This window comes from Lygodium microphyllum, chromosome 17 (genome assembly GCF_053477565.2).
Source record: "Lygodium microphyllum isolate KBCC chromosome 17, Lygodium_microphyllum_v1.1.10, whole genome shotgun sequence".
Taxonomy (NCBI): Eukaryota; Viridiplantae; Streptophyta; class Polypodiopsida; order Schizaeales; family Lygodiaceae; genus Lygodium; species Lygodium microphyllum.
The window spans coordinates 33264045-33403174 of record NC_141151.1 but is presented as its reverse complement, the minus strand read 5'-3'; the positions used below and the strand labels follow the sequence as shown (position 1 = coordinate 33403174).

Genomic DNA, 139130 nt, shown 5'->3' with positions numbered 1-139130 from the left:
ATTTGGATGAGGTTGATTATGTTTTGAAAGCTCATGATGTTTTATAGTGGAGATATGGTGTTTTGTCGATGTCCTATTAGTGTTTGATTATGCCTGTTTGAGTTTGTTGACCTTTTATTTTGTTCTGTTTTTCTTTTATATAAAAGGGTTGAAATAAGAATTGATGAAGTTTGAGAGTCTTTGGAAGCTTATTGATTGATTTTTTATGGTTTTGAGTGATTTAAGTGAGCTTAATACTTTTTAATGCATTCTATTAACCCTCTATTGAGCATCTGTAGATCCTGTGTTTTTGTTCTATTTTGTTCAGTATACCTCTATAAGTGTCATGATGGATGAATGCAAAGCTTGGAAATTTTTTCTTATCTTGGAAAGAGATGAATATAAGTTCAAATTAACTCGAAGAAATTGAAGAAGTAGTTGTTGAAGACTTGAAGTAAAAACTGAAGTGAAGTGACAATAGTGAGCTCTCAAGAGACACTGTAGTGGTCATGATGACCTTTTATACTAGACATACCTCTTGGAAGGGGTATCCATGACCTAAGAGGGGTTATGAATGATTATTATTGATGATTTCATTGTACTATTGAGAGAGAGCATGTATGATTGAGATAGAGAGAGTGAGAAATAGCCAAATTTATACCAAACAATGTATCTATGAGTGAGAGATTGTGAGAGAAAGCTATGGAACCTTTGAAGAATCTCTCTCTCTCTCTCTCTCTTCCCCTTGTGGCTTTAAGAAATTCTAGCAACTCTCCTATAATACCACAATACTACCTTTTGGACTTCTTCTATATTAATAGCTTTCGATCTTTATCAAAACATCTTTCTATTACAATACTACATTTGGGCCTTTCCTACACATTAATAGCTTTGGATCTTTATCAACACACAAACACACACGCACACGCACACACACACACACTCTCTCTCTCTCTCTATGGCTTAAAACAATTATAGCTGCTCTCTCCTATAATACTACCTTTGGGCTTCTCTTACATTACTAGCTTTAGATATTTATCAAAATACACCTCTCTCTCTCTCTCTCTCTCTCTCTCTCTCTCTCTCTAACTTCAGATTAAATCCCTCTATTTAAAAGTTTTTGGCCCAAGAACAAATAGACTTAAAAGTCACATTTTCATTATAATTTCAATAGTATAATTTTTTCAAAAATCCTTGATAAGTCTTTTTTTTTCAAATACACAATGCAAAAGACAATAGTCATCATACGTTATGTTAATTATTAGTTTTCTATGTTCGGAGAAAAAAAGTCCCAAAAGAGAGGACTTCTTTTTGTTCATAAGATCCAAACATTTATTCAAAAAGTCTTAATCTACTATGTCTCATATTAAAACATATAATAAATATACACATAATTTGATCTTCCTAACTAGTAGTTATTTTTTATCTCTTCTCTCTCATCAAACATTATTTTAAAACTTTTGTCTCCTCTCCTATCTCATAAAAAAAGCATATATATATATATATATATATATATATATATATATATATATATTCTCTTTCTCTATTGAGTCCTAATGACTCTAAAGAGAGAGAGAGTTACAAGAGATAACACATTGTGAGAAATGAATATAAGCACTATGCACAACTACATACATATATACACATAGAGAGAGACACACGCACATATGCACTACTTAATTTATTTCTTAGTTAATAACTTAATTACTAATTATTTTTAAGGTAACTACTAAGTAGATATATAAAGAGAAGGGGGAGAGAGAGATAAAGAAAAATGAGATAAGGAAAAAGCGAGATAAATGAGAGAGAGTGAGAGAGAGGGATGGATTATGTAACTTACTTTGACTTCTTTTTGTCAAGAAGACAGTTGCTAGCAACTCATCGTGAAAAAAGGGTTGCTTGCAACCCCTTCTTGGGATGAATTTTTAAAAATAAGTCTCCTCTATCATTTCTTTGAGGAGAGTTGTGAAATGTTTTTCACCGAACAAGGGTTTGTCGACAATCCCTTCTCCGTGATTTTTTTAAAATTTACAAGTCCTCTCTAAATTTTTTAACTAAACTTGGAACTGTCAGCAAAACCTTCCCAACAAAAAGAAATTTCATAAGTCCCCTCATAGAGATGGAGGCAACTTCTTAATTTTTGTCGCCCAGAAGGAGTTGCTAACAACCCTTATTTGGTGTCAAAAAACTTCATGTCACCTTACAGAGATAATGGAGGGGATCTCTCTATTGCCAAGAAGGGGTTGTTAGCAACCCCTATTCGACCGAAAAAATTCCACGTCCCCTTAGAGAGATGATTATAAAGTCACATAATCTCTCTCTCTATGGCTCCCTCTCTCTGTCTCTCTCTCTTAATGAGAAAAATACTACAACATTAAAGTGGACAAAGATTTATTCTTCTAGTCCACATAGGAGATAAACAGAACTTCAAACCGGATGATGATATTGAGTCTCAGAAGTCATGCAAGTTAGGAGCACGAAGACTTCTCTATAGGCATAACTTAGTATCCTTCTATAGAAGTATATTTGCAAAGGTTTCTTATCGATGTGTTCTCTATATGTCATAGAACTATGAATGGTAGATTCATGTGTCGGCAATTGGAGAAGGAGATGTTGCAAACTTTGCCATAGGAATATATAGATTAGGTGCACTTGAAGGAGGAGTATATCATATATAAGGATCACCAGATTGAGCAAGAGTGGAATGAGGAGGTGTACCATAGATGTCCTATCTTCCTTGACTGACTAAAGGCGAATTCTCCTCTAATGAGAATGCATTATACAAAAAATACTCAAAGAAAAAAGGTGCAAGAGACATAAGGATCCACATTTTTGGTAAGTAATTCCACACGTATTATTTAGAATATGTTACACTTTTATGCCTTTTTCTAAAGAGAATATGACTAATTGTAGGAAAGTGATACCTCCAGTGTATTTCTTCTCGTAACTCATTCTTCGGCAATGAGTCAAGGTGAAGCCACAACTTCTAAAATGTTTTGATATTTGATTAGCCACTCTTTAGCTCTACAATGCTACTATTTCTGGATAATAGCATAAAGAACATGCAATGTAACCCACCTAACTCCTTCATATATCCATTTACATTTCAAGAAAATCCCATGCATACCATACTATCTTTCTAAAGCTTCTATATCATGATTATCTTTCTAAAGCTACTATTTTTCATGGTTCTTTTCATTTATTTGAACAAAAATTACTAAATTTTTATTTTTTAAAATTTATGTGATTATTATGGATTGTGATCCATTATTATAGCAATTATTATTCAACGTGAACAACATCTAACCCTCAAAACCCAACAAAGCCCCCATTTTCACATTAAATCATATATCCTAGGTTTGTGATTTTAATCCTTTTTAGTTAAACAACTAAAAGTAATTAACTTATTTATTATTTTGGACATTGGCAAATAGAACTCAAGCATTTTTAACCATTTTTCACAATAGATACAAGAGATACAACATAATATGTAATAAATTGCCACTTACACTAAATCCCACACACAACACATCGTATTTTGAAAAATAGAGTCATTGAAGCCATCATACAACCATTGCCGACTATGTTCATGCTTCCTTGCTCCATTCCATGCATCTCACCATGATTTGATATCCATTCCCCCTCATCCTTTCAGCCCATACGAACAGCAATTATAGCAAGAGAGAAAGATTAAAATTTGAACTTTTAGTAAAATGAATCGTTTCTTGAGTTGGTTGTGCTAATTGTGGGCAAAGAATTGCAAGAATCCATTACTAGGGTTGTGTGTCTCTTGATTTGGTTGGATGGAAAATCACATTTTTAGGCAATTGTTAGCTATGAATCTCTTATTCTTGCACATTAACTCTACACAAAAGAACTCAATAAATCATATGGTGATGGCATCTATATTGACAAAAGAATGTTTATCTAAGCATTTAATAGTGATAATAAAGTTATCACTCCTTTGTATGTTTGAAATGGCATTTATGTTGACATTTGTCTACATACAAGTTCTATATATATGCACGTGCATCTTCATAGAAAAGTAAACACAACCATTAATGCACATAATGTATATGATCTGATTTTGTTTTACTAGTGGGTAGAGAGAGAGAGAGAGAGAGACACACACACACACACACAGAATGTGTTTATGTTTGGTTATATATATATATCATGTGTTTACATTTTTTTTTCACTCTTTCTAATTGCATTGTGTTTATTTTCCTTTCTCTTCTAAAGAAAAAGCATTCTTACAACTAAATTGCTAGGTCCCAAGAAACACTTTAGCTTAACTCAAAAATGAAATATTTTAAAAATATATTATATGCTTAACATGTACAAAGATGTGCTAAAGTCATAGTAGGGGGTCACCAAACTTTAGGTATGAAGGGATCTAACTGACTTTCTAACACCAACATCATTCCATTATCTCCATAGTTCAAGAGTATTGCATGATTGTAAATTGTTTAACTCTACCTAGAGTACTCCCATTTGTTTCCAATGTCTAAGACTATCAATCTAATAATAAAGTTTCAAATATCTAACCAATGTGACCATAACATTTTTTCCTAGAGAAACTTTATATATGCACTCTACAACCACCCAATATGAAATTCCACAAACATTCTGAATAACCATTGAACTATAAACACTTAGAATACCAATGAAATTGTACTATATGAAATACTCAATTCAAAATGTCCTCCTAAAAATCAATATCTGATGACTTGTGTTAAATGCAACTATGCATCACAATAACAAGTTGACAAAGATTAGGTTTAATGACTAAAGGGGAATCTAAACCCAAGTAGAAGAATGCCTTGACTATCCCTTCAAGTCATATTCTGGCACAAATGCATCTATGTAATTTGGTGAGGATACATAACCTTGACTCTATCAAGCTGCAACAGTATGAATTGCTTATGGAAGTGTATGTGACAAATGGAAAAAGCTAAAATTTAGGTAGCTATATGAAGATAAGGTGGGATAGACATGAAAGTAATGACGGTAGTTACATCCAGTCTTGTAAGATCCTATTGCATTGCTAGTATTCTTCCCATCCAATATTTTATTATCTTCATGACCAATCAATTGATGACCTTGGAGGGGGTAAGAAAATATCCACATGTTACATGTCAATGAAATAGTGGGCATTCATGTATTGCTTGACAAAGCTTGGTAGGAAGTAATATTTCCAAGATCAATCTCTCCACCACATACCTTGGTAAGGATGGCACTACAATTTGGGTTATTGAGAAGACTAGTTAAAATCTCTTCAGGATATAGAGGTAGTGGTGATCAAATGAGAAGAACTAGAATTCCTACACTTACAACGCACTCTATCGAAAGAGTATGAATTGTAGAAATTCATTTCTAGAGAAGGCCCTCTCTCTCTCCACCTCTATTCCAAATTTCTAATATTTCCTACATTTACCTCACCACTCATGAATGTCACATTGAAGATGATTCTCAAGAGACCCATGAATTCTCCACATCTGAGAGAACAAGACAGGCTGATGAATAGGTTACCCCTAAGAGTGATACATTCTCCCTCCATGCAATCTAGATAAACATTTGCATTAAAATAAATATTTGAACTTTATATTTTGAGGGTTTGAGATCATATATTTTTGCCATGGGGGCTCACCAAAATAAATCTCTTCTTTGTTGTTTACCTTAAGTTAATTTCTTTTAAAATATAAAAGATACTAGCTAGCCTAGCTAGCATTGTCATCTAAGATTGCTAACTACACTTTGTATGGTTTGGCATCATTGCAAAGCTCATGAAGCTATTGCTTGTTCACTTTGCAGTTTTGTGAGCAAAAAGGGATGCAAAACATGCTTCCTACATAACAAATAGCATGCCTCGCATGTTATGTAGCTTTACGATTCTCTATTTAACACATTCATAATAATCTCTATGAAGCTATTAGCAAAGGTCATGTATTACCTTCTCTCATTGTCTCTCTTAAGTACCTTAGCTACCTTCTCTCTCTCTCTCTCTCTCTCTCGGAGATGTAAAACACAATGATTGTTTACCACATCAATTTATATGATAGTGAAGGTGAATGTTATATACTAATTGTCTACTTCCATCTCTTCTTGAATTGTTCATATTTCTCTTTCTATACTCTCATGCTTTATCACACTGACCACTTCTTTTACCTCTATAGTGTTGGTTAAATTCCAAAAATAAGTGGCACACTCAACTACGATTTTCAAACACCCAAAAAAGGTGCAACTTACTACACTTGTATATGCCACTTGATGTGGTATGTATCCTTAATATATGCTATCTATACATCCATCTATGCAAATAAAATCAAAAGCACCATCAACAATATAAATATGTTATTACTTATAGTTTCTAGTAAGTGATTACCAAAAATTAAAGGCTTGATGAACCTAGATATATCTATACTATAACTTTATTTTGATTGTTGGTCTAGTAATTGCAAAATCATTAAAATGATTCCAATCCTAATAAAAACTCTTGAACCCAATTTCAAAAATTTTCCCAAAAAGGATATTTGATTGTCTAAAATGACATTACTCTCTCTCTCTCTCTCTCTCATGAAAAACATGAAGGGAAATGATGGGACAAGGGTGGCAATGCCAAAATCTATAGTAAGGACAATTGCAATGTTAGCTCCTCTCTATCCCTCTAGTGAACTGCGATGACAACACACAAGTCCACATCCACATTACCCATAAGAGTGGATAACAAGCTACTAGAAATCATGCACACGCACACGCACACGCACACACACAGAGAAAATCAAATAAAGAGAAGAATAAAACATTTGGAGAGAGAGAGGGGCAAGGAATTTCGAGGGAGGACACACACACAAATGAAAATAATTTGGGGATAAAAAATAATTTGCGGTATATATATATATGAAAGAGTTAGATGGAAAAGAAAAATTTGGAGTGAGGGGGATTTGGTAGGGAGAGAGAGAGAGAGAGAGAGAGAGAGAGAGAGAGAGAAGAAAGGAAATTTGAAGTAGAATATGTGTCTGTGTACCTATATATAAAACATATAAAACCATAACAGATATTGAGCGGACAAATAGAAAGTTGGAGAGAAAAAGAGAAACAAAGAGAGAAAGAGAGTTGTAGAGAGGAAACGAATCTTGAGAGAGAGGGAGAGAGTTGGAGAGAAGCAAAGAATTTAGGGGGGAAGAGAGAGAGAGAGAGAGAGAGAAGAAAATAATTTGGGGGAGATGGAGAGAGATAGGGACAAAGACAGAGAGAAACAAAGAGAGAGTTGGAGAGGAACTGAGAGAGAGAGAGAGTGTGTGTGTGTGTGTGTGTGTGTGTGTGAGGTGAAAGGGGGTAGGTATGGGGGAGAGAGAGAAATAGAGAGACAAAGAGATAGAGTGAGAGTGAGAGAGAGAGAGAGTGAGAGATTTAGAGAGAACAAAGGAATTTGGGATGCATGGAGAGAGAGAGAGAGAGAAAGAGAGAAGGGACTTGAGGGGGAAGAGAAAGAGATGATAAAATTTTAGAGAGAAGAAAGGAATTGGGGAGAGAGAGAGAGAGAGATTCAAAACAAGAAAAGAATTTTGGAGGGGGGTATGTGTGTGTGTATGTGTGTGTATAGTAGTAGTAGTAGTAGTAGCAGTAGTAGGAGTAGTAGTAAGAGGAGTAGGAGTAGGAGTAGCAGTAGCAGCAGCAATAGCAGCAGCAGTAGCAGCAGCAGCAGTAGCAGTAGCAGTAGCAGTAGCAGTAGTAGCAGCAGCAGCAGGAGTAGTAGTAGCAGTAGCAATAGTAGTAGAAGTAGCAGTAGCAGCAGCAGCAGCAACTAATAGTAGTAGCAGCAATAGTAGTAGCAATAGTAGTAGCAGTAGGAGTAGCAGTAGTAGGAGTAGCAGTAGTAGCAGTAGCAGTAGCAGTAGCAGTAGCAGTAGCAGTAGTAGCAGTAGTAGTAGTAGAGAATGAGAGGGAAAACAAAAATATTGAGAGAGGTATTTAGGGGGAGAGAGAGTTGGAGAGAAGAAAAGAATTTGCGGGGGGGAGAGAGAGAGAGAGAGAGAGAGAGAGAGAGAGCGTTGAAGAGAAGAAAAAAATTTGGAAAGAAGAGAGAGAGATTTGGAGAGAAGAAAGGAATTTGGGGGGGGAGAGAGAGAGAGACAGAAGAAGAAAAATTTGGAGAGAAGAAAGGGATTTGAGAGAGAGAGAGAGAGAGAGAGAGAGAGAGAGAGAGAGAGAGAGAGAGAGAGAGAAGAAGAAGAAGAAGAAGAAATGAAAATTGGAGGGGAATGTGTGATATATAAAAAATAGACAAGAGTGAGAGGAGAAATAAAAACTGGGAGAGAAAGGGATTGAGAGAGCGAGAGAGAGAGAGAGAGAGAGAGAGAGAGAGAGAGAGAGAGAGAGAGAGTTGGAGAGATGAAAAGAATTTGGAGGGAAGAGAGAGACATGGAGAGAGAGGAGAAAATTCTAGAGAGAAGAAAGGGATTTGAGGGGGAAGAAAGAGAAGGATGAGACAAAAATTTGGAGAGAAGAAAGGAATTGGGAGGGGAGAGAGAGATGAGACAAAAACTTGGAGAGAAAAAAGGAATTAGGAGAGGTGGGGAGAGAGATATCTCTGTAACTCTAAATAAGCTTTAAAATTTTTGAAGCTTGTCTATACTCAACTCCTTTGTGAAAATGTCAGCTATTTGATTCTATGTATTGATATATACCAAGTCAATCTCTTCGACAAGTAGCTTCTATGTGCAAACTCATCTAACCAGGTGGTCCATTATCAATTTCCACACATGTTGAGCTTATCATCTCAATACTCCCCCTCAAGCTAAACTATATCTCTATAACTCTAAGTAAGCTTTGAAAATTTTGAAGCTCCTCTACACCCAAATCCTTTGTGAAAATGTGAGCTATTTGATTCTACGTGCCTTCTCTCTCATAAAGTGGTAATGCACCTCAATGTGTTTTGTCCTAGCATGGAACACTGGGTTCTTAGTTAACTATATAATGCTCATGTTGTCACAATGCATGGCAACTGGACCATCTCCTTGTACATCTAGATCACCTAATAACTTTTGTAGCCATACCACCTCACATGTTGCCGTAGCAGCACCTATGTACTCAGCCTCTATACTTGATAAGCCAAATGTAGTAGAACCTATGTTGCCATAGTACCATCTCACATATTGTCATAGCAGCACCTATATACTTAGTCTCTATACTCAATAAACCAACTTTAGGTTGATTTTTATTGCTCTACATAATTGTTGCACTACCAAAGGAATACATGAATCTACCAATAAATCTTTTATCAAAGATACCAGTCCCATCTACATCTGTGTATCCAAATACCTATATATACTGACCTACCTTATTAAAAAGTCCATAATTCAAAGTAGACTTCACATTCCGCAATATGCGTCTAATTGCATCCAAATGAGGCTTTCTAGGCATCTACATATACTAGTTGACAAAGCCAACATCATAACTCAAGTGTGGCCTTGTGATAGTAATGTAAATCAGACTCTCTACTATCCTCTTGAACATACTACAGTCTTCTATCTTATGTCCAACATCAGCACTAAGCTTCATGTTTTGCTCCAATGGCACTGAAAGATACTTACATATTATCATACTAAGATAATATACCCAAGCCATAAATCCTTTGGGACAACCATATACATCATCACATATGATCGCCTCAATACCAAGAAAGTACCTTAGCTCACCTAAATACTTCATGTCAAACTTCTTTTTCTTCAAAAGCTCCTTAACTTCAATAATCTCACTATCACTATCAACTATAATAATCAAGTCATCCACACATATGACTATAATGATTAAACTTGCATCTCTCTTTCTTACATGATGTGAGTAATCAACATGAAAAACATAAGAGCCCATAGACCATGCTCTAGGTGCTTGCTTCATCCCATTATAGAGTGATTTCTTTGACCTGTGCACATATGCAAGATAGTACTCTAAATCCTCATAACATGTTGCCTTCTCCATATACATATCTTCTTGAAATTCACCATGAAAAATGTATTCTTTACATCCATTTGTTGCAAAATTCAACCTTTGGCTCTATTGCCAAAGCAATCACACATCAAATAGTTGCCATCCTAAGAATTGGACTGAATATCTTTTCATACTCTATGCCATATGTTTGAGCATAGCGTTTTTGCAATCAATCTAGCATTATACCTGCTAATAGAACCATTTTCATCATGCTTGATTTTGTATATCCACTTATAGCTAATAGCTTTTTTGCCCTTACAAAATGATACTAGATCTCTAGTCTGTTGAGATGGCAAGCTCAACACGTGTGGACATTGATGATGGACCGCCTAGCTAGATGGGTCCGCACGTCTACACTTAGCACGTTGGTGGTCATTATGATACTCACATGGCCATTGACTTATCACTTATTATATTTCGCTTGTTACACCTACCTACAGCTGGCAAAGATATAGCACCATTCAATGAGTGTAGTATGTTATGCACTATTTGACTTAGTAGGCCACTTTCCTTTATCTTCTATCTTATCTAAACTTTATGTACATTGTATAGTGTGTGAAAGAAGAAGAAAAAAATTAGCAAGAAAACGTTTTGGCCTCCATCTCTCTTCTTGTGTTCTTGAGTGAGCTTTCTCTTGTGTATACAGTGGGCGTTTGGCGTAGCAGCTCAAGCAAGTCCCTCCACCACATGATTCTTGATATGGTATCAGAGCCATGCCATTGAGAGAGATTGATTTTGAAGGCTGAAGTGAAGGAAAAGAAGCAAGGTTCGAGCAAGCAAGAAATGGATAAGACGCTCTTCCATTCTTCCACTCTTTCTCTTGGATAGTGCCCATGGAGGCACCGAAAGCAGCGTAGAGTGAAAATCTCAGATTGTTATGAGATTTGGTATGCAAGCAGAGCACTATATATTCTTCAAAAAAGTCATCTAGGGCTTATCTGCAAATTTTTGGGCATGTGAGGCTGTTTCGGACCCCGTTTTAGAGCCGCAAGGTTGTAGACACCAATTTTAGGATACATTATGATTTCGGCTATATTGATTGAAAGTGGGTGCACATATTACATATTTCCAATTTCTAATTTTTGAGGTGTTTGTCGGGAAGAAAACATAAGGTTTATCTGCAAATAGGTTGTAGATTACATGTACTATTGAGCAATCAATGAAAAAGGTTGTTTGGTATATTGATGTGTACTTTTTATGGAAGGCTGTAGAAGACTAGCTTATTGTGTTGTATTCTTTTTTGTGATAATGGCAAAGAATAGTGGAAATCCCATTATTGAGAAGCACGAAAAGGATAACTACCCTTCATGGAAGTTACGTGTGACAAACTTTCTCATTGGAAAGGGCCTTTATGAGTTTGTTTCAGGTGAAGAAAAGGAGCCAGAGCTGGGTATCCCTCCGACTGCAGATGAGTTAAATGCATGGAAAGAGTAGAATGGAAAAGACAAAAAGTTCATGTATTGGCTATCTACAGTCTCATTGAAAATACTATGCTGAGACATATCAGGAATGCAGAAATATCACATGCAGCTTGGACAATTTTTTAGAACATATTTTCAGTAAATACAAAGGCACGAAAGATTCAACTCAAGCAAGAGTTGAATACATTGAAGGAAGGAAAAATGTCTATTAATGAGTATGTGTTGAAGGTGAGGAGCATTGCAGATGCTTTAGCAGCGATTGATGCAATGGCTGATGATGATGATTTGGTTTCATCCACTTTGAGTGGACTCAATAATGAGAAGGCATGGAAATCATTTGTTACTTGAGTATACATACGGAAGCCATTTCTAGATTTTGATGAGTTGATCTCTCTCATGATTGTCGAAGAGATCAATATGGAGGGTGACTAGTTAGAAAGAAATGGTAAAGAGGTTAAAGCATTTTACTCAAGTTCAGAAGGGGACCTGGTAGATCCTCTTCGAGAGGCTGTGGTATGGGACCTGCTGGTGATAACCAGCAAAATATGTTCAATCAGCAATTTGGTAAAATGCAGGTTTCACGAGATCAATGCAACTTTAGATGCATTGGAAGATCTAGAGAAAGAGGTGGATTGCAGAACAAAGGTTCTTGAAGTTCTTGTTTTGTTTGTCATTATTGAAGCAAGAAATGTCATATTACAGCCCATTGTTATGCTAAGAAGGAGGATATTCGAAGTGGTAATTTGCAAGAAGGAAACTATGCATCATCTTCACGACAGAATGAAGACAAAAAATGAGTGCTTGTTTGTTATGTAGTATATGATGGATGCAGTTACAGGAAAGGGGACACATGATGATGTATGGTATGTCGATTTAGATGCATCTAATCATATGACCAATCATGTTGAATGGTTTGAAAAGATGCAGGACTTACAAAATCTAGATTGTGTGCAGACGGGTGATGATTCATGCCACTCAATTTCATGCATTGGAAAGATTCCCTTGTCCTTGTATGATGGCCAGAAAAAGATTCTGACAAATGTATTACATGTGTCATCAATCACATAGAATCTGGTGTATGTTGGCCAAATGGTAGAGCAGGGATTGGAGGTTTGATTCAATGCAAAAGGTTATTTTGTAGAAGACTTTAATGATAAGTGCAAGGTGGTCACAAAAGGAAGTAGAGTTTGCCGCATGATTACTTTAGATGTTCGAAATCCTGCAATGGATGCTGCTATGTACGCTAAAGGAAAAGGAGTAGTTGTAGATATTGAAATATAGCATAAACATATTGGGCATGCAAATGTGCAAAGGTTGAAATTAATACAGTTGAAAGGATAGGTTATAGGGTTGTCTTCTTTTAGAGTTGAAAAATTACATAAAGTCTGTGAAGCATGCTAGTTTGGTAAGCAAGCAAGACAACCCTTCTCTCATAATAGAGAAGTGAGCAGAAATATACTTGATGTAGTGCATATAGATGTTTGGGGGCCTACACAGAATGTATCTCTTGGTAGTGACAAATACTTTGTCACATTTATTAATGATTGTTCAAGGGAGCTATGGGTATATTTCATGAAGAAAAAGAGTGATGTATTTGAGCACTTTAAAAATTTCAAGGCAGCTGTTGAAACAAAAACAGGCTTGAAAGTGAAGTACTTGAGATCAGATGGAGGGGGAGAATACCTCTCTAATGAGTTTAGTGGCTTCTTGAGGGCTCTTGGGATAAAAATACAATTTACTTGCAAGTATACCCCACAGAGAAAAAATAGGCATACTACAGAAGTTGTATGGGCATTAATGGCTCAAAAGAATATGCCAAAACATTTTTGGTTTGAAGCTGTCCATACTGTTGTTTATATTATGAACAAAACCCCCATAGCTACAGTTCATGGGATGACTCCTGAAGAATGGTTTACTGGCAAAGAAGCCTGACGTATCACACTTGAAGATATTTGGATGTGTTGCATATGTTCATGTGCCAGATGAGCTACGGAAGAAGCTTGAATCCAAAGGCTAAAAAAAGTATTTTTATTGAATACTCTTTAGGGCAGAAAGAGAATCGTTGTTATAACCTTATCACAAGTGAGTTTAGCGTGAAAAATGATGTTATTTTTTATGAGAGAAATAGTTGGTATGCACCTGCTAGTGATGTATTAGATGATGATAATGATCATGATAGCTATATGCAAAAAGAAAAGAAAGAATCACAGAGTCTTAGTAGACCAGAAACATCATCTGGTACTACGCCTACAGTGAGCCCTTGGTCTGGGAGACTAAGGAGTTGGCCCACATCTTTAATAAGTGTTGCAGGCAAAGACATAGGAAAGAAGAAAGTGCAAGATAGCAATGATGCATCTAGTAGCCATTTGGGATTTCATGGAGATTCTAGTGGTTCAGAGAGTTTGGATGATGAGCTTGATATTTCTTCAGTCAAGACACCAGGTATATAGAGAGCTCATAGTAATGTTAAGGCTCCATTGAGTGATCCGGTGGCACGCAAGTCTGGCAGGGTCAGATATCCTGTTAAAAGATTTGGCTTTGAAGGTTATGAAACTCACCATTATGCTTATATAGTGAAACTAGTTGAGGATGTTGAGCCCACTTGTTTTGTGATGATGTTGGTCATGCTCATTGGGATGCAACAATGGATGAGGAGATGGCTGCATTAGAAGCCAATAAGACTTGGGATTTGGTACCCTTGCCTAAGGGTAAGAAAGCTATTGGTTGTAAGTGGGTTTATATAGTCAAGCATAATGCACATGGTTTAGTTAGTAGGTAGGTATAAGGCTAGGCTAGTTGCAAAAGGCTATGCTGAAACTTATGGCATAGATTATGCAGAGACATTCAGTCCAATTGCTAGGATGGCAACTGTTAGGTGTGTGATTGCCTTGGCAGCAGCCAAAGGTTGGAGTTTGCAGCAAATGGATATTAATAATGCATTCTTGCATGGTGAATTGGAAGAAGTGTATATGGAGGAGCCAACAAATTATGAGGATTTAGAGCATCCCACATATGTATGCAGGTTAAAGAAGGCGCTCTATGGGCTGAAGCAAGCACCTAGAGCATGGTCTGACAAGATTGGAGAGTATCTTGTCAATATTGGATTTTGTATTTCTGATGCTGATCACTCACTTTATGTGAGAAAGAGAGATGCAAGTTTGTTCATCATAATCATCTATGTGGATGACTTGATTATTACAAGAACAATGACAATGGAATTGCTAAAGTTAAGGACTTCTTGAAGAAGAAGTTTAAGATAAAGGATTCGGTTAAGCTGAGTTACTTTCTTGGTATTGAGGTGATCAGATGTGATGATGGTATATGGATATCACAAAGGCAGTATGACTTGGATATGTTATCGAAGAATGGTATGACATCATATAAGCCTCTTTCAGTACCATTGGAGAAAAATATGAAGTTGAGTTCTAATGTTGGGGATGAGATAGAAGCCCTACTATGTTCACGAGGATGGTAGGGAGTTTGATTTACACGACTACCACAAGGCCACAGACTTGAGTTATGTTGTTGGCCTTGTCAATCAGTTTATGTAGATGCCTAAAAAGCCTCATTTGAATGCAGTTAGATGTATATTGAGATATGTGAAGTTCACTTTACATTATGGAATTTTTAATGAGGCAAGTAAGGATGGGCAAGTCTTTCGATATACAGATGCAGATTGGGCTCGTAGCATGTGAGACAAAATATCTACTAGTGGATTCATGTTTTCCCTTGGTAGTGTAGTAGTTACATGGAGCAACAAAGAGAAACCTACAGTTGCTTTATCAAGTACAGAGGCTGAGTATAGAGGTGCTACTATGACAGCATGTGAGGTGCTATGGCTACAAAAGTTATTAGGTGATTTGGATGTGCAAGGAGATGGTCCATTTTTCATTCATTGTGACAACATGAGCAGCATGCAGTTAGCTAGGAATCCAGTGTTCCATGCTAGGACAAAACACATTGAGGTACACTATTACTTTGTGAGAGAGAAGGTACTTGTAGGAGAGATTGACATGGTAGATGTCAGCAGACAGGATCAAATAGCTCACATTTTCACAAAGGCATTGGATATAGAGAAGCTTCAAAGGTTTCGAAGCTTGCTTGGAGTAACAGAGATAGAGTTGAGCTTGAGGGGGAGTGTTAAGATGACAAGCTCAACACATGCGGACATTGATGATGGACCGCCTGGCTAGATGGGTCCGCATGTCTACACTTAGCACATTGGTGTTCATTATGATACTCACATGGCCACTGACTGATCAATTATTATATTTAACTTGTTACACCTACCTACAGCTAGTAAAGATATAGTGTCAATTAGTTACTGTAGTTTGTTATACACTGTTTGACTTAGTAGGCCACTTTCCTTTATGTTGTATCTTATCTATACTTTGTGTACATTTTATAGTGTGTGGAAGAAGAAGAAAAAATTAGCAAGAAAACGTTTTGGCCTCCATCTCTATTTTTATGTTCTTGAGTGAGCTTTCTCTTGTGTATATAGTGGGTGTTGGGCACAGCAGCTCAAGCAAGTCCCTCCACCATGCAATTCTTAACATAGTCATATTGGCCTCTAATGTAGCCATCTTCTTATTCATTCCTACATCCCAATGAGCATGACCAACAACGTCCTCAAAACAAGTGGCTCAACATCCTCAACTACCTTTATCATATAAGTATAATGGCGAGCTAAAAAGCCTTTAAAACCAAATCTTCTAAGAGGGTATCTAATCTTACTAGACCTGTATACCACCGGATCACTCAGTGTGGAACCTTTACATTACCATCTTCTCTCTGTACAACTGGTATCTTGTGACTAAAGGAATAACAAGCTCATCATCCAAACTCTATGAATCGACCAAATCTCTATCAAATCTCAAACGACGAGCAAATGCATCATTACGATTTGACACTTTCTTCTTTCCTGTGTGTTTACTTGAAACATTAGTAGATGCACCTGAAGTTCTAAGACTTCTCCTTAGTCTCCTAAAACAAGGACTAATTGCAGATGTAGTACTAGATGATGTTTCTAGTCCACTAAGGTTCCATGATTTTTTTCTTCTCTTTCCTTAGACAACTACCATAATTATCATCATCATCTAGTGCATCACCACTAGATACATACCAATTACTCGTCTTATAAAAAATAACATCTTTACTCACTCTAAATTTACTAGTAATATGGTTATAATAACAATACCCCTTCTATTGTAAAGACAATAAAAGAATATATATTCCATTCTTTGGATCAAGCTTATTTCACAACTCATTTGGTGCATAAATATATGCAATATAATCAAACAACTTCACATGTGACACATCAAGCTTTTTACTTGTAAAGAATTATTTATGGATCATCCCATGCACTAGAACTGTGGGAATTCTATTCATAATATAGATAGCAGTATAAACAAATTTAGACAAAAAATATTAACATATTTTTTAAGCCACCATTAATGCATGTACAACTTCCACAATATGCATGCTTCTTCTTTTTGCAATCCCATTTTGTTCTGGGGCATACTTGCAAGTAAATTATCTCTTAATCTCATGAGACCTCAAAGAGTCAGTGAACTCATTAGACAAGTAGATTTTTCCTCCATCTGACCTGAAGTACTTTAACTTTCAAGCTTATTTTTGTTTCAACAATAGCCTTGTAATATTTGAAGTGCTACCACTAAGGGATATTTTCTATGTAGACCCTCAAAGATCTTTATATACAATATCTAGTATATTTTTAATTACATGTCTACCATGCAAAAAAGGTTGTCTTGCTTGTGTACCAAATTGATATGCTTCACACACGTTAAGAAATTTTGCAACTCTAAAAACAAGCAACCTTGTAACCAATCCTTTGAACTATATCAATTTTAGCCTTAACACATTTGTATGTCCAATATGTTTGTGCTATATTTCAATGTTTGTAGCAACCACTCCTTTTCCTTTAGCATAGCTAGCAGTCATAACAAAAATTCCATCATCTAAAGTAAAACATGTAGCCAACTACTCTACTTCCTTTTGTACCAACCTACACTTATCATTAAAATCTTCTATAATGCGATTCTTTTGTATTAAGTCAAACTTGCAATCCTTGCTCTATCATTTGACTGATACACATTAAGTTCTTTGTGATGAATGACACATGCAATATATCTAGCAAACTCTTTGTATGACCATCATGCAAGTACAATGAAACTTGTCTAGTGTGAAACTAAGTGGCATGACATCACTTGTCTACAAATAACTTGGATTTTGTAAGTCATGCATATCTCCAAACCATCAGTATGATTGGTCATATTATTAGATGCACTTAAATGAATATATTATACATCATCATGTACACCTTTTCTTGTAATAGCATTCATCATATGTTGCATAACAAATAGAGGCTCATTTCTATCTTCATTCTATTGTAAAGATGATATATAGTTTCCGAGTTGTAAGTAACAATTGCAGATATCACCCTTTTTAGTGTAACAAAAAGACTGCAATATCATCAGTTTTGCAAAATAATGATAAACAATACCAAAATTTTGAAAACCTTTGTTTTACCACCCACCTTTTCGTCTTCTAGAGATCCCCTTTCCTCTAAAGTTTCGATGGTCTCTTGAAACTTGTACTTTATCGACTACCAATTTACCATGTTTTGCTACTTATCACCACTGTATGTCCCATACCATGGACTCTTAAAGAGGACATGCCATGTCCCCTTCCTTCACCAGATTAGAATGCTTCGACATGTTCCTCAAATTTTTCTTATGATTCACCTGCATATTGATCTCTTTAACTATAATGAGAAACATGGTCATCAAAATCTAGAAATGACTTTTGTACATACACAGAAGTAACAAACGATTTTCAAGTCACTTTATTATTAAGACTATCCAAAGTAGATGATACCAAACCATCACTATTAAGCATTGCATCAATCCCTCCCATAGCATCTGCAATGCTTCTCACTTCAAAACATACTCATTGACAAATATTTTTCCTTTTTTCAAAGTATTTAGCTCTTGCTTGAGCTAAATATTATGTGCCTTCGTATTCATAAAAAACATATTTTCAAATGTGGTCTATGATGCATTTAAACTTTCTACATTTCTAATATGCCTCAGCATAGTATTATCAATGAATGTATTTAACCAATACATCATCTTTTTGTCTTTTGCATTCTATTCTTTCCACGCCACTAATTCATCTATAGTCATAGGGTCACTCAACTCTCGGTCCTTTTCTTCACCAAAAACAAACTCACACAGACCTTTTCAAATAAAAAAGTTTATAACATGAAACTTCCATAATAAGTAGTTCTTTTTATCTAACTTCTCAATGATGGTAATTCCATTATTCTTTACTATTATCATAAAATTGATACAAAACAACAAAAAGTTTTCTATAACATTTCATAATAAGTGCACAACAATACACCAAGCATCATTTTTCAATCATTACTTGATAGCACATGTAATCTACAACTTTTTACAAATAAAACTTGTGTTTTTAATTGGAAAAAACACCTCAGAACTTATAGATTCGATATTTACAACCTATGCACTCACTTTTGGTTAACACAACCAAAATCGCAGCATACTCTAAAATTGTTGTCTGCAACCTTTTGGGTCTAAGATTTTTATAATGTTTTTACTCTTACTATCAAACATACTTTGAAGGATCTCTCTAACTTTCTAGTTGCATAATCTTAAAATATACTGACTTGTGCCATTACCGATGTTGATATACATGAGATCTTGAGATCCATTATGCCTCTTTTCACATCCATTTCTATCATGTCAAGTGAAGGCTAGTGGTCTTGATTTTTTAATACATACAATTTCTCACAAGTTTTTCAAAATGTTGAGATCTCAGTTAAATGTCTCATTGAAAATCCTCAAAAAAATAATGTGACATGTTCAAAAAGCTAAATGGATAACAAGGAGGATCTTAGCCAAGAGATGGAGATAAAGCTTCTAACAATCTTATTGTTTCCACATAATCAACAAAATAGTTACATCTTAAGAGCATCACTTGTGGTTGAAAAGGATCCAAGCTTAGATAAGTCACTAAGCCCCTTGGCACTTTGTGGTAAAGGGAAACTATTGTAGTAGAGTAGTGAATGATTCGAAAGGGATAGACTTAAGACTTAGAGGTTTATAAGATAATGAATAGTAATTGGGTTATACATACTCATACCATGAGCTTTTTCTCACATAAAAAAGATAGATAAATTACTTGTAGCCAAGAGTAAGCAATAATAGTATGAGAGATATACCTAGATTGTCTATATAGATAACTATCATTGCGAAAAATATACCATATACTATATCACCCTTTAAGTCCCTGTCTTGTAGAGAATGGTGCATTTCATATTTTGTATTTTAGTAAATTCGCTAGTTCTATTTTGGAATCTAGGTGGTAGCTAGCTTAGATTTAGAAGGCTTCATAGCCTTTATTGCAAGGCAAATCAACATAAATGTTGGAAAATTTTTCCACATGGGAAGGCATGTTTATAGTTCAAAAGATTATCACCTAAAACTGAATATTCTTAGTAAAACCATTTGTGCCATGGATCCATAAAATAGAACTTTAATGACTTTTAAGTAAAGCTTATTGCTAGTATACATACAAAACAACCAAAAGAAAGAATATTGAGTAGCAAAAAAGTCAAATATGGGTGAGAATATATACTTAGAATCTATAAACTAGTTTTTCTTCACAAGGAATTTTTCATTTGAAACTTACAAAAGGATCTTGTTTCAAATATATAATGTGTTAGCTTATTGTCCTCCATGATGAAGTCAATACCCAAAGCATAACCAAATCATTGTCCTCTTGCACATGCTTGAGGTCAGATGGAGGTAAAAACTACTTGTTTAATGAGTTCACTGACTCTTTGAGGTCCCATGAGATAAAGAGATAATTTACCCAAAGCATAACCAAATCATTGTCATCTTGCAGTAGAGAAATAAGGTTTTAAAAGGTTTCCCCTACATCCTACCTCTATCCTATATACTATTAAGGTCCTTAATCGCATGTGAAAGTTAAAGATAGTATAAATGAAATGTGAATCTATTTACCCTAGTAATGAGAAACCTTAGATAGTACACATATATTAGTTTTGATATGCTACTTTAACACATCTTTACTATGAAAATTGTATGTTGTACAACTAGTTCTTATGTGTGGTCTATTGACACACAAAAACAAATTTTCATTGTCCTAATGGTTGTCATCTCTTGTAGTAATGGAGTTTAGGTCAAATTTGAAAGGAAATCAAGAAAGCTCTTGTATCTGCAATATAAATAGAATGGTAATTACATGTCATGATATGATGAAATTAGTCTTTGGAATCCTAAAATAACTCAAAAGGAGATAAATAATATGATAGAATCTAGTGTCTCTACAATGCATGTTAATGTGGACCTACAATCGTTATGCCATACAAATGTCTTGTTTAAATTTTTCCATAGCTTATCCAAATTTCACAACATAGCAAAATCGTTTTCTAAATCTATGAAGGTGAAGGGGAGCTATTTTATTTCTAAAACATAATAGATATGATATGAGCACGACTACAATGTTCTCAACAACCTACAATAAAAAAATCTAGACATGTAATAGGAGATGCTACCAACAAGAGGTATATTGAAGTGTTGAACAAACCAAACCTGTTGCCTTATTTCCTTATTCTTCTTTTCTATGTCCTGAGTCTGCATAGAAAGAAGGGCTTCACACAAATTGTATGTATCAAAACATGCTCTATCTAATCCGAAATGTATTTTCTTACCTTTCTTTTAAGGATTTGTAAGTGCTCCATTACAACCTTATCCTAACAATGATAAATGTTTATACTCAATGTCCCATACATTTGAAAATGATAATAACAATTAATTTAGTAGAAATATAATCTTGTTGAGAGTGCTGAAATGGTACCTTGAAGATAGAAACGTTTCTTAGGCCTTTGCAAATTTTATTTTCAAGACGATCAAGTTCCTCGACAGAGAGTGAGTCTAACTCATGACCCTTCAAATGTCTAAGAGTTCAAAAGAGATAAAGTAGGGAAACAAATATTTTTTTGTGAAACCTTTTACTCCAATATGATGCTACTTTAATGTACATATATGAGACAACATGAGAATCTATCAAACTTAAATCAATCATAACCTTTTCTCGATTTGCATATGCTCCATCTTCTTTTGTAGCATCATGACTTCGTGCTGTACAAATCAAACCTTAGTCTACATCATTTGATCTATATAGTGTAACATAATTTTTGGAAATTAAATCTAGATTTCTCTAGAATGAATACATAAGTCTTACAAGAAAAATTTTCTTCAAACATGTTGAAACACAATAAAGTATTTTCATGATATGCTCATCAAACATCTAATGAATATTTGATGACACTAGTATTTTGATGACACTCGTATTTTGAGTGTCTCTTTGCATTATATTAATATAGTCCATGAATAGTTTTCTTTGTTTGTGCACATATATAAATTACATACTATGCCTTAAAAAGCATTTAGACAGGATGAAATTGTGCATTATATCTATGATAAGATCTTGAAACAACCAACAATAATCCACCACCTTATCAATGTATTTTTGTCATCTATAAGAATCCTCTAAGAGTCTAGCTTTGATTGTTTGTACTCTTAATTCTTTGTCTCTTTATGCTTCACCTGCATCCCTCATTGAAGAGTCAAGAGCCTCATGACCACTTATAAAGAGATAAATATCACAATAATATCTTTTATTTCTTTACCTTTCTTGCATGTTCCCTTGGCTTGATCTTCTTCTTAATTAAAAGTGGATCCACTAACATTGTTTGCGCTAATGCAAGCCCAACCCATAATGTCTCAATAATTATTGGCACACAAACATGATAGCACATGCTATTACCTCATGGTAAATAGTGTAAGTGTAGTGCAAAATCTAAAGTTGTATTGTTCATAGATATGGGAAAGAAGGTGAACATTGGTAGCAATTGATACTTGATAAGTGAAAGAGAAGGTAGTCATCATGCATTGTGTGAGTCACTAGTCATAAAGATAGCTACCAAACTAAGTATCTCACCATATGGCCATGTGGTTGCAATGGTACAATAGTAGTTCGAATAAAAAATTGGATAAGTCTTTTGGAGATGATGTATGATTGTTGCAAGGGTCTATAGCCAAGATCTAGACCAATATTCCTATAAAAGTAAAGGTCATACTCCTATCTAGTATCAAGTTTAGGATATTATGACCTTACCTTATATCTACTACCACTACCTAGCCTATCAAGAATGGCATGATGGCTTTTTTAACTTGTTTGACAATAGAGTATTCCACAACATTTCTCTTGTGGAACTATCCTTCCCTCTTGCTCATTGTTTTGGGAATCATAGATTCCTACATTATTACGTGTGGCATAGTCAATATGAAATTTTCATTTCTATGTCTTGTGTCATCATGTGCTCTCATATTTATCCTCTTAGCTTAGTCTCACCTTATTGTATATAACACTTATGACCATTATGTTTACACTTGTCAATTACATGACCACTTGGTGACCTCTCTAACTAGACAATAGCTATTATTACTCTCACACTTCCTATTTCCACTCCAAAGCTCTACATCTTGGATCTAACTAATTAGTGTATATCAAATCATCTTGTTTTCACAAAATCATCATGAATGCAGCACAATCAAGTTCATCTTATAAGTTATCCTCCTAGAAGGTCTCTTTACCAAAGTTTGCCCTCCAATAAATAAAATCGTAATCACATCATTTCTCATTTCTAGAAGAATTGATAGAAATACTTATTTTCAATCATACTCTATGCATATTGCCGATTAAACTCACATGTTGACTTTAAGCCTTGTATAAAAAAATACACAAAATTTTTCTCTCATTTTCTCTCAGGGGTTTCAGTATGTGTAAGCCCTTACCATCATGTGTATCCTCAAGGTCCTATATTAAAAGCCCTTATCTATAAATTCATTATGAATATAACACACTTTCTTCCTATTCAAATAGTAAATTTCCTCATTAAATGATATCATCTTTTTGTAATAAGATCTTCAAAAAAAGTTTCTTTTAATAGACTTACATTAGTTAATATGAGTGATCACCATAGGCCTCTTCTCATCTACATAGTGTACCTTAACCTCTCACATGTTTCCTTCATATAAATAAGCACCTGACCCTTAATAGAACCACTCTAAGGAAGTACTTTCCAAGGAATCATATTTTTTCAAAAGAAAAAGGAAGCTTTGCTAGCAATAAGTTCACTCCTACAACCATTGATCTCATCTCTAACTGTATTAGTAGAAAGACCATGTTTAATACCCAAGAGTAAAGGGGTACTCATTTCACCTTCTCGTTAGTTTTGAAGGAAGCATAATGTTGCCTACATCATTGCTAAGAATATGCCTGCGACTAAGGTTGTGACCCTATTGTCTCTCTCTCTCCTTCTAATGCTCTATAATAACAAAATGCTTTGAGGCAATGACCTACTGGTGAGTGCCTTTACACAGTGATGCAATGATGTGAAGCTCTTATGCAATTACTCTAGCTAGCATGAATTTGTGATTGTGAGTCAATAGCGAGAGGCTCTAATGATTTTGGAATACAATGATGCAATGTCATGATGCATTGATACAATGACATGATACTCTTATGCGGTGATTGTGATTGAAGTGATGCTAGGTAACATGACTATGTGCGTGATTGAAGTGATGCAATGGTCTATTGACTATGAGAGAGGTGAGGAAAAGATGTATTGACACTCATAATTGGGAGATCAAATACTATTGGGAGACCATACACTAGGTGAGCTTGCGAGACATTCTAATAACCCACAAAGGACCCTACTAACCTGCCTTCTAATTTGACCTACATGTGATGACCTTAGACCTACCTATGACCTACATGTAATACTAGAGCTCCACAAAAGTATCAATTATATTAGACTACAAAGTTCATAGTAACAAGGGTAGTATATTATACTAACATTGCAATTTAACACAATCAAAGTAGTGTATGTATAGCTATAATGTAGTAATATGATGTAGGTCTAGGTAATATACTCATGAAGACTCTCCCCTAATAATATTGAGTATCTTGAAACTAATATCATGTTCTCAAACTTCCAAAAAAATTATATATATTAATAGCAAAAGCACCACGCATGCTAGAGAATGCAAAGGACGCACCCATTCCAGTTATGGACAATACATAAATGGGGGATGGTTTTGATAATGAGATAGCATATCAAACAATGAAAGTGATATACTTTGCTCCATAAAAAAACATGAGGTGTAAAACCTAATGATCATGAATGATTAGTCTCAACTAGATCAATAGGATGTGGAAAAATGTCTCGTACCATTAATGAGACCATATGGAGATCTAGATTATGATTCACAGAAATCTATGAATCATGAAACAAGAAATCAAGAAAGGGATACATGAAAAGCTCCAACTTAGAAGAGTTGCTAGAGAAAATGAAAAACACATATAATGAAATAAATGCAACCATTAAAAAAGGAATAGAAATGCAAGTGTCACTAAAAATGGATGGAATGAATGTTGAAATGCAAAAACCCATAGATGCTTGTAAAACCAAACTCTTGGAATTGAAAGAAGAACTAAATGCATATAAGAAATAAGAGGCAATACTACAAAGGGAACTATTAGCCATGCTTCATCTTAAAATAGAGATGGAGGAATTGAAATAATATATGCATACATGGGTAGGTGTGGTAGAAGTAGCAAAACAATGAATGGAAAATGTAGAAAATGTGCCCATGGATAGAAGTGAACAAAAAGCACAAAGGACGGCCATAGAACAAATTGGCAATGATAAATGTCATAGTTGAGGAAGATGTGAAAAGAAAATATGTGCATTTTGAATAAGCGTTGTGGGGGGGCTGAAAAAGGCACTCGACATGAGGATGAGAAATCTTTAAGAAATAAAATGGAAGTAGTAGAGGTGGCTATCATGGATGCATGGTGCATTGGAGAAAATGGGGACAATCAAATGAAGATTCTAGTCCTAAAATTTGTAGATATGGATAAAAAGAATGCATTCTTGGCACATAAGAAAGCATGGAAAAAAATATTTTTCGATGAGAATCTTTCTCCTACCCAAGTGACACATAGAAAATATACATGCAACACATCCTTAAAGCAAGGACGGATGGAAAGTATGCTCTTATATCATGATGGACAAGCAATCATTGTGGAGCATTGATCTACATCATGGTGTGCAACCTATGAGACCTTGCATATGATACTGTGGAACTATAATGTGCAACTATAATTGAGCTTTGAGACTTGATGGAGGATACTTTGAGGATACATTTGAAAACTCAAACATTACTATGTAGATAGAGACACAACAGTGTGTGAGTGATAGCTTACCTGATGTACATGGATATCAATGGGAAAGCGCATATCGACCTTAGGTTAGAGACTTAGAGGGACAAGAGGATTAGGCAATGTACCAATTATGTTTAAAATGACTTTGAGATATGGTCCATGTATTTCATACAGATTTGGAACCAACACACAAGTAGCTTAGAGTATGTACAAATAGACCTAGAGACGTGTAGATTGTAGTATGTTACTTCCCTTCGGTGTACTCTAGATTTTCCACTAGAGAGAGGTCATCATATGCAACACTATATGAGCGCATCATGAGATTTATGAGCATTGGGGATGTCTTTCTAGTGACGAAGGAAATTTGGTATGGCAGCCTCTATACTATGCCAAACTCCCTTCTGCCACAAAGTAAATGAGGTAAGGACACCACCTAGTCATGGAAGAGCGGACTAGGATGCTATGCAAGAGGGAGAGGAGCTTGCGAGAGAGAAAGGAGGAAAACTGAGAGAGAGAGAGAGAGAGAGAGAGAGAGAGAACTACAAAAAATAGATGAATCAATAAAACTTAAGACAGCACAAGAGATGGAGAACCCTCAAGACATAACCAATATGCACAATATGGACACCAATAGCATGGGCTTATTACACTGTAGAGCATGCATAAGCTATAGTAAGGAAATGAACTGCATAAGCTCATGAGAGAGAATGGGGAAGGCTCAATAGGGCTCAAGAAGGCCTCTTGGCTCTCTCTTGCAACTTACAAAGGAGAAGGCCTCTTTATATAGGCCTTGAGGGTGTTTAGGGAGGAGGTTAAGATAGAATAGGAATTAACACCACCAAAGCTACATTAAGGCGGTTCCACCAATGTTTTGTTGACCAATGTGGAAGCTCCATCTAGATGTGTTGTTGACTAATTTTGTACTTAATCAAGTTCTATCATAGATGAGTTGTCTCCATTTTTCCTCCCATAGCTTGAGTACAAGAGCTCTCCTATAAAAAAATATAGAGAATCTTCATAAAATAAGATCATATCTAGCAATAACGATGAGAGAGTAGTGAGAATTCATACATTATTACTACAATTAAGGATGATTTGAGGATGATTTAGGAGGGAAATTCTAATGGTTTATTAGCTTGAGAGAGAGAGAAAGAGAGGAAAAAGGGTTGGAAGCCTAATGAATGATGTTTTATGGAAGTGTTAAGTGTAGGGAAGAAAGTGTGGGTATGTATAAAATTGTGAGCTGGTCTCCACCGCAGTTGGAAAAAGTTGGCATCCACCATTTTGGTCATATCTCTCAAGTCGTAGCTCCAAAAAATTATAAAAAAATACCAGCCGAGACTTTAGCTCACGAGATACAACTTTTATGTTGAAAAGTTTTTTTGGACTAGAGTGGAAGTATTTTTTAAAAATCTTACAAAATCATAATTTTGATTTCTCTTCCACTAATGCTTCCAAGAAGGGTCCCATTTGTTTGAATTATCATAAGACTCCAAAGCCATGACATTATGAGCCTCACATGGCCTTTGGATGGCTCCAAATCCATTTCATGTCTTCTCTTTTCACATTACACATTTTTTCTTCACCTTTCTTCATTGATCTTTACTCTTTACCCACCCTTGGTAACCCGGTCCATGAAATATTTCCATCCAATGATTTCTTGGATTTCCCAAGAGGTTGTTCCCACCCTCTTCTTTATTTCAAACCTCCAAATGTACAAAAAATCAATAAAGTGTTAGACAAATATTTTTTTGTGATTTTCTTGGATCATATAGCCCTCCCAAATCTGGCTAGAGGTATCTATGCCTCTAGACACTCTTTGGTATCTTGAGCTGACCCCACCTTGATGTGATAGGGTTTTAAGCGCCATCCATTTACCCTGGTCTTGTGCACTTTTTCCTCAATGTCTTGAAGTTTGTAGGAGCCATTGTTGAAATTTTTTGTGACCCAAAACGGTCCCTCCCACCGGTAGAGAAACTTGCCATCCTTTCTTTTATCAAAGCGATTGTCATATCCAAGCACTAAAGATCCCTCCTTGATGTTTTTATCTGTTAGCTTCTTATTGAACTTTTCTCTACGCTTCTCATCTTCCTATGAGTAGTGGTTGATAGCTTCTTCACGATCCAATTGTAGCCTCTCTAGGTCTAGTAATCTTTGATGTAACTTCTCCTTTTGAGAGCCTACTATGCCACCTAATACCGGAAGGCTAGCTAATTTCACCTCAATAGGCAACAGAGCCTCTTGTCCATAAACTAGATGAAAATGTGTGAACCCTAATATGGTTTTGAAGGAGGTTCTACAAGCCCATAGAGCTCCACTAAGGTGCTTGTCCCAATCCCGAGGGCTTGAATGTACCTGTTTGCTGATGATTTTACAAATCATTCCATTTACCTTTTCCACCAATCCATTGCATTGAGGGTAGTAAGGGGTAGAGTGTTGTCATTGAATATTTAGCTTTTGCATGAGTTCACCCACCACATTAGCTCTAAACCCTGGTCCTCTATATGATAGTATTTCAAGAGGGGTACCAAACCTATAACGAATGTGGTCAAAGATGAATTTACTCACTTCCTTAGTAGTGATTCTTCTAGTTGGCATAGCCTCGGTCCATCTAGTCATCCTTATTTAGTTGTCCACCCAACCTAGCTAAGTGAGTAAATCCTTCATCAACCTTACGTAGATGTATGTTCCTTGAGTTGTAAATACAAAAGTCATCTATGAAAACACTTATGGACTTACCAAAGTAAGGTTGAAAGACCATATCCATGAATCATTGAAAGGTTGTTGGGGCATTTGTGAGGCCAAAGGACATGATCTGAAAGGCAAAACAACCCCATGGTGTGATGAAAGTGGTCTTCTTTTGATCCTCCTCTCCAATGCAAATTTGGAAGTAGCCAGAGTAGCCATCACACACTATATACCACTCATGTCCGGCTACTTCATTCAAGATTTCATCTTGAAATGGGAGAGGGAAGTGGTCTCTCTTTGTTGCAGCATTTAGTGGCTTGTAATCTATGCATACTCGCCACTTACCATTTTTCTTTCGCCTCACTACTACTATGGAGACCCATTCTGAATCTCCCACTGGGTATATGAATCCTGCATTCAAGAGTCTCTTCACCTCTGTCAACAGTGCATCCTGTTGCACAACTCCTAGCCTTCTCAATCTTTGTACTACAGGTTTGCTTTATGTGCACACTTCTGAGGTTAGTCGTGTGTTGTTTGTGTTGTATTTTGATGATTTGATTATGACATGAGATCATGCACAGAAGGTCCGAGAGACAAAGAGAGCTTTACATCAAGCATTCGAGATGACAGATTTCAGGCTTATTCATTTCTTCTTGGGTCACGAGATTTATCAGTCTCAGAGGGGGATTTTCATTTCTTAGTAGAGGTACATTCAAGAGCTCTTTGTGACTTTTGAGATGGAGACTTGTCAGCCCATTACTACTCCTATGGATCCATATTGGAAGGCCACTTCACACTCAGATTCTCTCATGATGGATGCTTTACGCTATTATCAGTTGATTGGATCCTTGATTTGACTTCCCAATACTCATGTTGATCTTTGTTTTGTTGTGGGTCTTTTGGCAGGGTTAATGACTAAACCCAAATAGGTGCATTGGTAGGATTTCCTAAGGATTCTTCAGTATTTGAGGGGGACTTCTGACTTAGGGATTTCTTATCCCGTAGGTACAGATACTTCTGATCTAGTTCTTGCAGGTTGGAGTGACTCGGATTGGACTGGTGATGTGGACCAGCCATGGTCTACTACAGGCTATTATTTTACCTTGAGTACACATGTTATCTCTTGGAGTATCAAGAAGCAGCCCACAGTAGCTCTTTCTTCCATCGAGGCGGAGTATTGGGCTGCCTCTTCCACCACATGTGAGGTTGTGTGGCTTCGGAGATTGTTGGAGGAGCTTGGTTGCCCCCAGACTTTGACCTACTCTTGTGCGGTGCGACAATGAGAGTTGTATTGACTTGGTGCGGAATCCGGTATTCCATGCCCAAACGAAGCACATTGAGATTCAGTATCACTTCATTCGGGAGAAGCTTTTGGATGGGACCATTGATGTGGAGTACTGCAAGATGGGGGATAATCTTGCATATTTGTTCACAAAGGCGCTTCCCTAGGCTTTACTTTGTCAACATTCAAAATCCCTTAGTTTGATGCCTCATCTAGAATCTGAGAGGGGGTGTTAGAGGTAGAGTCATCCCTCGGACAGGCTCTGTTAGGGTTTCTACACAATACAACAGTATACAACATGTGGTAGAGGACATGTCAACAGTTGTAGTCAGACTATTTTTAATTGTTTTTTACTGCAGTCGGCAATCGGCTGCATTTAATGCAACCAACCTGGTATTGACATATGTTTTACCTTTTAAGATGAGAGATATATGACATTGTATGTATTGGTTTGGTCTCATAGACCATTGGCATTTTAGAGACATCAATATACTCTGCTCATTCTACTTCTACTACAACTTCTTCTTCTCTATGTGTATATGTGTGCATCCCTATCTCCTTACTCTCTCTCTCTCTAAATGTTCACACTACTAGCTATTCAAAAAACTCTATAAATGTGCTTCAACTTTAGTATTTTGAGTATTCCTAAAGCTAAGAGGTCTTCAAAAAAAAAACATTGGACTAATCCAAAAAAGTTGGACGAAAAAAAGAACTATCGCCAAGAGTCATTAGCATCTATATCAATGACAACATTACTAACAAGGATTTGAACATTTGAGGAGAAAAATAACAACAATAAGAAAGACATAATGGAGCATGCCCTTGTCAACACTCGGGCTCTTCTCACTCCCAAGCTAATTGAACTTAAGTTTCTCTCGCATTCATACATATTTTTTCCATGTATTTGTTGAATATGTTTGGAGGGAAGCCAATGATCCAACAATTTAATAGACATATTTGATATGGCTTGATGACAAAGATACGTATAACTTATTTGCATATTTTCATACATAGCTTTGATGGAGGATTGATATACCCTCTAAATCATATAGCTACAAAATATGAATGAAGAAAAGTGAATGTAAAACAATATAGCGTCCCCCATTAGACGAGCAAACAAGAGGTGGAAATAACTAGAATAACATACTCGAAGCAAGAAGAAAAGTGGTCTAGCTATCATAAATTCACAATTGACTAATAGCAGAATTTCTTTTTAGTATCTACCTTGCTTGACTTCTAACTTGGAGTCTCGTATACTAGGGCTACGATACAAGAATACTAATGGTTGCACCAATCAGTTGATAGCCATATCCAACCCAACTTCACTCGATAGCCATTTCCAATCCAACTTCACTAGCCATTGCGTCAAGGGGTTTATATCTTGATTTCCGGTGAGGACGAAGGTTCAAAAAGGAGTTCGAGATTGAAGGATTCAAAACTTCACAATGGCGAGTTCCTACGATTGAGGAACGGCCGACATTAAATATCAGTCTACTAGCCGATGTGTATGTGTATGTGTATGTGTATGAGATATTAGAAGCGGTACTTGAAATTGACGGTTGAACTTAGACATGGTCACACTCCCCTCTAGTATCTAGTTCCCTAGTAGTGACCTAACTATGGAGGAATGTTAGTTTAGATATCCCCTAGTCGTGACCTAACTATGTCCTACGTGAAGATCCTTAAACTTGTCAAGTCCTTCCATAAGTAGAAAGCTGCTTGAGATGTTAGAAACCACAAGAACAAATTAATCACGTCCACTATTGACATTATGGGCTCAATGTACTCCACCATTCTCAAAGCCATATCACAGCAAGGTTTGGAGGGTAAGCTCTTATTTAGAGACTTTGCTTAAAATAATGGCTCCACAAAGATTTTGTATGAGAAGCTTTTTAGACATTAATGGTAGTGTTTAACATGCAATTGGATGCTTGCCTATAGATGGCCTTCATCTCCATAGTAATTGGTTGACCGGTTTGTCTATGTGTTGGCCCAATATTTGAGGGAGGTAGTAAGGGGTGGGGTTTTAAGTAAATGGGCATGAATTCTCATACATCAATTTGGGAAGATATCCAACTCCAACCTATACCTCCAATTCTCCACACCTCCACAAATGCCACATTGGTCTTCAAACACCACAAACAACAACAACAAAGCTCCAAAGCTTTCATAGTAGGCTCCTAACTTCAACTTGCACATGAGCCATTAGTACCACCTATGCTCCAAGTAGGGTGGCCTTCACACATAATGAACTCAACTTCTTCAATAACTAACACTATGGACAACAACTACATACTCCTATACTCCACAAGCTTCAGTAGTGGTAGGGTGGTGACTCTCCACAATCTATTTGCCATTTGTCCTTGTCTTTACTTCATTATATATATTTTAATCATGCATGGGTAGTGTCCTACTTTCCATCCTCTCCATAAATGCAAAAGCATAGCCATATATGGCCATGTCCACTAAAGTGGTATCAACCTTCGTCATTTTTACCTGCATCAACTTGCAAGCCTATATAAGCACGCCTACTATGCCATTGATGATATCATTGCCTTCATTATCATGATGGTGAGCTCCCTAGTATAGTGCCATAACTTTATTGATGAGGTGGTGGCCACAAAACATGTCCACATCAAAATGGTGATATGAAATGCATTACAAAGAATATTACCATAAGCTTTCCCCCTTAGCCGCTAAGACTAGGTAACATGGCATCACCATCTTACAAGTCCATTCATACTCATGAATTCAATCCCCATCATCATGGACATTCACATGATCATGTTGCTACACATAGTCACATATCACTAATAGTCCCAAGGCCTCATATGTCAATAGCTCATCAACCTTTGTGATGATACTATTTCTCTTGATGAACAAAAAATCCTCAAGCTCCAAGCCTTGAGTGCGCCCTAATGTCACATAGTCTCGAACTCCATAATAATCTCCATGGCTCTAAGGGAAAGCCATATTATGCATGGAACAAAAGACAAGAAAATGGTTGCAATCCAATACCTACTTGCTCTAATGGCACAAAACCATCTCTGTTATCTCACACCATGGCTAAATCCATGAGTTAGCTCCACATCCATAGCTCTAGTCTAGCCCTCACAATACGATCAAGGATTGGTGAGAATACAAGATGTTACCTACCCACCTAACTTTCACATAACTATTATCAATGGCTTAGCTTTGTAGATGACAAGATGTACATAGATGACACAAGAATCGTTATAGCTATTATTGTGTACTCTTGCACTCTCTTGTTCTCTTTCTTTCACATGAGAAGAATCAAGATTCAACACATTGTAACTAGGCATGCATAGTTGTCTCTATGCTAGCACATTAATTCCCTTTTAGAATTGGGTTGCCCAAAGTTGCTAAGCCATTTGCACATAGAGTCTTCTTTCCTAACTCACCAAATCCTCTTGCACATTCAGTTTCTCTGGCATATTTTCTTAAATTTTTGGTTAACTTGGAAGTTGGCTTTCGTATAAAAGGTCAACTTCGAGTTTTGAAAGATGTGAAGATTCATTTGGATTGACATAGATTCACATCGAGATGACGAATTATCCATTGTTATGGAGGCGTTGGCACCAAGTTCGAAGCCTATCTCCAACAACGGTGTCAGGTGATAGAAGACGTACTTTCAGTGGCTATTTTCGAAGATACTTTGACGTTGGATTTGCTTATCTTCATCTTCATCTTCATCGTAAATGTCGAGGGCTTGAAACTTAGTCGAGACTGGATGAGACCAAAGATAATACTTCATCTGTCATGACGTGTAGATGACAAAAATAGACGAAAATCCAATAGAATGAACAGGTCAGAACTCAGGAGGGGGCGTTCGACGGAGAGGGAGGAGGATGAAGAGAGAGAGATTGCAGAGAAAAAAAATGAAGATTATGAGGTTACGTGCAAGCGAGTCTGCAGGATCTTTTGGCTAGAGAAAAGATCTCAGCTTCAGATCATTATTCCATCAAGCTACTATTCCATATCAGTAGTGTACTGTGGCGCTACTCAGATTGAGACGTCAAGAACTATCTGCAATCAGGCACACAGACAAAACCGCGTAAGGACTGGAGAGAAGCTTGAATTGAGCAAAAGATGCGGAGTATAGATCAGTCCTATCGGGCCTGTTTGACGCCTCAAACAGAAAATGATATGACATCAGATTCGCCCCATGAGATTATCCCACCAAACAAACGATCGAATATAATGCCCATCATGCTGCACGTACTTCTCAGTTATTGAATAACCGTGAAGCCGTCAGTTTTCAAAGGGCAGACTCGAATGCGATCGGGTGCAGTCTCTCTCTGCTTAGAGTCTGGGCTGAAGTTGAGCAAGAAGCTTCCAAAAAGGTCATCGAATCAGCTTTACAATGATCAAGTTGATATCCAATAATTAATCCAGGCTCAAGAAGGGGCGTGAAAACTGAATTCAGTAGAGAACAAGCGGCATCAATCAGCTAGATAGGCCCGCATCATGTAAAAAAGCTTCTCATAACATCATGACTGATCTCCCACCAAATTACTTATCAGATTGAAAACCCCTATACTCTCCAAAATCCTCGTGTAGAACTGATCCACATCAGCATTGGAGCAGTCCTGGATAAGTAGACAAAACAGGCATAATCAACAAAGACTCCACTCTATGATCCTCTAGAGAGATCGACTGCAGCCTAGTTCACTCTCAATCAGCCACATAGAACTTGCAGGAGACATAACCACAAGCAGTACATGAGAATTTTCAAATTCCAATTATCTGTACTTGCCAAGAGCCTTTCACTCAGCTAAGCTTAATTCCTTGTATGATAGGATGTTCTCCTAGTTAAGTTAGTGTAACTTTTATTGCTCAAATCAGTTTTCTTCTTACCAAACCTTAAAAGTAGAGTTCTTAGTTTTTAGTTGTATAAATTTAGAACCCAAATTGTGTCTACAATAATATGCACTTATCTTACGTGGTTACTATAGTTAAGAATAGGAAAAAAGGATATCTATAGATCGTGTTTGAGTGGTGTCTAACTTTGACAAATTACTGAATCATTAACTCTAGTTTTATGATTTAGAAATTGTGATAGAACCATGTTTGTGTAGGCCAAAGTCTAATGTGGAAGAGGTGACTACAATGTTAAGAGAGTCAAGAAGCTTAAAGAGTGCAATAAACAAAGGAGGAGAACACTTGGAGATATCTTTCTAAGCTTCAAGAACACAATAATAATGGAAAGTAAACCGAGAGAAAAAACCAAAAGATAAGTGTACCAAAATACTAAGATTTAGAAATCCATCAAAAAACAAGAGGAAGAAGAATAAGAAGTGGGTAAAGAAGAACATGAGGAAATTTTCAAGGAAGAAAACTCTAATAGGAAGACACATACCTCAACTACATGTCGAACGATATTACTATGTGAACACTTTGGGAAGTCCTTAGGGGCAACATAAGGATGGTTTATGGCACTTGTTGGATCACGCTAATCAAGCCATAGTTTACCAAGACCCATTGCCTAGGGGTTACTAGTGAGAGATGTGCGTACTTTTGTAAATGTTGTGGAATAGACATGATATACAAATTCAAATAAAAATTTGAAAACATTAAACGATGATAAAAAGCTTGTATTGAGAGGTTAGAGAATTGGAGTGTTTGTGAGTGTGCTCTGAGTATGCAAGCTTGAGTTGGTGTGCAAGAGGCTTTGGTACCTAAGAGTGACTAAAGCTAATAAGGTTGAATTGATGTGCAAGAAGGTTTTGGTACCTAAGAGTGAATGAAGATAATGAGTGTGAGTGTTAGCTTAACTTAAAGGTTGAGTCCATACTATTGTTGTATGAATATGGTGGTAGCTAGGATGTAACCTAGTTGAAGAGGAAAATCCCCATAGCATCCCACTCCAAAGAAGCCAGGGCATCGAACAAAGGGTGCATGTCAATTTTGTTAAAGGACCTACCAAGTCTCTAGAGATAATGTATCTTATAAAGGGAGCCTAGAGCATCACCCTAGAGAGGCCAAGGCATCAAACAAAAAATGCTTCTCAGCTATCCATTGGCCTGCCATAACCTGCAAAGCAAATGACACTACTTTGATCTTTTTTTTTAGTGTTTTTGATTGAGTGTTTTGTCATATATCATGCATTTGTGCCTTGAGGCAAAAAATGAAAGGAATCGTTAGATCCAACAAACCACAAAACAAATAAGCTATCCTAACCACTCATGTGTCCCATGATGAAGAAGAAAAATATGGGGCTCAGGGGTGGTCCCTCACACATACATGTGTATCACATGTTTTCAAGAAAATAGAATTTTTAAATACCTTGTTTACACATTTTTTTAAAATATAGAAGGATGTCATATTAAGGGGTTACTTACAAATCGAATGGAAAAGGGGTGTATCTTATTTAAGGAGAAACTCATAGAAAATAGTATTTTTAATATGCCTTGAATACATGTGATATAGAGGGTTTACATGTAGTGAATCCCTCAAGGTTTGGGGAGTATGTGTGTAGAGCTACTATAGAGACTTTTGATGGAGACTACCATGTGAGTTCCCGCAAATATGGTGGATCAAGAGTCAAGCATACTTTAACTAGAAGGGACAAATTGCACATAGATGCATGTTTCCAATAAAAGAATTCCAATAGATGGCATAATGTAGGAATTATGTTCCTGGATATAGAGGGTTTACATATGGTGGACCCCTCAAAGTTCAAGAAGTATGTGTGTGGAGCTGCTATAAGATTGCCTATGGAGACTATCATGCAAGCTGTTGTCAATACAATGGATTGAGAGTCAACCATACCTTGAATGAAAATGGAAAATTTGCATAGAGATGCATCATGTATCCCGGAGTAGAATTTCAATGCATGGGCTAATACAGAAGACAATGCAAGAAGTCATGCTAATGTAAAATGCTATGCAATGGTGCTAGTTGGACAGTGCCCTCACAAGGAAATTCTTCACTTGTCTAAGCATCCATTTATAATCATGATCATCCTAATGATACAAAGTACAATAATAATATCTTTGTGATACTCAAAATCATATAAACACCAAGAGTAGAAAGAAGACCACCCCCTCTCACTACCAGATGGTGGAAGGAGAAGCACCCTCTGTCTTCCCAAGCTATGAATGTGGATGGGGGAAAGGAGAAGCACCCAAAGAAGAAGAGGGAGATGCATGTTTAGCTAAAAGCCTATGAAATGAATGCCCTCAAATGTCCCCCCAAGGAAGGCAAGATTCTGCCTTAAGAGAAGACTTCTTGTTGGTCTAGAGTGTGAAGCCCCATCAAGGAAAGGAAAACAAGGCAAGAACTTATCGAATGATCCAAGTTTTTGCTTTAATTAATTGGTAAGGAAGGGCAACCAAGGTAAGAAGTGTCCAATCATCAAGTCTTTACTCCAATCAACTAGTATGTCTGGTAAGGATTAGTGCCAACCTACAAAGACGAGTTAGGAGAAAAATGTACCACATAAAAGCATAGAAAAGTTAAGGAAGACTTATATCTGAGCTAGACGCTAAATGATATTATTATATATATCACAATGGGGAGAAGATAGTATGGCCTAAACATGAGTATTTCTACTTTGAAGATGGTGAGTGGTATTGTGATAGAGAGATATATTATTATCATTGTGACTCAATTTTGAATGTCCTAAGAGTAAAATATAGAATGGTTTATGGAACTTGTTGAATTACCCTACTTAGGCCATAGTTTATCAAGACCCACCACCTAGGGCATACTAGTAAGAGAGGTGTTTAGTTTTGTAAATGTTGTGGCATAGTGGTGAGATGCAAATCTTTAAAAAAGATTTAAAAAATTAAAAGATCATAAAAATCTTGAAGTAAGAGAACTAGAGTTCTAATGAGTGGGTAAGGTTGAATTTCCATGCAAGATTGTGAGTGCCTAAGAGTGACTGAAGATAATGAGTATAAGCTAAACATAAAATTTTAGTCTCTAGTATTGTATAAATATGGTGGCAGTTAGTATGTAACCTAGTAGTTAACTGTGTAGCCTAGCTGAAGAAGAAAATTTCAGCTAATGTTTCATAAGGTCAGTCCATGAAGATCTTAGCAAAAGACTTGACCAATAAAGAAAAGCAACAATACATGCAAGTAATAGATAAGAAACTATAATTATATACTCATATATGAGGGGTCCACATAACACAATATCATATAGATTTGAGGGGGAAAACTTGTAGTAGAAAAGCTCAAAAGATTAGGGGTAATACAACAATAAATGTTACAAAAGAAGTACAAAGACTATAATAAGTACTTGTATAAAATTCGAAGTAGATCTCAAATAAATTCATAACACCAAAGAAAGGGGGAAAGCACAGAGTGTGTATAAAGTATGAACCCCTAAACGTAGCTACAAAAAGGGATTGCTTCCCTTTGCCTTTGAAGATGAAATACTAGATGAGCTAGCAAGCCATGAAAGGTATATTGTGTGTGACAATTATTTCACCTATTTCCAATTAACTGTAGCCCCAAAAAAAAAGACTAATTTTATAACACCTTGGAGATGTTTCACTTATACGAACTAGGGAATGCCTATGAAATCTTTCAAAGTATATCAATTATTCCTTACCACCTTTCTTGGGAAAGAGTATTAAGGTCTTTCTACATGACTTTCACATTTACACATCTAGAGATTTACATGTGAAAACTAAAGATGAGGTCATTGCCAAACTAAATACTTACAAGGCTCAATTGAGTCCTTCAAAAAAACATATAGCCTATCCAAAGGTGTCCTTGTTGGGCCAAGTTGTATTTGAGAATGGGATAAAGCTAAACCGTAAAAGAGTGAAAGCGTTGTTGCCAAAAGAGTCCCCTACCAACATCAAAGAACTTTGCTCTTTTACCCAAAAAGTGAGATACTTATCAATTTTTATTCATATGGTGTTTCAATGGCTTAGGCCATTACAAATAGAAATTTGAAAGATCCATTTGAGTGGGGCCAAGTAGATGAGGATTCTTTTAATAATATCAAAGAGATATTGTACTTCTTCCTAGCAATAATAGCTCTCGACTATACTTAGACTTTCTATGTTAGCCAAGTGTAGAAAAAGTAACCATTGGAGCTTTCATGATGTTGAAAATCCAAGACAAGAAGTACATGAGATCACTATATTTTGTGAGTATAATAAAAATAAGAGAGAAGACTTATCCAGAGGTACTGTAAATTTTGTTAAGAGTAATTTTGGCAATAAGAAAATTCAATTGTGTTTGTCATTAAAGTCCATTATCATCACTAGTTCTTATATACTACCAAATATGGATCAAAGTATAAACCCTCCCAAAAGAATGGTAAAGTGAATAATGGAGTGAGAAGAATGAGTTTTTTTTTTCTTGGAGGAAAAAGTTAAAGAGTACAAATGGCCAATTTGATAACATTTACAAAGCCTCTTTCACCTCTAATAAAAGAAATTGAAATTAAGAAGAATTTTGGGAATAGAGCTAATAAAGAAACTTGGGATAGAGAATTGTGAAGGGACTTTGTATTTTGATGATTCATAGAGGAGAGTTCAAAGCAAAGCTTGAGTAGGATTCATGTTTATAAAATCCCAAGGGCAAGAAATGTTTAAACAAAGCATAATTCTTAATGCCATTCAGAGTAATAATGAAGCAAAGTATGCCAACTTATTTAATGCTTTGTTGGGACTTTGAGAAAGGGGGTTTAAGAGGATAAAAATAAAAGGTGTTGCATTATTAATATTAAGACAATTGCAATGAACATGGAGAGTGAGAAAGGCTAGGTTAAAAGAATTACTAGATAAAGTGAAAAGGCAATTGAAAAAGCTAGAGGCCTAATAGATACAACATGTTCGTAGAGAAGACAATAAAATAGCAAATGATTAGGCTCAAAGGGATGTGGGGAAATTTTCTCTAGTTAAAGTAAAAGGAACTTTGTTTGATTGCAAGGAGGGTTTAAGTACGATAGAAGAGTCTCTAACAAAAGGAAAAGTGCCACAAATAATACTCTGTGGGTGAAAGTATCGATTTATAAAGAAATCTTTGTAATATATTATATTAGAAGAGCGGTTATATTTGAAAGTCAAAGACTTAGTTTGAGACAAGTACCTTGGAACAAAGAGATATAGTTGATGTTACAAAATTGTCATGAAGACATATGCATGGGTTACTTTGCGATGGTCTATGGATACCATAAAGAGAAAAATTGTCACAATAGGTTTAATGTGACCTTCCTTGAATTGGGATGTAGTTCACTCGTGCTAAAGTTGTCAAGCTTACCAAAAATATGTAAAGAGAACCCTAATAGCTAAACCTTACAAACCTACAATGTCATATTCTACATTTGAAAATGGGGAATAGAATTCATGGGACCTATACCTAGGACCACTTTTAGAAAGAGAATTGCATTGGTTGCAATAGATTATCTGACTAGTTGGTGGGCAGAAGCCAAGGCCATAGAAACTCAGTACCAACATTGTAGTAAAATTTACATATGAGCAAATATCTTGATGGATCAAACCTTTAGAGCACATATATTAGAGGGTTTATTTTGAGATCTAGATAGAACATAAATACTTGTTACCTATTATCCTTAATTAGTATATTGGTAGAGAGGTTTAGTCTAATGTTTCATAAAATCATATGAAAACTCATAAAAGATTGTCCTAAATACGGGTTTGACACTTAGACACTGCACTTAAGGAATATCAAACTACAAAGAAAGAGGCAACAAAATTTACACATTATCATTTAGTAATGGGGCTTCAATAGAAGTCATGTTACCAGGTCTTTAGTTTATTCACAGGCATAAGTTGAGTGAAATAGAGCAAGTTCAAGAGAGCATTCTAAAATTACAAGAATTGCTCTTAGATAGACAATATGCAATAGAATATTATCAAGACAAATGTGATAAAAGGAAAACAATGATGGATGAGAAATTCAAGGGAAGAGAAATACTAGAAGACACTCTCAGAATGAGATATAATAGTAAATTGGACATAACATTTCACACTTAGTTGATACCAGAAGGGGAAGGAGCATTTGGTATCTATAAAAAGTTTCCTAATGGCACTTATCTTTTGGGAAATATGGATGGAACTCAACATAGGTCAAGAGTAAGTGGGTTTAGACTCAAACAATATTTTGAAGAATATAGTAAATTGCTATAATGTATAAAAAAGTTCTAATTGCAAATGGAAATAAGAGAACTTGTAGATCAAGCATAGTGTGTATAAGAATAAAGTTTTGGTATCTAAATGTAACCAAAAACTAACATCTAAGGGGGGAGGATGACAAAAAATGAGGTATTTCTTTGCTAGCTTTGAATTAGTTATTAAGAAGAATGCTTCTTAATTAAATGATAATTTGTAGTGGCCTAAAGTTAGGTTAGAGGCAAACCTAAATTTAGTAAGAGTGAGGAGAGGCTAGATTAAATTTGAAGTTACTTTGGCTAGTAGTCTTTGAATGGGGCCAAAAAAAACCAAAAAAAGTTTACAATAGGTTTGTTTTTCTAGCAAGATGCTAGTATTCACTGCATACTTCACTACAATAGTTCTAATGCATTATATTTAGGCTTTGTATACCCCTACCTCTCAATAACATGCATGCCAAGGGAAGATGAAGCACTTAAACACACCTTATTTATGCATTGTACGGCATGAGGCCCATGAAGGATATACTTAGGAAAGCCTAGATGCACTTGCACATGACAGTGCACCATAAAAAGGCACACATATCTTTTAGCACTATGTAAGGGGGGGAAGCTATTGCTCAATAGGAACCCTTGGGATAGAGAATAAGGTGGGTAAGCGAGAAGAGGGTTGTGTACAACTCCATTGACAAAGAGAGGGGATTCAGTTGTTCATACAAATAATCATCTAGAGAGATTGTGAGAAGGTGATTTGAGTATAAATTCTTTCATCAATGAAGGATGAGGTTCTGAGCATAAGCACGATATAAGCATAAGACAATAAACTTTATATGTTTGCATAAATGCATGAGACACTAAAACTAACATAGAATCAATGTCTCCAATTGCACCCACACTTAAGTATAGGATAAGCTACGTGTTTTGTGAGTATTTTATCTACTACAATGCTACCTTGATTGAGACATCAAGAACTATTTGCAATCACGTAAACACAAATGGTGTAAGGATTGGAGACAAGCTTGAACTGAGAAAAAAATCCACATTTTAGATTAGTCCAATTGAAGCTTTTTTTAGCTCTGAAACTGGACACAATGTTGCACTAGATTTGCCATGAGATTATCCCACCAAACAAAGAATAGACATGAAGCTATCAATGTCTAAAGAAAAAACTTGAATGCAATGCACATTTTCTTCTTGCATTGAGTCTAGGCTAAAGTTGAGCAAGAAGCCTTCAAAAACAAGGCCATCAAATTAGCAGTAGAACAATCAACTTGATACGATCCAATGACTAATCCAAGCTCAAGGGGGAAGTGAAATTTGAATTCTATAGAGAACAAAGGCATCAATGATCTAGATATGCCTACATCATGTGAAAAACCTTCTCATGACATATAACTAATCTCCCACCAAATAACTTATCAGCTTGGGAATCCAAATCCTCTCCAACATCTTTGTGTAAGATTGGTCTACATCAGCGCATTGAAGTAGTCCTCGAATAAGTAGAAAAGGATTATAACAAACATGTGCAATTAGTAAAGACTCCAATCATGATGTTATAGAGAGATTGACTCCAACCTAGTTTATTGTTACACTCAATCAACCAAATAGAGCTTGTAGGAGGGATGATTACAAGATTTTTTCGAATTGCAATTATCTTTAATTGTGAAGATTCAATTGAATAGAACCATTTATAGTATAGACCATGTTTGAGTGGCATCTAACTTTGAAAAATTAGTAAATCATTAGATGTACGTACATCATTAGATGTATGGGTATGACGTTGAAAATTGAATAAAACCTTGTTTGTTTAGGCCAAAGGTGGGAAAGTTCACTAAAAAGTGTTAAGAGAGGAGCAAGAGTCTTAAGAGTGCAATATAGAAAGTAGGAGAATAGTTGGAGATATATTTCTAATGTTCAAAAACACAATAATAAGCATAAGTAAAGAAAGAGAATAAACTAGAGAATGAGTGTAATAGTAAAATTCAAAGGACCTTGAGAAAATAAGATAAATAATAAACAAAAGTGTGTAGAGAATAAGAAAAAAAGGAAAAATGTAATGGGAATACTTATACTTGAGTTATTTGTCAAAGCATATTATTATCTATGTAACAATGGGAAGAAAACAGGATGTCCTACCTAGGAGATATTACCAAGAGAGGTACATAGTTTCATGATTGTTGTGATATAGAGGTGGGGTGAAAAATCCAAAAAAATGAAGAAATACTCAAAAAACTTAAGAGACCATAAAGATCTATTGTTGAGAATTTAACTGAAATGCTTGTGACAGTGTAAGGTTGAATTAGTATGCAATAGGTGTAAATACCTAAGAGTGAATGAAGATATTATATGTGAGTGTGAGCTAAAGTTAAAAGTTGAATCCTTAATGTTCTATAAATATGGTGGTAGCTTCAGTGCAACTAATTGGAGGGAAAGCTTCCACAACATCCCACTCTAAGGCAATGAGGGGACCGGCCCAAGGATGCACCTTGATTCCACCAAAGGACCTACAAAGACTCTAGAGGTGATGGTTATCTTGCCAAGGGAACCTAAAGGGTCACCCCAAAGAGGCCAAGGTATGGGACGGAGGGTGCTTATTGATTACCTAGTGACCCAACCATGACCTAGAAAAGTGAAGGAAGCCACCTTTTTTAAGTGTGTTTAATTGAGTTTTTTTGTCTTATCAAAGGCATATGTCTCCCAAGGGGAAAATAAAATGGATGGTTCAAATCCAATACACCACAAAACAAATAAGCTATTCAAATTGCTTGTGGGTGACAATGAAGAAAGAAAAGCACATGGGGTATATGTGTAGGATTGCCATATCGAGACTATCATGTGAGTTGCTATGAATATGGTGGATCTAGATTTGACTACAATTTGACCAAAAAGAGAGAGATTGTGCACAAATGCATGTTCCAAGAACAAAATTCCAATGAATTGGTTAATGCAAAAGGCAATGCAAGATATCATACTCATGCGAAATGTTATGCAATGGTGCCAATTGGATAGTATTTGTTGCAGAGAAATTCTTCACTTGTCCATATACCCTTATAGAATCATGATCATCTTAATCATATGGATAATTATAAAAATTATAATAATAATTCTCTAAAATAATTAAAGTATTATAAACACCAAGAGTAGAAGACTACCCCCTCTCACTACAAAATAGTGAAAGGAGAAGCATCCTCTCTCTCCTAAGTTGCCAATGTCAATGGGTAAAAGGAGAAGCACCCAAAGAAGAAAATGGAGATGCATGTCTAGCTAAAAGCTAGTGAAATGAATATCCTCCAAGGTTACCTCAAGGAAGCAAAGATTCAATCTTGGGAGGAGAAGACTCATTGCTAGTCCAGACTGTTAAGCCCTGTCAAAGAAAGGAAAATAAGATAACGAGCATCAAAATATATAAGTCTTTGCTCTAATTAACTATTAAGAAGGAGCAAGCATGATAAGAACTGCCAAATGATCCAAGTCTTTGCTCTAAGAAACTAGCAAGTCTTGTAAGGTTTATTGCTAGCTTACAAAGATAATTTAGAAGCGAAGAATACCACATAAGACCATCAAACACACATACCTCAACTTCAAATAAATGCTTATTAGTGGAATGTATTGGGCTTTGAGATGGTCCTACTACCAAAAGATAGGCTAGCTAAAGATGTAGGAAAGTAAGAGGGGGAATGTGTAGTGAAAGAGGGAATCTAGTCTAGAGTGTGTCCTACAAGAATCAACAAGTATGCATGTGGGAGGTTTGCTAAGTCTTTGCTTAGTATCATAGGCATCTAAACTAGAGAAAAACTCCACATTCCACAAGATTGGAGGATCTCTATGGAATGTACACTCACCAACTTCTCATCAAGTCTATCCTCAAGGGAGATAAGGAATATGGGAGGACCAAAGTCCAAAACCATAGCATTGGTGGACCAATCAAATAATCCCTCGTGTGTAGCAAGGATGGAGATTCGTGCCATCATGCAAGCAATGGATCTACCATGCTGAGGAGGAGGATCCCCTCTCGATCATAGAGATGGGATTGAAGAATCCTTGCCTGATGTGCTGCCTAGGTGGGGAAGGTGTAGGTGAACTACTGCTAGCCTTTGAGCAACACCCATTGTCAAAATGGCTAGCCTTTTGGCAATGTTGATAGTATATATTTTTGGGGGGGATATTTGTCCATCCTAATTTCATTGTTGAAGCCATGTTACTTTGCTCCTCACTATTCAATTCAATCTTTGTATTGTTCTTTCCACCTAGAAATAGTCTCAGTCATGTTTGCTCACAAAGCTACTAATCCTACTCCTCTATACTCTACTTCAGTACTTGATGATGCTATTGTAGGTTGTTTCTTTATGCTCCACTTCACCATGGTTGAATAAAATGAAAAAACATATCCACTGATAAATCTTCTATCCATAATACTTCTTGCCTAGTTTGCATCTGTATATTCAAACAAGGTAGACTTGGTTCTTTTCTCATAGAACAAACCATAGCTCATTGTCTTCTTCACACACTTGAGTACTCTTCTTACTATATCCAAGTGTGATTTCCATGTCTTTTGCAAAACTTGGATTATCACTCCAATTGCATAACTGAAATCTGATGTTGTTATGTTAGAGTAGATTAGACTACCGACCATTTTCTTGAACATAATAATGTCTTCAACATATTGTCTTCAATTCTGATCTTGTCATAGTTAAGTAGATTAGACTACCAAACATCTTCTTGTAACATAATAATGTATTCAACATATTATCCATCATCAATTATCTTGATATTTTGGTCCAATATCAAGTGGCTTGCATGCAATCGGCCCACACTTTTTTAGCATCCCCAAAGAATATTGTATTTGCACTAAGCGAATTCCATTTGGCATATATATCCAAGAAGTATCTTAGCAATCCAAGGCCCTTGATATCGAACTCCTTATGTAAGGCATGCTTTACTTTCACAAACTATTTCTCAAGGTTATCTATAATGATGAGATCATCAACATAGATAACCACAATGACCATATCATCCTCAAAATGTATGACATAAAGAGAATAATTAGCTACACTCTTTTTAGAAAGCCATGCTACATAAACACCTACTAATCCTATCACACTAAGCTCTAGATGCTTACTTCAATCCAAGCAATGCCTTCTTTAGCTTACATGCATAATGTAGATACTTTGGGTGTCGATAACTTTCTGGTTGCTCAATGTATGCCTCCTCTTCCAATCTACCATTCAAGAATGCATCATCAAAACATGCATTTGATATAGATTCCAACCATATATCAAAGCTAAGGTAAACCAACCATAGTCATTTTTGCAATTAGATTGAATATGTCATCATAATCCAATCCATAAGTCTGAGTATACCTTTTTGCAACCAACCTTCTTTTATTCTTTCAAGTGATTAATATGACTTACATTTAACTTTATACACCCACTTGCAAAGCTAATAGATTTCTTTCGATAAGGTAGCTTAACTAAATCTCAAGTCTTGTTCTTGTTCAAAGCATCCATTTCTTCATCCATTGTCTCTCTCCAATCTTTACTTTCAATTGCTTCATCAAAGCATATTGGTTTAGAATGCTATACATGAGAAAACACATATGAATAATGCATTTTCATGTACCCATTGTAAGTCCATCTACCAATTTGATACCTTACTCTTTCTGATCTCCTCAAGTAAGGTGCATTTGATGGTGTCTCAAGTGCTCTTGGATGCAATGATACATACTCTCTTGCACTTCTTATAGTTGGAGTTTTAATACAAGGTATCCCAAACTCATTATCTGATGTCTCATGTTTTGTACTTTCACCAACTATCCTTTTTACTTTTGCAATTTCAACCCTCTTTTATGTGCTCATCAATCTGGGACTCCATGGGCTAACACTTCCACTACTTTCTACATTGTCTTCTAGCCTAGATGCATCCTCAATGTACTAACTTTCTTGAGTATTATTTACTACAATTTTCTTTATATAATCATCCTCATCATTGCTCCCATAAGCATCCATGTCAATTGCAACCTGAGGTTTATACCATGAATCATAGTCATTGAATCTCACATCCTTACTTAGTAAACCTCTATACTAACAAGATCATAGCACTTATATCCCTTCTTTTCATTAGGATAACCAAGAAAGATGTATTTAATTGCCTTTAGTTTCATATTCCTTGTTAAATCATCTAGAACATGCAAAGAACATATGTAACAAAATACCTTGAAGTATGCAAATATAGGTTTTTTGACATATATTTACTCATAAGGTGACATGTGATGCATAAGTGTTGCAAGTATCTTGTTTATAATTTGAACTACAATATATACTACTTCAACCCATTAAGTCAATGGCATGTGTATTTAGTTCATCATGGCTCTAACAACTTTAGTAATAATCTAAATCTTCCGTTCTACTACGTCATTATGCCATAGTGTAAACGGACATGTTATCTGCCTTTTGATCTCATGATTTCTTATGTAGTTAGAAAATTTATTAGATGTATATTCACCCCCATTATCTAATCTTAGACATCTTATGTATGACCCAAACTGCTTTTCTACCATTGCTTTGAAGTCCATAAACTTCTCAAATGCTTTAATTTTGTGTTATAGGAAATCAATCCAAGCTATTCTACTAAAATTATCATTAAAAGTAATGTAGAATATGCGTTTTTCAATTATGACATGTCTTGATATGGGCCCCACATGTCTAAATGTACCATTTCCAGAGGATGTTCAATGATTCTCCCTCTCTTTGAAAATGGAAGTCGAGTTTATTTTCCAAGTTGATATGCCTCATATATATGCTCATAATTTACATAAGAAAAGTATGGAAGACCATATACTCTCTCTCTAAACTCCATTTGCTTCAACCTTTTCAACTTTACATGTCCAATCTATCTATGTCATAGATCCACATCTATATTTTATCCATATTATGCCTCCATATATATAGAGTTTTGTACAATGGCAATGCCAACATCCCATGTAAACAATCTACCTTTCTTTTGTCCTCGCAACAATCAATCTACCATTTTTGTCATCTCTAAATTCCTCAATGAAACAACCATACTTATTAATCCCAACTTGCAAACCTTGATTAGCCACTTGTCCCACACAAGCATGAGTTTTTGTTATAGTAGAAATATACAATACATCTGCAAGTTTATTCTCAATCCATCTCGAGTGATAGATGGAACACTACCAATAGATTAATTTTATATAATTTATCATCCCTAGTAGGATACATACTTTTCACTATGGATTTATTAATTATTTTCAAACCATTCTTCATGATAGGTCATGTGATTCACAGTCCATGAATCCAAGAACCAATTTGCATCCCTAGATGAATGCGTCATACTACCAAGTACATGCTCTATGGCAAAAAAATGTCCTCTAGTTCATCCACCTCTATAGACATAAGTTGTACCACTGTAATCATCTAGCAATTATCATACTCATTCCTTGCATGACCTCTAAATATAGCATTCTACTTGTGATAGCATTCCTTCTCATAGTAACCAAAAGTCTCCACAATAATGACATGTACCATCTCTACATGAACTTGGGCGCCATCCTCTATCTCTAGAGAAGGCTCTCCTCTTGTCTCTAGGAAGCACTTATTATGGGATCTTAAAGACCTCTTCCCATCATTCAAGAATTTTCAATGTGATAGGACTAAATATTATAGTTATCCTTTGTCAACTTGTCCCAAAATATATGTGTTATTTATATAGCCTTTGACATTATGCTTGTTATAATTTTATCAAACTAGTAATATACAATGTGCCAGTTCACTACTCAAGAAGCACACATCAATTGAGCATCATCTATATAAATTCCAAGACCAAAAACCACTAAATAGGTAACTATCATACCTATTCTGCATTGCTACCAAAACCATAAATAGAACATGTGCACATGATATACATCTACTGTCCAACAAGAGACACTATATGCAAAGCTCAAATGGTGTTGGTATGAGCCAAAAGCATCAAAATATGGGTCTAAAAATCACAAGTTTTCCCATTTTATTTCCATAGTTTTTTATATTAAAAACCAAGCCACAAAAATCTCAATAAACATTAATTTTTTGGGAATGTTTTTAGTTTTATAGCCTTTAAAATGACTTCTAAAAGTTGCAAAGAAATTATGTTTTTACCCTAAAAATAGCTAGTTGCTTTCTTTTGCATTGTGAACACATAAATGCATGAACCAATTCTTATCTAACTACCAAAACAACCAATTCAGAGGTTGTGTAAACACATTGGTCAAACTAGTTTGATTGATCTTAAGTGTGTGAAAAATGTTAACTGGGGGGAAGATGCTTAACCTTAAAAGAAGAAAAGAATCAAAGTAGGTGTCTCCACCAATCTCATGTTTTTATCCTATGGTATGTTGTTAAAGAGAAGAAAGAAGAGACCAAGAATTAATTGAAACCTTGTTAGCATACATGATTTGTAGCCTTTAATGGCTTCTTGAATGCATTCAAAGTGGGCAATATCACCCCCAAATCTAAGCTACAACATCTCTCTCAATTCATACACATGATTTGGGTTGATTGGATGAAGATTTGTATCTAGTTTAATCATGGACAAGAAGCTTTAAGGTCATATACATCTTTTGTTGCTTAAGGAGCTGTCCAAATCATCCTCATATTTTAAAAGTCTGTTTGTCGTTTGTAGTGGCTCCGTTTACACTTCCAGATATTCGGTGTTTATTTGCAATTTGATTACTTTCCTATGTTTCAATAGAGTTGACCCTCTTTGCAGCCTTAATGATAGCAGTTTGTGAGAAGTAATTATCTGGGCCCTTGTAAAGGAACTGGTTAGCCAGGCCATTTCTTTTGTTTATATTGAGATATTTTAGCTAAACGGAAGAATTTGTCATAGCGAACAAGCAAATTCGTGCGCGACAACCAATTGATAGCCTCTTCTCTTGTGACGAAAGTGATTCCTTCGACCCGTCTAAGAAAGATTGGGTTATTCGACTTTAAGGAGACTTTATACACACACTCTTTTTTATGCATACATAGGATATGAACTTAACTTATGACATATTTCTCCATACCTCATAACCTCTTCCAAAATCTTGCACAGATGTATACAAAGGATATGGACTTAAGCCTATGACATATTTCTCAATATATCGTAACCTTTTTCAAAATCTTGCATGGATGAAAAAGTTAAAAAAGTAAAAAAAAATTGTACCTTGAATTGGAGTAGATGTATAGCGTTAGAAGCATGGAACATACTTATTAGGTCAAAAGACTTGAACATGCTTTGAATCTCTTTCTCCAATAGGGAGCCCATCCAAAATGAAGACTCCAACGATCATGCAACATCTTTAGATGTGAGAGTAATGTTTAAATGGAAAAGATCACATCTACCTTTAATGTCTTGCTAGGCTCAATGCATGAGAATCAAGTTATGCACAACCTATGAAATCTCAAAAGTTGCCCTCTTGCTTGACTCTCGACATAGGATGTATTTGAGGCTAAAGTGGTGTGGAAGTATTCAAAGTCATCTTCCCTCTAATGGCTCATATTTTCTATGACAAGCTCTCTAGTAGAGTTCCTATGTGTCTTCAAAGAGTGCCTAGCTCTAGCACATAAAGAAATACTTCTATACATGTAACAAAGGTAATCATAGGACAAATTGCAAACTAATAAAGAATACCGTTAGACTTAGGGTAACTCAAAAACAATGAGCACAATAGCTAAATAATGGATGATGAATTAATATAATGCTACATGCAACAAACACTCTATGCAAAGAGAATATTGAACCTCAAACTCCCATGTCTCTAAGATCATAGATAGAGTATGACCTAAAGAGTATATCATACTATGAGAGATCCCAAATTGTAGTAGAAAGCCTCCAATAGTGTCTCATAGTAACATCAAATACAAATTGAATGAACACAGTAGTTTATTGATTAAGTAATCTAATAAGAAAGGTGATAAAATTGCAAACATAGCTTGCTAAGGTGATGTGGTAGCCAAGCGATATTAGAGAACAATTAAACATAGGTTGCTCATGATGTGGTATGGCTTGAGATAGCAAATATAGATGTTGACATAGTAAGTTGGTGATTAGCAGATCAAGGTCAAATGCAACATGTAGAGTGATGTTAATAGATTGAAAACAATTGTTTGCTAGCATGGAGAGGGGTTAGATAGTAGGCCCTAGGAGTAGACAACAATAGATAGTAGCTTGAACTGAGATATCCTCCATTGTCAAGGTGTGGATAATAGTAGCTACTACTGCCAACAATCTACAATATAGGATTAAGGTTGAATGGTAGGTAGCTTGTCTATTTATAAATGAGAGGATCATCCCAAATTAGGCTTTGACCTATGGAACATAGATGCTCTCGAAGAGTGTACACATTTAATGAAGCTTTGCCTAATTTGAATTTTAGAGCTATAATAAAAAGCTAATAAGCTTATATTGCATGTTTTAGTCCAATACTATCTTCACATCCTCATTGTCATGATGTTGCACATCCTCTCATGAAAAACTCAAGAAGGACATTAGTTAGATGTTTCGAGTAGTCGAGGTCAGTGTCACTATCCATATGTTTTAGTTTGCCTACTACAATCCAAGAGTTAGGTGAATAAAGATCAAGTTGTGAATCTCACGATGCTATATCAAGGAGTGTAGATGGATCATGAAGTCAATGCTTTTGATGGTGAAGTGACATTACATGACCAAGGAAAAGGTCAATAATTGTGGATCTTGCTTTGTTGGAGGCGAAAAGGATGGGTCTTATCCAACCTAGATTTTATTGATTAGCGTAGAAGATGAAAAGGAAGGACTCAAGGAGTAAAACAGTCTTTGATGTATACTTGCATGCTTTGCGGGAAAAAGAGGGATTTTCCTTGCATGCTTTCAAGAACGTAAAGGATGGTGGCTGCATAACATGCATTTTGGGTAAAGGAGGATCTTCATGCAGGGAAGTGGGGAATGCTATTATGGGGAGGAGCGGCCAGTGCTTCTCCCTCCTCTTTTTTGTGTATTACCTAGACGATGTTAGAACTCGTCTTGCTAAGGAGGCCAAGGCTGCAAAGAAAGGAGGGGAGCATCAGTTTAGTAAACTCTTGGTTGTCTATGAGAAGACTCTGTAGTCTGATGGTCTACCACGGCTTTACTGAGGATTCAGCAGTTCTTGTGTTGAAATCATTGTATACTGTGGCCGATACTTTGGACTGTACGAATCTCTGAAGCTAGATGTGCTTGTTGACAATCTTCATCTTCTGGAGTCTCATCGAACTTTGACTGCGTTGACGACAACTACCACCTGCATGAAAAGGACTATTCTTCAGTGTGGATCTTTGGGGACTACCAGGGTGGCGCCAATTCAGGAGGGACATGGCCTTCATGAAAATTCGACGGGAGAGGACCTGCATGATCGTTGGTGAAAGGGGCGGGGGTAAGGTGAAGTTTTGCTGCACATGATCTACTGTAGGGTGGCGACTGCGTAAGCGTTATTCATGAAGATGATTATCTATATTAACGTCGCAACTGGAGTGGTACTGGGAGAAATCAGCATACTTATGAAGAAGAGGCTGATGATCATCAAGGGAAGCGTACGTGGATTCTGAAGTAGAACAATTGCATGAAAACGTTAAGACTTTAGAAGACCGCCTGTTGCTGATATGAAGAACGGTCTATGTGGTTCTAAAGTGGCATCATGAAGCAACCCTTGTTTACCGCAATGCTTCTATGTAGTATGAAGTGCTAAGCGGCTGGTTCATGAGTGATGAAAGCAGCATTGAAAGTGGTGGACAAACTACGATATCAAGGGACCCCTACCTTTGCGTGTAGCCAAGATCCATATATCCTGAAAGCCATCATCCGCAACAGAAGACCAAGTCAAACGACAGTCTACGAGCCTTGGTAATCAGTGCAATTCATAGGTTTTTGTGCTTTGCAATAGAAAGTAAAAACTAGAAGTTGAAGCTTTGACTATAAAAGTGATCCATATAACCAAACCTAATCAGGGTAATGTATAAAAGCCATCCATATAGCCAAACCTAATCAGGGTTACATTACAAGGGTTTTGATTAGGTCATGACTACTCGGGGGAGATTAACGGCCTAGATGAAGTGGAGGACTAATCAAAAGGGCACTTGAATGACTTAATGGGTGTTTGTCTTTACACTAGTGTCACGGCTTGATTTACATGTTTGATTTTCCTAAGGATTCTAAACACAATCAAAGGTACACTGATTGACCTTCATATGTTCTCCTTTGTTTCTCTTCTCTCCTCTTTTCTGACTCGCTTGTAAGAGACCCCACATCTTTCCAGCCTATGCACACAATCCTTACGAAATTGTCTTCTTCCAAACAGGGGCCCCTCATTTTACTTCTTATTGATATCCAATTCTCCTTTCTCTCCCTAATACACTTATTAGCTTAGCTTATTCATGACTATTGCTTTTGTAACCTCATCCTTGCATTCATCTTACTCATTTATATGACCATGGTTATAATCACTATTAGCTTTTCCCCAATCTCATATTTTTTCATTGATCATGTCAACTCCACTAAATGACTTCTTCTTCAATATTATCCTTCTTTGTAAATACATTGTCACTACTTCTCATATTTACCTTGAAATGGCCCTGCGAAAATCTCATGTCCCATAGATGTTGATAATTTTGTCAATTATATCTAGCCGCCTAATATGACTTCCCACCACTAATAAAATTTGTGCCTTGCACCTCTCATTAAGGCACTCCAACTTTGTTGATTTCCTTAGCTATAAGATTGATAATAATGATTCTACTCAATGGTTGCCTTGTCTAACAGGGAGCCCTCTTCTTCTAATGAGGGGAATGTACCTTTACCCTCTTAGGGGGAATCCCTATCCCATATAGGTGCGCCATCTCTTTAGTGCCTGTTAGTGTTGTTGCCACGTTGCCTCTATTATCTGTCAACCTCTGTTTCTGAGGCGCTACATATATACATTTATCATGCGGAGGAGCCTTCTACAATTGTCTTCACTTTTGAGCAATCTTAGCTCTTTGTCAGTGGTGCATCAATTCCTATGACTCCCTAAGGTGATTTATTGCAAAATCTTAGTTTGTTAGAGGGTATTGTCACTTCTAATGACATCGCTTCAATGCCTATTAGTCCTGTTTCCACGTTGCCTCTATTATTCGTCGACCTCTGTTTTTGAGGCCCTACATATTCTTGACTTGAGCTTTCCTCTCCACTCAATTTTTGGCTTTCCTAGACTCTAGACCCACATTATCTTCACCAAGCTAGTCATCTTAGTTGAGGATTCTTCTAAATGAGCTACTTTTGTGATAGGTTTTTAGGAGAGGGGGATATCTATTCTCCATTCCCCTTACTTATGAAGCCTTCAATATCTCCTTATCATTATCACCTCATAGTTGGGTTTGAATCTTGGCTCACCCATCCTCAACTGGAGGTATTGAAGGCCTCTCCATACACTAAGAACCCATGTATGTAGATTAGCTAGGATATAGCCCAAATATGGTGGTTCACTCTATGTCAACTATGCCCTTATGTCTCAAATTTTATAGGATCATGAGCCTAGTACTATTACTGAGGCTCTTTCACAAGATGTACAGTGATGTGCTATGGAGGAGGAGCTCGATTCTATCAATTGTAATCAAACTTGGGAGTTGGTTCCATGTCCAAGGAAGTGGAAGGTGATATGTGTGAAGTGGGTCTATAAGACCACATACTTAGTTGACGGCACCTTGGAAAAGCTCAAAGCTAGGCATGTTGCCATAGGTTTCGCAAAAAGGGTAGACTTGGACTATTTCGAGACATTTGCACCTATAGCTCATATGTCTACTATTCAAATTGTTTTGGCTCTTGTAGCTCATCACCATTGGCTAGTTTACCAACTGGCTATAAAGTGTACCTTCTTGAAGGGCATCTTAGAGAAGGAGATTTATGTTGAACATCCTCCTAGTTTTCAAGTGTAGGGAAAGAAGGATCATGTCCATAGGTTGGGAAAAGGCTTTTATGGCTTGTAGCAAGCTCCTAGGGCTTGGTATTAGCAAATGAATCTATTTTCTCCATGAAGTGGATTTCATCATTTTGATCATGACCATAAACTTTATTGCAATGTTGAGGATGACAAGTGTGTTTTGCTCATCCTATATATGGATGACTTGATTATTTTAGGGAGTGACTCACTTTAGGCGGATTAGAATCCAAAGATTTTGTGATTGGAGGTTGACATGACAAACCTTGGGATCCTACACTTCTTTCTTGACCTTGAGATTTATTAGCTAACATAGGGCATTTTTATTATGCATTATAGATATTTCTCAAGCTTCTTTCAAAGTTTGGTATGGCTGAGAGTCAACCCATTTCATGCCTCATGGACCCTAAATCCAAGATGATGGCTATTAGAGATCCCCTTTTGGATATTACTTGATACAAATATCTTGTTTGATTGTGGATCTGACTTATTCATACTAGGTCAGATATTTCTTCTATGTTCGCATTGTTGTCTTCTTCTTTTAAGACTCTTAGTCAGGCTCACTTGAGAGTTTCCTTATATGTCACACTATTTACACTATTGATGTCATCATCTATAGAGAGGGGGCCACTTTCACTTGGTAAAATGCCTCGAATTGGGCAAGTAATGTGGAGTTTGGATGCTCCACTACAAGTTTTGCTTTCTTCCTTGGCTAAGTAACAAGAAGTAGCCTACCATGGCATGATATTGTACAAAGGCTGAGTACTGAGCACTTTATTTTACTACTTAGAAGGTTGTTTGGATCCATTGATTGTTGGTGGAGATTAGCTTAACACAAACATGAGCCACATAACTCTACATTGATAACAAGAGTGCCTTAACTAAAGAACCCTTTGGTACATGCTCACAAAAAACACAGAGGTTAACTACCATTTTGTATAAGAATGGATCGTGAATTTTAAGTTGTCGGTAACCCATTGTCCAATGGAGGATAACGTAGTAGATCTCTTCATGAGTCCTTTGCCACAAGCTACTATGCTTCATCATAGGAGGTCATTAGATCTTCAAAAACTCCCAAGATGTTAGAGGGGGTATTGGCCTACCATTGTGTCAATTTCTCATCTCCTAGTTATAAGGTTTGTTAAAGTCTAATAGAGTCATTAGAGCTCTAACTAGTTCTTCCTATTCAGCTTGTTGGCATTTTGTTTTCACTCAAAGGCAAGCATATTTCGAGTATGTGATGGATACTTTTTTAACTTTCATAGTGATCAAATAGCTTGGATATTTGTTATCAAGTCAAATCAATCTACTTCCATGATTGCATTAGAATTTTTGTCCACTAGTAGACTAATCAATTAGTATTTTGTCCGCTGACTATCTTTTTTGCCTTTTTCTCCTAGGTTGAGGTCAACCAAATTTGGTGATTTGCTACTATATAAAGCCACTAGTTTGGGATAGATTATTCATCTCAGTTTTTTATAGGTTTAGTGTACTTTGATATCACAATCCTTCTTCATCTCCAGTACTGTCATCGTCATCAACCTAATCTGGTGTCTTTATTGACACTTTTGGTTGCATACTCGAGGGGTTCACTATATATATATTCTCTATATAACGTGCGTTCATTGCCTATTTATAAATATTCTAATCTTTGAATTTTTCTTGAATAAAGCACAACCCTTTTCTATTCAATCTGTAAGTAACCCCTTTATATGACACCCTTCTGTATGTAAAAAATGTATAAAATTGGTCAATTCACCATTGTATTCTGCATTCATATAGGGATTGTTCAATTCACCATTGTATTCTACATTCATATTAGATTCATGTGGATTGTCATTTCATTCTCTTCTCTTTCTACGATCTCTCTCTTCTTGTTTTTCTATGTATTTGTATTTCTATTCCATTGTGCACTCTAGTAGAGTCATCCAATAGCAAGATAGTTGAATAGAGGTGTGTGACCTATAAGATAGACACCCCAAATGTATGAATAACAATGTGAAACTATAATGGATTAGTCTAGATACATCTAGGGAGGATAAAGGAGATAATGGGGAATTATGGTCTTAATATGATCAAAGAGCTAGAACAAAGCCATAAGAGCCGTCATGCTACCTAGAGTACAAGGATACATTTGAGAGTCTACATACAAAGGTTGCATGAGACATCAGGGCAAAAAAGAAGGGTTAGGAGGAGTGTCAGTATACTAATCATACAAGAGCTATAACATAGAGTCTACATCATGATATGAGACCCTAACATGTAATACATGTGGATTAGAGTGGAGGTCTCTTGAGATTGGATGTTATACATTACCATTTACTACTTTCTCTTAAGGGAATCAAGATATGCTACTAGGGATCCTCAATAAGGATAGCAAGAGGGCAATTGAGGCAAGATGGAAAATTACTTTTCATAGAATAATAAAAGAAAGTGACGAAAAGCTACAAAACAAGATGGATAATAACTAACTCGAGTAGTTACAAGTAGTTGCTCACGACCAAGACTAGCCAACTACAAAAAAGGGCCTAAATCTAACCAATTTTTATGTAGAGTTGCAAATAATATAGTAGCCAATCTAATAATGCCCATCTCTAGTCTTAATATAGCCTACAAACACTAAGAAAAAATAAATTGAGTTGGATCTCTAAAATATCCAATATGTATATACTAAAACTGATTGAAAACTATAATGCACTTAAATCGATACTCAAAAGAGCTGCCACCCCCATCAAATCACATAAAATGGTAGATACAAATAATATTAAACTAAGGAAGCATGTAGGAGATGTCTATGCATGGCACAATTAATTACTAACAATTCATAGCTTCAATAAGATAATCCACTTCTTTCTAATGAAAAGGACTGATATTTCATTGAATGAATCAAGTCTTTTATGAGAGAGATATTTCAATATTGTGGCATGCTAAGAGTAATGTCTTAGATAGGGACATGAAATTCACATGTAACTTTTGGTAGGAAACCATTGAAGCCATAAGAATGTAATCGAGAATGATAGTCAAATTTTTATCCACAAATTGATGAGAAATTAAAAAGATAAGTTAGATTCTTAATGATGTACTTAGGTTGTATGCCAATGAGAAGTAAAGTATATGGAATGGAAATTTACCATTGGTCACATTTATATATAATAGTTATTATGCATCAATCAAGATGACTTCTTTTGAATTAAGATATGGATATAACTATGTGACTCCTACTAATTTCTCTAAAGCTCCAAACAAGTACAAGTTTCTAAACAAATACTTGAAAAGATAGATAAAGGAGTTCAATAACACATTAAAGACTCTCAGCATAGACAAAAGTAATACTACGATAAAAGCAAAAAATTATTAGAGTTCAACTGGAGGTGACATGGTTTTTCTTAAAGTTGAACCTCATTGCATTAGTCTAGTTCTTAGACATGATAGAAGATTGTCCTTGCATTTTCTAAGACCCTTCAAGATTATAAAGAAATTGGTACATCTGAACCTAAACTTCATTTTTCATCTCATACAAAATTTGATCATTTTTGCATGTTAGTTTGTTGACAAATCATGTTTCTAGCTTTGGAATTGTTTTGCATGACAAGTTTAAGCTTCAAGAAGATGAAACGTTGAAAGTGGAAATTGAAACATTAATTTAAATTAAGGATATGGATATTGTATAATTTTTTGTTAAATAGTATGCACATCCTATAAAAGATACGACTTGGACACGTTCTATATTGGGAATGTCCTTTGCAACTTCAAGGATGCAACTTTTAGTAGGAGAGGGTGTTGTATGCCTCAATAATGATGTATTAAACATTTTGTTTTTGGATAACATGTGTGGTGGGAATAGCATTTGATGAAGTAGAGATAGACAAAGGCTTTGAAGTTGATTAACCCTTTGTTCCGAGATGAAGGTGAGGGTATATCCTCTAGCACTTCTTCTCAAGGTGTGAGGTCTTCCCACAATGAGGACACATGGGATATCCTCTATGCTTCCCCAAAAAATCTATATCATAGTTTAAAGATGACTCCAACTATTTCCTCTTCCCTTTCTTCTACTTGGCTTGTCCTGTACTTGAAGATAAAGCCACATATGCATGGCCATCTACATGGGCTCCACCAAAATCAATCGCACTATGACCCATATCTTTCTCAAGCACCAATGGGACCAGCTCCTCCCAAGCAAGAGTCTCTCAACTACAAGAAGTGAGAGAACTGGTATAGAACACATCATATGTCCGTAATAGAAGATATGTGAAATAAGAGTCACAACTCAGTCCTCAAATGAAATGTCTGTACCAATGGATGCAAGCTCGTCCCAAATCTCGTCTATCGTGTGGATGAGATCCCTCATCATAGGGGAATTCGCAAACAGAAGGTTGTCATAGCTTCCACTCAAAAGATAGTAGATGCATAAATATCTAGATCTAGAAGAGAGATGCCAATCTTCTCTAAATCTCTATGGTGGTGTGGATACGTCTAACATGCATGAGCACAGAATCAATACAACTCAAAAAGAGAAAAGAGCAAGCTCTGGCATTCATTCAATCCCATAAAGTTGCCAAATCCACAATCACACCATCATGAGGATCCACAATAGGTTGAGGTACAGGGATAGTAACAAAATCCCAATGGTCATAGAAGTTGAGGAGACACTCCATGTGACAAGATCATAGAGGGTAGCTCATGTCAAAATGACTAAGTAACCAGAGAGACAGTAGGGTTTGTGAGGGAAAACACATTGTGTGTACGGCAAACACTGAGAGAGAAAAGTAACATAGAAGATGATGAAGGATGAATCATGCTCATGAAGTGAATTTAATACAAGTGTGTTGTAGTACAAAGGAAGCCTTGGAGTGCAAGAAGGCTGCTAAAGAAGCCTCTGAGTCTACAAAAACAGGATGAGGAGGTGTTGATTGGAGCAGGGAGACTATCATCGAAGAGTGAGAAGCCTTTGAATCTGCAAACACATGGATGAAGAGTGGTACCTACGAGCATGGAGACAACTAATGAAGCCTCCATCTACAAACACAAGCCTGATGAGGTGCACCAGCTCTACTGGAAATGACGCCAGGTGGTGAGGATGAGCCATATGTTGAAAACGCACATGAAGACACCCTTTGGGAGTGAAACACCAACTGTGAAGTGACATCAGAAGGGTGGGAAGTAGCCAAGAACCTAACGCAAGGTGCAATGGCCTCTCTGATAAATAAAGTTAACACCTGCTGGAGAGAGATGCCAAATGGTGAGGAACCTCCATGGCAGCCAAACGCAAGAAGGTGGAGCCGTGAGAAGGGTGGAGGATGACACCAGATAGGGTGGAAATGATGGAAGAGAGTGTGTGTTAGAAGAATGAAGAAGAGAGAGTGGGAGTGATGGACTGAAGGATCAACCATGAGGAATGAATGAGAGAGTGGCCTATAAATAGACACAGTCAATCTAGGGTGGCGCCTCTTTTTGGGTTGCAAACCCTAAATGCAAAATGCAAAAATGCAAACTGCGGGTGAAGGGTTTCTCAACACCCCCTCTCATACCCAAAAGGGGGAACAAGATAAGAGTGAGGTGGAGATTGAATGCTACATGTTGAAAAATGCTCGTTAAGCAGGTGCCACTTGGACAGTGTCCCTCGTGGGGGAAATTGTTCACTTGCCTAAGTGCCCTAGTACAAAGATGATGAAAACATGCAATGAATAGGAGGAATGTTGCATTTTGTGTGGTGCTTAGAACCATAAGGATATGCCTGTACTCGATCTTGGGAGGTGGCTCCATGGTGACCAAGGGACGAAGATGATCCACCCTATAATCTAAGAATACCACCTAAAAGGAAACCTTTGAAGATAGTCAGGAGACTGGATGAGCTCTAGAACCCAAAACTCAACCTCGGGATAGAAGCCACTAGCTTCATGATTCCATGTTGGAAGGAATACGAAGGCCTAGCCACCAAGTTGCTGCTGAAGACCCAAGGGCTATAATCTAGGTAGATCCGCTAGATCCTAGGTATGAGTAGAGGAAATGACTACTCAAAGGAGAGTCACTCCTCGAAAGTGGAAGATGGTAATGTGTGAAGAACTTCATGGCACATAGGGTCCCTCTTTGAATCTAGAGTAGAAGTACGAGTCCCCCTCTAAAGCCGAAGAAGAACTAGAAGTCCCCCTCTGAGGGAAAAGTAAGAAAATCCCCCTCTAAATCCGAGTCTACGAGAGAAAGGGAATCCAATCACTCATGGCTCACAGACTGCAAAGCATCTACTGATGAAGGAAGTGTTGTTGATCATGCTAAAGAAGGTAAATGGGGTGCCAAAGAAGAAGCCAAAAAGCACTCAGAAGTGGCCTTTCGAACCTAAGTGGAAGAGGGTGGGGAAGAAGGAGGCTCACAATGAGCCAAGGGTGGGGAATAGTCACAAGCTCTTAAGAGAGTGGACTATGGAGGAGATATGGGCCATGGAAGCCACTGTACCTAGAAGTGGGTGGGGGAAACCTCCGCGTAGTGGGGTGGTCTGCAAGAAGGCTTATTGCCTCATAAGGTCTTAGAGTCTCTGTCTGCTCGAAAGGATTTTTGTGCATTGGTTGTGGCTTATTGCCTTGAGCATAATACTCCAATAGCCAATGCAGAACTATCTTTGTGGCCCAGAAAGGAGAGGTGGCACAAGGAGTGCCTGGTGGAAGATGCCTATACTCAGGAGAGGTGGGGAGCAAAGGTTGATGGTGCTAGTCTTTGGTGGGATGACTGTTCGTGCTGTAGTAGTAGCACCTAGTAGAAGGGCAATCTGTAGGTGGAAATGCCATGGTACTGGGGTGGAAAACTAGAGAAGGGAGGGTGTGAGGGAGACAAAGGATATCTCCCACTGTGCAGTGGAAATGATAGAGAAATAAAATGTTGATGCAAAACCCACCACTCGTCTTTGTCTTCTCAGATGAGGAGGATCTTTGTGGCTCTCTGAGCACCTCTGACTCTGATACCATGTCAAAATGACTAAGTGACCAAAGAGACAGTAGGGTTTGTGAGGAAAAACATAAAGTGTGTACGGCAAACACTAAGAGAGAAAAGTAACACAGAAGACGATGAAAGATGAATCATGCTGATGAAGTGAATCTGATACAAGGGTGTCGTAGCACAAGGAAAGCCCTTGAGTGGAGGAAGACTACCAAAGAAGCCTCTGAGTCTACACATAGGATGAGGAGGTGTCACCTGGAGCACGATGTCCTACCGCTACGCACACACCGTGTAAAAAAAAATCTAGAGTGTGGCTTTCTTATTGATTTAGAGAGCCAATGCCATTTTAGACATTAGTGTTAGTGTCGATGGTTCAAAAATATTAGATTTTAGCCACTTTTTGATATTTTAGATATTATCGCTTGTAAAAATCCATAAAACTATAGATAGCTTCTAGATTAGGATGACATGTAAAAGAAAGCATGTAGCTTTCAGCCAATTTGAGAGGATTTTATGTAAAAAGAGAGATTGACGAAATCATGCGATATGTGATCGCTATTTTCAGGCAGTGAACAGCACTCCGAAGTGGAAGATGAAGAAGGAGTGATTTGGCAGAATTCTGGTCCGGTGTCCTAGTATTTTATCTCCATTCCGAAGCCAATGGAGGCATGAGATTGGTGATCTAAGCAGCATAGTGAAAGATATTATTTTATACACGTTTTTGTCTATTCGAGTTATATCTTCTCATAATGCTAACAGAAACTGACAGGCTTCATCTCTATTAGTGTTATTCTACATTTTCTAATTCTTTTTGGAAGTATTCTTCTACATCTTCAATTTCTTCGAACCCCTTCTCTTCCGTCTACTCCTCTCCCTGAATCTACCTTCACCCTGTTGTCTCTTACCCTCGTGGTGGACTTTCGACACCAAACACTCCGACACCGTGTTAGGGGAAGTTTATGCTATCATCAAAGGTGAATTCCGGAAGATATTTGGGTTGATTTGGGGCTGGTACCTTTAGCCATATTCAGAGAATTAGCTACAACAGTGTTCTTTTAATTCATTTCTTACTCTACATAAGATATATTGTCAAAATATGCAATATTATGTGCCCCTATGGCAAGGCAATGTTTAGATGCTTTGAGTTGAATTAAAAGGAGCTTTTTTCTCTTATTTCTTGGCTGTGGTAACTTATCCTTATCATGAACTCAATTTGAAGTAGTCTTCCAATTTTGGCAATGGAGCCAAATTTTGGCAATGGTGGAATGAAGAAAAGATTAGAAGATTTAGTTGTAAACAAAGTCTACGCAGCAATCGATGTAGCTACCTATGGGCTGCAAATTGAACTAACTAAATTAAATTTAAAAGCACGTAAAGATATTGTGCAATCTAAAGTATAGATATAGGCACTAGTTCAAATGGAACATGGTAAAGCAGCCAAAGAAGATTTGGCTAATGCCAGTCAATGCATTTGAGGAATAACTAGTTGGAAAGAACCGGTAGATTCTTTTTCTATCTTTGCACATTTGGCTGACGTCAATCATAAAGAAGTCTTGATTGAAGAAAAGAGAAGAAGAGAAGATGAACCAGGGCCTTTCTCTTCTGGCCCTTCGAAACAGCTAACTACAAGAACACTTGAACAACCAAAGCTTGCTAAAAATATAACCCCAGATCAAGAGATGGAAGATGTGCCACAAACAAAGAAGACCGAAGGAAAGAAGAAATGCAAGTATCTAGGCTACAAATTGCAGTCTAACATAGAATCTGCAACCGATCTCAAACAAGTCCTAAAAGAACGAATTCTGGGAAGCAAAATTGAATTCACCTTAGGAAAATTTCTTGGAATTACCAAATGTGAATTCCATGATGTCATTATTAATGTAATCAAAAGGAAAAGGCAATATGTTGGTGATGAAGCTGAAGAAACAATGCATGCTTTTTTGCAAGTTCTTCAAGTTTTTGTGCAGGATGAAGAGAAGCTGACTTCACAAGGAACTCGTCTTGAAGCAGTTAAAGAATTAATTGTAACAATTGAAACTAAAGATAAAGAAAGCATGAATGAAAAAATTAGAGAAGTGAAAGCTGAAAATGTAATGATCGACTACAGCATATGCATGAGGAGGAAGAGGCTCAGTTCATTCTAAGCAGTCACTACTCCTGTACGCATTGGGCAAGAGCAACAATGGAGATAGTCATCAAAATTGGAGAAAAAAAAACACCATGTATTGCACTCTCAGACCATGGCTCGGAGATAAACGTCATGGCAAGGAGTCTCTATGAAAGTGGCGGACGGCCCATAGATGTTGATCCAGGTTGGCGAATGAGAGCTGCAAACAACTCTTCTAGAGAGTTATATGCTGCATGTCCCAATGTGCAGGTAACTATTGGAGACATAAAAGACAATTTTCCCTTTTTTATTCAAGACTCGTATAGTTACCCTATCATTCTTAGGCAACGTTACATTTCTGAAGCCCGCTTGGAAACAAAAGCTCTTGATGATGGTTCTTCCTATGCTCGAATATGAAGAAAGGATAATGAACAAGCTATCTAATTTCTTATTGTGTGTGTTATCCATCATCAAAACAGAGATCAACTGCGTGATTATCATGTGCCTCTTAATGCCCGAGAATTCAAGGGTTTTCAAGCTACACTGCTATGAAAGGAGGCTATGGCAATGCGACATGTAAAAATATTGAACCTCCTTATGCTATAGAAATTGTGTCTCTAGGAAATATGTATGTATGTACAGCCAATAGTATGGACTGTTATAAGTCTCTTCCAGCCATGACTAAAGCTAAAAGAAAATATTTATGTCATGTAAAAAGGGAGCTGAAAACTTATGACATGATGGCTGAAAATGAAGATATTTTGGGCCTTTTTTTTTACTTATTACTACTAACACATTGGCTAAAATATATGCAATTGCTCGTACAGAAAATCAGTCCATAGAAGTATGTACATTGGATTTTTATCAAACAATTCAAGAATTTTTTGAGCAAGAAGACATTGGTTTACTCAACAAGGTTGAAGCGCAAGTGGAGACAAAATACAAGAAGGTGGATAAGAAAGTCAAGCCAGTGGCAGTCCCACTGCCTCCTGAAAGTGAAGGGCTGGCTGATAGGGCACCAAATCAGCCAAGTCTTCATAATCTTTCCAACGTTGATCACAAGTTCACATCTAAAAGTATAAAAGAGCTCAAAATAGGTGAAAATTATTTCCTTTCGCCAGCTAAAAAACACTCATTTATGCAAATGCTAATGAAACATAGAAAAGCTTTTACATTTCAACCAAGTGAAATAGGTTGTGTGGATCCGAATATTGTGGCTTCTATAGTCATTTTTATGGTCACACATATGCCTTGGAACCTCAAGCCCATTCTCGTTCCAAGGGCGCATTTGCCCAAATTATTGAAACTTCTAAATGAGAAGATTAGAATGAAGATTTTAGAACCTTCTTCAGCACCTTACTCAAATCGATGGTTTACCATATCCAAGAAAAATGGATCTTTACGATTCATCCAAGATCTACAACCTATTAATCATGTCACAATCCGAAATGTTGATTCGGATTCAATTATTGACAAGTTTGCTGAAGCTTTTGTAGGTAGAGCAATTTATTCTATGGGCAACCTATATTCAAGATATGACCAATTTCAGCTTTCATTAGAAAGCTGAGACATTACCACAATGAAGATACATCTTGAATTGGTCTGCATGTGCAATGCAACTCTCATTGTCGCACTGCAGAAGAGTAGGACGAGTTTGGGGGCAGCCAAGCTCCTCCAACAATCTTCGAAGCCACACAACCTCACATGTGGTAGACTCCGCCTCAATGTAAGAAAGGGTGACCATGCGCTGCTTATTGCTATTCCAAGAGATAACACATATACCCAAGGTAAAACAGTAGCTTGTAGTAGACCGTCAGTGGTCCACATCGCCAACCCAATCCGAGTCACTCCAACCTGCAAGAAACAGATCAATAGCATCTGTATCTGCGGGATAAGAAATCCCTAAGTCAGAAGTCCCTCTCAAATATTGAAGAATCCTCAGGGCAGCCTGTCAATGCACCTGTTTGGGTTTAGTCATGAACCTTGCCAAAAGATCCACAGCAAAACAAAGATCAACACGAGTGTTGAGAAGCCAAATCAAGGATCCAATCAACTGACGGTAGCGTGAAGCATCCATCACGAGAGAATCTGAGTGTGAAGTGGCCTTCCAATTCGGATCCATAGAAGTAGTAATGGGCCGACAAGTCTCCATCTTAAAAATCACCAAGAGCTCCTGAATGTACGTCTGCTGAGAGATGAAAATCCCCCTTTGAGATTGATAAATCTCATGACCCAAGAAGAAATGAAGAAGCCCCAAATCCATTATCTCAAATACCTGATGTAAAGCTCTCTTGGTCTCTCCAACCTTCTATGCTTGATCCCCTATCAAAATCAAATCATCAACATATAACACAAACAACACATGACCAAACTCGGAAGTGTGCACATAAAGCTGCGGATCGGCCTTAGAGCACCAATAGCCCAACTTCAACTAAAGAAACGAGTCGATCTTCTCGTTCCATGCACGTGAAGCCTGCTTGAGGCCATACACCTTCCACCAATGATCAAACTGCAAAGCCTTCTTCACTGAAGTGGGCTCTTGATCCTGCATAACACGGGTCAGCAAACAATAGTTGGAGCAAACAAGCTCTGAAGAATGTGTCTCGTTCCTTTGTGACCTCCGCGGCCCATCCTACGATTCCCACTCCTTAGGGACCTCCTTGATTCCTAAATCTCGAAGTGTGTCACGGGCCCAACGAGGAGGAGAACAAACCTCTCCCCGTCGCTCTCCATCTATTGAAGACTTCGGAATATCCACCAGCGGAAGCTCCTCAGAGGTTTTCGGTGGAAGAGAAGACTTTGAATCAGAAGAAGAATCTCCATCAAGAGGCTTTGGCTCCAAAGGAACTGTCTCGGGAGCCCAACTCTCCCCTAGATCTCCAAGGACGGGGTGCTCCTCACCCCCCTCTATGGCCGAAACTTCCACGAAACACACATCTCAGCTCGTATAGACATCTCGCTTGACAAGATCAAACAAATGATAACCTTGGGACTAGGAGCTATAGCCAACAAAAACCTGTTCGTTGGAAGCCACCTCAAACTTATTACACCATGTCTTTGAAATGTGCACATAAAAATCACACCCAAAGATCTTGAAATAAGAGATATTAGGCTTAGTCCCAAAGTAAGCCTCAAAAGGTGTCATCCTGTCAACGGCCGAAGTGGAAGATCGATTGAGGATGTGAACTACGGTAGCCACTGCCTCGGCCCACAGAAATTGAGGTGTCTGTCGGTGCTCCATCATGGTGCGCACCATCTTGATCACACTTCGGTTCTTCCGCTCCAAAATGCCATTCTCTTGGAGAGTGTTGGTGTTAGAAAACTCCTAGTGAATGCCCCTATCTACACAAAAACGAGCAAACTCATTAGACATAAATTCACCTCCCTTGCCTGAACGCAAGGTCTTCATCACCGGCCAAAACGGTTCTCTTCAAAGAGAAGCCAATCCTTGAAGTGAGAGAAATCCTCCGACTTCAAAGTCAAGAAATAGGCCCAAGTTATCATGTTGTAGTCATCTACGATCAACATGAAGTACAAGCTCCCCTTTGGGCCACAAAGATCTGAAGATACAAGCTCCATGGGTAAAGTACACCGCCTAGAAGCTTTGTTGGGAATCACATCCCGATTCAGTTTCCCACGAATATAGGAGACACATGGCTGATGGCTCACCACTATGTTCAGCAATCCTCGGACAAATGACCCTTGCGACGCCTTTCGAAGGTACTCGTAGTTTAGGTGGCCAAACAGAGCATGCCATAGCTCGGACTGTGTCTGAGAAGTAAGAAGAAGAGAAGTAAGAGCTCAAGAAGACTTCAATTTGTAGATGCCATTCTTCTCATACCCTGCAGAGAGAACCTTCCTTGATCCACAATCAAGGACTTGAACAGTATCACTATCAAACTCCACCAAGAGGCCAAGAGCACAAATCTTATGGACCAAAAGTAAATGATACCCCAAACCTGACACATGCAACACCTCAAAAGTGTGGGTAACACCACGTCCATCTGGAATAAGCTGCATCTCACCCCGCACAGCAATAGACATAGAAGAGCTGTCTCCAATGAGAATCTTCCCACCCAAAGGTCGCAAATGGGCAACACCAACCGAAGAAGGAGTCATGTGCCATGAGGCACCACTGTCCACAATCCACTCTCGAGCCTAGGGAGTTGTCATTGCAACATCAAAATTCTTTCATGTAGAGTCCTCAATGATTGCTAAGTGTAGAAAAGCAACTGATGAGGGTGCAACCACCGCTCTATAATCCTTCATGTCCTTCTTCTTGGTATCCTTCTTGTCTTTGTCAAGGAAATCCTTCTTCCAGTGCGATCTTTCCGCAAATATGGCAAGTCAATTCCTTCTCCTTGTCTTTCGTGGATGTGTTGTCCTCCTTTTTCTTTTGGTCCTTCCCCTTCTTTTGAGAGGCTTGACCAACCAATGCCTTCGATTTGGAAGTATTCTGTCCCTTCAATTGTTTGTCCAAGACCATAGGAACCAACTCTTCCCACCGAAGAGTCGACTCCTTCCCTAATGCAATAAGAGCAAAATAAAAGGTACCAACTCATAGCGACAACTGGGACAGTAAAGTGATCGCCATGTCTTCAGAGAAAATAGGCTTCCTTGCATTTTGAACCTGCATCTGAAGCTGCCAAAGGTTGTTAATGTGTTCCCGAAGCGAAGACAACTTATTCACGAATAAAGTCCACATTTGCACCTCCAAAGAAATCTTCTTCATCAAGGTCATCCGGTTGTACATCTGATCGAGCTCCAGCCATATCTCACGAGTCACTGTCAAGTGCTTGATGTGAGCTATCACGGCCGTGGTGCAAGACACAAACAGAAAAGATTGAATCCTGGCATTCAGTTTGTCCCAATGAGACTATGCCTTGGTCAATTCCGCACGAGCATTGCAAGAGAGTTTGGACTCATCTCTCACTGAGGGCCTGTTAATCTCTTTCATCACTAGTTCCGCCAAATCATAAGACTCCAAAATGGCCAACATCATCACCCGCTGCCAGATGCGTTAATTGTGACCATCAAGCTTTTGATCCAATGAAAGAGCTAGTAGGACAGGTACCTTCCTGTCCATGATCACCTGGAACTCCAAATCATTCTCTGTAGACATATTAACCTGCAATACCTACACAAATGCAAAATCAGCCCCCTGTGACTGTGAAAACACAGCCTGCTAGGGCTGGTTCCTCCACTGCCCAAACCTTCTTTACCCGCCGCTGGAGGCGATGAAAAGGTAAAATCTGCAATGCAAGGCCTCAAACGCAATCTTCCTCCCCTTTGAACAGCAATAACCTACAACAAATTCACCGATTAGACTCCTTTTCCACGCCCCCATGCTCGGTTCAGCCTTGATCCGATATGCAGCCCTTCTACTTACCCTCGAATCCTGGAAATGCAACCTTGTGTCGCGCTGAAATCTCGTCTTCAGATAGATTCAACTCTCAGTTAGTTCATCTTCAGTGCTCTGATACCATGTCAGAGTGCAACGATACAAGAGCGTAGGACAAAGATTGAGAGAGAGTGAACATAGAGAGAAGAGAGAGAAAGAAAAGAAGACAATGTAAACACCTAAAATTTGCGGTGTAGTATGCTGTATAAGAGTGCAGAAATACACAAGGAGGCAGAGAAAATATATGCGTATGTATTCGACTTGATGACCTCGATCTCCATCAACCCGAGCACAGTGTGTTTGAGCCAACAGATCTCAAGATGAGAATTTGAAAATAATGAATACTGGAGTGTGCCACCAACTGGGTATAAATAGCCAAAAAATAGGCAATAACTGCACTAGGTCGACTGCATTAAATGCAGCCAACTGCAGTAAAAAACTCTTTGACTGTAGTAAACTTTTTGACTACAAGTACTGACATGTCTGCTGATGTGGCACTGCCATACTCACTGTCCTGGCTAACATGTAGGACATTTGTAATTAACCATATTCATGATTGTGACAGGATTTTGACAAGGCTAGAAGAGGTACATCTTACCCTTTTTGGAGCTAAGTCAATTTTTGGAGTAGAATAAGTCCGAGTGGTCGAACATCTATGTGGACCCTACGGATGTAAACCTTCACCAATTAAGAAGGATGCCATCAGCAGAATGCAAGAAAAATGCACAAATATTTTAGAGGTGATAATATTTTTTGGCACATGTGTATTCTATCTCATATGGATACCACATTTTGCTCATGTAGTCGAAAATATTTATCAATTATTAAGAAAAGGCCAAAGATTCTCTTGGGGGGAAGAGTATACTCTCACTGTACGCAAACTAAAGAAATTATTAATCTCAATTCCCACTCTCAAAAGGGCTGATTATTCAAATGGTCAACCTATCATCCTTACTATGGATACAAGTCCCATTGGGATAGGATGGGTTGTTGGCCAAGAAGACCTTGAAGGTAATAGGTATGCAATTCATTTTGGAGCAAAGGTTCTCAATGAACGTCAAAGAAGGTATGCACAAGTAAAAGGGAATTGTAGCAACATTAAAGTGTGATTGTAAATACTTTAGAGGGGCTTCCATAGTGGTAGAAACTGATTGTCTTCCACTCTTGGGCATGATTGCAACTACTCTACACCTGACACTGCTATGCTAAGATGGATTGCATATATTAAATATCTTAACCTTGAATTAAAGCATATTGCAGGAAAGGCGAATCCAGTTGTTGACATGCTATAACGTGCAAGATATAACAATGAAGAAGAGCTTATGAAAGAAGATGAAGCTGAAGAATCTATACTTGTTGAATTTCATTCTATGGCCGCTGAAAGTACCTTTTCAGTTGCTGCATATACAAACCCAAAGCTGAATCTTACAAGTGAATGTTATCTTTTAAATAGTATAGCATTAACTACAATAAGAACAAAAAAAGGTACTGCTGTAAATCAACATACAACAACAAAGATAAAAAATTTATCTATGGAAGAAGGTTGGTCAACTAGAAGCCAGCATGCTCATTGCATTGCTCAAGTTCTAGTTCATTTTCTTGAAGAAGATTGACTGAAGATTGGCCAATATTTGAGCACAATGACGAAGGAGGAGTCTTGGACTGATGAAGAGTTCAAGAATATTAAGAGGAAAGCTTATGGCTTTTTTCTTAAAGAATGGCATCTATGGAAGCACGCAAAGAAGAAGAAAGGAGTGCATGTCCGAATTTTAGGTAACAAAAGATTGCAACAACAAGTAATGAAGGAATTTCATGAAAGCCTGTGGGCTAGCCATAAAGGCATATGGGGAACCTTTAGTAAAGTCAAAGAAAAATATTGGTGGTAAAACATGTAGCGGTACATAGCACATTTTGTTGAAATATGTTATGTGTGTCAGATGCATCTATGGTCAAGCATCAAGATGGGTTACAACCAACTTACCCCTTCTCTATACATTATAGATGGGTTATTGATCTTGTAACTATGCCTACAGAAATATGAAATATGCAATATTTAGTGCTTGCAAGAGAGGATCTAACCAATTAAGTTGAAGGCAAAGCCTTAATAACCAAGACCACTCAAGATTTTTGTCGTTTTTTGCTTGAAGAAGTGTTTTGTAGATATGGTTATGTGGGTAAAGTAACTGCAGATAGAGGAGAGTTGGATGCTGATGAGGCATGCAACTTCTTTGCTCAATTGGGTATTAAGTTGGCTTTAACATTAGCCTACAACCCTGAAGGCAATGGGAAAAGTGAGAGAGGGCACCAGCCTATTCTCAAAGCTCCAGAAAAGTCTTGTAGAGGAAATATCAAAGAATGGCCTAAAATGCTACCTTTTGCATTATGGGCTAACTGGACTACTGACAGTACAGTGACTAGCTATATGCTAGGTGAACTTATGCATGGACAATAACCAATTATGCCAATTGAAGAATCTATTCTCACATGGAGTCTTCTACCTTGGGAGAAAGGCATTAAGAGTGAAGACATAGAGGAAGAAGAAGATGCAGAAGATGAAGACATTGACATGGCAGAAGATACTTCTTTTGACACTGCAGATCCGTAAGACTTTGGCACATGCCAAAGGATGTGCAGGTTAGGAGGGAGTGGATGTCATGCCAATACGCGCACACCGTCTAAATAAAAATCTAGAGTGTGGCTTTCTTATTTATTTAGAGAGCCAATGCCATTTTAGACTTTAGTGTTACTATCCATGGTTCAAAAATATTAGATTTTAGCCAATTTTTGATATTTTAGATATTATCTCTTGTAAAAATCCTTAAAACGATAGACAACTTCTAGATTAGGATGACATGTAAAAGAAAGCATGTAGCTTTCAGCCAAATTGAGAGGATTTTCTGTAAAAAGAGAGATTGGCGAAATCACGCGACGCGCAATCACTGTTTTCAGGCAGTGAAAGTGGAAGATGAAGGAGTGATTTGGCAGAATTCTGGCCAGGTGTCCTGGTATTTTTCCCCCCTTTCGGAGCCGATGAAGGCATGCGATTGGCGATCTGAGCAGCATAGAGTAAGATATTATTTTATACACGTTTTTGTCTATTAGAGTTATCTCTTCTCATAATGCTGAAAGAAACTGATGGGCTTCATCTCTGTTAGTATTCTTCTACATTTTCTAATTCTTTTTGGAAGTATTTTTCTATATCTTCAATTTCTTTGAATCCCTTCTCTTTCCTCTACTCCTCTCCCTGAATCTATCTTCACCCGTGGTGGACTTTCGACACCAAACGCTCCAACACCGTATTAGGGGAAGTTTATGCTATCATTAAAGCTGAATTTTGGAAAATATTTGGGTTGATTTGGGGCTGGTATCTTCAGCCATATTCAGAGAATTAGCTACAATAGTGTTCTTTCAATACATTTCTTACTCTACAGAAGATATCTTGTTAAAATATACAATATTATGTGCCCCTAGGGTAGGGCAATGTTTAGATGCTTTGACTTGAATTAAAAGGAGTTTTCTTCTCTTATTTCTTGGCTATGGTAACTTATCCTTATCAAGAATTCAATTTGAAGCTCTCTTGAAGAAAGTCTCTTTACCCTACAACCCTTGTAATTGACTCATAAGCTTTTGTCCCTAACAGTCTACATTGAATGTAATCATGCAAAGTTTATTCATGCTATAGCATCATGTATGAATGATGGGATGTAGAGTTGTTTATGATACATGACAATATAACGTACTTGATTTTATAATTTGTGATTGCTCTTACAATCAAGAAAACAAGCTTGATTTGAGATAATACTCTTGAGATTTTTGCTAAGAACATGCAGTTGAAAGCTCTATTAACATATTCAAGAACTTGGCTTGAAACCTTCAACCCTTCTCTTATCTCTATCATCTTTGGAGTCTAAGCTCTTAAACCCCCTTACATTCTTTTCTCTCAAAACCCTGTGATTGACCATGAAGTACCTCTTGAACCTTTAAACATTCACTATAATCTACTTATCTCTTGAAGACACATCTCCATCTATCTTGTCCAATTTTCTTGCCAAACCCTTGTGGTGACCTTCAACCCTACGTGCTGCAACAACAGAGATTGCTGTCAAAGGGTAAGGAGCCTCTGAATTTGCAAATGCAGGGATGAAGAGTGGTATCTACGAGTAGTAAGACAGCTGCTGATGAAGCCTCCATCTACAAATGCAAGCCTGATGAGATGATGCCAGCTACTACTGGGAGTGATGCCAAGTGGTGAGGATGAGCCACATGCTGAAAATGTAGTTGAAGACAGTCTATGAGAGTGAAATGCCAACTACGGGGTGACATTAGAAGTGTGTGAAGCAGCCAAGAACCTAATTCAAGGTGCAACTACCTCTGATGAAGGTGGCCCTTGCTAGAGAGAGATGCCACATGGTGAGGAACCTCCATCGCGGCCAAACACAAGAAGGTGGAGCGGCTAGAAGGGTGAACAATGACATCAAATAGGGTGGATACTGATGCCAAGAGTGTGTGGACTCCAAACACAAGGTGTAGGAGCAAAAAATATGATGTCACCAACAATGGAGGATGGACACCAACTGAAGAGGAGCACACTACCACCATAAACGTAGCCAACTGGAGATAAAGGATGGCGACAGGAGAGTGTGGAGATGGTGGTAGGAGAGGAGAGAGAGAGATGATGAAAGAGAGAGTGTGTCAGAAGACAGAGGAAGAGAGAGTGGGAGTGAGGAACTGAAGAATCAACCGTGAGGAATGAATGAGAGTGGCTTATGAATAGGCACAATCAGTCTAGGGTGGTGCCCCTTTTTGGGGCTGCAAACCCTAAATGCAAAAAGTGAAAACCAAACTGTGGGTGAAGGGTTTCTCAACAACTCGTCCCATCATCTTGTCAAATGCGGGTAGAGAGAGTAGGACTATCACTTGCTTAGAGATGCTACTAGTGCCAATCTCAGTGACCAAAAACCTTGATAGAATATAACGAGAAAGAGTAATAGGATGGTGGTTGGTTTCAAAAGTCCCAAACCCCACACAATCCCCCAAAGCATACACGTCAACCATATCTGTCCTTCAAGAAATACCTTCAAGAACAAAAACAAAGAAGATGCTACCATTGGGATGTCTATCGATATGGTGATCAGAGAGCAATGTAGATGGGGGAGTATAGAGGTGAGAGAGACAACTCAAATGCTGAGTAGAGAGGGGTAGATCTACAAAATGCAGACATGGCTACAATAAATGTAATTAAAATAAGTTAGAAAAGCTCTCACCCAACCAAGAAAGGGACCACTTGGCAAAGAAAGTGATTGTCCCTATAAAATGCAACCAAGAAATAAAAATTTCTACCTAAAATAGGCCACCTAGCAAAGAAAGATGCTGCCTCCAACTTAAATCAGGTCGTCTGGGTGTAATAAATGCTATCGTCCATGATTCAAAGAGGTCTCCCAATGCTAGAAATAGTCATGCCTTGGTCTAAAAACAACCACCTTTTGACTTGAATAATGGTCACCCTAACAAAGAGTGCAAGGTTGATAGCAATCCTATAATAAACACAAAGGCACTTATGATGCTTGCATAAAAATGCTGTTAATATACGGGCCTATTCTAGTAGACCCAAAACGCTGCAGATTAAGGGATTTTCCTTTAGAAACATGGGTCTAAATGGACAAGAAAGAAGCTGCCCAGCTTGGTAGGAGCCACCTAGGTGTAGAACGCAACTTGTCCCTATACAATGCAGCCTGTTATGGCCTAGAAACAAACCACCCAACACTATATGATGTCAAATACAAGGGTTGCGATGACGTCGAGCCTTATCTGTCATTCATGGACAGTAACTTCTCTTCAAGATCTTTGTCTTCCATGCATGGCTCTAATACCATGTGAGAGTATACAATGGAAAAAGGAAAGTGAACATAGAGAGAAAGAGACAAAGAGAGAATGCAAGACACAAAAGGAATAATGTGACCACAACAACTCAAGGTACATGATTGCAATAGTTAGCCCCAATACACAGCTCTACGCATCAATGTGGGTGGGGAATGGTAGTAGGGGGATGAAAGAATGAGGAAGGTTGGCTAAACATGAAGGATCAAATGATGGACAATGAGAGTGGTCGGAGGGTCGGTTGCATATATATATAAGTGACGAAATTGTAAATCAAGCCAAAATTCTAAAAATGGCCAAAAGTGCCCCAAAAAAAGACACTAATATGTCCTCCACCTAAAGTATCTAAAATACATAAAATGACAAGAAAATACAATGTCAAAGCGCCTAATGTCCTTGTATGACTTAGATGAGGCTCATAGGCAGGAGATCAATACACAAGACACACATGTCTAAAACATAAAATGGCAGCCAAATTCAATGTCACAACTTCTAATATCCTTGTTTGACTCAAACAGAGGCTCGCAAGCAAGAGATCAACACACAAGTCACACATGACTGCTAACAAAATCATCCTAATAGCATCATACTCACATCCATAATCCATAATTTGATGAGATGCTCGCTGGCTTTCATACCCATAATCAAATATAATAGATTAAAAAATAATGTTTTTAGAAAAAGCATACCTTAGGCTTTCAAGTCCTCTAGCTCATGTTCACATACCATTCCCTTTGTCCTCATTAACACAAGTGTGGCATCAACACCATTCACATGATTCTCCTAAGTAAGTGCATCAAACATACATAGATCCCCCCACAAAAGATAACTTCATATCTCTCACCTAACTCATATGTCTAATGACATTAATATCATTGCTCTCGAGCTCCAAGACAAACTCCAAACTATAATATCATATAGCCTCAACCCTCACTATACTACTTGCAATCCCAAGGAAAAGCCATGCTATTCATAGAGGAAAACCTAGAGTATTGTCCTAGAAAACGAAAATTATCATTACAAAACCATCCAATTTCCTCTTGTCATAAAGGTAGAAGACCATTATTGCTATCTCTCACCATAGCTAGTACATGAGTTAACCTTTCATCCATAGTCATGACTAAGACTCCATCCTTCATGTGTGCAATCTTCCTTACATTCTTCAAATTTCACAAACTCTTATTTATCATTACATGGAAGGTCATTCTTTCGCATATCCTCCTCCCTTCTCTAATAAGCACCTCGTCCTTTATTTAATGGTCTATCTAAGCTTGAAATATGATTTCTTTCTCCACCTCCTCCACATATATCTTGAGTTTTGTGCTTTTGTTGAGGAGCGCATGCTTTGGCATCTACCTCCCAACTCATCACCTCTACACTTTCTCTTGTTGGTCTTCTTAGTGATGTCCCCACGCCAAATGCATCACCATCTTTGCTTTCTTTAAAGTTTGAAAGCTAGGCCCATAGCCACTTTTTCACAATCTTCAATAGCATGCACATGTAGGGTTGATTTAGCATGTTGTTGCCACATATGCATCCTACAATATCATCTTAGAAAACTCATATCCCATTAGTTGTCATATCCATGTTACTAGCTCCCCTTAAATTCAAAGTATCTCATATACCTATCATCATAGGGTATCATCATGGAAACTTCCCAAGGAATCCATCATTTTCAAAAGTGCATACCAACACTAGGTCATTCAAATTACTAAACTTGAAACTAATGATATATGCATTAGTTTTGTCATTTTGTACTATCATACATAGCTTCATGATGACATATATACTTTCATGGTCAAGATATTGAGTCACAAACCTCAACACCAACCATAGTCTTTGTGCCAAGCTAAAAATTTACAACACCTTCAATAGATGTCCATGGATCCAAGAAAAACCCTAGAACTCCTTCCTATGGAAAACATAAGATTGCTAGCTATTTAACCATCCAAATATGTTTTGCCAAGATGCACAAAACTAGTCCTTCCTTTTCTTATTGTGGGTTGCCCCTCCATCATTGTCTCACAATAGTAGTGAGAGAAAGAGAGAGAGAGAGCTAGAGAATGTGATTTTTCTTAATGGAAAATGAGAGAGAAGGAGGATATATGGCTACTAGAAAGGGCAGAGCTAGGCTGATTTTCAAATGTAGAAGTAGGGTAGTTTTTTACGGAGCTACGAGGGCCTTCTCTAATGTCCAACCACTTACTCCATTTAACTTGTATGTAATAGAAACTTTTTCATCAACACTTCAGAGGGGTGATGTCCCAAGATTTAGTCGCTTGCATGGGCATGTGGTTGGAATCACCACCTATCCTCTTGTCTCTAGCAAACTAGTGCGTGCCCATTGACGTCATCAAGTTAATTGACTACTTCCATGTCTTCTTTCTCAATAGCCACCTCATCTTCAAGATTGTGGAAATAATCACTTACTATAGCACCAATACATAGTTTGCCATCTACCTACCATACCTTGTATCACCCACCTAGTTGTGCTAGTTAGCTCCTCCACTACTAGAGCTATTCACAATCATCTTTTCTTCTCCACTAGTACCACCATGTCACCTTGGCCAAACACAACACATCTCTCTCTCACCTTTGATATCATCTACCAAAACTCTCTCCTCGAATTAAGATCTCTCTCCTTATCATGACACCTCTCTCTTTGATATGACAAATTTTTCTCTCTCATCATCACAAGTTACAACTAGTTCAAAAATTTAGAAATGATTAAAATTCTGATAATCACATCTACATGCAATGTCCCTTTATGCTTCAAGATGGTGTGCCATGGAGTGGTAAGAAACTGATGTAAACCCACCTAGTTGTGCTAGTTAGCTCCTCCACTACTTGCGCTATTCATAGTTGTCTTTTCTTCTAGTAACACCATGTTACCTTGGCCAAACACAACACATCTCTCTCTCACCTTTGATATCATCTACCACAACTCTCTCCTCGACTTAAGATCTCTCTCCTTATCTTGACACCTCTCTCTTTGAGGTGAAATTTTTTTACAACTAGTTAAAAAATTTAGCAATGATTAAAATACTAATAATCACATCTACATGCAATGTCCCTTGTGCTTCATGATGATGTGCCATGCAGTGGTAAGAAATTGATGTAAAACACTTTATACTATCCCAATTATAATAGAAAGAGGATAACTTCTTGATCTACCTAGCACCTCCAACACATGCCTCTCATGTTCATCCCTCTTCTTGTGGTAGCACCTCAAATTGCCTTATTCAAGAAGAATTCAAACTTATCACAGTGCCTAACCATCATAATCATTATCAATGAATGGTTCTTTTGTATATATCATGAAATCTTGCAACAAAAAGTAGATTAAGGACTTAATATATACAAAAATACCCCCTAGAATCTAACCTTCACACAAATACAACATGTCCTATGCACAATAAGAAAATTGTAAGAATATCCAACTCATCTCCTAGTAGTAGAGTCTAATAGGCTTGCCCCCAAGTTTGATGCCAATGGTATATTGAGCCACACTCATGTCAAAAGAGCTAGTATCTCATACTGCATACCCACATAATCCTTGCTTAAAGATGTGATGGCCATTGGGCATAAAGTCTAGAGGATATTGCACATTCATTGAGAAAGAAGGCAAAGGAGAACCACAAAGAGATACAAGATATCATTTTCATCCACTTCTTCATGTACACAATACATTCCTCCCTCAATGTGCTCCTAGGTTCGTGCATAAAAAGAGCTAAGGTTCATGTTTCATTGGTTTGAGGTTTGAAGGCTATAATTACGGGTTGAAAGGGAAGTTTGCATCATCAAAAGCTATCAAAATCAAGTTTTGTGGATCCCTTGTGTGTTTGTTTTGTGAGTTTTGATGTCAAATCTCTTTAGATTAGATCAAAGATCTATATAGGCACTATGAAGGATGTTGGTATTGATTATATGTGATCCTTGGATTGGAAGATGTGGGTTTGTCTATGAAGATCCTAAGTTCGAAGGAGCTATTGTATTTGACAAGGAAAGTGTGTTTGTGTATTCGATCCTAGATAACCTATCATCCCATACAATTTACCCATGGAGCGGAGATTGTTATTTTCCTTCTAGATAGGCAATAAGTTATATTACAAACTCACATTTATACATAGATTATATCATTTTCTTTAGAGTTGATAAATGGTTTAGATGCCCTAATCTTTTCTTTGAGGTTAGTTGGGCTATATATTCATGTATTAGCTCAATACTATTATGATCATCTCTTTCACTATTCACATATCTTGAGGTGATTCTAATGTTCTATTTAGTTCCTTGGTTTTGGTTTGGAAAGTACCTCATATGTTTTTAGCGGTCCCCTCCAACAATGTTTATACTAAGACTTCCAAAAAATAACAAAGTAATGAACTTCAAGCTATTCTTTAGTAGAAAGAAAGAGGATGCTTCTCAGTTTTTGGAAGACTTTGAGGTGGCTAAGGGCTTGTGTCATGGGAGACTTCAAAAGAAGACACATACTTGAAACTCTTTTGTTTAGTAAAGTAAGAGGAGCAATAAGGGAATGGCTGATGGAATATATAGCTCAAGACATTGCAAACAAACCTCATGGGACAATCAATTATGAAGAGCTAAAGCAAGGTCCACTTCAAAAGTTTACTATGTTGACAATGCTAGTCTAGTCTTGAGAGATTGGCTTTTATGTATGGAAAAAGAAAATCAAAGCATGGTGTCATGAGAACATGTATTTTCGAGATCTCACTTAATATGTGGATTAATTTTAATCACATCGCTAAGTAAAAGTTACACATGTGAAGTGTAACTAGGATTAAAGTAAATTTATGAGTGTGGGACCTGAGGAAATCATGAGATGTTAAAGGCAAAAGTTGCTATATGTTATACTGCACAATACTTAGTGGTAATTGGTGCCAATTGTTGGCCTAGGTCATGCATTTGGCCATAAGTGTTAGTTTATGACACTAGAGAAGTAGTGTTGAATGGTACCTAATGCCAATCTGATAGTCAAAGATGGCACAGAGATACTCAAGAATGGAGGTTGCTTAGCAAAATCCCCATTGTACATCAACTTCTTCTTCAATTAAGTTAAAGAAATATAAAAAAAGGCACCAATTTCGGGATGAACACATGATGTCCATTGTCAAAGATTGTGAGTTAATTTGCATATCTCAGTTTTGTAATAAATGTTACTACTGTAACTAAGTTATAATCGAGAAATTACCACCCATCCATGGAAGGAAGGTTTAGTTGGGTAGAAGGAGAAATCCCCTACTATCCTAAAAAAAGATGATAGTATTACTAGCTTAAGGACTTCACTCTAACTCAAGATAAAATTGGAGAAATTAGCAACTAATGAGAAGATAGTGAAAATTGCCAAAGAAAAGAATGAAAGGTGATCCCATTAGGTCAATTGAATGTAGATAAACCCTCTCTACTACTATTCATTATATGCAATCCTTGGATTGGAAATTGAGAGTTTGGGCATGCCAATCTACTTATTCGTTGAAAATTTTCAACATTCTCCCTTAATCATATTAGAAGCTCTCTTCTTGTTCTTCTTGGATTCTAGGCATAAAACCCCTTTGCATTTTAATAGGCACCAATACTCTCGATTTAGAAAGAGAGCTTCTCGGAAAAGAAAAAGATAAAAAGGATTGGAGTTACTAGCCCCAACACAAGAAGAAAGATATGAAAAAGGAGGTGCTCATTGTTCTATGATTAGAGAGAGGAAAAAGGAAAAATTTGTTGCTGCCACCATTATTGATGAGATGATAAGCAAGGAGAGAAGCATAAGGGAGAGATTAGGCTACTACTCACCAATAGAAGGCTTGAGGGAAAAAGAGGTGCTACCTTCTTACTGCGTGATTTACCTTCATTGAGGTAGGTCAAATTGATCTTATTTGAGAATCATCATTTGAAATTCTCCCCATAGTTAGCCTTTTGATTCCGCATTAGTCATCTTTAACTTGACCTTCGTCATCTCTAACTTAACCTCTAGCATCTCCAACTCACCCTCCCTCAATCTCAGCCATCTCCAACTCGGTCTCCCTCCTCCCACTCTTCTTTGGCCCCTCTAACTTAGCCTCTACCATGTCCAACTCAGCCTAAAGCTTGTTTCCAACTCATTTTACACCTAGGATGCTTTACATCTAAGCCTCTAAATGTGTCAAAATAGAATCCACTACCATCCATTGGCTCATCAATAGTGAAGGGCTCTCACACTCTTCCTCTACTAGGGTTTAAACTTAAGAATGAGGCAAAATGGGAGTATATCTCAAGCCATGCAGAGATGTAATGTGTCATGAGGTGGCTTTTTATATGGTTTATCAACTATGCAAAGAAGAGAAGCACAATGATGCCAATCAATATTAACTATAATCTCTATAAGTACTTGCTACTCAAAGAGTGGTTGTAACAAAAGCATATCATTCTTGTGGGAATCTTTGTAGTCTAAATTGAGAGCACAATGTTAAACCATTAAAATAAGCATCTTGTCCTTCATCAAGTTATTCTAGCTAAAGTATGTAGATCTTTCAATCTTTTTGTAGAAGTCATATTGAAACCCCATTTCTAGCACTCTGTCCATAAGCTAAAGAGATTAAATTTTTAGTGCCTCACATCGAGTTGAACATGATATGATGGGAAATGTACTCTAGTCATTATCCATGTTTAGGGTCTAGGATGGGAATGATGATCAAGATCATTAAAGAATCATTGGCATAGCAATGCTTTTAACTTAACTTAAGCAACTAATAGTTTTGGCCCAAAGGTGAGAACGTCCCTTTTATTAAAGGCTAATAACATGGCAAAACGTGGAGTGCACTTTCTCCTACAAGGGTGTGCTTGGCTGTAATGAGACACTTAGTACGGTTCTACATTATCTATCCCCATGACAAAACAACACCCCAAGTTGGAGTGTATTGCAAAGAAAAGCAAACGAGTTGACGAATCCAACCAAGGGCTATGTAGAGTGCATGGCTTAACTCATTGGTTAGAGTTTTGATGTTTGAATGGTAGCCAAAAGAAGGGTAGTACAGTAAGATTCTCCTGTAAACAATCGCCCTTTGAAGGGGGGTCACAACCTTCTATTTTAAGGGCTGGGTGAATCGACGGAAGAGCATTGCCATTTAGGAATTATTATCAGGAGCTGCAACAATATTTCTTCAAGAAATGACTGGAATGAAACAACTCGTTGAGCTCGACTTTGGCTCTGGCTCCTGTCAACTTATGAGTGCTGTACTAATCTGTAGCCCTCAGTTCCTAGTTGAGGAAGACTATTGGCAGGTCCTTCTAAAACCATGCTAGCTTATTCAGTTCCCTGGACGTGTTTATAAGCATGTCACTGAATTCTAAGTTCAAAGAACATTGTGCATCTTAACGGTACGTACGTAGAAGTTGTTGAAGCAAGCGTTGTGTGTGTGTGTGGGGTAGTAAAATGCTGATACGTATATTAGTAAGGAGACTTACAGCGTTTGAGTATTGTACTGCCGCGGCTGAGCTACTAAGAAAGTGATGATCAGCATCATGCGAGCTGGAACTGGAGCTCCCCAAGCAGCTCTCAAAAAGGGCTCTCATGTTCCTGAGCTCACAAAAAGGGGGGGCGGGGAGGAAAGAGGAAAAACAAACACGATGCCGTTACAACAAGAAGCAACAAAAGTTTCCTGATTAAGATTTATGGCGTCATAATCACCCTAAACATAGCTTAATCAGCTCTCAGCTCAGCAGACCAGGACTCGAGCATCAGTTCAGATCGGTGAGGTGAGAGCAGGAGCAAGGCTTAAATAAATGAGTTGGCAGCTGGATGCAGGTGGGGTGGGTGACGAGAGGAAGTCACGGCACCGGCTAGGGTTATCTTGGGTAATATGGATGTATCATGGTGTCGGAGCATCGTCGCACATCCTTCATATGTTAGACGTTGTTTTTCTCTGTGTGTGTGTGTGTGAGTGTGAGCGAGAGAGTACCTGGAGCTGAAGTAGTGAAAGGCACGGCCCGAGGAGGAGACGACGAGGAGGCCGACCTTGGCATCGCAGAGCACAGCCAGCTCCTGTGCTTTCTTGAACAGACCCCGCCGGCGCTTGCTGAAGGTCACCTGCCGGTTCGCTGGGTTCTCGATCCTCTCCAGCAACGCCGCTCGCCCCATCCTCCTGAGTCCTCCAGCTCTCTCTCTCTCTCTCTCTCTCTCTCTCTCTCCTATTACCTAGTACCTACAGCAGAAATAGCTGGAGGAGAACCGATAACCAAACAAAAGCAAAGGAGGAGAATGGATCACCAGACAGAAGAAAAGGGAGGGAAGAAAGGGATGGCTTACCTATTTTTTCGAAAAGAATGAAAGTTACCAGCTAGCAGCCTACGGGACACGGCAACCACTTTTCGCCCGCCTCGCAGCCTTTTTCAAAAGAAGAAAGAGCTAACTTAACGCCAGACTGAGCTTGCTATATTTAGTGGAGAACTCCACTTGCCGGGCCTATCCCGGCAGGCCTGTCTTTTAGTGTCTCTCGTAGCGCAATGGGCCCATACAACCGATTCACGTGATTAATCGACGCGACATCTAGCCTACTCGAAGATTATCACGAATCACGATTCACACCGACGCTGAACACTGAACGACCATACACTATTTTCAGCAGTTATAGCAACTCTCTCTTTAGAAAGCATTAAATTGTATCCAAGTTCTTTAAAAACTTTTTTCTTTTTTTGGAAACGTAAAGTTGTATTAGAAATAATGGAAACTTCACATCCCTTGTCTGAATCAAGCATTGTTCTCCTTGGGTTTGCCAAATGCTAAAGCTTTCTACCCCAAGAGAGGGGAGGTATTATAAACTTACACTTGTTACACACTCAACACGGCACAGAAAGGTAACACGATATATGAGCTCAAAGTATACTCTTGTATTATTCAATCCAAAAAGCGGGACAACATAGACACATCCCAAGACTACACCCTCGTGACGCCGCACATAAGAGGGTTCACCACTGGGTAGAGGGAATCATACGTAGAGTGGAAACAAGGCAGGGCTTTGAGTCACTACTACTCCCTATATAGGTGCATTCGATAGCAACAGCATGGTATAGCTACAAAGCCCTTACACTCACCCTCGCTTTACTGGATTGCTGTCCTCAGCAATCTAAGGGTAGCGTTTGTTATTTGACTCATCTGGGGTCTTAACACAACTTTTCCTAGCAAGCTGGTTAGTGTCTGCCGGTCTAAGGGGACTGCGGGGTCTTAACACAGTCTATACTATTAGACTGGCCAGTGTCTGCCACACTAGGACTTGGGGGTCTTAACACAATCTTTTCTAGCAAGATGGTCAGTGTTTGCCCATCTAGACTGGAGACGTGGGGCTTTGTTTTTGGAGTTATTTGATGATTGTTACCATGCGGGTCCACCCTCGACTCGATTACATTTGAGGAGTGGAGGCACGTTGGGGTCTATGATTGAGAAGCGCATTGTTTTTGGTTTTCTAGAGAGGCTCAAGGGTCGTTGGAAGGAGCAGGGGAGTTCTCCTCGAGCCAAAGGGCGAAGGCTATAGTCTTTGATGAATCTCCGACAAAATACTGTGAAGCCGAGGAACTCCCACACTTCTCTTACAGTTTTCAGTACCGGCCATCTTTGGACAGCTTCCACTTTCCTAGGATCCACTTTGATTCCATCTGCTCCTACAATAAATCCTAAGAACTCCAACTCTTTCATTGCGAACTCACATTTTTCAGGCTTGGCATATAACTGGAAGTTGCCGCAGTTTCTCAAAAACTCGGCGTAAGTGTTGCATGTGCTCTTCTAAGGTTTTGCTATAGACTAGGAGGTTATCTATGTAGATAATGACAAAGATATCTATCTCCGGTCTAAAGACTCCATCCATGAGGCCATAAAATGTGCCTGGTCCATTGCTCAGGCCGAATCCTAATACTAACCACTCAAAACTACCATATTGGGTGCAGAAGGCTGTTTTTGGGATATCTTCTTCAGCTATGCAGATTTGGTGGTATCTTGATCTAAGATCAATACGGCTAAAGTACTTGGCCCCATGCAGTCTATCTAAGAGGTCTTCCATTAGGGGCATGGGATATTTGTTTTTTATGGTGATTTTGTTAAGGGCCCTATAATCTACACAGAGTCTAAGTCCCCCATCCTTCTTCTTTACAAATAATACTGGGGCACCAAAAGGGGATTTGCTAGGGCGGATGAACCCTTGTTCTTCTAGTTCATGTAGTTGCTTCTTCAATTCCATGAGCTCGGTGTGGTTCATGCGATAGGGAGCTCGGGCCGGTGGGGCAGACCCTGGGATCAGTTCAATCTTGTGGTCCACATCTCGCCTGGGTGGTAGACCCTTGGGTAGCTCAGCTGGCATTACATCTTTGAATTCTTCAAGTATTTCGGCCACCTTTGTGTTCGTGCTTTGTTGTTTGGGTTTCTTGTCATTTTCTTCTTCTTCAATTGGTCTGATCATACACAGATAGACCATATCTCTTCGCTTAACTGATTTTTCGACCTGCTTGGCACTGCATGTCATGATACGTGGCCTGATAACGGTCCATTGGACCGGTGCATTTTGGGTTTGGCCCTTTGGTTGGGTTGTAGTTGGCTTCACTATTTGGCATGATACTTCTGGCTTATTCTCCTTTATTTGCACCTTGATTGGGGTCCTGCCAGGCAGTTGCATTCTTTCACATGGTACTCTAACGCCTTCTCCTTGCATATCTAGCATCATTTCATTTGCACCTTTACCAAACATTGCAATGATATACTTGTCATAGAATTCCAAGCCCAATATCACTTCAAAATCATCCATGGGGATTACTAAGAAGTTGAGTTTTGCTTTCCACTTGTTGGCTTCTACTTGGACTGCAAAGACTTGTTTCACTTCCTTGGCTTCTCCTTGTGCAAATGTTACTGTTAATCCTTCTAGGGCCTTCGATAGTTTTAATCCATGTTTTTTTGCACACCCTGGTGTCATGAAGTTGTGTGTTGCTCCTATGTCCACCATGATAGAATGGTTTCCTTCGCCCACTCGGCCTTTGATGTGTAGATGGTGAACTGCCGCTACTCTGGCTGCCATGCATTGGGGTTGGGCGCTAACTGACCCTACCCTTGGGTGGTCCATGCTTTCCTCACTTCCATTTGGGATTTCTTGGATGCACGGTGGTTGTGGTTCTTCTTCTCCATATGCGCTAGTCACATTCACCCTTGATCTGGACTTGATGAAGCTGTATCTTCTATTGGGCATCTGTTTTGGTAGTGTGGGCCCCCCCATCTGAAACATCTAATTCCAACGGACGGGCTCGGGGGTCTCCACCATGATGTATTTGATCTTGCGGGCCTATACGATGTGCTAGGGGTTGGCCTATAGTGATTGTTTCCCCATTTTCCTGCTGCTCCTCTTGGTACTAAAGCGATTTGTGACACGGCCGTGGTGGTGGTGGTGTTTTGGCTCCTTGTATCTGTGAATGCCCCTCTAGGGGCATTGGGCCTTTGGTTCCATGAGTTGTTGTTGTTGAAGGTGTTGTTGAAGTTGTTGTTGAACCTGCTTTGGTTCCCCTGTGCTGTTCTTCTACCTTCCAAGTCCACTAGTCTTTCGGCCATTCTCATGGCTTCTGCTAAGCTTCTTGGCTCCTGTCTCTCCACATCTCTTCTAGCCCATTCTTGCATCCCAAACAAAAATCCATGTAATTTAGTGTATGTATCCATGTTTGGTAGCTGCATCATGATCAGCCTATATTTGCTGACATATTCTTTCATCTTCCCCTGTGTTTGCTTGAGGTTCCTCCATTCATCTCTCACTTTGAATTTTTCCATCTTTGGAATGAAGTAGTCCTTCAATTCTTCCTAGAATTCTTCCCATGAAAAGATGGTGTGGCCCTGCTCTTGTTCCAGCAGGTACCAACTGGTAACGTCCTCCTCCAAGTAAATGGATGCCACCTCCACCTTCCTGTCTTCAGTTATTCGTGAATACTTCAAGTACCTGTCCACCTGTGCGATCCATTTCTTCAGAACTAGCCCATCTCTCTCTCCCTTGTACTTGGCTGGTTGGGGCATCTTGAATTTTCCATAGTCATCTTCTGAACTGTCACTATCTTCCTCCTCTCTACGGTGGTGCTTCTTCTCCTTCTTATTGTCTTTTTTTTTACTTCCTAATTCTACTACTTTCTCCTTCTCTTTCCTTGTATCTTGCGCCCTCCTAGATGTCTCTTCTCTATCCATTCTATCCATCTCCTCTTGCATCCTGTGTATTTTCTCCTCTTCTTGTTGTTGTATCACCCATTCTCTATAGCCTTGCTCCACTTCTAGTTTTTTCTTCCTTTCTTCCTCCTCTTCCTTCATCTGCATGTTCCTCCATATTGACTCCAGCATGCCTGACATACCATCTATTTGTCTTTCCAGTTCGGCCACCTTCTCCTCTTGGGCCACACTCTATTCTTACCCTCTACTCTTCTTCCTCTCCTCCATTGTTGGGAGGGTGATGTTCTCACTTTCATCCTCCATGTGGTTGGTGGTGGTGTCGACACAAGGAAGCCGCGTTTCGCATGTGGTGATGTGGGTCATGCCGCGGGGAAGCCATGTCACGTCTTCAAACGATGGGGTGTCGAGGTTGGGACGTCACCCCGGGGGCCGACGCGTCGGGGGGCATCGCGACGTGGGGCGACGCGACATGGGGCGACATGACGGGGGTCGACGCGACGTGGGGCATCGCGCTGTGGGTCATTACGACTTCGATCTCTTTGGGGCACTGGATCTTTCCTCCTGCTTCTATGACCACTCCTTCACTCCGAGCAAGAGTCGCTTTGATACCAAGTGTGATAAACGTGCACTCGTTACGCACTCAACACGGCACAAAAAGGTAACACGATATATGAGCTCAAGGTATAATCTTGTATTATTCAATCCAAAAAGTGGGACAACATAGACACATCCCAGGACTACACCCTTGTGACGCCACACATAAGAGGGTTCACCACTGGGTATAGAGAGTCACACGTAGAGTGGAAACAAGGCAGGGCTTTGAGTCACTACTACTCCTTATATAGGTGCATTCGGTAGCAACATCATGGTATAGCTACAAAGCCCTTACAGGGGGGGAAATCTCCTCTCCACATCAAACTATCATGGATCAAGAGATCCTAATGCAGATGCCACAATTTGACTCAGTAGCAATTGGCATAATGACTTCAATTGGGGCTCTATTCCATCAAGAGGGGCATCGACTATCTGAATCCCTAAAAGCAACGTTTAACCCCCTATTCAACTCTAATTTGCTAAGCAACTCTCTAAGGCAAAATATCTAGCAACATCATGACACCCACAATGGCAGCATGGGCCTTTGGTAGCAAAATGAAGAAAGTGGAAGAGCACAAGAATTTCACCAAGCAAGAGCTCGGCCTTCTAGAGTGGATTTTGCAACCCAAAGTGAAGTGATGCAATATCATCAACATGCTAACCCCAATCGACACTAAGTGTTGTCTTGTTGCTATGCGAACACACTGTGAAAAACCCTAGAGTACATCATCATCTGCGTTTCTTATTGATCTAGAGAGTCAATGCCGTATTCGTCATTAATGTTAATGTCCATAGTATGGTTGGTTAAAAAATATGGGATTTTTGAACAATTTTAGCCCATTTTTTATCTTTTGGATATCCTAAACAGATGTAGAAAACTTCTAGAATAGGGTGACATGTAAAAATCAAGTTGCTTTTCAACCAGTTTTGGAGATCTCACACAAAAAGAAGAGCTTCTGAATTCGTGCAGTGCACCGTCGCAGTTTTCAGGTAGCAAACAACACTCCGAACAAGAAGAAGAAGAAAAAGCAATCTGGAAGATTTCTAAGTTGGTATCCCAAGTTTTAATCCTCTCTTTTAGAGCCGACAAAGACATCAGATTTGCTATTTGAGCAACAAAGAATAAGCTAGTATTTGGTGAGTGTTTTTGGTCTAGCAGGGAGCTCTACGAGATCTAATGCTTGTCAGTTTCTATCAATACATAATGCTTTGAATCATTGAGCTTTGTCTTTATATTGTGTAAAGGCTTTGGAAAATTTGAATCCCTTCCCTATTCTTTTTCTCTCTTCTATCTCCTATTCTCTACTTACTTCTCTCTCTAATCCCCGATGGATACAATCTTTTGACTAAAACCCCTCTAACAACATCTTCTTCAAGTTAGCTTGGCTATGAGCAAGGAGGAAACTAGAAGAGTTCTAGTGGAGAAGTGATGGTTGAACAAAAATGGGAAACTTCTACAAACCAAGAAGCTGAAGTAGTAATCCTTGTCTCTTTTTCATCCAATAGCCTAAAACTTTGGAATTTTGAATTCAAGAGAAATGCAGTGGTAGGTTACAATCACGGTTCAAGACCCCGAACTGAAATCATGAGAACATGAATCATGAATAATTGGGGGTTGATTAATTGTAGAATAGTTGAATTAAATTACATGCCAAACAATTTCTTCTTCTTTTTATTTGAGATAGAAGAAATGGCACTTAATGTTCTAGGAGTTGGGTAGTGGATGATTAAGAATTCCCCACCAACACTATTGAAATGGATGTTGGAATTCAATCCTAGAATAGATAAGCTTGTCAAAATCCCAAATTGGGTTGAATGTACGGACCTCCCCCAAAATCGCTGGCCATTTGTTAAATCTCTCATAGCACCCTTAGACAATATTATGGGACAAAGACTAACCAATATTATCAACCCTTAGTGACATTGACTTGCCTCATAAGCTCCCCAATTTTCTCCTACTTACAGACTCAAACGGGAACGTGTTGACCAAACAACCCTTGGTTTATAAGAATTCACCCAATGCATGAAAATGGAATTCTTTTTCAAGGATTGCCCTAATCTTAAACCAAAAGAATATGCTACATCAAATGAAGATAAACAACTAGTAAAGGATGGATTTCAGTCAATTGAAACAAAAGGAGGAAAAAAACCAAATAACAATAATCAACCCATGTCAAGTAACTCAATAAAAAATAGTAATAATAGATATTCCCCCCTTCTTTTAGAAGTTCCTAATGATACAACAAGCCCAAACCTACTAAAGGGTCTTCAAAGGATAGGCCTTTAGCTAAAATGAATCAAAAGATGAAGAAGAAATAGTTGAAAACATGAAAAAAAAGGAGCTGGTTTCAAATCTGAATGAAAGGATGGATGATGTAGTCATAGAGGATGTGGAAGAAAACAATGAGGATTCTGATGAGTTTCAGAATCTAGAGTTCTCTATGAGTACTCAAAAAACTACCTCACGAATTAATAAGGCAACCAAAAGAAGAATTTCAAAGGTGGACCAAAGTGAGAGCAACTCATTTGCTGAGAATAACCAAGGACCAAGGAAAACCAAAAATAAAAAGTAAAGACACATCATTGAAATAATTGAAAATCACATCACTAAATTGCAAGGGTTTGATAGACCCCTCTAGAGTACCTACAATGAGGAATTTGTTGTGAATGTCCAATAGTCAATGCCTGATTGTGTATGCTTATAGAAAGTCAAAAAGACTGTTGAAAATCCAAGTAATAGTTTTATAAAAATACACCAAGACTACAATTGATATGCCACCAACCACAACCCTAGAGGGGGTGGGGCAATAATAGGGTACAATAGAAATTTGGTCGATAGTAACTAAAACATCAGTAGATCTTGACAATAGGTGGATAGCAATCCATCTTAAAGAAAATGAAAAATTTGTAGTTATGCCAGTCTATGCTCCTTGGCTGTGCATTAGAAAGAGCCATATAATGGAGGTTAATGATGTGGATTCAATGTCTGATTATTGCTATGGGATATTTAAATATGGTTAAAGACATCTTGGACAAGTACGAGTTGAAAGGCTAGGTCATTTCAGGTCAAGAGAAAAAAGCATGGTTGGATCTTGTAGCCTTCCATGGACTAGCTACACTTGGGCAAACAACCAGAAAGACAATAGCCTAAGGAAGGCCAGGCTCAATAGGACCTATGTTTCTTCAAGTTTACTCTCCACATTCTTCAATTATAGCTGCAAGGTAAGTAAAGATTTAGTCCTATCAGTCCATTTTCTTGTCACTTCCTTTCTCTCTACTGATACAAGTCTTATTAAAGCTAGATGTTCCATATAGATCCCACATTATTCAAAGACAATAAAGTAAGGGATAAAGTCACTAAGATATGGGACTTATCTTTCCTCAATTGTCTATACCTAGGTTGGTCTAATGCAGTAAAAGAAACACAATCGTTGCTTAAACAAGCTAAAATGAGAGAATTATATAAATCACATAAAACCCATAAAATCAAGAAATACGATTGATAAAAGTAATGGTGCATATGGGGAAAAATAATGCATGCTTGTTTCCATCATTATAAAATAATGCATGTATATGGTGGTTCTCTATTTTATGATTAAAAATTACATAGTTATTCATAATTATGATAAAAATCATTGAGAGAATTTTTTTTTTAAAAAAAGGATGTATTCTTAGTCTTAAAAGTAGAAAAATATAGGAAATCATTTATGAATGTGTAGTGAGTCATAGGGCAGCATGATGTTTAGCCTTAGTCTATGCTCACTTTTATGTTAAAGTGGTTGGATAGGGGTGAGTTCTATACAAAATGGCACATAAAATATAAAAACTGACATACACAAGGCAGAGACATGAAATAAATGCTAAAATTTAATATCTTTGCAATGAAGAACCAAATGTTTATACATCATAGTAAGAAATTTAAGGGTTTATTGGATATTTGAAGGAGTGGAGGCATGGGTTAGCCCAGTTTCATCTCTTCAACACCACACTAGGCTAGAATAAATCATGAAAAGAATAGTTTCTCACATCATTGTTTTATTAGTTAGAACTGTTTGAGTACCATGTGGCATGACACATTACATATGTATATAAGTATGGTATTAGAATGAATCTCTTGGATGCATAGCGATTGTCTACAAAATTCTTGACCTACATGGAGTGAATGAGGATCCCTAATTGTAGGTTCAAGCAATTGTTTCTCGAGAAATGATTATGTGAGGTTATAAACAATATCCTAGAATGATAAATATTAAGAGAGGAACATGTTACGATGTTCTATATGTTTCAGATGACACATCTTGGGGCCCATCCTTGTGATGTAGAAGAGCCATTGGGGCCACAATAGTCAGCCCTAAGGGTGCCATTTATGTATATATTTCGAGGTGAGATAGTCATCTGAGGAAAACTCCTTTGCTTGGAGTCAAGAGGGGTAATTAGTTGGACTAGAATTTGAAATTATATACATAAACATATTAGTCAAAAATTTTATTTATACTACCCAAATGCTCCTAGCCAAAAGGCCATGTGGAATTATTTGGTGTGTTTAGCAGCCCAACTAGAGTCATTAAAGCTAGTGTTGGGCTCGTTTTATATCCCAACACATGGTATGTCTATCGGGAATCTTTAGGATTCCTATAAGGACCTAAGACTAGGATCTTGAGTGTATGAATCTTTTCTTAAAAGCGGAGAAATAGCTATTAAGGTAAGAACATGAGCGTAGGCTAGAGATCTCTCAAATTCAACGAGAGCAACATAAATAAGGGCTAAGGAAACTTGTAAATTTTTCTTACAAATACTCCTTGGACCATACTAGTTCAATATCTCTTAAAGTTAGGGGACTTACAACCCCTTGTATAGTAGGATCAATCCTAGTGCATGCAAAAGTAGAAGTTTACTCTTAACACCTAAGACTAGGCAATTAAGTCCTTTTAGGAGGACTGACCAAAGTGGTGAATCAACACCATCACCTAGTAGTGCCATTAGTAGTCTCAAAGTTGTCTCTCTTAAGCCTATTTCTATAGGGATGGCACAACCACCCTTAATATCCCCTTAAGCAATACAAATTTTAGTGGGGGCATAGTAGCTCTACTTGCTTTAGGGTATCCGTTGCCTATTTTTACTGGAAGTCTAGGTGAAGATGTAGAATTACATATCAAAGACTTCCAAAAACTCATGTTTGACTATCAAGTTGAGGAGAGAGCATATCATTTAATGTTTTTGAGTATGACTTTGAAGGGAAATGCAACCCAATGGTACTACCAACTTGTACAAGTTCGATTACCAATATGCAAGTGTTCTATACTATGTTTCATATTGGGAGTTCTCTCCTAATAAAAAGGGAATTCAATATTTGCTACTTGTCCTAAATGAGACTCGGCAAGACTTCAATGAGAGTGTAAACATGTACACTCAAAAGCTACGCAAAGTCTTTAGGTGTTTGGGTAATACTATCCAAGTATCCCCTATCACTCAATTGCAATTTTTCTTAAGAGGGTTGGATTTCATGATCTAATTGCACTTGAGTAACACTGCATTAAATGATTTAGATGCAGCTATAACAACATCAAAGGGAGTCGAGTCAAGAATCCACGCTACCTATGTGGCAAGAGGACAAGCCCTCTTAATGACTGGGATGGTGCCAACAAATGCAATACTAGCACGATGTAATTCAATACTTGCACAGCCCAATAATATCATGTGTCAAAGTCAAGGGACTTTAGACCAATGGTTGGCTCAATTACTTGCTCTTGTAGGGTTGAATATTATCCAACCAAGACCCACGTAGCAGGAAAGGTCCCACCATAAACCAAGGGTCCATGCAACCATCAACCCCTTTGCAATTTGTAAAACCTAATGTGGAGATGGCTCTAGATGCCATTGGCTACGAATCGCCTGCATCAAATATTGTTGAGGATGTTAAGGATATGATGAAACTTTACATTGATATGATTACTAAACAATATCAGTAGATCATTGTGGATGTTAATTTCTTGAAGTGTTAGCAAAATTTGATGGACTCTAGGAAGCTTGATGAGGCAAGTCCATCAAGATTTAGTTGTAAGTGGTGTAGTGGTCAATACTTCCCTCGAAACTATCCCAATGTTAAATGTGACATATGTGAGAAGTCTACTCAATTAGCCAACATTTGCTGGAGCAAGATTAGCTCCCTTCAGAGTAAGGAATAGACGGCTAGGTTCTATTAATCATCAAGAACAAGGAAACAATCTTCAGCAATATGAGAGGCCAAAGCAGATTTTGCAAAGAAGAAAGGTTGTTGTGGAAGAATTACTTAGTTATAGTGGCATAAGTCTAATTAATGTTGAGACTTCAAGATCAACTGCTCATATCTATGTGTGTGTGACCGACATTACCTATAGCTATATCCAGTTGTACTCATGTGTGGGACATTAAATAAGTCGGTGTTGACCTATAGTCATGGTTAGTGGTAACCTAGTTGTACTATCTCTTTCATGTTAGTAGAGATTGAATAATGAAGCTGAATGAGATGAGCTGACTACTCACTCTTTGGCTCCACTATGTCTCTCTTATATTTGAACATGGTATCAAAGCCAACATGAATGGGCTCTCTGGAGCATGGCATTGAAGGAGTTTGGATTTGGAGCTTGAAGATAAGAGTATTTGTTGAAGAAGAAAGGCTGCCATTGTTTCTGTCAAGGTATGCATCAAGGTTTATACTTTGTGCTTGTGCAAGAGCTTGTTGTGCCTTGTTTGGGAGCTTCACAAGGCTTCATTGAGACTTGTGAGTGGCCATTTGACATCAAAGACATCAGATCTGGAAAAATATCATCAAAGGAGACTGTGCTTGCAGCTCGTTTTTTTTGCAAAAGCCATATCTTGCTACTGAAATGGATTTTGGAGAAATGACCCATTATTCTTGACCATTTCAATGTGATTTACAACTTTACAAAAGAATGTTTTTTCAAATTCTTCATAGATTTTGAGATATTTAGACAGACCTATGCAGACTTGTTATTTGCTGCAGTAAATAGTAGGTGGTTCCAGGGTACTAGTGGCTTTCATCCTAACAATGTATATGCCCTTTTTCTCATGAATTTGACCATGGTTCTAGAGTGTCAAATGGTCAGTTTTGGAAGGTTTTAATAGGTTGGAAATCTATCCTAATGAATTGTGGATAGCAAGCATCTATTACTTCTTGAAGCAATCTATGACATTGGATAGTATTTGTGGACCCTGATTATGGGCATATGTATGTTAGATGTTGTATGAATTGAAAAGAGAATTGACATAATTATTGGCTTTACATGAACAATACAGGAGTTATATGACATTGGTTCTTGAAGATAGGGCATGTATAAATGTCTGTATGATCATGTCTTGGTCTTTACATGTGTTGGCATATGTATGCTATGATTCAAGAAGCTTTTGAGCTTGGATTTCCCTTACTGCCTTTGGCTGTGTATTGGCTAATTGTTATCAGCTAGGAAGATATTTGGCATTTGTACTTGCTGTACATGTACTATAGTGTGCCAGAAAGGTCAGTATGGACTCCCGCATATAGTGGCAAATGTCTAGAATGTTTTGGGGCATGTTTGACACATAAATATCTATGTTTTGATTGAGAAAAGGTTGATGGTCATTTACTAGTTGTTGCTGATTGTAGAATGTATGTTTCTCTACTATCAATAAGATTGAATGTACACATGGTATGCAATAACTGCGTGCTCTATGAATTGGTTGATGTACCTACATGTTGTGCCACTTGATTATGGATGTATCTAACATGTTTGTGGGCTGAAATACTATGATTTCAGCAGGATTTTGTTACAAGAAACTGTTATAAAAGTTGAAGGCTGAAATTGGTCAATAAGACCACTTGGTTTGCAGGGAGTCAGACACTGATTAAAAATTGTTTGCTCCATGTGGAAAATGCTCAGGGCACTGATAAAATATCACCCAATTTTTCAGTGATAATCTTGATAACAAGAGCTTCGCACTATGAAAGTTCAAGATGTAGAATTTTCTGATTGGTAGATGATACTAGGATTTATGCACTAGGACTGAAGCTCAACCCGAATTACTTGAATGGAATCCAACACAAGATTAGTGAAGAGCTCACCGACAGTGGTTGAAAAGAGTTAGCAAAGTACTACATTGGTTCTCTTTTGCACTTCTGATTCAATGGCTATGCAAATTACCAGTTTTCGTTCCTTGAAAGATGCTTGGGATACACTCATGAAAAATTATGGTAGTGTCACGCATTCAAGGAAGATACAGCTTAAGTAGCAATTTAATAATATGTCTAGAAATGGTAGGAGCATTCAAGCATACACGAAGGAGATAAAGACCATAGCAGACCAGTTGGCTACTATTGGATCTAGTGTTTCAGAGGATGATATGATTACACTGACATTGAATGGGCTTGGCAAGGAGTACAAGGTATTTGATACTTCTATTTCTATAAGAGTAGAACCCCCTGATTGGGATGAACTTCTTGCATTACTACTGCATGAAGAAGTAAAGCTTGGTCTTAACACAGGTTCTAGTTCGTCTCAAGGCAGAGACGCTGTTCTCTACTCTAGCTAGCGTGGTAGAGGTGGCAGAGGTCATGGTTCTTTTCGAGGTTGAGGATATACTCAAAATACCTATGGACAGCAACAACATAATACATGGAATAGCTCAAATATGCAGGGCTCTAGCAGCTTTAGAGGTAGAGGGAGATCACCTAAAGGTAGAGGTGGTGGATCCTAGTAGTCAAATAAGCAGTCTAAAAGTTACAAAGACTGTCATTATCATGGCAGATATGGGCATATTGCCAAAGATTGTCATAAGAAGCAAGTAGATATGAAAGCAAAAGGCATACAACATGGAAATTATGCATCTTCCAGTGGTGCTTAGGATGATCAAGGAGATAGGTTTTTTGCTATGCAGCATGTATCAAAGAATGTGCATAAGCATGGCATGGATGAGAAATGGTACATATATTCAGGGGGTCTCTAATCATATGACACTCCACAAAGAATGTTTTGATGAGTTGGTTGCAGGTTCTCATGGATATGTTTGCACTAGGGATGATACCCAGCATGATATTCAACATACAGGTGTGGTCACATTACTTATGCATGATGGCAAGAAAAAGCATCTACATGATGTGCTTCATGTACCATCGATCACCAAAAATCTTTTGTTGGTCAGAGCAAAATTTGGAAGTCAAATTCAATAAGGATGGATGCTTTATCGAGGAATATGGTAATGACTACAAATTGATTGCTAAAGGCAAAAGGGATGGCAAAATGTTTACCTTGGATGCATCTATTCCAAAATTGAAGGCAATCATGTTTTCCCATGATGATGGAGTTGTACGAGATGTTGAAATTTGGCATAAACGTACTAGCCATGTAAATGTTCAAAATCTAAAATCTATGCAACAAAAAGAGGTTGTACTCGGGTTACCTAAGTTCAAATACAATGATCTTGGACATGTATGCTCTGCTTATTAGTTCAAGAAATAAGCAAGGTTTCCTTGCCACGAATGTCTTGCCCACATGAGAAATTTCACTATCAGTGACCTTTCTCTTTTCAGGTACATGTAAAGCATGTGTCCATATTTTATCCTTTGGACCAACCATCACTTGGACATGCATTCTATCCAACTGTAGACCAAAAGTAGAAGCATGTACTGCCGCATAAGCATTTCGGACAGCCAAGCCTTCCAACAACTTCTACATATCTCCCTTTTCAAAATTCAAAGCAAGAGGAAATCCCATTTCTTGTGCATGGATCTTGCCATCTTTCCAAAAGATGAGTTTTCATGCCAAGGCCTCCTGATAGGTAGCACAATCCTTTCTCTCGTGCTGCAAATTGTCATACCACATACATCTTTTTCTTCCATGCTTAGGGGATGCTGCTCGTCCCCTTTCCTCTTGTCCTTTTTCGTCCAATTTTGCAACCTTCAATTGAAGATCCCCCATGCCTTTGACCAATTCATCTAAGACATATTCCCTAACAGAGGGAACAATAGCAGGTACAACCGTAGGGTTAGCCACAGAAGTAGGTGGCTTACTGGATACATCAACTGTCTTGCCTATAACAGTGGGCAAGCTAGAGACATGCAATCTTTCTCTTCTTCTATGCTTCTTCACAAGTGCAGTAATAGCTTCCTTGACATGTGTCCACTCTGTTTTTAAACCTGTCTTTGTAGTTTGCTCCTCCACCAAATCATCAAGCTTCTCTTGAAGATCAGGATTAGCTGCCTGTAGAAACAATTCAATTTTTTGACTTGCAAGAGCTTGTTGTTCTGCAAGATCCATCTGCTCAAATCGACTTTCAAATTCTCTTAACAAATCTACAGCCACCACAAGATCCTTATTCGGTTGTAAAACCCACTCTTGAAAAGTCTTGCGCGTAATCAAACTGGTATCCTCAATGTAAAATTATTCCCTGAGTATCTTCTTGAAGGCTACCCAGTCAGCATCCTACAAGTATAATTCAGTAATCCATGCTTTCAGTTCATGAATAATAACACGTACAAAATGCCAGCTCCATGCAGATTGAGCCACCCCAAAGAATTCCATCTTCTGAGTATATGTATATACATATGCAGATACATTCCTGCCATTGAATAACTTCACCTCACACTCAACTGCTTGCAAAGCATTCATCACAACACTTTTTGTTTGAGCTGAAGCTTGCATCACCTGTTGTTGTTGTACCTACATAAGCATATTCATATTTTGCACCAACTGTTGTAAAACATCACTGGAGAATATATTCGAATATTTTCCCATCTTGTCTTTCCTTCTTTTGACTACCTTTCATGTCAGGTTCACCAATGTCGGAGGGGTTTTTGTCGAAAGGTCGAATCCACCGGGGATCAGAAGTAGAAGGAAGTAGAGATAGGAGATGGAAGAGAAGATAGAGAATACCCAAGTGGTAAGCACTACAAAGACAAATCACAATGAATTGAATCAATATGTATTGAAAGAACCTAGCATCTTTGCACTACTCAGAAGCAATCTCCAGGTATTAGATCTCCTGGAGCTTCTTCGTAGAACAAAACGTGCATAAAAATTACAGCTCCTTCTTTGCTACTCAAAACCCAAATCTAATGGCTCCGTTAGCTCCAAAAGGGGGGTAAAACTCTAGGACACCTGGTCATGGATCTCATAGATCACTCTTTTTTCTTTCAGTTCAATCTACAGTTTGTAGTCTGTTTATAGCGATCGTGACACGCGCGATTTCGTCAATTTGTCCCTCTTGTGAAAATCCCCTAGTTGGCTGAAAAAGCAACTAGCTTTTTGCATGTCATCCTAATCTAGAAGCTTTTTCTAAATTTTTCAAATTTTTACAATAAATAATATCAAAAATAGGCTAAAATTATCCAAAAATCTAGTATTTTTGGATAATCCATGCAACTCACACTAGTACTAATGGCTCAGATCACATTGACTCTCTAGATCAATAAAGAAGTCAGATGATGATGCATTCCATACTTTTTCACACTGTGTCCTCATAGCATCACGACAATGGTCAAACATTTCAGCTCAACAACTTTACTCAAGGATTCTAATCTAGCACATAATACTAGTCACTCTGCTTGGTCAAATGATAAGCAAAGAGACTCACCAGCTCAACAGCTCTCTACCACGCTAGTCTTAGTCAAAATTTCGTGGAGAGAACCTTGTTGCTCAACTACCCCACATATATTGCTAGAAAAGCGAGCAAAAAAGAATAGGGAAAGACTCTATAGGATTCCTAATCATATACCCATACAGTGAAATTCACTATATTATGCACACACATCACCCCCTTTTTAATCACTTCCTAGTGGTAAGTCCCATCTCTTGTGAGTGGACATCATATAGACTGAATTGTAGATGTATCATTCATGTTTTAAATATTTATGTTTTTTTTCTCTGTAATTACTTATACTTTTGAAATCTCTAATGTAATTCAATCAATTTCTATTTTTGTACTTGTCATGTAAAATAAATCTGGATATAGAGTGGAGGGATGAAACGACCTGGTATGTACATGGATATTGCAACTCCAAGAATTATCAATAGAAGCATGCGGTAGCGTGTAAATCAAAATCGTAGTCAAATCTACAAATCAATCATGCACTAACCAGTACACTGTTAAAGGGTTAGATAAATAAAGAATGAAACTTTGCCCCCCCCCGCCCCCCACCCCCCAGTGCAAAAGAAGTGTCATATGCTCATGGCACATTCTCGATCAACTAGTCTATTGTAATGCTCCCACTACCTAGTTGTTTAAAAGCAGTATATTTCTCCATTGGATAACTATTATTGCATATAGAATCGTCCACCTAGCTAAACTTAAGTAACCCCAATTCCTAGCACGGAAAGGAATACCCTAACCGTGCATGCAACTAACTACTTAACTACGTGGAGAAAAACTAAACTATAGTGCGTTAAAACCTACAAGACATGAATAACTCAAAACATCGGTTTATTTTATTTTATTTTCTTTATAATTATTATTTTTGTTTTGTTTTGTTGTTTTAAAAAAAATGAAGAATCAAGTAAAAACCGAAAAGACTAAGAAAACAAAATATCTAAACTAAAATCTTCAAACTCTTTAAGATCTTCGAGTGCAAATAGTAACCCTAATCCAAAATCATCAACACTATCTAAGTCAAACCTATCAACTAAACTATCAAATAGAGAATACTTAAGAATAACCTCTAGTGTAGGCATATCAAAGGTTACAGATCCGTTGTCAGGTGCATTGTTAAGGACCTCCATCATGTCATGGAGCGAAGCCGAAGCTGCATCATCATAGTAGGGGATAGGTGCCACTGGTAAAGCATCTAAAGAACGCCCCTCGATTGCATCCATATACCAATAGATATAATCTCAACATGAGCATGGAACACTAGTCTGCAAATCATGGTAAGATGAAGTAAGGTGGTAGACAATGGAACGATAACTAGCAAATTCTTGCTGCTCTCTACCCACCCTAAACTGACCAATGCCACGCTCAGGAGAAAAAATACTAGTATAATCATGGTGCTGGTATGTGTAACCAATCATATGTTGCATGGCAGTTGTACCATAACGTTGAAAGTATGTGCGACACTCCCAACATAAGAGTTGCGCATGCACAAATAAATGCCGCTGACAAGACCTACAACCAAATGGTGGATGATACTATAAACAAAAAATAATCACAAAAGAAGAACCACAACATGCCTCCCCTCTCGGTGCATATAAGAACATGTCATGCGTCTAAAAACATGGAATATCATAAGGCCTGGCAAGAATAGGATCAGAACTATCAGCATTAAGACGAGGGTAAATCGCATCTATCATAAGGCCTGGCAAGAATAGGATCAGAACTATCAGCATTAAGACGAGGGTAAATCGCATCTATCCACAAAAAAGCCATACCTGTGTCCCATTTAAACCCCCCAAAGAAAGAAAAGGAATCCAAATGTAGATTAATCAAAAGATTATTTTAACCACAAACTGAACTATACCTAGCTACCCTAAGTCACAAAATTTTTAAGGCGGAGGCCATTAACCCTAAATATCTCATTTTGAGCATTAATATCCTGTACATCAAGAGAACCATTATCATAAACCTTAATAACCTTAAAAGGTCCAAACCAATGAATTTTAAGCTTCCTAGGAGATTTGTAATAATGACTATCATAAAGTAAAACTAAATCATCTTCCTTAAACTCTCGTACTTTGATATTTTGATCATGCCATGCTCTATGACGTTTTTGCATCGCCTCTAAACTTTGTAGAGCTAATAATCTCTCCTCGTCCATCTTTACCAATGGTAAAATCCGTTGTTTCAAAGATTCAACCTCACCTAATCGTAATGATAGGGCTACTCGTAAAGTGGGCAACTCTTGCTCAATTAGGAAAATAGCATTGGTTCCATAAACTAAATTGAAAGGTGTATTCTGCACTATCACTTTATAAGTGGTTCTATAGGCCCATAATGCCTCATATAAGCATTCATCCTAATCTCATCCTAATCTTGTCTGTGAGAAGCAACCGTTTTAGTTAAAATTTCATTAATAATGCACTTGGTTACTTCAACTTGACCATTAGCTCTGGGATAATAAGGCATTGATTTGCGATGCTTAATTTTGTAGATTTCCATGAGCTCGCTAATAAGACCATTCAAAAAATGGGAACCTCGGTTACTTACCAATTCTAGTGGGAAACCAAAACATGTAATAATATTTTCATACATAAACTTAGCCACATCAATGGCTTTATCCATCTTAAGCCCTTTTGCTTCCACCCACTTTGTAATATAGTCAGTACAGACCAAAATATAACAATTAGATCAAAATCTAGTAGGTGAATCAATTGGCCCACAAAATCAATTCCCCACTTCTCAAAAGGTGCTAATGCCAATATAGGTGTCAAAGGCAAAGCAAAACTCTTAGAAGGACAACCAGTCCTTTGACATACATCACATTTTTGACAATAATAATAAGCATCTTTAAATAGGGTAGACCACCAATAACTAGCTAATAGAACTTTCCTTGCAGTTAATGCGCCAGCAAAATGACCACCACATAGCTCATCATGCAATGCCTTAAGAACCACTAGGAATTTATCTTCCCTTACACATCGTCGATAGATACCCTCGCGTGGAAATAATTTATAAAGGTAACCCCCTAATAATCCATAGGAGAATTCTTGCATTAATATCTGTTGCTTTATGCGCTTATCAGCACCAGGTGGATATCAAGTGGTACTAAGAAAATTTGCAATATCAACATACCATATGGAACTTGTGTTTCCACAGTAAAAAGTGATGCATCCGGCAAATCATCTTCCACTCCTTCCTCCTTGTCTGATGTTAATAATTGTGAGAGATGATATGTTAAGACATGAGCTCTACCAGGACAAGTAACTATTTGAAAATCAAACTCTTGAAATAATAACATCCAACGAATCACATGTCTTGAAAGTTTTGCTTTATTAAGCAAATACTTTAACGCCTCATGATCAACATAAATGGTGAATTTATTCCCTAATAAATAATGACGAAATTTTTCCACTGCAAATACCATTCTCAGTGGTGGTATAATTCCTTTCTGCATCACTTAAATTCCAACTCGCATAATAAATTGGATGATCCACCTTATTATCATCTGCTTGACATAAAATAGCTTCTACAACATACATGATGCATCAGCATGAATATGGAATTCTTTTGTCCAATTTGGGGGTGCCAATACTGGTCCTTCAATTAACTTTTGCTTTAAAAATTCAAATGCTTTCTGGCAGACATCATCCCAGTGAAAAGAGTATCCTTTCGTAGCAAATTTTTCAAAGGTGATGCCGCCTTAGAAAATTTTGAAATAAATCTTCGATAGTAATTTAGATGTCCTAAAAAACCACACAATTTCTTAAGATTTGTTGGACGTGGAAGTGCAAAAATCTTTGTAATTTTAGCTGGATCCATAGCAATGCCTTCTTTAGAAATGATATGCCCCAATAAGATTCCTTTTGGAACTCCAAAAACACATTTATTAGGGTTCAAGGAGATACCTATGTCATCACTACGCTCAAACACTTGCGTCAGTAGCTCAAGCATTTCTTTTGCCATCCCATAGACACTAAAATTGTCTAGAAAGTCTTCCATACATTGACATAGAAAATCTTGATAGGCTGCAATCATCACCCCCTGAAATGTTGCATGTGCATTGCACAAACCAAAAGGCATTACTTTATAAGCAAATGTACCCCATTCAGTAGTAAAGGTAGTTTTGGATTGATCTTCAGGATGAATTAGTACTTGGTTGTAACCACTAAACCCATCCATGAAAGAATATAGCTCATGGCTCGCAACCTTATCAAGTACCTGGTTTGTAAATGGCAAAGGAAAATGATCTTTACATGTTTTACTGTTTAGCTTTCTATGATCAATACAAATACGAATCTTCTTACTATTCTTCTTGGGTACTACCACAATAGGAGACACCCATTCACTATATGCAACAAGATAAATGATCCCAGCATCTAAAAGCTTATGGATTTCAACTTTCACAAACTCTGCATACACGCATCTTGTTTCGTCATTGACATTGCCATACAAGTTTTGTGCATGGCTCCAGATCAATATAATGTTGACATAATTCAGCTTTAATACCCTTAAGGTCCTTATATGACCAAGCAAAACCTTCAATGTACTCTCGTAGGACTTCTTCAAATCTCTCACAATCTTTTGATTCCAATTGAGCTTCTATATTGACACATTTTCCTTCTACCATTTTAAGTTTAACCACTTCAACTTCAGGCTCCTCAATAAACAAAGAGGCGATTTTCTGAGGCTTGATTGTAGGCACATCTTCTGATATTTTTATCGATACATTTTCAAGTAGACTATGCCTAGCACTTGACTCCAGTTCTTCTTCCCTCACATTCACAAAATGTACCAAGGGTAAAGCACTATAAGGAATAATAGTGAGATTATCTGGAGTAGCACCATCAGCTTCTATTCTATAGACAATGACTATCTCAGAAAAGGATTCTACAATATATATTTCCCAATTTTCATTTAAGCATTCATTAGTGGCATTTAAATCCTTATTAGACTTCATTATAATTGAAGATTTAATAGAATCAATTATGCTAGGTATTTGTTCTGAATCACATGGATATTGAGCATGTAGCTTACGACAGTATCAACGTAAGATTTTGTTATTCTTTTTTAAACATTCTTGATCATCTATAATCTAGGACTATTGATTATCTTTAAGTTTTAGAATTAATAAATGGATATTTTCATCTTCCTCACCTTGAATTTGATAGCCTAGATAATGGATAACTTGTTGTAGTTCAACAAAATACCTAGGTGTCGCAGGTTCAAACCATCTAAGTTAAGGTTCCCTTCCATCCCCATAAATAGTAAAATCCATCACTCTTTCTTTTGGATGAGCAACACAACCTCTTTCATATTGTGCAATTTGACCTTGGTGGGTTTAGATTGGACTCGTTGATAACAACCTAGTGGTCCCCTAGAATAGTGATACGTCTTTTGTGTAATTTCATTGGAATGCTTAAAAGAATGATACAACCAAGGAGCACTCATAGGGTTTTTTCACTTGGATTTCTGGCTCAAAAGTACATTTAGATTTATTCTTTTTCTTAACTCTGTTAGTTTGTTCATGTTCAGCCCAATAGTCCTTATCTATAGGTAAGGTTTGTTCCATCTTGTAACTCCCCACTACTTAGTTTCAATTTCTACTCTTCTAAGTACAACTCTAAAAGTGAAATTTTGTCTAGATATTTCCTTTCTCTAAATTGAAATTCTGACTTTTCTTTTTGTAACTCGGTAATCTTCTTCATTGCTTCATTTATAGCAGTCATTGTTGCCTCACGTTCTACTTCTAATGCTTCGTTTAATTCACTAATAATCCTAATATAATTACTATGATGTTCACTAGAAGTTTGTGCAGCACTATTAAAAGCCGAAGATGGGTCATCCTCATCATCATGTGATATTGGTTTTTGTAATGGTTTACACCCATGCTTACTCCTCCGTTCTCTTTCCTTTCTTTCTAGCTGCCTAAAATAAGTTGTTTTAACTATATCTGGATATTATTCAAATCCAATAGGTAGAGCATCTTCCTCATAAGGAAAAGCAACAAAGACTCTACTCTCATGCATACCATTATTATTCTCAGTAACATCAAATTCTTCCACATTTTCCAAAGAGGTTATTGAGATGTTGTCTTCATTAAATGTCATTATCTCATGCATCTCTTCCTCTTCTAATTCATGTATAGATACCACTTCTAACCTACTAAATGCAAAAAACACATCTTCTTGATTATTTTTTGATCTGTGGATAATTGGGAATATGTTTCAAGCGAATCATCAAAGCATTCCGCTTCCCCTACAGAGAGCATTAAGCAGTCTAGGGTTGTATCTTCTGATGTAGACAACCAGTGAGTAATATCACTACCTGAATCATTGTCAGATGAAAATGTTATAGCATATTCACCAATACCCATCTGTTCTACACTGTGGGGCTAATGTATTGTATTTACCTCTACTTTTTCTACTCTTGCCGGTCGTCGTGCTTTAAATAACCAGGCATAACGCCCTTCATTATTAGTCCTCTCTACCTCTGAGTCATAGAATTCAATGTTGGATTTTTCATCCAACTTCGTCCCTTGACTCTTTCAAAAACCCTTTTGTGATAACTTGTATCTTAACCCTATCATTTTGAGAACCAATCACAATTGAACCTTTATACCAATCCTGAGTGCACCTTGCTTGGTATAACCAAGGTTAACCTAGCAACACAGAATATGAAGAGATATTTAACAATGAGGAAACTACTAGATAATTCACATGAAATTCTAATCCAACAATTACGGCTTTCACATTGCACAGTAACCCCAAAGGAGTCACTTTCCTTTGATCAACCACGCGCAAAACTATATGGATAGATTCTAGATCCTTCAACCCTAATTCTTGCATCGTTTGATCAGTCATTAAATTGACTGCTGAACCACTATCCAGTTGTACTTCACTCAACAAATGTCCATGGATGGTACTGTCTATCACCGATGCTCCTAGATCCACAAATAAATCTACAATTTTTACGTCCCTAGTTGTTTTTCTTTTTGATGCATGTTCAATTGCTTTAGAAATGTTAGTCTTGATCATTTTCCTCCGACGTCGAACTAACTTATGATAAAGTTGCTTTCGACAAACACGCACTATTTCTAGCAATTGCTGAAGGTTAATTATTAAACTTATGTTCTCCAATGCTATCCAAAGATCATAGGTCTTATTTACTACTTCTGCTTGCTCTTTTCTCCCTTCTTTTGGAGGTAAGAGTCTTTTAGGAAAAGGAGATACCCCTACTCGAATCTTAGGATTTACCAAGGGCACATGCATTAATGGATGATCGGAAGATTGCCTAGGAGAATTTGATTCAAATAGCTCTATGTTGGGATCTACGTCCTTAGATTTATCCTTCACAGCTTCTTTCGATTGTGGGCTTTCTTCCTCTAGACCTTGCTCCTTTTGTTGTTGCTTTTGCGCTCTAGTAATGACACCAATCATGGGGTCAACCTTAAAGGTTACCTTACGAGGTATGAATTTAGAACTAACCCCAATCTCTTGCCTTATTGTTTCTACTTCATCTAAATTTGCAGTAGATATTGAAGGTTCCTTAGAGGCTTGTTTACCTCTGTCAATACCATTGTTGTCTCCTTGCTTAGGACAATTTTCTTCATAATGCCCCTCGTCGTTATATCTCCTACAAAGAGGAGTATAGTCTTGATTTTTATGTGCATTTGGACAATAAGTAGCTATGTGACCTTCATATTGGCATTGATAGCAAATTATTGGTTCCCTAAGCCTTTGTTATCCACCTTGCCCCATTGGATTACGAAAATTAACGTTATTTCTCCTGAAATGATAATTTCTCCCTCGATTGCCATCACTGTTATAATTGTTTCGGGGCACTAGAGGCCTACCCTGGGTTGGCAATCCTCGTGGCCTAAAAGGTTGATTGGGTGGTCCAATCTCATAAGTCGTATTATTACGATCCATGTAATTATAATTTGTTTGCATTGAACGGGCTTGTTGTTGCTCTTGCCCTATCTTATGCCAGCAATTGGTATCCAAATGCCATGTCTTCAAGTAAAAAGTGCAAAATGGTGGATGATTAGGCATTAATCTTGAAGGCGTCGGACATTCTATAGCCACATGGCCATAGCCATGATATTTACCACACTAGATATTAGATCTAGGTGGGTTTGAAGTTGAATTCCCAATGATTGTTGTGCACTTGGACCTTGTGTTGTCACCGAATAAATTTTCTTCAAAGGTGCTTGTATTGCACTCATAATTTCTTCCTTCAACTTTCCTAGGGATTTTGCAATAATATTTGCTACGTTTTCTTCATCAAGAGGAGATTGAGGTTGAGGCATAGAGGGCATTCTTGTTTGCATCATATAGGCTAGAATTGAAGTGTATAGATTTAAAGGTACACTTGATACATTGGAACTTGCAGTTGCTGATGGATTTAAAGGAACAGTCACATAAGACACATTCTTAGGTAACCTGCCTAAAGTGCTTGGATATTTTGTCCGCGATTCTTTGAATAAATCTCTTCGTCGTTGTTGACTAAGCTGCACTTCTTCCACCATCTAGCATGTGTTTTAGCATCTACCAACGTAGCCGGCCATTGTAAACTAACATGCTGATGAACTTCATGATTAATCCCATCAATAAACTTACACTTTTGCATGGGATTCATCTTTTGAATAATTGTCTCCATACGCTCAATGTAATGTTCGACACTTTCGGTTGCTCCTTGGGACCAATAATCCAATTAAAGTGCTACTCTATCTTGGAAACCTTGCCGTTGAAAATTTTCTAAAAAAGCTATGGATAAGGCACCATAGGTCCCTTTATGTTGGGAATCTAGGTTTGTATACCATCTTGTTGCTTCATCTTAATGTTGTAGGGAAAATATGAAGCTTTTGATCATCGTCTACTATTTCATTGGCGACATAGGTCACCTCAAATATTTGCAAATGTGCATCGGGATCTTCAACCCATAATCCCCCAAATTGCGTGAAATCGGCTAATCTAACTAGGTTGCGAGCCATTGTTTCCTTAAATAGTATCCCTGGCCCAAAATCTAAAGTAGAGTCAGATCACACGGGTTCCTTGGATTCTTTGAATAAGGATCTTAATTCCAGGTCATATACGGCTCTCGATTGCTCTCTTTGACGCAGAATATGAAACAAATAACATAATCCCAAATTTGTATGGTTTGGAGAGAACTCTATCCACAAGGGTTCTTTTGGTGCTTTAAATAAGTAATTTAACCCAAAAGTAGATTCTAAATCCCAACTAAATGTAGATTCGTTACTCCCTATCGTGGCATTAGCTTCACTCTCTACACTCTCACTTTGCGTACTCTTTACCTTAGTAAGACTATCAGTGCTTGAAACCACTCGGTCCCACTGGTACGAAACTACTTCACTTTCCTTTGGTGATGTTCTATCAAATGATATGAGAGGCCTAAAAGGTTCTACATTTGAGTTAGACATAGTGTCTACTCCCAAGTTCAATAATGCATTGACCCTCTCAAGCCTTTCTAATAACCAAGCCTCTTGTTGCGCTGCTCGTTCTCTAGCTCGTTGATCTCTAGCTTCATTTTGTTGTCTCCGTCTCTCCTCCGAATTCATCCACAAAAATAGATATTACTGCCATACTCCAAAATTTTGCACGTTTTTTGTTTGAAGCTAAATAGTTAGGGTTTTGCTTGCATGCGTGCTTAAAAGGTTAAGAATGGTTGGAAAATCCGGATCAATTTTCCCATAAGGCAACTTTTCTTCTTGCTTAGGGATTAGGCCTAAAATTTCAGCGACCTCTCTAACGTCTTTTATGTCGAAAGTAACATTTACACCTCTGGAGGGCAACACATCATCCCATACTACTCTTCTAAAGGTTTGATAAGAGTTGCGATAATACCAATCAAAGTGGTACGATACACTAATTGTATTTATTTCTATTGCATCTATTAGCCCAAAATGCCCTACTAATAAAACTATGCTTTGCGCGCAATCTTTATAACCCCAGCTCCAAGAAGATAATTGTTCTACATTTGGAGTTAATTGCGGACCAAAATATTTACCTCCCTCTACTAATTCTATGTCTCTCACCCAATCCAATACTCTCCTTTTGCAATCTTGGGGAAATTTTGAAAAATGGTCCCTTAGAAAAAAGAGCGTGTATTCGCTCATAAATATCTAAGATTTAAATATCCTAGGGAATTGATCACACATTTGAGTGCACTTGGCTCCTGGTAGATGCACCAAAAAATGACAAGCCAAAGACCACATCACTTTTAACCAGGTTGCCAAGCCAACTTCTAAGAATTGTTGCACTAGATAAGTGATCCTGATAACTAATTCTTGCGATTTATTCTAGTCTTCCTTTTTATCTATGACACTCATACATAGTAGTCCAACTAATTTAATAACCAGAACTCAGTAAGCTTGTTTAGATCCTCTGGATCTATTTACATATCTCCGTTTAAATTCTTTTTATGTTGTTTCTCTCCACCTGTTTATAATTATTTCTTTTTATTTATTTAATTATCAGCAAACATTCAAATCAAAACGTCTAATGTTCTAGAAAACCCATAAATTTTAATCCCCTTGAAACATTTCTCTTCTCAGTATTGCAATTCATCGTTTTTAATGGTTAAGTAATTAATTCTTTTTTATATTTTCTATGAAAATAACGACTTTTCTCTCCACTTCTATGTCAAACATAAATTGGAATAAACAGAAGTTTTCCTCATACTCTTTCGTGTATATATACAACATCGATTTTAAATTTCCATTTCACCCTTTAATTATAAATTAATCCTAGTGGCTCTCCACTCTTCATTGTAATTATTAGATAAATTCTTTTAAATGCAAACAAAATGTAGATCTTTAGTGTTGATACTGAGACTTTCCCTCATGCCATCGGATAATTGCCTTATTAATTTTATAATGTCTATAGTTTAAATTTAGGGTTATGGTTTTTTCTTGACATCAGTTGTTGTTATAAAATACTATTAAATTTCTCATTTTTACTCATCCTTGTGTTGTTGAACAACATACCACATATCTTCTTATTTTCTCAAAATGAAAACATCATGTTTTTCAATATAAACATCTTTTAGGAACAATATAATTAATTTTTTTTCTTTTTGTTTAAATTTTAGAAGAATCCATTGTCACATCAAAGATTATCTTTTTAGTTCTCCATAACTAGTATATTTTTATTGATACAAAATCCATTTTTTAATGTAAAATTGTTTTATATATATATATATATATATATATATATATATATATATATATATATATATATATATATATATATATATATTAAATATACTAAATAGTCTCTAAAAATTATAAAAAAACTTAGTAAAATTTTAAAATTATTTTCTTTATGGAAAAAATATTGTAGCTTATAATTTTGCAATAAAAAAGTTTATAAAAATTTATTTGTATCATTCTTAGGTCATTTTAAGCAATTTTTACTATTTTCTATTTAAAAAAATGAAAATAATTCCACATAAATGCAAGTGACCATTGAGTGTAGAAAAATAGGATTCAAGTCATTTTTAAAAAATGATAAACTAAAAATTTTCTCATACTATATTCTTTATTTTTGACAAAATAGATTAGGCGCTTACTTGTAAAACCCGCGGGTCATCGTTGCTTCTTTGGAGACCATGTCCTCTTTCAGTCCAGTCACAAAGAGTGTAGCTTCTAGCTTGTCGTCCCGACCATGAGCTCATACTATTGCCCTTGCTCTCCTTTGGCTTCTTGCGCTATTGTTTTTTTTAAACAATGGAAGCTGCCCTTTAGGGGTTTAAAGGAGTTAAACTCTTAATTAAGAGTTAATTTGGCTATGGCTTTTGAGTTCTTTCATGTTGATGACTTTGGAGGGAAGTAAGTAATTTTGTATCTTGGCCATTTGATCGTGGATTCCTACACGAAGCCAAGTGATTGAAAGAAACAGAATTCTGCTTCAAACCTATAACCTCAGATCATCGCAGCACGTTGAGGTTCCAGATTTAGGTATTTCAAAGAAATCATGGCAATGGCTTCCAAAGCAGGCCACAGACTTCAATTCCCTTCCTCTATTCTTCCAGAATGCTATTCAAGGAAAATCGGTCACTTCGCAATTGGTTATGGAGTGGTTTATGTCTTCAGATCAAGTCGTTGCAGAGTAAGGCACCCCCTTATGGCTTTCCCAAGAGGCATCTCTCTCTCCCTCTTCTCTTTGTGCATGGATATATGCCTTCTTATATTATCGATCAATATTCGGTGCCTCGCCGCCTCCCCCCCCCCCTCTCTCTCTCTCTCTCTCTCTCTCTCTCTCTCTCTCTCTCTCTCTCTCTCTCTCTCTCTCTCTCTCTCTCTCTCTTTGCCTACCTATCTCTGTTATAATTCGAACCTCTTTGTATATTGACAAAATCTACCTCTGTCTTTCTGTGTGTATTGACGCATCCTTACATTTGCATTCTCCTCTTGCCCCCTTATGGCTTTCTCATGCCCCATCCCAAATCATAACTGCCACCCCCCCAAATGTATCTCCTTAACATGAGTGTAATACACCTCGTTATGGCCGCATAAGGCAAAGAAAATTAAAAACCCCCAATTTGTTGATATGAGCTCTGGAAGCTTGCTCGTTTGACAACTTCATTTGTACTATCAACTCCTACTTCAATTTTTGTAATCTTTAAAAGATAATTTTGCAAGGAAAATTTAGGGGCATTGCATGCATTGAAACATACAAATTGTTGTAGGATTATAACTCCCCAATATTTGCAAAAATAGTGAAGTTGCTGGCATGTGAAATCACTACAAGCACCGACACTGGGTTTTATGCTATTTCTTATCCATGAAATGCATGAGTTGCCCAAATAAAAATAATGTCCACTAGTAAATCACAAAGTGTCTGGATCACCACTCCAATTTAAATCACTATAAATTGTTGATGCAAATCCCCCCCTAAGATATAAGCCTTGAAATTTGTGATTTTATCCTCTTTGGTCTAATGAGCAACATATCATCCTCAGAAAGAATGACAACCAACAAGTTTCCCCCCTATAAGCTCTCATAATTGCTAAGTTATTTCCTGGAGCAATAACTGGCTCACCATCAAAACCCATAGTTTTGGAAATGATATAAGCCTTCTTCTTTTACCATTTGCTTGGTTGGACAGTAAATGTAATTGCCTTGGTTACCAAATCTATAAACTACCCTATGTAAGCATGCCTCTGTAAAATTAGATGTTGAAGGTTCTAGACTCTATTCTTGCAGATATATTTCAGTAGTCATCTCATGCTCAAAAGGGCCAGAACAAAGCACTCAATCTTCCTCTTGTACAAGAACTGCCTTGTACCGACATCTCCTGACTAGACGTGCAAGGAGACAACCTCCAAAAACAGCAATGAATACTGCATTTGCATTGAATTAATGTAAAAAGTTGGTAATAATGTGCCAATTGTGTACAATTTTGCTAAAAAAATTTGCAATGTAGGCATGGTTTCTAGGTGTTGTCAATTTTCAGCAAAGAAGTATGGGTAGTAATGTTTCCAATCAACCTACAAAGTATGGGCAAGTTTTCATCCAATGAAGAGACTCTTTTTAGGCAAGAAAACAGAGGTTATAATAGTCAAAACAGCTATAGCAGCAAAGTGCAAACATTTTCCAATGTTTATGCCTCTAAACATGGTGAAAATTTTGTACAGAAACACGGGCAAACTTTCACAAATGTGGTTGAGCCAACAGGTTCTTTTTCAAGAGCTGAAAATGCTCCTAAATTGCCCCAAAACAGTTCTAACAGTAACTTCCTTCCTCACGACAAGCTTAGGAAAATGCATGCAAAAGGATTATGCTTCAAATGTGGGGAGAAGTGGTCACAAGATTATAAGTTGAAGTGTAAAGCTAAGAACTCAAAAATCAACATGGTGATTACTCAGGAAGTGGAAGTTGAAGAAGAAGAAGATCAAGAGGAAAATTTATTGCATGTTGATGCATACCCAATGGTTGAAGAGATTCATGAAGAAGAGCATTCCACAACAAAGAATTCTATGATCCCATGGATGGATTTCCCATGATTCTCATGTTTCCTTGTATACCATCTCAGATGATGCATGGACCAGTTGCAAAGGGGAAAATACACTTAGGCTCAAAGGTTTCCTTAATGGCAAGGTTGCACATATTCTAGTGGATACGGGTAGCACTCATAGCCTCAAGGGGGTCACTCATGAATATAAGTATATTTAATATGAGTTCAAAATAAGGGGTTTTTAAAACACCTTTTTTATACATTTTTTAAATACAGAAGGGTGTCATATAAAGGGGTTACTTATAGATTTAATAAAAAAGGGTTGTGTTTTATTCAAGAAAAATTCACAAATTAGGATATTTATAAGTAGGCCATGAACGCACGTTATATAAAGAATATATATATAGTGAACCCTCTGAGCTCATAGCTTCGTCAACATCAAATCTTTGAATGGGCTGAAGTTGCTACCCATTTATATGGATTCTTCCTTGTGGATACAAGTTGCCAATGGTGCATATGAGTCTATTAAAGAAGTGCGTCCATGTACTTCAATTGAGTTATCGCCCTCTTGCACAATAAAACTAGACTTAATCACTTTGGATATGGGGCAAATTGACATTGTCATTGGTTGTAATTGGCTGAAAACATTAGGAAAATTTACCTTGGACTTGGAGCAAATGCAAATGGAATTTATTGGCAAGGACAGCACATAGATTTGAAAGGCATAGACCACAAGCAAATAGAACTCATCTCCATGAAGAAATTGTGAAAAGAAATCAATGCAAAGTCATGCATCTTTACTCTTTTGCTTGTGAAAGTAGACAAAGGACAATCAACAAATCAGTCATCTTCTTCTTCAAAGGAAAGGAATCCAAGATTAGAAGAGCTATTGGAGAAATACAAGGATTTATTTTAGCCACCATCATCTTTACCTCCAAAGGGAGAGGTTGACCATCCTATTGATTTGTTGCCCAATACAAAGCCCATCAACAAACCTCCCTATTGCTTGTCCAAGTTTGAAAGGGAAGAAGTGGAGTGTCAAATCAAAGAATTACTGCAAATGGATTTAATTCAGCAAAGTCAATCACCGTTTGCCTCTCTCGTGCTCTTAGTCAAAAAGAAGGATGGATCATTTCGCATATGTATTGATTATTGGGATTTGAACAAGTTAACGGTCAAGAGCAGGTATCCTATTCCCCGAATTGATGATCTTTTGGATGAGCTTAAAGATGCAAAGGTCTTCACCAAAATATATCTTCAATTAAGTTATCATCAAATTCGAATGAAGGAAGGAGATAAATTCAAAATAGCCTTTAGGATTGAAAGAGGGTTATACCACTTCTTGGTTATGTCATTTGGGCTTTCCAATGCACCCACTACTTTTCAAGCCCTCATGAATAAAATATTGCAGCCCTTCTTGTTCAAAATAGTCCTTGTTTTCTTTGATGGTATCCTAATCTATAGCAAATCCAAGGATGAGAATTTGAAGCATATGAGACAGGTCTTTGACACTTTACGAAGGCATGCACTCTTTTCCAAGATGATGAAGTGTTCTTTCATGGAAGATGAAGTTAAATACTTAAGTCATGTTGTAGGAGAACAAGGGATTAGAGTGGACCCCAATAAGGTAAAATGTGTTAAAGAATGGCCTGCTCCTACAAATGCAACCTCTTTGAGAGGATTCCTTAGATTATTATCCTTCTATATAAGGTTCATCAAGAATTATGCTCATGTGGCAGCTCCATTGACAGATAGGCTCAAAAAGAAAGCTTTCTTTTGGGACTCCATCGCTGATCAATTTCAATGAGCTGAAATCTCTTCTAATTTCAGCACCCATCCTTGTATGTCTAGATTTCTCTAAGGAGTTTATCATATGTGCTGATGCTAGTGGAAGAGGAATTGGGGTTGTTTTATGTCAAGATCATGGAGTCATAGCTTATGAGAGCTGAAAGCTTGATGATAAGGAGCGTCAATTACATGTTTATGAGCAAGAGATGTTAGCAATATTGCATGCTATCAAAAAGTGGCATAATTACATCTATGGCAGCCATTCCAAGGTCAAAAGTGATCATCGTGTGTTGAAATATTTTCTTTCACAACCAAATTTATCTCCCAAGCAACAAAGATGGTTAGCTACTCTTCAAGGATATGACTTTGAAATATCTTATTGGAGCCCCAAGAGGAACACCAAGGAAAAGGGGATTCTCTTGCAAGAAAATCTATCTTGTAACACCAACAAGCTTGTTTATCATGTTTCATATGATCACAATGAAGAAAAGAACACCAGGCACAACAAATCTTCATGTAGCATCATGTAGATCTCCCACGGATTTGATAGAATCAACCATATTCTTCAACATCTTCACAAAATCCATCAATAGAACAAAGAAAGCAAAGGAATACACCATCTTTGAATGGAAATACATCACATAGTATTCATCTTCAATATCTTCATAGTCTTCTCTCTCAATCTCTCATATACAATCACTCTGGTTAAGTAGAATTGGCTATCTCTGACTCTCTCTCTCTCTCTCTCTCTCCATCAATAATACATCATATTCTCACTAAAATATTTTAAAATCACTCTAAATAATCCTTCTTAGGTTGTGGATACCCCTTCCAAGAGGTATGTCTGATATGAAGAGTCACCAGAGCCACTACAGTGTCCTTTCATAGCTCACTACTGTCACTTCACTCTAGACTTCACTTGAGTCTTCAGCAGCTACTTCTTCCAGCTCTTTTGCACTTGTATTCACCTCTTTCCAAGGCTAGAAAACTTTCCCAAGCTACACTCTCATCCATCAGAACACATACAGAAGCATACAGAACAGTCACAGAACAATACCAGAACAGCTACAGTACAAAACAGAACAGAACAGAGACAGAAGCTCTACAGAAGACCTACAGAAGGTCATCAAAACCACATAACTCATACTTAAACCATTCCAAACTCTCGCAAACCATTCAATAAACTTTCACAAGATCTCAATCTTCATAAATCAATACTCCATCCCTCCTTACAGAAGACAATCAGAACAAAACAGACCAAAACAGAAGGTATACAGAACCAATCAGAACCTATCAGAATATCACAGAACCACTAACAAACATCATGAACTTCCAAAACACCATCATTATCATCCAAAACACTCTCAAATACTTCCATTAACAATCATACATCACTCTAAATCCACCAAAAATCAATCATTTAAACCTAAAAAACAACAAAAATCAGCCAAAAAACAAGTCATTTCAACACTCAACATATCCCCACACTTAATAAGGAAGCGTCCTCGCGACCCAGGAAAAAGGGAATACAAGTGCATTAAAAAACGCAACTTGGATCGTCAATATCTCTTCAAAAAGAATCCATCCACCACGACCCCAACTTATAACCTTTTTGTGATATAAAAATACAAAGAAAGGAAAACCCTTTATACATTAACACTTCTGATCGAACTAAAAATCTCAACAAATTTATAAAGGATATACTAGTTTTCTTCTTCTTCATCAGCATCAGCTTCAACTCTCCATCCACGACCCCATCACCACAATTCTCTAAAATGTAGCTCACACACGAAATCCAATCCAATAGGAAACCACCACGTTCGTTTTACATAAATGAACTCACAACACAAACACTAATACACAATACAACCATCTGATGACTCCTCCAAAAAGAGAGATTTTCATTAAAAAGCATCCACCATACATTGGAAAGGTATCAATGAAGATGATTCCTCTTGACAGATTGATGTTGTCGGAAACGATCCATAGACAAGGATTCATCTACAAAGTTTTTGAGAGGATTTTGAAAAAACTGGAGACAGCACATCCTTTCCAACAGGACCAAGTATCTGCTAGGCAAACAAAAGGCATGAAAATACAATATCTCTAGCTGCTGGGAATCAATACTCACATTGACATTCATGCACAACTTTGGAATAGGCTTGGAATCATTATGAGAGTGCCTATGCATATACGCCAGGTACCAAGCAAAGTGAGCAGTTAATCTCACTGAGGGATCTGCAGACTGTGAATACTGCTGAGCAAAATGAACATAGTTCTGATAAGCTTGACTGGAAGCTGTCCATTCTCCTGGAATCACTGGCCAATTGATCTAAGGTCCTGTAAGGCAATCATCCGAACTCCATCCCTGTCTTTTGGAAATCTGATTATCAAACCCGTCACAGTCACTAACCAACTGAGGTGGTTGAGATAGAGAAGTGTTAGGAGAGGGTAATGGAATAAGGAAAAGTGGATGAAGGGAGGGATAGGAAAAATCATAAAAGGAAGAAAATGTTAAAGAAGGAGTGGCAGAAATTTGGAGGGAATCACTAAGGAAGGGTGTTAACTGATAAATAGGAAATGTGGAGGGTACATTAATGGATGGAGAAGGACAGGGTGGAGAAGGGGAAAATACCCTATCCTCAATAAAGGAACAGTATGTAAAAATGGGAATTTGAGGGAAAGATGAAGGTTGGAAAAGAAGGGGTAAAATAGTTGTGGAATTAGATTGACAAAGGGAAAGATATATAGCATATCGGTGAGCCATTTGTTGGTAATAGAGGAGGGTAGGAACAGAAGGTCCTAAGAGAGATTGTCGATGATAGGCATCAAAGAAGGTAGCATCAAATGGATTATGTTTTGAAAGATAGGCTAAGAGATCCATCCTCAGTTGATTAGTACTCTGGGTAGAGGTAGGAGCTGTGTTTTGTCTTTGATTGAGGACCACAGAATCAATCATGGGATGCCACGAATTATCATGACAATCAGCCACTTTGGAGGAATACCTCTGGAACATGTCAGCTATGCGCAACTCCAAATGGTTGACATACAAAACAGCCTGTAAGACCACATCCCCCACATACCATGCCATATCCACCTCATCTGGAATTAACAAGTCTCCTCGTAGATACATGTATGTCATCAACATGGTATCTGGCGTGACAGAATCTTCAAACACCATTCTTACTACCTCTGTCAATAACTCAGCAGACCAAGCCCCACTCCATCCATCCTCTAGAAGAGGTAAATCCATCATGGAAAGCTTCATGTAGAAGACCAACTTCTGTAAGTGGTAGTGGACAAAGAAAGAATTGTCTGGTGGAACATATTCCTGAAACTGCTCAAATGTAGACCATAACAAGTCCATTCTGGACTGCAATCTTTCCACTTTAGCTTGGAATAGAGGACACAAGGTAGCCTGTCTCTGAAGAGCAGCCAAATTCTGCTGTGAAAGAGAAGGAATCAAGGGAACATTAGGGCTTGGAGGAACAGAGCGGGACTTGGCCAGTTGATCTTGTAAATGCTGGATTTGGGAGGCTTGGGACGCCACTGTGTCATTAGCAATCTGTAAAGCTGAAAGTTTGTCATCGAAAATAGCTCGGAACTCCTGTGCTTCTTTGGACATCCTCTCCTTCTCCTCTAAAAGGCTAGTAACCTGGGATTGAGCCTCTAGTAACTGGATCTTCAAAGAAGAGATCTCATCGCTTTGGGTGGCAACCAGTTGGGTTTGTTGTTCCATTTTCTTGAATAAATTTGCTAGGGTATCCTTAGCAGAAGCTAACTCAGATGTTGCCTTATACAACTGGTCCTTAGACTGCATGAGCTCTTCATAAAAAGACGCGTACAGTTGTTGAACACAGGCTGTCACTGACAACTCAATGGAGCTCTGAATATCTTTACAGAGGAAAGGAATTGCATCTCCTGAGACGAGACTGTTCAGGGAGGGAGCTGAGATCTCCAATGATCCTTCGCGATGGGCTCTGAATAGGTTATTACAAGTGAGATACCCAGGGAGATCACTGCCATAGGTAGCAGGGATAGGTACTGAAGGAAGTACTGAAGGAGCTTTATCCGCTACCCTCTTCAAGCGTTTGCGCTGGATGACCAGCGGAGGTGGAGAATCATCATTCTCTATGTCAATAGGTTCGGACTCATCTGAAGGTGAAGGAGGAGGTACTGGATCTGATGGATCCATATGTGACATTGGTAACATTACCCCTGGTGACTTTGACGAAATGTTGATCCATTTTAGTGAGGAGGTAAGTGCTCCAATCAATAGCAACTCCTTTCAACACCATCCTGGAAGCTGTAAAAAGCTCTTTGGACAAATACTGGGATGGTGTTTTGGCAGGCATAAACCTGTCCTGGAGAAACTGACAGATCGTCTTCCATACGAGATCAGTGATCATAGAAAAGGAAACTCTTGAAGTGTTGATCGCCTTCTTAACATCAAGGATTTCCCGTGTCTGCTTTTGCAACAGCTTCAAAATCTCTTCATTAGAGAAAAGCTGACGAGTGGTAACAAAAGGTTCACCTTTGGAGGGAAGAGACAGAGCCTTCCCTAAGCCTCGAGGTGTCAAAGTCATAGAAATTCCCTGGACTAGGCCTGTCTTCTTGCTGTAAGAGGCTAGAAACTCATCACATAACGACGGATCCTCTGGAAGCAGTGGAAAAGAAGTAGCCACAAAAGCAACGAGTCCTGCCTTTGTGAGAGGCTCAAAAGTAAGTAGGGAAGAGTAATCCCTACTAACTAGTGGGACGTACTGGATAGGGGGAGGAGCATGAGAAGGCGCCATTCAGATGGTTACACACACACCACAAACACAGACAATCAAGGAGAATGCCTGCAAAGCAACAGACAAAAATCCAAGGATAAGAGAACAACCAAACAAGAAAACGTGACTCGACCAACTAACCCCAAGCAATCCACAGCCTAGAAAAAATTCGACATGACCTTGAGACAAATGCGACCGAAAGCTTCATGCAATGCATCAGACAAATACCCAGAACCCCATATCAGGCAAGAAAAGAAAAAACTGTATATCGTACCCTTAACCGTAACAAAGACAGTAAACCAAAACAATACCACATCCGACACATATCGAGACTGCATCGGTGATAAACCAGGACGGGACTAGGAAAATAACTCTAATGACTGTGCATACCCATCCCACGAAACGGTTCGTTAAAAAAGAGAAATTAAGTGCAGTGAGGGGGAATTAATTTAATGAAGGGTTTATTTTAATAAATTATTAAGAATGGGTAAATTTTTATTAGGTGATAAACCTTAGCAAGAAAACGGCGGTTCCTTCTTATAAATTCGAATCTCGGACTGCGATACCCAGAAATGCGCACGGAAGAGTCTCCCAAAAGAAGTGAATCCAGTAAAGGAAAAGTAAAGACCACTGACGAAACAATAAAGACAACACCTTAGTGGATGTGTTGATGTGGTTTTGTTTGGTTTTTAATTTTTTTGTAATGTGTGATTATTTATGGTGGGTTTTTGTTTGTGAAGTTGTTTTGTTGTTTGGTTTTGTTTGGTCGTGTTTTTTTTTTGTTTTTTTTTGTTTTTTTTTTGTGAAAATAATAATAAGAATAATAATGAAAGCAAGATATAGAGCACATGAATATGTGATGAAGGGAAAAAATGAAAATGCAGCCATGGAGGAAATATCCACAATTTAGGGTATGAAAATAAAATAGAGAGTGGTATGGTTAATTTCCATTTGTTGGTTTTGTTACTTTTTTTTTTTCAATAATAAAAACAAGAGGGATACCATGTATGATAATATTTTAAAGTAAAAAATAAATGAAAAATGGTCAAGGGGAGGTGAGGGGAATTTTGGAGAATTTTCTTAGAAGTTTTTAGAAAATTTTTACTATTTTAAATGATTTTTTGACATTTATTGGTAATTTGGGGGATAAATTGGAAAATATTTATTTTTCAAAATTTTTTGGGGTGGTAATTTCCAGCGGACAAATTTCCAAAAATTGGCAAAAAGCGAAGGGAATTTTTTAAAATTTTTATGAATTTTTATGAGGTGGAAATTAATTTATAAATTAATTAATTCAGGTAAATCAGGTTAATCTGATAAGTAAGTTGAAAGTAAGTCAGTTAAGTCCTGTTAGTCTGTGTAAGTCATGTTAGGCTGACTAAGTCAAGTCAGGTTAGTCAGATGGAATTAGGTTAGTCTAGGTGAAGTTAGATAAGTTAGTTAGGGGGACTAAGTCAATGGAGACTAACCTAAAGGGGGTTAGTTAACCTAAGGTGGGTTAGGGTTAGGGTTAGGGTTAGGGTTAGGATTAGCCTAACTAGGGGTAGTTAGAACTAACCTAACTATGGTTAAGGGAACTAACCTAACTATGGTTAAGTAGGGGTTAGGTTAAGTTAGTTAACCTAACTAATGTTAATTAGTGTGGAGCTAGGTTAAAGTGGTGAACCTAACTAATGTTAATTAGGATAACTAATGTTAAGTTAGTTAGACAATGCTTAGGTTAGTGAAACTAACCTAGGTTAGGGAGGGAGGAGGAGGAGGGGGAAGAGGAGGAAGGCGGCATCAGCGGCGGCGATCCGGCGGAGGCGGCGGCGTCAGGCGCGTCGGGACGTCAATGGTGGGCGGCGTCAGGCGCTTCGGGACGTCGTGGAGGAGGCCACGTGACAGCATCTAGGCCACAGGGCAGCGGGCGCATGGAGAGGGGGTAGGACGACACAGGATGCGGCATCGGCGACGGATGTGGCGGGTAGCAGAGGGCGGCGTCGTCGGACACACGAGGCGTCGGCTGCGGGGCAGTGTTGGCAACGAGGAGGAGGCGGCCGCGCAGGGCCACAGGGCCACGGCAGGATGCCTGGCGAGGACGAGGCGGGCAGCGGCTTGGCAGAGGGCGTTCGGAGGGCGGCGCAGGCTGGCAGGCAGGGTGTCGAGGGCTGCCAGGAGAAGGGGCGGGCAGGGCGGCACGCAGAGGCGGGGAAGAGGGAGGGGAAAGAGGGGAGAGAGAAGGACGGGGAGGACGGAAGAGAGAAGGAGATGAGGGAGAGGGAGAACGTCAGGGAGAAGGGAGAGGGAGAACGGGAGGCGGTTGGGGTGGGGAGGGTCAAGGTAGGGGCAATGGGCGGGGTAGGGGGTCATGGGGTGGGTAGGGGTAGGGGTGGGGGGTGTGGAAACGGGGGGGAGGGGATGGGCATAGGGGAAGGGGAAGGGTTGGGGTGGGTAGGGGTAGGGAGAGTCAGGGTATAGGGAGGGGTACCCAAGGGGAAGCGCAGGGGGAGGGGTTAATGGGCAGGGGCCCATGCAAGGGGCATACCCCCTCGTCCCGCACGCGTGCGCGGGGCGAGGGTAAAAAAATTTGCCGTGACGGGATTGAATGGGCACCAGAACATCGCGACGGGAAACGTGGAGGCGATCGAGGCGCGTTAAGACGCGTAAAATTGAAAAAGGCGCGTTCACGCGCGGGACGGAGCGCACGAAAACACATAAAAAAGAAAGAAAAATTAATAACGCCCAATCCGAACGTCAAAACGAAATAGCATAAAAACAAAAAGTGGGCAAGACGACATGGGGAAGACAGGGAAAATATGCGACGGAGGTTCCGGGAGGGGAAAAGGGCGGTCACGTGCAAAAAACACAAAAAGGAACAAAAAACGCAATTAAAAATTAATATCGGAAGATCCGTGCATCGGAACGAGGTGCAGAAAAAAAGAAAACTGTGCAGAAAGACGTACCCGACAATCCTATCACATCAAAACATAATTCGACTGAGATAAGACGCGTTCACATGGGAAAAACCCAAAAAACAAACCCGAAAATGGGATCCGAAATTAATATCGGATGAACCGTACACCGGAATGACATGCAGTAAGAAGGGAAAATGTCCGCAGGAAGGAGTGGCACAAGGTTATCATGTTAAACCACAGTTCCGGTGGAAGTAGGAGGGGTTCACATGCAAAAAACTCCAAAAATACTCCCGAAAACTTATTTAAAAATTAATAAGTAAAAATCCGAAAGTCGAAAGAGGGTGGAGAAAAAAAGGAAAAAGGTGAGGGAAGACACAAGGGACACGGCTGTCAAATTGAATTGGAATTCCGATGCAAACAGGGCAGGTTCACATGGAAAAATGTCAAAAATACGCACGAAAAAGATGTTAAAAACTGAAAAATTAATAATGGACAAATCGTGTATCGGAATGATGCGGAGGAAAAAGGAAAAATGTCAGGGGAAAAGTGGATGGCAGGGCTATGACGGCAGATCACGGTTCCGAAGCAAGAAAAGCGTATTCATATGGAAAACCGGCTAATTTGCGCAAAATGCTTCAAAAATTAATAACTCAAAAACCGTGCACTGGAACAGGGGTAGGTAAAAAGGAAAAATGGTCAGTTCAAAGGAGGGAACAGGGCTATAAAGTTGGATTGGGACTTTGGGGAACGTAGGGTGCATTCACATGGCAGGACCTCAAAATCAGGGAATGAAGGAAAACTGCAAGGGAACAGCCCCCAAGAGTGGGTGGAACATGAACGGTCAGGTGGGAAGGGACCCCATTAGGGTAACAGCAAGGCATGGAATACATGCATAAGCAGGTTGAGGCATATGCAGAAGGGTATGCAATGTAGACGTGCAGGGACGCGTCCCCACACTTAAGACCTCAATGGATAGGGTTAACCGAGCAATAGGGACCTAGGACCACGCCACAGACCATCCACTAACGTCCCCACACTTAAAACATGAACGTCACGGAGAAACCAAAGTGGGAGGGTTAGAAAAACTTGGCCCATTTTGTCAAGAAGTAAGGTTGAGTGTCGATGGCACGTCCAGTGTTGTTGTCGACTGCAGGAGGTACCAAGGTATCTTTACAGCGCACGTCCTTCATGATAGGGACCATGTAGCAGTACCCCGGGAGGTAGCTGGTTGAAGGAATCGCAGGAAATTCATCGATGATGAGGGATACTACACTCAACTCGCAGTCACTCAAATGGAATGAAAGAACAGTCACTCGCCCCATAACTAATATCACTCGAGGAATAAGGATTGAAACCCATATCTCATACCCGATTGAGGAATCAACAAGGGGGGAATGGTGCAGAAGGAGTATGCCAGGGTGCACAGTTGATGGTGCATTAGTGCATCCAACCCGTCTAGCATAAGTGCAAGGAGGAAGGCAAGGGAGCCTTACAGTGTAGTGTACAGAATAGGGTGATGTGTCTTGTGATGACGGCAAAGACCCATACCGTGGGTGCACAGGGAAACGGGAACATACTTGACTCCAAGTGTCGTAACGTCCCTCAATCTCACCTCTCGGTAATTGATTAAAGAAACTCCAGTCACACTCAACCCACCTTCTGTCTCACGCTCTGTTGATAAATACAGGAGGGCAGCCTTTTCCTGAAACCCATTGATGTAATCCTCTCGGTCACTTGTGCAAAGGTTGTATGCCTTGTGCGCATTTGATGGTGCAACTGTGCATCCCGCCCTGTGCCGGCATACGGTGCGAGAAGGAAGGCCATGGAGCCTTATGGTGCAGTGCATAGAAACAAATTGTGCTTTGTGCATTGAGAGGCCCATCCCGTGCGTGCAACACTTCATTCGCACTACTCACCTCTCATTTGATTTGAAGGGAAAAGACTGGTCTCTCGCCCCACCCTCTGTCTCACTCGTTGTTGATAGTTACAGAGGGCAACCCATACGCACTTCCCCATCCAGTTAGGATGAAAGCTCACGTCACTCGATTGGTTGTCGATGAAGATCGCGTCATCAGTTGTTGAAGAGGCGTACCCAGGGAGGTAGCCATCAAATCGAACGTTGTATTGGACAGGAACATGTCGTCTGCTAGAGGACAGGTAGTCACTTTGCAGAGAGACCCATGACACAGCATACCAAGGGAGGTAGCGTCGGAATTGGATCCGAGGGATATCAATCAATGAATCCACTTTTTGGACTGCTGGTGGGTGTTGCCGCCTTTTCCACAGCCAGCTTCTCGCCCAAGGGTGTTTACCACCTTTTCTTGGAGCGAGGCCTGCTATGACAGGGAATTGCTTCCTTTTCTCTCATAACAGATTTGTTTTTTTTTTTCTCTCTCTTTTTCTTTTTCTTGTTTTCCCCTATTCCCGAGGGTGTTTCCACCTTTTCTCGAAGAATAGGTCGGCATGACAGGGACCTAAGTCCTTTTCTCCCATGACCGATACGTATATATTTTTTTCTTTCTTTTTGTTTTTTTTCTCGAATTAAGCAAGGGAATGGTAGAAAGACCATGTATCAGAACCAACCTCGCCACTGTCGCTAGTGGAAAATAGAGGATAAGAGATCACGGCTGGAAGGTAGGGTTGAGGGGACAAAGGGTTGCGTTCACCTCATCAGGAGTGGCTGAAGAACGGCTATCAGAAGTAGCATCATAAGAGTGATAGTGCCACGCCAACGAGGGAAAGGATCAAGTAACCATGATTGTCAAGATCCCCAAGGAGGGAAGTACTTCTTCAGGCGATATCCATTGATCAGAAAGGGATCATCAGAGACATCAACGGTCTGTACTTGGACAGAGCCATTAGGGTTGACGGCAAGTACCTTATAGGGGCCCATCCACCACTGTTGGAGCTTGCCAGGAAACTTGCCAAATCGTGAATCATAGGCTAGGACCAAATCACCTTCTTTGAACTCCTTGTGCTTGATGAAGCTATCATGGTAAGCCTTGCGTCGAGCTTGTGTGGCTTCCATGCACTGTAGAGCCATCCTACAAATTTCGTCCAAACATTCCAAGTGCAAGAGACAGCGTTGCAGTGAATCATCGTCCCCCAAATGCTCTTTGATAGCTACTCTCAAAGAGGGTAATTCTAGTTCAACAGGAAAAACAGCTTTTGTACCATATACCAGCTAGAAGGGTGTCTGCCCTATTGCTGCTTTATGGGAGGTTCTATACGCCCAGAGGGCCTCTGTAAGTCGATCATCCCAATCACGACGATGTGTGGCAATCGTTCTTGTCAGAATCGAGCAGAGGATGCGATTGGTGACTTCGACTTGGCCGTTGGCTCTAGGGTAATAAGGAGTGGACTTGCGATGGCGGATCTTATACAACTCTGTCAACTCTTCCATGACTTTGTTAAGGAAATGAGTGCCTCTGTCACTTACCAGCTCTAAGGGACTGCCAAAACGGGTGATGATATTCTCGTACATGAACAGGGCCACGCTGTTACCATCGTCCCGCTTTAGGGCTTTAGCTTCACACCACTTTGTAACATAATCCATACATACGAGGATGTATTTGTTCTGCTTCCTTCTGGTAGGAGGGTCAATTGGGCCTACAAAGTCAATACCCCACTTCTCAAACGGCTTCAGGGGAAGGATAGGTTGCAGTGGCATGTCACTTGTCTTCGTGAGTTTCCCCATTTTTTGACAAGAATCACATCTTTTACAGTAATCATAGGCATCTTTGTGAATTGTAGGCCACCAATATCCTGCTAGCAGAGCCTTCCTGGCTATAGCTTCTCCTGCAAAGTGACCTCCACATGGCTCGTCATGGCAAGGCTTCAAAACAATCCCAATTTCATTTCCTGCAACACATCTTTGGAGCACTTCATCTTTGCCTTTCTTGTACAGTGCACCGCCTAACAGGGTGTAGGGGGCTGATTCTAGCATAAGCTTCTTCCTCTCCCGACTAGAAATGCCAGGAGGATATTGTTGGGTTGCCAGCAGATTGGCAATGTCTGCATACCAGGGAGTTACAGTTTCCACCAAGAATAGCGAAGCATCAGGGAGGTCTAGATCATCCTGCTCCTCATCTGCAGTTTGTGGGATACGCGACAGATGATCAGCCAGAACATGGGAATGACCAGGCTTAGTAATCACCTCAAACTCGAACTCTCGGAATAGAAGGAGCCATCTCATTATTCGTCCTTTCACATCCGCTTTATTCATCAGAAAGGATAGGGCCTCATGATCCACATAAAATTTAAAGTGGGTGGATAGGAGGTAATGGCGAAACTTTTCCAAGGCAAACACCATTGCCAAGCACTCCAGCTCTGTCACTGTATAGTTCCGTTCCCTATCAGTGACTTTTTAACTTGCATAATAGATCGGTTGATCCAGCTTCGAGAAGCCCTTCTGGCAAAGGACAGTACCTAAGCCTTCAATAGATGCATCCGTGTGTACATGGAACTCTTTCGTCCAATCAAGAGGTTGCAGAATGGGTGCCTCTATCAGACACTACTTCAGAGTGTGGAAGGCTTTGTCACATTTTTCCGTCCAAGTAAACTCTGCATCTTTCCTCAGAATCTTGTGCAAGGAGGTTGCCTTTGTTGCGAAATGAGCTATGAACCTTCTGTAGTAACCCACATGGCCTAGGAATCCCCTCAACTGTTTGAGGTTGGTGGGTACTGTCAGAGCTGCAATCTTTTCGATCTTTGCAGGGTCTGTTGATATCCCTTGTGTAGAGACAATGTGGCCCAACAGAACTCCAGAAGAGACCCCAAAGATGCATTTGTCGGGGTTGAGGGAAATCCCATACTCCCGGCATCGGTCAAAGCATTGTTCCAGGTGTTCCCAGTGTTCACAGATCAAACTATAGACACAGAAGTCATCCAAATATACTTCAATAAAATCGTGCATATGATTTTGGAATGCGGCCATCATGACTCGCTGGAAAGTAGCAGGGGAATTGCAGAGTCCAAATGGCATCACTCGGTAAGCATAGGTCCCCCATTCTGTGGTGAAGGTTGTTTTGGATTGGTCCTCTTCAGCGATTTGGACTTGGTTGTATCTGTTGAATCCATCCAAAAGGGAATAAAGCTCATGTCCTGCCACTATGTCCAACAGTTGGTCTGTGAAAGGGATAGGAAAGTGATCCTTCTTTGATTTAGAATTGAGCTTTCGGAAATCCACACATATTCGCAATTTGCCATTCTTCTTGGGTACAACCACGATGGGTGAAACCCATTCACTATTTGCCACTGGATAGATGAACTCGGCTTCTAGAAGCTTCAGCAGCTCCGCTTTCACCAATGTGGAATAATTCGGGTTCATTCGCCTCTGTCGTTGCCATACTGGCTTGGCATCAGGCTCCAAGTCAATATGATGCTGACATATTGTGGGATCAATACCCTTTAGGTCTTTGTAGGACCACGCAAACACGTCCAAATTTTCTTTCAACAAGTTGTACAAGGTTGACAACTCCTCTTCTGGGAGGCTGCTACCCACCTTCAAGTGGCGTTCAGTGCCTTCTGCATCCACAAAAGTTAACTGCCTTTCACCTTCTACTTCACGGATGAAGGTCCCACGGACTGCTTCTGGATACAGATCCGACTCCTTCAAGGGAGTGGTGTCCTCTTCTGATGTCCCACTAGAACCAACTTCTTCTTTTGGTGGAGACTTAGGTTGCTTCTTAAGATGTTGAAATGGGATTAGAGCCATTTCGGGTTTGGTTTCAAGATTAATTACCTCTTGACTTGAAGACTCCTCTTCTGAAGATGACACATCCAAGAACGTCACATAACAGGGACCCTCTGATGCCTATTGGGTTGGTGGGATTGGTGCTTGTTGGCACGGTGCATCATCATCATCTTTCTTTGGCAAGGATGGGTTAGGACGGCAGGAGCCACTGCTAAAAGATGGCTTGTTCTTCTTAATCCATTCCTTATAAAGGTTTTGCATATGAGAAGATCCATTTACCAGGCCAAATGGTACCATCACCATTCTGTCCCATAGCATGAGCTCGTCTACTTCTGATGCTTCTGGAACTTCTTCCTCAAATGTATCCTCTTCAGGTGGGATAGATTCTTCTGGCTCACTTTCATCACCTTCTTCGTCCATATCATATTCATCCTCTTCTATCTCTATCTCTGTCTCTGCTTCTGCTTCTGTCTCTGTAGGAGCTCTATAAAACAGAAGAACAGATTCTCTGTTTCCTCTTCTACCTCTGTCTCAGTCTCTGCTATGGCCATGTAACAGGGAGAGCAGTACATCCATGCTTCTATCTCACTGTCAGAAGTGATTTCAGAAGTCATTCCTGGTTCAGGCAGGAAGTATTCACCCATTGATAATGGCTTTGCATCTTTTGGAAGTCGGCTTACAGTATCCACTGTTAAGGAATGTGCCACTGTTTTCTTGGGAAAGATCTGTTTGACAGCATCTTCGTCTGCTGATGCTCCATCCGTAGCCTCATTAGGGGAGTCAGAAGATAATTCCAAGGAGGTGGATCCATGTCCTTTTTGAGAACCATATAGCTTCAGCACCACTTTATTGGGTCCTCTACCCAAGGTCAAGGTTCATTTGAACCAATCCGTCCTTGCTCGGGCTTCAAAAAGCCATGGTCTGCCCAGTAACAGAGGATAGGATGTACCATAAGAGTTTGGCTTCACCACCAAATAGGTTAGCCAATAATATTTTCCAGCCACTGTAGTCTTCACATATGGGAGAATGCCCAAAGGCTTGATTCTACTTTGATCCGCCAGTCTGATGAGCCATTGGGTTGGTTGCACACCTTGTAAGCCTAGATCCTTCATTGTAACATCCGTCATAATGTTTACTGATGAACCACCATCAATCAGTGCTTTTGAAATGAAGCAGCCTTCTATCCACACACCAGTCTCTGGGGTACCCGGATCTAGGAAAGCGTTAGCCAATCCACTTCTTTGACAGGCTCTGGAGCCTTGTTGGACTTTGTCATTGTTGAGGGAGCAATCCTTAAACCACGTCTTTTTGTCAGTATACTTTTGAATCTTTTCCGGCAACTGGGAGACAACATCAATAATTGTCGAAATGTGAGGTTTGGTTTAAAGGTATCTAGATCTCTAAGTAGATCGTATTCCTTAATAGGATCCACTGGCTTCTCTAACCGGTTAGGGAATGGGGCAACACCCATTTTCATTTTCCCTCTTTCTTCCAACAGAGGAATTAAAGGAACTTCTTCTGCCACTTGTGGCACTTTCTCCTCTTTTGTATCCTGGACCTCTGGTCCTGTCTCTATAACTGTCTCTGTAACTCTCTGTGGCACTGTAGTGCTCTATACGGCACTGTTAGGCTCTGTTCTATTCTGTTTTTCTGGTGGAAGATTGAACTTCATTGTTCTGGCTGGAGGGTTATTTTCTTTCTGGATAGGTGGTTCCTTCTGCTTTGCACGAGTGATGGCAGTAACTTCCAATTCCACTAAATTGGAGGTAGGCTCTTGAGCCTTGGCCGGACTATCAATAGCACTGTTTTTCATTGGGGCTGGGCTTGGACAGTCCTTTGCAGTGTGGCCTTCTCCTTTGCATCGACTGCATAAGGGCTTGTAATCCACTGACCTTCGAGGATTTGGACAATTCGGTGAGATGTGTCCCTTTTCTCCACATTTATAACACTCCACTTCTGATCTCTGACCACCGCTAGACTGTCTTTCTCTGTAACTTTGGGAGGGAAATCTTCTGGGTCCGAAATTAGGACCAAACTCTCTAGGCTTGGGTCCAATATCCTGTGTTGTCATTTTGGATTCTAGCAAGTTGAATCTTGCGTCTTCTTCCTTCCTTCTCCTATCATGTATCTCCTTCAGAGAGCAAATGTCCTTTGTATGGTTCTTTCGCAAATAGTAGGAACAGAAGGCCCCCAGGAATAGTTGGCTTGCATGTACATTCAGTGGCTAAATGGCCTGCTTGATGACACTTACCACACCAAGTATTTGACTGCATCACATCTCTTCCTGCTTTTGCAACGTTGGATATGCTAGTGGTATTCACTTTCAACGTCTCTAGTTGTTCTGTAATCACATCCATCAACTCCTTTTTGATGTTGGCAACTGAGTTGGATAAGTAATCCTTCAAGCTTTCTCCTCCGGACGTACTGGCAGTAGGGTTTTAAGGAGTCTCTGTAATCACTGCATAAACGGGTTGGGCTGGTACAGAGGGGTCTCTGTTCTGGTTCGGATTCAGAGCTCCTGTTTGAACTGTTGGCTGTTGGCTCCAGTTGGTAGGGTTCCACTGTTGCTACTGATTTGGCATGGAGGAAATTGGTTGGGACCATTGTTGTTGAGGTTGAACCACCATTTAAGGCATGGATTGTGGCCACTGTGGATTTGGTGCACTGTACTGTGATACCGGGGGCATCTGTTGGTAGGGATGGGGAACAGTCCCTGGAACTGCATTGGGGGGGTACATCATTCCTAGCATCAGAGGAGGTAGGACTCCTCTTCCTGAATTCATCACTAATCTAGCTTCCACCTCATCGTACAGTCTTGCACCTTTTGTTGCAGCTTGCAGTGTGGCTGGTCTTTGCAGCTCCACAAACTTACGGACTTCTAGTTGTAATCCTCTGAGAAACACCCCCTTTTGAATGCCATCATCTAGATTATGGTTAGTCCATCTCTTCAGGATGGATTCCATTCGTGAGACATAAGCTTCCACTCTTTCTCCAGAGGACTGACTTAGGTTCATAAATTCCTCTCGCATCACGCCTGAATTTAGTGAGAAAGGCCAACTTCAAGTTCGTCCCATGTGCCAAAAGTTCCTGCTGCTTGTCTCTCATACCACTGAAACGCCGTGCTCTTAAAAGTGGTAGGGAATATCGCTAGCCAATGCTCAGGGGTTCTGGCATTGTTAGCCACACATGCTACCATAAATTTTGTACATGAAGATCGAGGTCTTCATTGTACTCTCCCTTAAAAACTAGCAATGGGACTACATTCGTTGGCCTGTCATCAACATTTCTAGGATGGATCTGGCTTGGAAGTGGACCTCCAACAGGAGGAGGAAGGGCTTGATGTGCCATTGGGACTTTTGTAAAGAGTTCCGCAAGGGCGTCAAAGGCGGCTTCTGCTGCGAGCTCGCTCTCGGCTCTGATTCTTGCTTTCTCTCTTCTCACATACCTCTGCACTCGTTCTAACGCTTGCCTTTTTATTGCGTCATTCATCAGGGGTGTGGCTCCACTATGTTGTTAGTGCTCCACAGAGGGTTAACGGAAGGCTTCAGTCTCTGGAGGACTCTCTTGCCAACATTTCTTCTACTTCTTTCTTTTCAATGTCCCTGAATTTTGCTTTCATGCCACTGCACAGAGGAAGGTATTCGGTTCTGAAGGTGTTAAAATGCATACGTCTGAGCATTGTGGTGGTGCCATCATCATAGTAATGCCAACTTCTAATGGTTTCAACAGTGTATGTTGTGAAAAACACTCTGTCTACCAACTTCCAGTGGGTTGCTAATTGAACAAACAGAAGATTATCAGTGCACCAAGCATCCCATGTATCTTGCTGTTGAGCATCCACGAACAAATTCCAACTCTTTTCCTTCTTGTCTTTGTGAACCTCTACAGACCAAGATTCCTGAAGCTTCTTCACAATCTCCCACTTGATGTTGTCTGGAAACTTCTCAATGAATGCCAAATCTTCCATGGATGGTCATTCTCTCTTTTTCTTCTCTTCAGTTTATTCCCAAACAGTTTGCCACCAAGATGCAAGTTTCTGTTTCCTCACATAGAGCATGCATCATGATGGTGATGTGTTTCCGCCATTGTGGGATGAACTTCTTGTGGAAAGTGGCTTTGATTATGAGAAATTCCAACTCTTCAGTGGAAGAAGGAACTTTACAAACATCCATTGAATTCTTCTCTTCTTGGCAATGCCATTTCCTTCATTTTCAGCCTCTTCCGGTGCTTGTTGATGGCAAGTTTCCCCGGCTGCGCACCAAAAACATGGAGCCCCAAGAGGAACACCAAGGAAAATGAGATTCTATTGCAAGAAAATATATCTTGTAACACCAACAAGCTTGTTTATCATGTTTCATATGATCACAATTGTAACGTGTCCACTAGAATCCTCTAGGACACGTCTTAGCAGTCCATCGGAAAGGTTGTCTAGAAAACTCCACCCGGCACTCCCACGAAATGTTGCGGGTTTTGCAATCTAGGACTTTCCGCGTCTGCCACGTAACGGAAGCGTCCTGGCCGTTCCCACTAGGATCGACTGGAATTGTTTGGTCATTGTACTAACAGCGACTAGCGTCAGACCTGATCGAACTACTTTACGTAGAAACGCCAGGTTTGAAGCGGATTCATGCTGCACTTGGTTCAAGGAGAATGGGAAACGAGAGGGATGCAAGGCTCGACCTCTCTGCCAAAAGGCATAGTCCCATTCCGTTCCCCTAAAACAGCGTGAATCGGGTAATCGGTAATTCCAAGTCATCGTTCTCACTACTTGTTTCGGTGATGTTGATCATCCTTCTGTTCGTCGAAGACTTTGAGAAAAGTTCCCGGCTAACCGGGACCACCCATCCATAGGACGGACCCATGGTCCATCCTCCGCACTTTCCTCGGCTTGTTTTAGTTATGTAATTACCTACCACATTAGTTTGACATATACAAACAGCTTCTTTAAATTAACCCTGTTATGCACTGGTTCCTTCACGTAATCTTATCACAGGACATAAAGAAAACAATGCCAAACAACTTCTTTATTATCATTTTATCCTTTTATCTTTGAAATACAAGGAGTTCCCGCCCGTAGGCGTATTCATAATCCGCCCGAAGGCTATCCAGTAATCCACCAGGGATCACTAATCCAAGTTTCTGCCCGTAGACTAGTATGCGGGCCTCGAGATCCAATCCCGAGTCATGTTAGCCTCTTGTGCAGGGCCCGAAAGGCGAGGGATTTATGGCCAGAGCCCCCTCTGGCACCCAAGCGTCCTCCTGCTCCAAGTAGAACTCAACGGAGAGACCTCTCGCGGCGGGTTCGGTCCACGTTCCCGGCGCGGCCAACAACCCCCTTGGTTAGGGTCAGGCAGGCAGTCGGGGGTAACTGAAGCTGCCTCTCCCTTCAGGCTTCAACCTGAAGTATTTAGATATATTTTCGTCCTTTAGTTCATTGAGCAAACAATGCAAACAGTGCTTTCCAAACTGTTACAAGCACAATCAATTTCCAATGGTCGTTCAGCTGGCAAACTGTTAAGGAGTGACTTCCTTTCCTCCGAATGCAATCCGCATTCGTTCCGGAATCAATTGCAACTTGGCAAGATTCCTATCATTCTTGGGTTAGGGTCATACCCTACCCATACTTTAGTGTTTAGTTATGGTAGGTTCCAGCGACCATGTCGCTTTGGTTTATAGTCTGGTCATTTGCTTCAAGGCAAATACTTAACCTTCCTTTTCCTTGGCAAATTATTCCAAAAGTGAGTAACAGGATGATTAGACATCCTCCAAATCATTCCTAATTAGGTTGGCCCATGGTTCTGGAAATATGCAACTCTGTCGGAGTTTCGTCATGATCCTTAGGATAACCTTAGATCATTTCATACATGAACATCCAATTGCTTCGACATTTTGTGAACGTGTGTAGGATCTTTAGATTCACGGTTTTTGTCTAAAGCCAGGTCGAATTATTATTGCACTAAGTTCTAGTTGGCACTTGGAATACCTTTCATTCCGACGGAACCATACCCATGATTAGGTTACTTAGTCACTATCTTGCGACGAGGATGATCCTTCTAAAGGTAATAACTAAATCTAACGGAGAGCAATAGATACAATTCCACCAAAACGCGTAAACATGCGATTGATTGCCTCTACGTATCACATGGTTCATGATAACATTATCTTTCCTTAGTAAGGTAAAATGCTTGCCAATCTGTACGCTAACTTTCCTAGGTCCTACTAGGATTTACCAATTAATCATGCCTACTACTTGTAGTCCATACTTTCGAATACTATGCTTTGACCCTAAATGCAGCTCTTAACGATGGCACGACGACTACGCAATACACAACGTTCTCCTAGCTACGAAGTAGATAATGAAGTTTATACAAACTAGTGTTAATTTATGCCATCTTACAAGCTATTTGCAAGTCCATACGTTCACTTTAGTACTCTATTCTTTCCGGAAAATACCTTATGGTGTTAACCCTTTTCCTATGAAGTCATTGCGAGAAGTATGTTGCCTAATGTGCAGCACACACTTATTCCTACCATGTCTAGGACGGAAGATAATGTACTTATAGATTCCATTTCTTTGCCTAAGTTTAGACTCATTACCTTGATGATGTACCAAAAACTACATGCAACTAGCCTTCTACTCGTTCAAATTCACGACATATATCAATCTTACCTAATGTTCAAGAGATGCCTTAACACCTGTATTTCTTTCCAATTTCCGTATGCATTAAAATTAAACGTAAAAATGTGCAATTTCCTTTATGAGCTAAGCGCGCCTAATCATTTCCTTATGCGGAATTAACTCGAAAGAACCTGGACTTGAGGAGTCGGGGAGATGTCCACTTGTACATTCGGAGATGAGCCTTCCGCGGTCGCACCTTGCGATCTTTTTGGGGCCATCGTAGACGTAAATCCGACTTCCGATTCACCTTTGGGATCTACGGAGTGACGGCCCTCGGAATGCGGCCTTCCAACCTTTGCCTTTATCCTTGTAGGCGGAAGATTTCTTTACGCAATGTTGCTTGTGGCAAAAGCTTTAGGAGTCTTTCAAGAAACTCGAATCGGCACGGAATTTAATCTCGGTCGGCTTGCGGCTTTAAAAATCTATCTGCGAAATCCTTGTCGATGGGTCTCGTGGGTCTTTACGGTCCTCACCTCCTCCTCTTCAAAGTTCCGGGGAGGGTATGAAAAGATCTTCTTGGCAAAGTGGTGGGAAGGGCCTTTGGGAAGGGACCTTTGGAAAGATGGTGGGAAGGGGGCTTAAGGAGGCCCCCCCCTTAGAAGCTCCTAAAGAAGCTTCTAAAGAAGCTTCTGCTTCCACAGGACCACGTGGGGGGGGGAAGGGGCCGTGATCTACGTGGCGGGGCCTGAGATGGCCGACGGACAGGGCGGGAGTGATGGCCTGGCGGCTGGCGGACCCTAGCGGCAGCGTGACGGCTCGGACGTGGCTGGCGGACCAGCAGCTGGCGGCAGCGACGGTGGTTCGTGGCGGCTCGTGCGCGATGGCGGCCCTTCCTCCCTTCACGTCGGCACGGCGACCTCACCTCTCCAGCACGGTCCTCTCTCCCTCAATTCCTCCTCCACAGTTCCTTCTCACAGCCTCCCTCCTTAGCACACCCCCTTGATGAGGGGTGTTTATATAGGAATGGGGGTGGGGAAGAGGGTCTCCACCCACGTGGAGAACTTCCTCACGCAATCCCTCACTTGGTCATCCCCCCTCCACACTCCCTCTCCTCCAGCCATGCATCGGCTGGGGGAAGGGGTAATAGTAAAAAAATTTGCCTTAATTTAATTAAATTGTCCCTCCCAAGAGGGTGTTTTTGCGGGTCTTGCGGTTTTGATCTCCCGGTCTTGATTTACCAAAGCGGGGGATCCCATTTCACGCGCGCTGGTCACACATTACACTGTCAATAATTTCAATGCAAGAGGTACCCTTTGCACAGGGTTTACACGGTGTGCGGAAGGTTAATATTTACGGTACGGATACGCGGAAATATTACAACAATGAAGAAAAGAACACCAGGCACAACAAATCTTCATGCAGCATCATGTAGATCTCCCACGGATTTGATAGAATCAACCATATTCTTCAACATCTTCACAAAATCCATCAATAGAACAAAGAAAGCAAAGGAATACACCATCTTTGAATGAAAATACATCACATAGTTTTCATCTTCAATATCTTCATAGTCTTCTCTCTCAATCTCTCATATACAATCACTCTGGTTGAGTAGAATTGGCTATCTCTGACTCTCTCTCTCTCTCTCTCCATCAATAATACATCATATTCTCACTAAAATATTTTAAAATCACTCTAAATAATCCTTCTTAGGTCGTGGATACCCCTCCCAAGAGGTATGTCTGATATGAAGAGTCACCAAAGCCAGTACAGTGTCCTTTCATAGCTCACTACTGTCACTTTACTCTAGTCTTCACTTGAGTCTTCAGCAGCTACTTCTTCCACTTCTTCCAGCTCTTTTGCACTTGTATTCACCTCTTTCCAAGGCTAGAAAACTTTCCCAAGCTACACTCTCATCCATCAGAACACATACAGAAGCATACAGAACAGTCACAGAACAATACCAGAACAGGTACAGTACAAAACAGAACAGAACAGAGACAGAAGCTCTACAGAAGACCTACAGAAGGTCATCAAAACCACATAACTCATACTTAAACCATTCCAAACTCTCACAAACCATTCAATAAACTTTCACAAGATCTCAATCTTCATCAATCAATACTCTATCCCTCCTTACAAAAGACAATCAGAACAAAACAGACCAAAACAGAAGGTATACAGAACCAATCAGAACCCATCAGAATATCACAGAACCACTAACAAACATTATGAACTTCCAAAACACCATCATTATCATCAAAAACACTCTCAAATACTTCCATTAACAATCATACATCACTCTAAATCCACCAAAAATCAATCATTTAGACCTAAAAAACAACAAAAATCAGCCAAAAAACAAGTCATTTCAACACTCAACACTTATATGGCTGGAAAAGAAAATGTGGTGGCGGATGCCTTATCAAGAATGTGGGCATGTCCCATTTCTACCATTTCAACTATGAATAAGGATTAGATCCATGATATTCAAGAGGAGTATTTGCTTGATGAGCAAGCATCAAAGATGATGAAGGAATTTCAACAAAGGAAAAGGAGAAGAGTATCCAAATTTCAAATGGCACAATGGTCTTTTATGGTATCGTGGTAGAGTATTCTTGACACCACAATCTTCTTTCAAAGACTGTATCTTGCATGAGATGCACTCTTCACCCTTAGTGGGACACCATGGGTTTTTCAAAACATTTGACAATATCCATGAGAGTTTCTATTGGAAGAGCTTCGTTGTCGGTAAACTAGTGATGAAATCCATGGTAATGTGGGTCCATTTTCCTTTGGGGATAGGTAAAGGCTGCAACAATCCACCCGGTTTAAGAGTGTTATTATTATTTTGTTGGCAAGGCACACATCTAGACACAAAGTCTTTAACATCCCGCCATAGGCCTTTCGAATGAAAGCTTTTTGAAACTCGGTCATATGTTTTGAAGACCCCTAAGTGGCCAGCAATCGGTGAAGAATGCATCTCTTCAAGGATCCTTTGGGTGAAGGGAGAGGCATGGGGAATCACAATACGGCCATGGATCCAAATGAGGCCATTGTGGAGCTGATATTGGGAATTGTCATCCATGACATCTTGTTGTAATTTCTAGAAAAGAGGGCTGAATTCAGCATCAAGCAAGTGTAAAAGAGAGGAAGTAGCAAAGCAATTCAAGGAGCTCACTGAGATGGGATTCATAGAGCCTAGCTCTTCCCTTATGCCTCCCCGGTTCTATTGGTTAAGAAAAAGGAGGATCTTGATATCGATTAGTCATAAAACTAATCGATATCAAGATCCTCCTCATATTCAGCATTTTCAGCAAGTATCATCATTGGAGAGTTGTCATGCAAGTCCTCTTCTAACTTGTCACTATCTTCTAACACATACATGCTATTAAACTTGACAATGGTGTTCTTAAAGGGGCATTTGGATGCATGATCAGTCGTGTACTTATCCCTGCATTTAAAGCACAATCCTTTGGCTTTTCTATCCTTGACAACTTCAAGAGGAATGAATTTTTTACCGTTAGGGCTGAAGCCATTCCTTGTCTTATTTTTAGCATACTTTGGGTCACTTTTGGAGGGTGGTGTTGTCCCAAAACTGCCATATTTCCTTTCACCATTAAAAGTGGGGTAAGTAGGGATTTTGAGGCTGCCATTTCCTGCATTGTTTCTGCTATAATTATTAGCATATGGGGGTTGCCTGATAGGGTATCTTTGCTGTCCTGCAATGGGCTGCATGCCCTCATTGCAACTGTATTTTCAACCATAGTGTTTAGCTAATTCTATGGCTGCAAACAGGGTGGCTGGATTTTGAGCCTTTACATCAGCTCTGAGAGATGCACATCTAGCCCATAAATGTATTTATGCAATTTGGCCTCATC

General features: G+C 38.7%; 1 protein-coding gene across 2 annotated transcripts; it reads right to left on the bottom strand.

The window, feature by feature from the left end:
• Positions 1-17658: 17658 nt before the first annotated feature.
• On the bottom strand, positions 17659-83372 carry LOC148021768 (MADS-box transcription factor 23-like). 2 transcript variants are annotated; one of them, XM_087697292.1, is made up of 7 exons: positions 83070-83372; positions 82576-82687; positions 21552-21604; positions 21321-21420; positions 21175-21216; positions 21056-21097; positions 17659-18157 (listed from the first exon to the last, which is right to left on the bottom strand). In XM_087697292.1, the coding sequence occupies exons 1-7, from the start codon at positions 83246-83248 to the stop codon at positions 18077-18079; spliced, it is 609 nt and encodes a 202-aa protein (XP_087553418.1). In that variant the 5' UTR covers positions 83249-83372; the 3' UTR covers positions 17659-18076. The 2 variants fall into 2 exon arrangements, with proteins under 2 accessions (XP_087553418.1, XP_087553420.1); XM_087697294.1 differs by lacking the exon at positions 17659-18157 and adding an exon at positions 20500-20678 and having other exon boundaries at positions 83070-83370.
• Positions 83373-139130: the final 55758 nt, after the last annotated feature.

Excerpts from the sequence above, each read along its gene's own strand:
- LOC148021768 (XM_087697292.1), bottom strand. The coding sequence starts at position 83,248 with ATGGGGCGAGCGGCGTTGCTGGAGAGGATCGAGAACCCAGCGAACCGG. Across the intron at positions 21,098-21,174 it reads TACAAATCCTTAAAAGAAAG|ACTCAGGACATAGAAAAGAA; the intron begins GTAAGAAAATAC and ends CTTTCTATGCAG. Across the intron at positions 18,158-21,055 it reads ATAAGGAAATAAGGCAACAG|GTGAATCATAAGAAAAATTT; the intron begins GTTTGGTTTGTT and ends ATCAATATGCAG.